The sequence below is a fragment of the Dromiciops gliroides genome, chromosome 4 (genome assembly GCF_019393635.1).
Source record: "Dromiciops gliroides isolate mDroGli1 chromosome 4, mDroGli1.pri, whole genome shotgun sequence".
NCBI lineage: Eukaryota > Metazoa > Chordata > Mammalia > Microbiotheria > Microbiotheriidae > Dromiciops > Dromiciops gliroides.
In genome coordinates, this window is record NC_057864.1 from 193,874,506 (window position 1) to 194,018,684 (window position 144,179).

The window sequence follows — 144,179 nt, forward strand, 5'->3', positions numbered from 1 at the left end:
CATGCAGATCATCAGTGCCAGTGACCCCCAGTATGGTCTTGTGACTGTGCTTTTAGAAATGGGGAAAAATGAGCCCTCTCGATAGGCTTCAAATATGGCCTTCTTTCTGAGGACCACCCCAGATAAGTTTAGACCACTTGTAAGCTGACCATTTGGTGGAATTTTTTAAAGTCCATAGGAACTTATATAACAAGGAAATAGAAAGTGATTTTCAGTCCCGTGTATGCCTTCTTACCTCTGTCTGCAGAGACAGTGGCATAATGTCCAAAGAGAATACAGAGGGTGTTTTATGAACCACATACTATCTGTAAACATCAGAATGCCAACAGTCAAATTAACTGTGAGAGCCTTGCCTGGTGACCAAAAAGTAGAGGTAGGGCTAAAAGAACAGAAACATTTCGACATTGATGAAATCAGAAGAAAGAAGGAAGTACAGCTGAATTAAAACTATGACCGTGCAGCTAAATAGCTTGAAGAGAGAAAGGAAGAAGTTGATAAGAGTTGGTCTTAAACATCCAGAGGTAACAAGAAACATGATTTCATGGAAATGTGGCCATCCCATCTAATAGAACTAAGGATAAGCGTTCAGGATAAGGGAAAGAGAGACACCAAAGATTTGTTGAATAGGAAGAAGCCTCAAGCCTTTATATCACGAACAGCTTCTTCAAGAAAAAATTGTGGGCAGCTGGGTGGTGCAGTGGATAGAGCACCAGCCCTGGATTCAGGAAGACCTGAGTTCAAATCTGGCCTGAGACACTTGACACGAGCTGTGCGACCCTGGGCAATTCACTTAACCCCCATTGCCCCACACACAAAAAAAGAAAAAATTGTTAGGTGCTAGAGTCAGTGAGCACCAAGAAGCATTGGGGGAAAAAGGACAAGAAATAAATTATATCTAAACGGTAGGATGACTTATTATTGATGTAAGAGTTATCACTGGATCAGTTGTGAACAATATGACCACTATCTTTTCCAGAAAAAGATCAGAACATAACAAGAATATGTAAAATAATATAAAAATCAAGGATAAAATAGAAAGAGATATGGCATACAGTTGAAATAATTCAAACTTCATTATTTAAAGAAGTAACTAACAGTGAAAATGGAAAATAGACATCAAAAAGGACACAGATGCCCATTAAAAGGCAGAACTTAAATAAGTTAAATCTTTTGCCACAAAAGGAAAACCAAATGAGCCCAGTAAGCACCTTAAGTCAGTAAAATGTTTGACTTGCATGCCAAGTGGGGAAAAAATGACAACACTAGTTTTAGTTAGTAGTAAACTTGTTTTTAAATTTAATGGAGAATGATGATAGACATTGTTATAAGCAACGGTGTCTCATAAAGCATAAAAAAGCTGTGGAAAGTTAAACCAATTTTTAGAAGACTGTGTAAGGAATCCCACTAAGTATGGTAATCTCCAGTGCATTTAAGGATATAGAACAATAAATAGAAGAAAATGGAAAATATCTCTAATGATTACTGTAACAAACCATAAAGAGCATTAAAAAGAGAACCCTTGTACCCACACATCACAATCCAGGATAAGCTCATAGGAGGGATAGAAATGGGATTAAAGAGAACAAAGAGAAGAGCTGCCTGTTTGGATCAAGTGTATATTGAGTATATATTTGTTCCAAAGGAGACACAATTGTGAGAGTACTGAGGCCATGTAAAGCGCCTGTCTTAAAAGTCTTAGTGCAATTTTCAGCTTGAATGCCTTGAAACTATACTGAGACTTTTAGGATGCCTGTTATATGAAGGTATCTGAAAGAGAGGGAAAATATGGAAAAAAACTTGGACCTTATTAATAAAATTTAATATTAATAAATAAGTGACCAAGAAAACACCAACAGTTACTGACCCACCCTCCCACCAATAAAAAAAAAATCTTTAGATGAGTCATCTGTGCAAAACTCAAGAATATCCTCGATGAAAGTATTAATAAGGAATAAGCAAGTATTTGCAAGAGATATTTGACAATGGACAACATCACCAGCATTCTGTAGTTGACTGAAAGATGTAGAAAATCTAAGATCTCATTTTCTGTCGATTATGAATACATATTTGATACAAAAGAGCAAAAGAACAACTTACAGTCTCATTTCCACCAAGGTTATCTTCTATGCAAGTGTAAAAATCAATTTAGATTCCTTAAAAAGTATAACAACAGAAATAACCCTGTTCACTGAACCACTGCTCACCAACATCATATGAGGCATAAAACAGGGATATATATGGTGACAAATGGTATTCACCAATGTAATGAAGGAGATCCCATGGAGAGTCTAAGGTGCAAAAGGGTGTCTTGGTGGATGGTTCAATATTCCAGATGGTCCTCTTTGGAAGTAACATTTTGCTGGTTGCAACAAGAGTTTTACAAACCACCCACACATGGCAGACAAAGTAGATGAGGAATGTCCATGACATAAATCATGACATGCCTTTTATGTCACAAACTTATAGAGCTTGTCCCTAAGTAGATCTATCTGGGAGGAAGAATAAAGATGGACCAATTCTTCTCAGAGCTGAAGAGGAGAACAGGTTGGGTTGTCTTGGGGGAATGTAAAACTCCATTCATTTCCATAAATTTCCTGTGGAAGCAAAGGTCCATTTTTAATACCAGCATTCTGCTAGTGTTACTTCTAGCAAGACATGGAATACAACACTCTCTAAAGGATTCAAAATGAATTGTCTCACACAGGGTGATAGAGAGGTGCATAGCAGGTGTTACCAAACCACAGCATAGAATCAATGAGAGTCTTTGAAGAAGTTAAATATGGTTATCACAAGGCAAGGGTGAGGGGATGAACTAGTGGATAAACACAGTTCTCTGCTGGTACCCTCACAATGTCAAAAGAGGGCAAAAAAAGCTCCCAGCCATTTGGGTGGAAGCCCTATGGCAAACTTCTGGGAGGAAAGAGATAAAAGTCACCCAAGCTATGCAGGCATGGATGGGTTGTTAATATATTTAGAGCTAGAAGGAATCTTAGAGATCATGAGGTCCAACCTCCTCATTTTATAGGTAATGAAACTGAGTCCCAGAGAGGTTAAGTGATTTGCCTAGGGTCACACAGCTAGTAATCATATGAGACATAATTTAAACTCAAATCTCAGACTCCAAGTTTAGCACTCTTCAATCTGCATCTTTGCAGAGAACTCCCAAACACATCCATTTGAATATGTTTGAGCATCTTACCATGCAGGGAAACCCACTAGAGAAGCTTTTCTATTGAAAAGCAACAAACAGGGCTGTCCTATGATGAGAAATAGATGGCCTGGGGGCAGCTAGGTGACATAGCAGTGGATAGAACACTAGCCCTGGATTCAGGAGGACCAGAGTTCAAATATGGCCTCAGACACTTAACACTTACTAGCTATGTGACCCTGGGCAAGTCACAAAACCCCAATTGCCTCGACATAAAAAAAAGAAAGAAATAGATGGACTTTCCCAATAAGATTGGGGTAGAGCAAAGATATCCATTGTCACCTCTATTGTTTGATGTCATTCCACCCATTATAATAGAAAACACAAATTGAAGAAAGAAGTACAGGGAGAAGGGAAACAAAATTATCAACTTTTACAGATGATATGACAATATGTTTAGAGGATCCTAGAGATTCAACTAAAGATTAATTAAAACAACTTCAGCAAAGTAGAAAAATATAAAATAAAATCACACAAATTTTCAAACTTCCTATATGTTATCAACAAAACAGAGCAGGAAGAGATAGTGGATATTCCATTAAAAATTACTAAAGACATAAAATATGTGGGAGTCCAGCTACCAAAATAGATAATTATAAGCACACAACTATAAAAATACACTTTATAGAAATAAAGATAAGTTTAAATAAATAGCAAGATATCAATTCCTCATATTTGGGCCATGGCAATATAATAAAAAATGACAATTACTAGCTGAATTAATGTACTTATTTAGAAAATTTGCAGAGGCCCTGGGAAGATAGTTATATCAACACAATATAGGTGAAGCTGTGAATTGATCCAACCATTCTGGAAAGCAATTTGGACTATAGTAAAAAAAAAATCAGTAGACTTTTCATACCCTTTTTGTTATAGCAAAAAAAAAAATGGAAACTTATAGGGTATGTATCAACTGGGGAAGATGCTAGGTGGCACAGTGGAGAGTGCCAACTCTGGAGTCAAGAGGACCTCAGTTCAAATCAGACCTCAGACACTTACTAGTTGTGTGATCCTGAGCAAGTCACTTAACACTGTTTGCTTTAGTATCCTCATCTGTAAAATGAACGACAGAAGGAAATATCAAATCACTCCAGTCTCTTTGTCAAGAAAACCCAAAATGGGGTCATGAAGAGTAAGACACAACTAATAGACAAAAACAATTCTGTGGGAAGCTGGTTGTGGGGGGGGGGGGCGGGCAGCTAGGTAGTGCAGTAGATAGAATATCAGGCCAGGATTCAAGAAGATCTGAGTACAAATGCAGCTTTAGACGTTAGCTGTATGACCCTGGGAAAGTCACCTAAGCCTTTTTGCTTCAGTTTCCTCATCTGTAAAATGGGAACACACTGGAGCAGGAAATGGCAAACCACTCCAGTATCTTGGCCAAGAAAACCCAAAATGGGGTCACAGAGTCAGACATTACTGAAACAAATGAACAACAACATCAATTTGGTAACGGCTAAAGTAATCAAAATATATTAATTTAATAGATTATTATACTATAAGAAAAAACAAATGGAAAAGCTTCATAGAAACATGGGAAGCTATTTATGAACTGAAGGTGAGTGAAATGAGCAGAACCAAGAAAAAATTATAAAATGTTTATATCATAAATGAAAGCAACTTTGAAAGACTTAACATGGACAACTCTGACTTCAGAAGATTGGTGATGAATCATAATTCTCATCTCTTATCAGAAGAGTAATAGACTAGAAGCATAGAATGAGACATATATTTTCACACATGACCATTGTGTAGATGTTTGTCATGGTTTTACTTTTGTTTACTATAAACTAGGGTTCTTATTGAGGGTGGAGGCATGGCAGTTATGGGGAGGAGAAAGAATCAGTAAGTGATGCAAAATAAAAAGAAAGAAAAGAGCATCAATGAAAGATGTATAAAATATACAGAAGATAACAGGAGTGCAGAAAAAGTCAAAGAGAAGCACAATGTTGGAATTAATTGGATAAATGTATAATATAATTTGGGGAAGACAGGACAATCAAGGTTAAGTGAATTGCCCAGGGTCACACAGCTAGTATGTGTCAAGTGTCTGAAGCCAGATTTGAACTCAGGTTCTCCTGAATCCAGGGCCAGTGCTTTATCCACTGCACCACCTAGTTACCCCTATAATATGCCTTTTAAAACAAGTTTTATATATAATAGAGATTTACAGTTTCATATGACAAAAAAATGCCTATTTCTAAAACAGTGCTATATACTATTTCCTTTAAAAAGGTACTTGCAAACAAATGTTGAAAACTATCTCTACATGTAACTGGAAAATAATAAAATACTTTTATAATTAAAAAATAAATAAATTTTAAAAATAAAAAGGTACTTTGCATTAAAAATAAATAATAAATTTGAAAAATATATTTAAAAATTAAATTAGGGGCAGCTAGGTGGCACAGTGGATAGAGCACCAGCCCTGGAGTCAGGAAGACCTGAGTTCAAATCCAGCCTCAGACACTTAACACTTACTAGCTGTGTGACCCTGGGCAAGTCATTTAACCCCAATTGCCTCACCAAAAAAAGAAAAGAAAAGAAAAGAAAAAATAAATTAAATTAAAAGAGATTGTGAAATACTACCTGTTAGAAGGAAAGTTTTTTTCTACAATAAATCCTCCACTCACTGTAATGGATTGTGTTACTACAAAGTCAGAAGAATCTATGTTAATGAAAGGGATGGATTCATCCTCTTGAGAGCTTTCTGTTTCTTCACTTCATCATTATTTGGTGAAGCTGTGGTTCTTATTAGAGGAAACTAGATGATGCAATGGGTAGGATTACCAGGCCTGGAGTCAAGAAGACACATCTTCCTTAGTTTAAATCTGATTTCAGACACTGACTAAATGTGTGACCCTGAGCAATTCATTAAAGTCCTTTTGCTTCCATTTCCTAATCTTTAAAATTAAGTGGAGAAGGAAGATACCAGTACCTTTGTCAAGAAAACCCCACAGTGGGTCATGAAGAGTAGGACACAACTAAACAATGACAACAGGGTTTTTATTTGCAGTACATGTTTGGCATTATAGAGAGGAAAAAGAGGTAGTGATAGTGCTGCAAAAAAAGGATAAAAGAATGAAAATGGGGCAGCGAGATGGCGCGGTGGATAGAGCACTGGCCCTGGAGTCAGGAGGACCTGAGTTCAAATCTTACCTCAGACACTTGACACTTACTAGCTGTGTGACCCTGGGCAAGTCACAACCCCAATTGCCTCACAAAAAAAAAAAAAAGAATGAAAAGAACATCAATGAAAGATGTATAAAATACACAAAAGAGAATAGGAGTTCACAAAAAGTCAGAGAGAAGCACAATTTGGGAAATATTTTGTTAAATTTAGCATATACTTTTAAAACAAATTATATATAATAAAAACTCATAGTTTCCATAACAAAAAATAGCCTGTTACCAAATCAATACTGTCTACTATTTCCTTTAAAAAGGTACTGAAGTCAAGAGTTTGTGAAATAATATCTGATCGAAGCAAAGTTTTTCTGTCATAAATCCTCCATTCACTACAATAGATTGTGTTACCACAGAGTCAGAATAATCCGTCATCCCCTTGAGAGCTCTTCTTTCTTCATTCTTATTTGGTGAAACAGGGAAGGAATAGAGAAATCTTTATAGACTGGGTTTGCAAAATGATGAACTTTGTGCTATTATTGTAATTCCCTGTTACTTCCTCTGTGACCTGAATTGTACCTTGTCTTACAGCTAATGGAAAGGTGAATCTGAAAAACTTAATGAATGCCGTGCAGAATCTCAATGGTGAGTGAGAAACTATTTTATTTCTTCCTAATTATAACATGAATTCTCTTATCCTTCCAATTTCCTGATTCAGTGTTTCTGCCTCATGACCTCCAGTTCTTTATGTACAGTCACCCTGGAGAAGGTAATTCACCAGATTATGCCACAGTAGAAAATTTCAAACCCTTTGGCGAAAAGTATGTAGGTTAACTGTCTGCTGTGACAGAATCCTTCAGCGTTGGCCAAGTCATGCCTTAGATCATGCTATGGAGGCTTCTCTTGAAAAGATTGTGAGAGTCTCTTGGACCACAATCTCAAGAACAAATCATCTTTCAAGCTCTCCCAATGACTTTCCATATGTGTCCTTAGAGATCATTACTATCCCTTTCAAAATGAGTTTGGAGAGCATTTGGAAAGTGATAGATGGACAGAGAGATAGGCAGACAGACAGACAGATGATAGATAGCTATTTGTATTACCTCACCCTCAAACTAAGAATGTTGAATACAGTTCTATAATTCCTTGTATATAGTCTTTATACAATTTGTCCATATGACACAATTCAGTATCTTATCTGTCTCCCTCATTAGACTACGGATTTCTTCAGGGCAGGGACAATGCTTTTGATTTTCTCTTTATTCCCAGAACTTAGCACAGTGCCTGGAACATAAGAAGCACTCAGTGCTTGTTGACTCGACTTTTATGCCCAAGATGTAATACAGTGTTTAAGACATACTAAGCACTTAAAAATATTTGCTTGCTTGACTGATTATATTCTACATCTTTCTTCTTTCTTAAGGAGGCAGTGTTGATATTAACAACTTGGATAAGGTTCTGGGAAACCTAGGGATCAAGCTCACAAATAAAGAAATTGAGGAGCTGTTGAGTAACCTGCCAGTTGATGGTGAGCATTTCTTATGCCTCTGAGTGCTTTTAGGGAAGTTTTTCCTTCCTATCTGAGAATTTCTGAAAGGATCCTTATTTAGATTACATAAAAGGATATCAACACCTATATCACAATGTATGATAAAATATTATCTCTTACTGAACCTTCAAGTTAAGGATTTCCTAAACTACAATTAAGTAGAAACCAGGAATGGAAGACTCCTTACTCTTTACTGCAGGACCTAACTGAGCTGCCTAGTGACCTTCTTTAAGGAGAAAAGCCCAATGTGACTGTGATCAGGGAATCCTAAGCAGTCAGATGGAATGTTCTAGTACTGGACTTAGAGTTAAGAAGATCTGAATTCAAATACTGCCTTAAAAACCTACTGGTGTGATCCTGGACAAATCACTTGTACTTGTTTAGGCTCTCTTTTCTCTTCTGCAAAATGGATATTTTAATAGTGTCTACCATATAAGGTTATTGTGAGGATCAAATGAGAAAATATGCATATATACTTAGTTAGACACATCTATATATGCATGAATATTGCATTGTAAACCTGAAAGTACTATGTAAATACTAGTTGTTATTATTACTTCAAAATATCCATGTTTTCATCGGTTTAATTAGCCTGAGCAGACTATGATCCATGAACACCTAAAAATATCCTTTCATCTTTCTTTGGCCAAAGAGAAATCATCATGTACTTATCAGCCTTCTCAAGATGAATCCTTATCTACTTATCCTTATTGGTCTTGTATAGGAGACCAATGATAATTTGCTATCATGCCTTTTAAAATTTACCTCACCATGGTAACGAAAGACATTATGTTCTAAGCTACTTCAAAAATGATGTGCACTTGAAAAAATTAAATGGAACATCTAACTGGGCCTAGATTCATGATCTCAGAAAAAAATGGCGGGGGGCAGCTAAATGGCACAGTGGATAGAGCACCGGCCCTGGATTCAGGAGTACCTGAGTTCAAATCCAGCCTCAGACACTTAACACTTACTAGCTGTGTGACCCTGGGCAAGTCACTTAACCCCAATTGCCCCGCAAAAAAAAAAAAAAAAGGCATCCTCAGCTCTAAGCCCTTCTGGCCAGTTGTCAAGGGATGTGAATCATCAATATTTCAAAAATTCACGACCTGGCCAATGTGAGTACTCCATCTACCAACTTATTTTGCAACCTCTTTTCTCATTTCTTGGGCTGCCATTGAGAATCATTAGTGGCCAAAAACAACAAAAGTGAATACTCTATCTAAATTGAATTAACACCTGGAAATACACAACAAGAGTGTGGGGAGAGAGATGCAAGCAGATAGATTGATTGGATATGAGGAAGAGGAGAAAGGGAAGACTTGAGGATGATACCCCAGGGGGATACATACCCAGTAATGATTCCTGTAGCACTGAACTCCCAGGGTTGTTGTGAAACTTAAGTGAGACTATTTATGGAAAGTAACTTTTACATTTTAAAAGGATGTATAAATGTCATTTATCAGACGTTTGACTTAAATAGAGTAAACTTGTTCTTTAGTTAAATGCTTCAACTTCTGGACATTTAACAAAGTTAGCCTAATAACAGAAAAATTTTTCTCCTAAAGGGGCCATACCTTTTTCTACCTGAATAACTTAAATGCTATTTAAATATAATATTTTATAATAAAAATATGTTTCCTCATAGACAAGATGTCTTACACTTAAGCAATTAGACAAGCAAATCAAATCTGCAAAGGTACATAATGTTAACCACAAATAAGATTATAGTGAGAACATTTGAAAGAAAAAACTAGCTCTTCTTTTCCTTGTGCTATCAAAAAAATTTTAAAATAGGAGTTTCCCAGTACACAGGGTCATATCATATCCATGGTAGGAAGGGACATGGAGATCACCTGGACTAATCTCTTCATTTCACAGAGAAGGAAGTTGAGACCAAGAGATAGGAAAGGGCCAGTTCTTTCTATCTTACTCTTAAAATGTCCTGAATCTCATATGCCAATATATAATTTCTGATTACAACACAGGTTCTCCTAATGCTCAATAGCAAAGAGAAGAGAAGCTCCCTGAATGATTGTGTGAGATAGCTACATGGTACAGTGGATATAGGGCTTGACCCAGAGTCAGGAAAACCTGAATTCAAAGCCTTATACACATACTAGCAGTGTAAGCTAGGCAAGTCATTAAACCTCTCTAAGCTTCAGTTTTCTCATCTGTAAAATCAAGATAATAATAGCACCTGCTTCACAGGGTTCTTGTGAGGAAAAAATGAGTTAATATTTGTAAAACACTTTGCAAACCTTGATAAGCACTATGTAAATGCTAACATTACTATTAATAACTTCAATCTACATCAATTATTATCATACAATTTACAGAGCTTTCTTCATTCTTCAGCTGCCTTTTATAAATTACTCTTTAGAGAAAATAGGATAAAATTCCAAGGGAATTACCTGAATTCAGAAAAGACTGTTAAATTCCTCTGGCATCTGTCATAATTTCAGAATGTACTGAAATATTCTTTTTGTGAGATTCTGCATCTTTGAGTTTCTGTCTAACCTCTGCTTGTCTTACAGATCATGGGAAGGTCGCCCTGAATAAGATCATGGATAATGTGAAATCTATTAAAGGTGAGTAAGAAGTTATGATGAGAAGGCAGATAAAACTGACATCTCCATATTTTTCCCAGAAATCCATGAGACAAAGCATGACATCATGAATAGAGGTATAGCCTTAGAGTCAAGGAGTCCTGGATTCACAACCTGCCTCTGACACTTACTAGCTGTGTGACTGTGGGGCAAGTTACTTGCTCTCAGGCAGTTTTCTAAACAGTATGTATTATAAATAATTTGTTGATCTGCATAGACAGAGATAATCAATTTGCAAGTATTTATTAGGTGCCCGTAAGATCTTTGCTAGATACTGGAAGTACAAAGATAAAAACAATGAAATAGTCCCAGCTCACAAGGGGCTTGCCTTCTCTTGGGAAAGACAATATGTACAATGTAAATATATGCAGAATAAATACAACAAAATTTGGGAGGAAGGGGGAATCGGGAAAGCCTCCTCATAGAAGGTAGAGATTGTGGTTCGCCTTGAAAGAAGAAAGGGATTGCGAGGGGGAAGTAAAGAGAAGATGGGGGACAGCTAGTAAGATAATACAGAGACAGGAAATGGAGGACCATGAGTGAGGAACAGAAAGAAGACTGAGGAAAGTGACATATAATGAGACTAGAAAGATAGGTTGGAGCCAGGTTGTAAAATCCATAGAGACAGGAGTTTGTTTATTTGATCTAAGAGAAATAGGGAACCAGGGGAGTTATTGAGTGACAGGATCAATAGACCTGTGCTTAAAGAGAATCACTTTGGCAGCTGTGTAGAAGATGGATTGGAGGGGGGAAGGGAAGTGAGAGCAATTAAGGAGACATTACAACATCTATTCAAGGTGGAGATGGATGATGACTTGAGCTAAAGATGTGGTTCTGTGAGTAGAGAGAAAAGAGGGTAGATTTGGGAGATTTAGTGGAAGGAGAAATAGCTAGATTCAGGCACTGATTGGATATGGAGAAGGAAGCAGGGAGAAAGTCAGGAGTCCAGGATAGTAACTGTGACACTATCTATTGTGGATTAATGTGTTAAATGATCATCATTCTATTGAAATCCACTTGCAAGTTTGCAAAATTCTCTCCATTACCTTTGTGGCAAGTCATGAAATTCCTGTAATGTAACGTCTATGTTCTTGCTCCACTTTTCCTAAAGTCGAGACAGACAACATTCTAGGTCTCCTAACCAGTGGTGAGGTGTGGGATTGCATTCAGAGAGTCGAAACAATGAGGATAAAAGCAAAGATAACCAAATGCTACTTATTAGCTAGACCTATGTAGCTTAATGCATCCTTGATTTTGCTGCTGTTTATCAAACAGTTGTCTAATGACCATTTCATATTCCTCAGTATAGGCCTCTTAAGTCTAGCATAGTCCCTTAAACCAGAAGGAAATAACTTCTATTTCTGAATTCCAAAAGAACTTTCCATTCATGTGTAGATTCATCTCAAAGGCTAACACTCCTCCTCTTGAATTTGGAGAGAATGGGAGACAGGAATAGGTGGCATCTTTCATCCTCTGGTGTCATTAATATTCTCACGTTCCCAACTTTCACCATTCTCATCTTTTGTAAATAGAAAACATTGATGCTCAAAATCTGGAGAATTTTCTGAAGGACATGGGGATCACACTCACAGAAGATGAACAACAGGAGCTCCTGAAACACCTGCCTATTGATGGTGAGTGTTCCAGATTGTACTGTGGCCACCAGGGAAACTTGGGCTTGCTTGTGTGAAAATGCCTGATACTTTCTAAAGAAAGATGCCTCAGACTAATCCCTAGGCTTGAGTTCTTCAACTTCAGTGCAAGCATTAAGGCTAACCAGTGGAAGATAATAGCATTTTAGCAACTAGAAAACCTAAGGAATAGTAAAGAGAAAGAACAAATGAAAAGATCTGAATAGAAGAATAAAAATAAAGGAAGTAAGGGGCGGCTAGGTGGCGCAGTGGATAAAGCACTGGCCCTGGATTCAGGAGTTCCTGAGTTCAAATCCGGCCTCAGACACTTAACACTTACTAGCTGTGTGACCCTGGGCAAGTCACTTAACCCCATTGCCCCGTAAAAAAAATAAAATAATAAAATAAAATAAAGGAAGTAAGTGAGGGAAGGTAGACAAGCGGAATTAAGGAGTGATAAAAAAGTGACCTCATATTGCCTCAAGTAGAAAGTAATTTTATTTCCACCCAACTCAAGTGGGCTAGCATAGGGGCTGGGGACTCTGGACCAAAAGAAATGGAGGTGTATAACAGGAAACAGACATTGACTAGCTGTGTGATCCTGGGAAAGTCACTTAACCTCTGATAGCCCCAGTTTCTTCATCTGTGAAATGGAAATAATAATAGTACCTGCCTCCCCAGGTCATTTTCAGGATAAAATGAGTTAATATTTGTAAATAACTTTGCAACTAAATGAAAACTATAGTCACACAGTTAAATGGCTTGAAGAGGCACAAAAGAAGAAGCTGATGGAGTTGGTCTTGTTATACAGGCAAAGATATGGCATCCAGTTAAAGCAATTCAATCTTGAATTATTTAAACAAGGAACTAACAATAAAAAAATTGAAAATAGGCATCAAGAAGGACATGGATGGGGGGGCAGTTAGATGGCGCAGTGGTAAAGCACCGGCCCTGGATTCAGGAGTACCTGAGTTCAAATACGGCCTCAGACACTTAACACTTACTAGCTGTGTGACCCTGGGCAAGTCACTTAACCCCAATTGCCTCACTAAAAAAAAAAAAAAAAAGGACATGGATGGCCATTAAAAGGCAGAACTTTAACCATTATAAATCCATAGCAACATGAGGAAAACTAATGAGCCCAACAAGCACCTTAATCAGGAAATGTTTGACTCATATGCCAAGTGAAGAAATATGGCAACATTAGTTTTAGTTAGTAAACTTATTTGTAAAATCTCATAGAAAAGAATGATGGACGTAGTTATAAAACAATATTGTCTCACAAAGCATAGAGAAACTGTGGAAAGTTAAACCAATTTAAAGAAAACTTTGTAAGGAATTCCCTTAAGCACAGTAAATCTCTAGTGCATTTAAGGATAAATATAGAACAATAAATAAAAGAAAATGAAAATATCTCTAATGATTACTATAACTAAGAGCAGTAGAGAGAGAATACTTGCAACCTAACACCACAATCCAGGATAAGATTATAGGAGGGATAGAAAAATGGCATTAAGGAAAAAAAAAGATGAGAAAAGCTGTCTGTTTGGAAAAAGTGTATAATGAAAGTGGTTCTGAAAGGGATACAATTGTGAGAGTAGTGGCTATCCCAAAAGGCTTAGTGCATTTTAGACTTTAATAGCTTTAAATGATACAAAGACTTTTGGAAAACCTAGTATATGGAGGTGCTTGAAAGAGAGGGAAGATATAAAAATGTATTTATTATTAATAAATTTAATTATATTAAAAAACAGGTGACTGAGAAAACATCAACAGTCATTGAACTATGCCTACTCTTCTACCACTACAAAATCGTTATATGAGTCATCTATACACAATTCAAGCATATCTTTGATGAGAGTATTAGTAGAGAACAAGCAGGTGTTTGCAAGAAATATTCAACAACAAACCACATCTTTGTAATTTTGTAACTGACAGAAAGAGGCAGAGAATATAGGATCCCATTTTACTTCCTGTCTGCCAATTATGAAAAAATATTTGATTTGGTAGAGCAAAAGAGTCTCTTTTCCAACAAAGATCTCCTATCCATATGTAAAAAATAAACCTAGCTTCCTTGAAAGGCTTAGCAACAGAAATAACCCTGTTCAGTGAACCTCTGATCATAAACATAAGGAGATTTTTCTTGTCAAGTCATTTCAGTCATGCCCAACTCTCCTTGACCTCATTTAGAGTTTTCTTGGCAAAAATGCTGGACTGGATTGTCATTTCCTTCTCCAGCTCATTTTACAGATAAGAAACTTAGGCACAGAGAGTTAAATGATTTACCCAGTGTCACACAGCTAGTAAATGTCTGAGGCCAAATTTGAACTCAGGTCTTCCTGACTCCAGGACTCATATGCTCTATCTACTTGCACCACCTAGCTAAAACAGGTATGTATGGTAACAAAAGGTATTCACCACTGTGATAAAGGAGCTGCCATTGAGAGACCAGAGTGAAGAAGGTTTCGTAATGGATGGTAAAGTCTTCCCAGATGATCCTCTGTGGGGATGACATTTTGCTGATTGCATCAAAACTGGAATATTGCAGTGCCTCCTGGAAGAGTTCTCTAACCACTTAAGAGTTTGTGCAAACCATCCACACAAGGAGGGCCAAGTAGATGAAGAGTGTACATTGCACCAGTCATGATATGCCTTTATGTCACAAACTTAGATGCTTTTTCCCAATTATGTATATCTGGGAGAAAGAATGAAGAAGGACCAGTTCTTTCCAGAGTTGAAGAGAGTGAGCTATGTTGCTTTTGGGAACTGTAAAATTCCATTAATTATACCAATTTTCCTGTGGAAACAAAGTCACATTTTTTGAATACAACACTCTCCAAAGAGTTAAAAATGATTATCACACACAGGACAATAGAGAGGTGCATGATGGGTGTTACCAAGCTACAGCATATAACCAATGAGAATCTTTGAAGAAGTTAAATATCATTATCGCAAGGCAAGGGTGAAGGTGTTAACAAGTGGATAAACACAGTGCTCCACTGGTACTCTCACAATGTCAAAAGAGAGCAAAAAAAATCACCCAAAAAGTTGGGTGATAGTCCTGAGAGGACACGGACAAGTCACACAAGATACGTAGCATGTATGGGTTATTAATATATTTAGAGCTAAAAGGGACTTTAGAGGTCATCGGGTCTAACTTCCTCATTTTATAGGTAATGAAACTGAATCCCAGAGAGGTTAAATGATTTGCCTAGGGTTACACAGCGAGTAATCACATGAGACATAATTTAAAACCAAATCTCAGACTCCAAGTTTAGCACTCTGCCATCTGCATCTTTGCAGAGAACTCCCAAACACATCCATTTGAATATGTTTGAGCATCTTATCATGCAGAGAAACCCATTAGAGAAGCTTTTCTATTTAAAAGGATGTGTTCTATTTGACAACAAATAAAGCTGACCTAGAATAAGAAATAGATGCCCCAATAAGATTGGGGTAAAGCAAGGATATTCATTGTCACCTCTATCTATTATTTGATGCAGTTCCACATATTGTAATAAATATAAAGAGATTGAAGAACTACAGCAAAAGAGAAATAAAATTATCGATTTTTACAGATGCCATGACAATATATTTAGAGGACCCTAGCCATTCAACTAAAAATTTAAAAACTTCAGCAAAGTATAAAAATATAAAATAAAGCCTCGAAAATTTTCCAACTTTCTATGTTACCAGTAAAATAAAGGAGGAAGAAAAAAAATAGGTATTCCACTAAAAATAACCACAGAAATGTACAATATTTGGAAGTCCATCTAACAAGACAGATAACCTATATGCACATAAATAAAAAACACCCTTAATAAAAAATAAATATATTATCAAATAGGTATTAATTGCTCACATTTCAGCCATATCAATATAACAAAAAGTGGTAATATTAACTAATTTAATGTACTTAGTCAGAAAATTTGGAGAGGACCTGGAAAGAGAAGTATTTTAATGAAGTCTTAGTAAAGCTGAGAATTAATCCATCCATTCTGAAAAGCAGTTAGGGCCTATAGCAAAAAAGTAAGTAGACTTTTCGTACCCTTTGGCCCAGCTATATCATTACTTTGTTTATGTCCTTAAGGAGGTCAAAAAAAGAAAGTATCCATAAATAGAAAAAATTATAACAGCATTTTTTATAGCAAAGAAGTGGGAACTTAGAGGGTGTGGATCAATTGAGGAATGACTAAGGAAATTATCAACAACACAAAGGATAGTTTCAGAGAAAGAGAGGAAGACTTTTATGAGCTGAAGCTGAGTGGAGTGAGCAGAACCAAGAAAAAATTTATAAAATGTTACATCTAAAACAAAAGCAACTTTGAAAGATTTACGATTAATGTGATGAGGTCTGATTTCAGAAGACTGATGAGGAATATCAATTCTCATCTCTTGCTGTAGAAGTTACAGAATAGAGTTGCAAAGACAAAAATTTTCACATGTGGTCAATGTATGGATATATTTTTCTTTGCTATGTTCTTATTTGTTATGAGCTTGGGTTCTTATTAGGGAAAGCTAGATGATGCAATGGGTAGATTAACAGGCCTGGAGTCAAGAAGACACATCTTCCTTAGTTCAAATATGATTTCAGCCACTGACTTAATATGTGAAACTGAGTAATTCACTAAAGCCCTTTTGCCTCCATTTCATGATCTGTAAAATTAATTGGAGAAGGAAATGATACAAGTACTTTTGTCAAGAAAACCCCACATTGGGTCATGCAGAGTAGGATACAACTAAACAATGACAACAGGGTTTTTATTTGCGGTACAGGTTTGGCATTATGGGAAGGAAAAAGAGGTAGTGATGCAAAAAAAAGGATAAAAGAATGAAAAGAGCATCAATGAAAGATGTATAAAACACAGAAGAGAATAGGAGTTCACAAAAAGTCAGAGAGAAGCACAATGTGGGAAATATCTTGTTAAATTTAGCATATACTGGGGGCGGCTAGGTGGCACAGTGGATAAAGCACCAGCCCTGGATTCAGGAGTACCTGAGTTCAAATCCGGCCTCAGACACTTGACACTTACTAGCTGTATGACCCTGGGCAAATCACTTAACCCCCATTACCCCGCAAAAAACAAACAAACAAACAAAAAATTTAGCATATACTTTTTTTTTTAATTTTGTGAGGCAGTTGGGGTTAAGTGACTTGCCTAGGGTCACACAGCCAGTAAATGTTAACTGAGACCGGATTTGAACTCAGGTACTCCTGACTCCAGGGCCGGTGCTCTATCCACTGTGCCATCTAGCTGCCCCAGCATATACTTTTAAAACAAGTTATACATAATAAGGGCTCATAGTTTCACATAACCAAAAAAAAAAAAAAGGCTGTTACTGAATCAGTCCCATCTACTATTTCTTTTTAAAAAGTATGCAAGTAAAAAAAAAAATTTTAAGTATGCAAGTCAAGATCTTGTGAAATAATATCTGTTTGAAGCAAGGTTTTTCTCTGTCATAAACCCTCCATTCACTGCAATGGATTGTGTTACCACAGAGTCAGCATAATCTATGTCAACCCCTTGAGAGCTTTCCTCCTTTTTTCATTCTCATTCAGTTAAATAAGAAATAGGACAATCTTTTATAGGCTGGGTTTACAAAATGATGAACTTTGTGCTATTATTGTAATACTCTGTTACTTCCTCTGTGACCTGAATTGCACCTTCTCATACAGCCAAAGGGAAGGTGAATTTGAGAAACATAATGAATGCTGTGCAGAATCTCAGCGGTGAGTGAGAAACTTTTATTCCTTCTCAGTGATTATAAATGTGAATTCTCTTTTCCTTTCAATTTCCTGATTCAGCATTTCTGCCTCATGACCTCCAGTTCTTTATGTACAGCCACCCTGGAGGAGACAAACCACCAGATTCTGTCACTGTAGAGAACTTCAAACCCCTTGGCCAAAAGTATGTAGATTAGCCCTCTGCTTTGCCAGAATCCATCGGCCTTGAACAATTCCATTTCTTACTGTGTGCTGTGGAGGCTTCCCTTAAAAAGTTTGTCAGGGTCCCTTGGACCAGCATCACAGGACCAGTTCATATTCCAAGCTCTCCCAATGACTCTCCATGTTTGTCCTTCAAAATGTGATTTATATTATCTTACCCTCAAAGTAGGAATGATGAATCCAGTTTTGAACTCATAGCATAATTGTATTTACATATAGGCTTTATACAATCTGTCGCTCTTGGGCATAATTCCATATTTTATTTATTTGTCTCCCCCATTATAATGTGAGCTCCTTGAGAGCAGGGACAGTGTTTCTGATTTCCTTTTTATTTCCAAGACTTAGTGCAGTGCCCGGAACATAGTAAGTACTTAAGAAATGCTTGTTGACTTGACTTGGCTTGACTTGACTTGACTTGACTTGACTTGACTTGAGTCCCTGTGATTAACTACAGTGCCTAACATATAATAAGGACTTAATGAAGGTTTGATTGATTATGTTCTTGCTGCAATTTTCTTCTTTATGAAGGAGGGAATGTTAACATTAACAATCTGGACAAAGTTCTGGGAAACCTGGGAATGAAGCTCACAGATAGAGAAATTGAGGAGCTATTGAGTAACCTTCCAGTTGATGGTAAGTGTTTCTTATGCCCCTGTGTGCTTTGGGGGAAGCTTTTCCTTCCTGTTTGAGAGTTTCTGAAAGGATCCTAATTTAGTTCATATGAAAAGATAGAAATGCCCATAGAGAAAGCCCATCATAATGTATGATGAGATATTATCTGCAACTGAACCTTCATCACAGTCTCCACCTGGGTTGCCTAGTGGCAATGCCAGTGTGACTATGATCAAGGAATCCTAACAAGCCAGATGAAATTTTCTAGCCCTGGAATTGGATTCAAGAAGACCTGAGTTCAAATACTGCTTTAGACACTTATGGTATGATCCTGGGCAGGTTACTTGTCCTCATTTAACCTCTCTTTCCTCATCTGTGGAATGCAATGATACTAATAGTGTCAGCTGCCTACGGTTGTTCTGAGAATCAAATGAGAAAATATATATGTATGTGTCCATATATATGTACGGTATTATAAACCTGAAAGTACTATGTAAATGCCAGCTATTGTTATTATTTCAAAAGATCTATGTTTTCAGTGGGTTGAGTAGACTGAGCAGACTGTAACCCAAGCATATCTAAGTATATCTTTTCATCTTTCTTTGGCCAAAAAACCCCAATAATAGTGTCATCATCTAGTGTACAACCTTCTGAAGATGATCCCTTATTTACTTAGCCTTATTGGTCTTATAAAGAATCTTTAAAAATGTATCTCACCATAGTAATGGAAGGCATGCATGTAATAATGTGCTTAAGAATTGACATGCATCCGGAAAGACTAAAGAGGGTCTCTAACTGGTCCAGAATTCATGATTACAGTAAAAAAAAAAAAAAATGGGGTCCTAAGCCTTTCTGGCCAGTTGTCAAAGGGGCATGAATTTTCAATATCTCAAGAATCCATGACCTCGTCAGTATATCCCCTCCACCAACACATTTTGCAAACCTCTCGTTTCTTAGGCTGCCTTTGAGAATCACTTGTGCCCCCCAAAACAAAAGTGAATAATATATTTAAATTACATTGACGCCTGCAAATGCACAATCTGGGTATGGGTGGAGAGATGCAAGCAGATATATTGTAGAAAGAAAACCAACAAGTCTTGTCAATTGATTGGATGTGAGGAGGAGGGGAAAGGGAAGAGTTGAGGATGACATCATCATTTAAAGCACCTGGTGGCAGCTAGGTAGCACAGTGGATGAAGCACAGGCCCCAAGAGAACCTAAGTTCAAATCTCACTTCAGACACTTACTAGCTGTGTGACCCTAGGCAAGTCACTTAACCATAATTGCCTTAAACATCCAGGGCCATCTCCAGTCATCCTGATCTATATCTTGCCACTGGACCCAGATGGCTCTGGAGGAGAGAGTGAGGTTGGTGACCTTGCACAGCCCTCCCTCACTTAAATCCAATTCAGTGCAAGTCATGACATCACCCCAAAGTCATGGTCCTCTTAAAGAACAAAGGACAGGGGCAGCTAGGTGGTGCAGTGAATAGAACGCCGGCCCTGGAGTCAGGAGTACCTGAGTTCAAATCCCACCTCAAACACTTAACACTTACTAGCTGTGTGACCCTGGGCAAGTCACTTAACCCCAATTGCCACACTAAAAAAAAAAAAAAAAAGAAGAACAAAGGACAAACAACCACACCTGGTAATGATTCCTGTAGCAGAGACCTCACAGGGTTGTTGTGAGGCTTAAGTGGGATAATTTATGTAAAATGTTTTGTACATTTTAAAGGAATGTACAATTATCCTTTATTATACATTTGACTTGAACACATAAACTTCCTCTATAATTAAATGGGATTGTTCTTTTATAGGGACCATATCTGTTTCCAGCTGAATAATTTAAATTCTATACTTTTGTACATAAATTCTAAATTCTTTTATTTTTATAATAAAATTATATATTTGTTTCCTCTTGGATAGCAAGTCTTACACTTAACCAATTAGAAGCAAAGATACATAAAATATTAACCACATATAAAATTGTGGGCAGAACATTGAGAGAAAACACTAGATCCTCTTTTCCTTATTTTATAAAAAAATGGCAGTTTCCTAGTACATGGTCATATACATCATGGCCATGCTGGGAAGGGACATGGAGAGCACCTAGTCTAGTCCCTTTATTTCACAGAGGAGGAAATGGAGGCCAAGAGTTAGGAAGGGGTCAATTCTGTCCATCTTACTCCTGAATCTGATATGCTTAAATATCTGTCTGATTATAATAAAAGTTCTGATGCCCAATAGCAAAGAGAAGGGAGGCTCCCTGAATGATTGTGAGAAGGAAGCTATGTGGTAAAGTAGACATAGGACTGGACCCAGAGTCAGGAAAATCTGAGTTCAAAGCTTCAGACACGTACCAAATGTGTAACCTAGGCAAGTCATTTAGCCTCTCTGAGCCTCAGTTTCCTCTTCTATAAAATGGAGATAACACCTGCCTCATAGGATTCTTGTGAGAAAAAAGAATGAGTTAATATTCATAAAGCACTATGCAAACCTTAAAGCTTTATCTAAATGCTGTTATTATTACTATTATTATTATGAATTATATTCCTCAACTTCCTATTATAAATTAATCTTCAGATAAAAGAGGATAAAATTCCAAGGTAATTACCTGAGCTCAGAGAAAACTGTTAAATTCCTCTGGCTCCTCTCATAATTTCAGAATGTAATGCAATACTCTTTCTGTGAGTCTTTCTATCTAACCTCTGCTTGTCTTACAGCTTATGGGAATGTCGCCCTGAATAAAGTTATAGATAAAGTGAAATCTATTAAAGGTGAGTGAAAAGTTATGATGAGAAGGCAGGTAAAAACTGACATCTCCATATTTTTCAGAAACATCTATGAGAGAAAGCACAGCATAGTGCATAGAGGTATAGCCTTAGAGTTAAGAAGACCTATATTCAAATCCTACCTCTGACACTTAATAGCTGTGTGACTGTGGCCTCACTCAGGCAGCTTTCTAAACAGTATATATTACAAAGAATTTGTTGATGTGCAAAGACAGAGTTAATCAACTTACAAGCATTTATTAGGTGCCCATTAGATCTGTGCTAGGCACTGGAAGTACAATGACAAAAATAGTAAAATAGTCCCAGCTCACAAGGAGATTGGCTACTCTGGGGAAAGACAACATGTATGCATGTAAATATATGCAGAATAAATACAATATAATTTTGGAGGGAGGGTCCTAGCTGTGAGGGAATCAGGAAAGTTCTCATAGAGATTGTGGTTCACCTTGGAAGATGAGAGGGACCCTGAAGGGGAAATAAGGAGAACATGGGGGACAGTTAGCGAGATAATACAGAGACAGGAAATGGAAGGCCATGTGTGAGGAACAGAAAGTGGACAAGGGAAAGTGATGTATAATAAGCCTAGAAAGATGGGTTGGGGCCAGGTTGTGAAGGACTTTTAAAACCATTGATAGTTGTTTATTTATTTGATACCAGAAAAAATGGGGAACCAAGGGAGTTTTTTGAATGGCACGATCCGTAGATTTGTTCTTAAAGAGAATCATTTTGGGGCAGCTAGATGGTGCAGTGGATAGAGCACCGGCCCTGGAGTCAGGAGTACCTGAGTTCAAATCCAGCCTCAGACACTTAATACTTACTAGCTGTGTGACCCTGGGCAAGTCACTTAACCCCAATTGCCTCACTAAAAAGAGAGAGAGAGAGAGAGAGAGAGAGAGAGAGAATCATTTTGACAGCTGTTTGGAAGATGGAATGGAGGGGGAAGAGACAATTGAGACAGATTGATTGGTGACCATTATAATATCTCTCCAAGGGAAAAATGGATGATGACTTGAGCTAAAGATGTGGTTGTGTGAGTGGAAAGGAAAGGGGGTAGATATGAATTCTGTTATAGAAGAGAAATGGCAAGATTTGGCAACTGATTAATTATGGGAGGTTGAAGGTAAGAGTTAGGATTCCAGAATAACAACTCTGATACTATCTATTGTGCATGAATGTATTAAATGATCATCACTCTATTTAAATCCACTTGAAAGTTTCCCAAATTCTCTCCATTACCTTTGTGGCATGACATAAATTTCCTGTAATATAATATGTATGTTCATGCTTTACTTTTCTTAATGTTGAGAAACACAATATTTTAGGTCTCCAAGTCAGTGGTGAAGTGCAGGATTGCCCCTGAATGAGTCAAAACAATTGAGATAAAGGCAAAGATAACCAGATCTTATTTATTAGCTAGACCTATGTAGCTTAAAGCATCATTGATCTTTGCCACTGTTCACCAGATAACCATTTTACATTCCTCAGTGTAGGTCTCTTCAATCTAGCCTAGTCCCCTGAACCAGAAGGAAATAATTTCTATTTCTGAATTCCCAAGTGACTTTCCCTTTGTGTGTAGGTTCATCTCAAAGGCTAATACTCCTCATCTTGTTGAATTTGGTGATGATGAGACAAAGGAATAGGTGACATCTTTTACCCTCTAGTGTCATTAATATTCTCACATTCCCATCATTCACCATTCTCATCTTTTGTAAACAGAAAATGTTGATGCTCAAAACCTGGAAAACTTTCTGAAGGACATGGGGATCACACTCACAGAAGATGAACATCGGGATCTTCTGAAACACCTGCCTATGGATGGTGAGTATTCCACATTACACAGTGACCATTAGGAGAACTTAGGCTTGCTTGTGTGAAAATATCTGATACTTTCTTTTTTAAAAAAATTTTAATGATATTTTATTTTTCCTTAATTACATCTAAAAACAATTGCTAGCCTTCCATGTTTTTTGAATTCCAAATTCTCTCCCTGCTTCCCTTCCCTCCCCTCTCCAAGACAGCAAGTAATCTGATATAGGTTATACATGTGCAGTCATGTAAAACATATTTCCATATTAGTCATTTGGTAGAAGAAGAGAGAGAGATAGATGGGGAGAGATGGGGAAGAAGAGAGGGAGAGGAGGAGAAAAGGAGGGAGAGGGAAGGAGGGGGAGAGAGAGAGAGAGAGAGAGAGAGAGAGAATGAGAATGAGAGATAATATGCTTCAGCCTATATTCAGACTCCATCACTTCTTTCTCTGGAGACAGATAGCATTTTTCATCATGAGTCTTTTAGGATTGTTTTGGATCATTATATTGCTGAAAAGAGCTAAATCATTCACACTTGTTCACTATAAAGTATTGCTGTTTACTGTGTACAGTGTTCTCCTAGTTCTGCTCCCTTCACTCTGAATCAGTTCATTTAAGTATTTCCACAATTTTCTGTAAGCATCCTGCTTGTCATTTCTTATAGCACAGTAGTATTCATTACAATCATATTCCACAACTTGTTCAGCCACTTCATTCTACAACTGATGGGTGTCCTCTCAATTTCCAATTCTTAGCCACCACAAAAAGAGCTGCTATACATATTTTTGTACTTAAAGTTCATTTCCCTTTCTTTATCTCTTTGGGATACAGACCTAGTAATGGTATTGTTGGATCAAAGGGTATGTACAGTTTTATAGCTCTTTGATCATAGATCCAAATTGGTCTCCAGAATGGTTGGATCAATTCACAATTCCATCAACTGTACATCAGTGTCAGTTTTCCCACATCCCTTCCAACATTTAGCATTTTCCTTTTCTGTCATATAGCCAATCTGGTAGGTGTGAGGAGGTACCTAAGAGTTGTTGTAATTTGCATTTTTCTAATCAGTAGTGATTTAGAGCATTTTTTCTCATATGACTATAGATAGCTTTGGTTTCTTCATCTGAAAACTGCTTGTTCATATCCTTTGACCATTAATCAATCAATGGAGGCATGACTTGTATTCTTTTTTGTTATTTTCTCTAGCTCCATAAAATAATTTTTTGATATGTTGATAGGTATGACACTGAATAAGTAGATTAACTTGGGTAGAATTGTCATTTTTATTATATAGGCTCAACCAACCCATAAGTAATTAATACTGTTCCAGTTTTTAGATCTGACTTTGTGTGAAAAGTATTTTGTAAAGGGGCAGCTAGGTTGTGTAGTGAATAAAGCAGCGGCCCTGGATTCAGGAGGACCTGAGTTCAAATCTAGCCTCAGACACTTGACACTTACTAGCTGTGTGACCCTGGGTAAGTCACTTAACCCTCATTGCCCCCCCCACACACAAAAAAAAGTGTTTCGTAATTGTGTTCATATAATTCCTGGGTTTGTACTGGCAGGTAGAGTCCCAAGTATTGTTTATTGTCTACAGTTACTTTAAATAGATTTATCTTTCTATCAATTTAACGAACTTTGTAAAAAATGTGATTATAATATTATTACACCATAAGAAACACCACAGGGGCAGCTAGATGGCGCAGTGGATAGAGCACCGGCCCTGGAGTCAGGAGGACCTGAGTTCAAATCCAGCCTCAGACACTTAACACTTACTAGCTGTGTGACCCTGGGCAAGTCACTTAACCCCAATTGCCTCACTTAAAATAAAAAAAAAAAAAAGAAACACCACATAGGATAGCTTCAGAGAAAAATGGGAAGACTTAGAACTGATGTTGAGTGAAATGAGTAGAATGAGGGAAAAAAAATCTTACAAAATGATTGTATCATAAACAAAATCAACTTTGAAGATTTAAAATTGGAACTCTGGCTTCAGAAGACTGGTAATGAATCATAATTATCATCTCTTGCCAGAAAAATTATAGACTGAAGGTCCAGAAAAGATATATATTTTCACATATGGCCAGTGTGTGGATATGTTTTTCTTGACAATGTTTTTATTTGTTATAAGCTAGGGTTCTTATTAGGGGAGGAGTGATGAAAGGAATAAAAGAATCAAAAGAATAGCAATGAATGATTTCTAAAATAAACAAGAGTTAAGAAAAAATAACAGAGAAGCACAATGCTGGAATTACCTTGTTGGATTTATCCTATGTTTTTAAAACAAGTTATACATACTAGAGAGTCACAGTTTCAGATACCAAAAAGAATCAGGCTTTTTCCAAACCAGTACTGTCTACTACTTCCTTTAAAAAAAGTACTCATGGGCAGCTAGGTGGCACAGTGGGTAGAGCACCAGCCCTGGATTCAGGAGTACCTGAGTTCAAATCCGACCTCAGACACTTAACACTTACTAGCTGTGTGACCCTGGGCAAGTCACTTAACCCCAATTGCCTCACTAAAAAAAAAAAAAAAAGTACTCACATCAAGAGCTTGTGAAATAATATATGTATGTGTGAAAAAAAAGTTTTTCTCTCCAATAAATCCTCCATTAACTATTTTTTTTGTTTTGTTTTTGTTTTTTGTTTTTTTGCGGGGCAATGGGGGTTAAATGACTTGCCCAGGGTCACACAGCTAGTAAGTGTCAAGTGTCTGAGGCCGGATTTGAACTCAGGTACTCCTGAATCCAGGGCCGGTGCTTTATCCACTGCGCCACCTAGCCACCCCTTCATCAACTATTAATGGATTATGTTACCACAAAGTCAGAAAAATCTCTGTTAATGAAAGACATTAATTCATTCCCTTTGAGAGCTCTATTTTTTCACTTCATTCTCATTCAGTGGAGCAGGAAAGGAATAGGACAGTCTTTATAGGCTAAGTTTACAAAATAATGAACTTTATGCTATTCTTTTAATTCTCTGTTACTTCCTCTGGGACCTGAATTGCACCTTCTCTTACAGCCAGAGGGAAGATAAATAAAAAAGCCCTTATGAACACCATGCAGAATCTGACTGGTGAGTGAGAAACTATTTTATTTCTTCTCAATGATTATAATGTGAATTTTCTTACTCTTCCAATTTCCTGATTCAGCATTTCTGCCTCATGACCTTCAGTTCTTTATGTACAGGAAGGCAATCCACCAGATTCTGTCACTATAGAGAACTTCAAACTCCTTGGCCAAAAGTACATAGATTAGCCCTCTACTTTGCCAGAAGCCATCGGCCTTGGTATTTTATGTGTGTGAATTGATATTTGTATTATCTCACCCTGAAATTAGAAACAATGAATCCATGCGGATAAAGCACCGGCCCTGGATTCAGGAGGACCTGAGTTCAAATCTGGCTTCAGACACTTGACGCTCACTAGCTGTGTGACCCTGGGCAAGTCACTTAACCCTCATTGCCCAGCCGAAAAAAAGAAAAGAAAAGAAAGAAAGAAAAAAAGAAAGAATGAATCAGTTAAGAAATTCATAGCATAATTGTATTTACATATAGGCTTTATACAATTTGTCACACTTGGGCTCAATTCCACATTTTTTCTAATTTGTCTTGCCCATTAAACTGTGAGCTCTTGAGGAGGAGCATAAAGTGCTTTGGATTTTCTTTTTATTCCCAGCACTTAGCACAGTGCTTGGCACATAGTAAGCACTTAAGAAATGCTTATTGACTTGACTTGGTTTTGAGTCCCTATGATTTAGTACAGTGCCTAACATATAATAAGGACTTAATGGATGCTTGATTGGTTATGTTCTTCAATTTTCTTCTTTCTGAAGGAGGGAAGTTTGATATTAACAACCTGGACAAGGTTTTGGGAAACCTGGGGATCAAGCTCACAGACAGAGAAATTGAGGAGCTATTGAGGAATCTGCCTGTTAATGGTGAGCATTTCTTATGCCCCTGTGTGCTTTGGGGGAAATGTTTTCCTTCCTGTCTGAGAATTTCTGAAAGGATCCTAATTTAGTTCATATGAAAAGATAGAAATGCCTATAGAGAAAGCCCATCATAATGTATGATGAGATATTATCTGCAACTGAACCTTCAAGAGTTCCCCAAATGCTACTGAATAGAACACAGGAATGGAAGACTCCTTACTCTTTACTACAGGCCCCACCTGAGCCGCTAAGTGGCAGTGGCAGTGGCAGTGTGACTATGATTAGGGAATCCTAACCAGCCAGATGAAATTTTCTCGGACCAGACTCAGACTTAAGATGATCTGAGTTTATGGGGTAGCTAGGTGGCACAAGGGACCCTAGGCAAGTCACTTAACCCTCATTGCCCCGCCAAAAAAAAAAAATTGATTAATTAAAAAGAAAAATTTAAGATGACCTGAGTTTAAATTGTTTTAGATACAGTATGACCCTAGATACGTCACTAGTCCTCATTTAACCTCTTTCTTCATCTGTAAAATAGGGATATTAATAGGTTGTTGTGAGAATCAAATGAAAAAATAAACATATGTATATTTATATACAGTGTTATAAACCTTAAAGTACTATGTAAATTCCATTTTTTCTTATTTTAAAAGATCCATATTTTCATTGGTCTCAGTAGACTGAGCAGATTATATAACTCATACACACCCAAGTATATGCTTTCATCTTTCTTTAGCAAAAAAAAAAAAATGTACACATTATTTAGTGGGCAACCCTCTGAAGATTATCCCCTATCTACTTAGCCTTAATGGACTTATACAGGAAACTGCTGAAGATTTGCTAGCTGACAGTTTAAAAATTTACCACACCATGGGTATACAAGCTATATACATTATACACTGCTGAAAACTAGCCTGCAGCTATAAAGACTAAAGAGGGCCTCTAACTAGGCCAAAATTCATGTTTTCAGTTAAAAAAAAAATTAGAATTTTCAATTCTAAGGCCTCCTGGCCAGTTATCAAGGTGTGTGAATCTTCAATATTTCAAGAATCTATGACCTACTAGACAAAGCAAAGAAAATTTGAAAAGAAAATATTAATATGAACATTTTTAGATATTAACCACAAAAAAGATTGTGTTCAGAACATTAAAAGAAAGAACAAGGTTCTCTTTTCCTTGTGTTATCAATAAACAATGGCAGTTTCCTAGAAAACAGGGTCATATCATGTCCATGCTAGGAAGGGGTATGGTGATTGATCATTTAGGTGAAGGAAATCCTTTCATTTCACAGAAGTGGAAGCCAAGAGAGAGATTTGCATTTTGTAAACCTTAAAGCCTTATGTAAATGCTAATTATTATTATTATTACTATTATTGTCATCAATTCTTAGATTGGGAATTTTCTTCATTGTTTGACTATACATTATAAATTAATTTTAAGGGAAATAGACAAAATTCTTAAGTAATTACCCGAGTTCAGAGAAAACTGTTAAATTCCTCTGGTTTATATCATAATCTCAGAATGTAATGTAATACTTTTTTGTGAGGCTCTGCATGCTCCAGTCTAATCTGTCTTTTCTTATAGATGATGGGATGGTTTCCCTGAATAAATTTATGGATAACGTGAAATCTATTAAAGGTGAGTTAGAAGTAATGATGAAAAAGCAGGTAAATCTCAATATTTTTCCCAGAAATCCGCAAGAGGAAGCACGGCATAGTGGATAGAGGTATAGCCTTAGAGCCAAGGAGTCCAAGCTTCATGACCTCCCTCTGAAACTTACTAACTATATAGACTGTGGGGCAAGTTACTTCCTCTCCCAGGCAGCTTTCTAAACAGTATATATTACAAAGAATTTGTTGATCTGCAAAGAACAGAGTTAATCAACTTGCAAGCATTTATTAGGTGCCCATTAGATCTGTGTTATGCGCTGAAAATACAAAGACAAAGAGAGTGAAATAATCCCAGCTCACAAGGAGCTTGGCTACTCTTGGGAAAAACAACATGTACACATATAAATAAATGCAGAATAAATACCACAAAATTTGGGAGGGAGGTCTTAGCATTGGGGGAATCAGGAAAGCCTCCTCATAAAAGGCAGAAATTGCAGTTCACCTTGAAGGAAGAGAGGGACTCTGAGGGGGAAGTAAGAAGAGGATGGGGCGGGGGGGGGGGGGGGCAACTAGTAAGATAATACAGAGAAAGGAAATGGAAGGTCATGTGTGAGGAATAGAAGGTAGCCAAGGGAATGTGATATATAATGAGACACAGGAATAGGTGGTATCTTTCACCCTCTGGTGTCATTAAATATTCTCACATTCCCATCATTCACCATTCTCATCTCTTATAAACAGAAAATATTGATGCTCAAAACCTAGAAAACTTTCTGAAGGACATGGGAATTACACTCACAGAAGATGAACAACAGGAGCTCCTGAAACGCCTGCCTATTGATGGTGAGTGTTCCAGATTATACATTGTGGCCATCAGGGGAATTTGGGCTTACTTGTGTGAAAATGCCTGATACTTTTTTTTTGGTAGGGCAATGAGGGTTCAGTGACTTTCCCAGAGTCACACAGCTAGTAAGTGTCAAGTGTCTGAGGCTGGATTTGAACTCTGGTCCTCCTGAATCCAGGGCCGGTATCTTATCCACTGTGCCAGCTAGCTGGCCCCCTGCCTGATACTTTCTAAAGAAAGATGCCTCAGACTACTCCCTAACTAGAGTTCTTCAACTCCAATGCAAGCATAAAGTCTAACCAGTGAAAGGTAATACCATTTTAACAACTAGAAAGTCTAAGGAATAATAAAGAGAAAAGGGAACAAATAAAATGAAAAGAAATTAATAGAAAAATAAAAAGAAAGAAAGTAGGTACGGGAATGTAGAAGAGAGTAAAGAAGTGATAGAAAGTAATCCAATATTGCCTCAAATGGAAAGTGAACTTATCTCCACCCAACTCAAGTGGGCTAGCATAGGAGCTAGGGATTCTGGACCAAAAGAGCTGGAGCAGTTTGATTTGTGTCAGGACAGAGGGATATATAGGGGTCTTCACCATGGCATGACACTCCACACTCCTTATAAAAGATTTCTATGGTTCCCATAGAAATATAGGAGACATTTTCTTAATTCTTTATTAGACTCTGGGAAAGCAAGCCTAAACTCTTCTGCTCTGGCCAATCTAGAAATAATCAGTAATTGGTTTCCTTTACATTTGGGGATTCACAATATTTCATAGATTCTCTAAACTTTTCCCTGGATTAGTGTTAAAAGAACACCTCAGATTCCTCCAAAGAGAAAGTGTGGTGTCATGGAAAGGAGGACTAGATCGGGAATCCAGGACTGAAGTTTAAATCTCAGCTTTGTTGTTATTCTTCTTGGGTAAGATCTGAAGAAGAAAGTGTGAGCATTTTTTAAATGGCCATTTGTGAATAAATGAAATGAAAAGCAATAGAGTACTGAAAGCACTTAAAGCAGTTAAGTGGCACAGTAGATAGTTGTGTGTGGAATCAGAAAGACCTGAATTCAAATGTGGCCTCAGACATTTGACTAGCTGTGTGACCCTGGGAAAATGATTTAATCTCTCCAAACCTCAGTTTCTCCATCTGAAAAATGGGAAGAATACTAGCACCTGACTTCCAGGGTTGTTATAAGTATAAAATGAATCAATATTTATAAAGCACTTTGGAATGATATGAAAGCTATAGTCACACAGTTAAATGGTTTGAAGTGGCAAGCAAAAAAGGAACGGTTCAGTTGTTGCAAAGGCAACAAGAAACATGATTTCATTAAAATATTTGGTCAAACCTTATTGTAGAACTGTGGGTAAGTATTCAGCATAAGGGAAAGAGAGATACCAGCCTTTTGTAGATTATATAGAAGTTTTATGCATTTGTAATAGGAACAGCTTCTTCAAGAAAAGAATTGGTAGTTGCTAGGTTTGGTGATCAGCAAAGAGCATTACAAAAAAATGAAATAAATTATATCGAACAGGTAAAAAGAGACTTATTATTTCTGTAAGAGTAATTACTGAATCATCTGTGAAAAATAAGACAACTGCCTTGCCACAAAAAAGATCAGAATATAAAAAGAATACATTATCTTCTTGTTATAATATTCTGGATATGATGCTTGATATGATTTATAAAGAATAAATATTTTTTAAAGAATAAATAAAATAATATAAAAATCAGAAACATAATAGTGAGAAAGAAACGTGGCATGCAGTTGAAAGAATTCAATCTTGAATTATTTAAACAAGAAAATAACAATGAAAATAGAAAATAGGCATCAAAAATGGCAAGGATGGCCCTTAAATGGCAAAACTTTAACGGCCCTACGTCTGTTGCCACAAGAGGAAAACCATATAATCCCAGTAAGCAGCAAATGTTTGATTTATATGCCAAGTGAAGAAACATGGCAACACTATTTTTAATTAGTCAACTTGTTTTTAAAATCTCAGAGAGAAGGATGATGGACATTGTTATAAAGCAATATTGTTTCATACTACATAGAGAAGCTATGGAAAGTTAAACCGGTTTAAAGAAAACTTTGTAAGGAATCCCCCTAAGCATGGTATTTAAGGATAAATATATAACAATAAGTTAAAGAAAATGGAAAAGATCTCTAATAATTACTATAACAAACTATCAAAAGCAATAGAGAGGGGCAGCTAGATGGCGCAGTGGATAGAGCACCGGCCCTGGAGTCAGGAGTACCTGAGTTCAAATCCGGCCTCAGACACTTAACACTTACTAGCTGTGTGACCCTGGGCAAGTCACTTAACCCCAATTGCCTCACTAAAAAAAAACAAAAACAAAAACAAAACAAAAGCAATAGAGAGAGAACACTTGTAACCAAACATCACAATCCAGGATAAGATTATAGGAAGGATAGAAAAAGCATTAAAGAGAAAAAAAAGATGAGAAAATCTGCCCAGTTGGACCATGTGTATATAGAAAGTAGTTCTGAAGGAAATACCATTGTGAGAGCACTGATGGATAAAGAGGCCGTCCCAAAAGTCGTAGTGTAATTTTCAGCCTTAATAGCTATAATCTATACTTGAACTTTTGAGCCACCTTGTATATGAAAGGTTTCTGAAAGAGAGGGACATTATGAAAAAAAACCTGGATCTTATTAATAAATTTAATCATTAATAAATAGATGACTGAGGAAAAATCAACAGTCACTTACCTCTGTGCCTCCTCTTTCACCAATATAAAACCTTTATATGAGTCATTTACACATAATTCAAGAGCATCCTTGATGAGGGTAATAGTAGGGAACAAGCAGGTGTTTGCAAGAGATATTTGACAACAGACCGCATCTCTGTCATTTTGTACCTGAGTGAGAGATGTAGAAAATAGAATATCCTAATTTGCTTACTGTTAACCGGTTATGATTCAGTAAAGCAAAAGGACACCTTAGAGTCTCTTTTCCAACAAGGTATTTCCTGTCCATAAGTAAAAATCAGTCTAGATTCTTTGAAAGATATCAAACCACTAACCTTGTTTAATGTACCTCTAATCACGTACATTAGGTGAGGCATGAGAGCGAGCTATGTATGGTGACAAAGGGTACTTCCCACTGTGCTGGAGGTGCAGTGGGAGAGTCCACCCTGGAGATACTTTTGTGGTGGGTGGTTCAGTCCTCCAGATAGTCAGTTAGACAGTTGGCGATGACATTTTGTTGGATGCAGCAAAGTCTGAAACATTACATAGCCTCTGGGAAGCGCTCTGTAAGCATTCAACAGTTTGAGTAAACCATCCACCCAGGGAAGGCCAAGTAGATGAAGAATGTCCATTACACATATGCCTTTATATTATAATTTATAGAGCTTGTCCCCATGCCTATATCTGAAAGAAGGAATAAAGATGGATCAATTATTCCCAGAGTTTAAGAGGAGAGCAGGCTATATTACCTTTGGGAAATTTAAAGCTCCATTAATTATACCAACTTTCCTGTGGAAACAAAGGCCCATTTTTTAAAACTTTTTTTGGGGGGGGGGGCAGACAGTGCCCAGGGTCACACAGCTAGTAAGTGCCAAATATCTGAGGCAGGACTTGAACTCAGGTCCTCCTGAATCCAGGTCTGGTGCTTTATCCACTTCCCCACCTAAATGCCCCACAAAGGCCCATTTTTAATACCAACATTCTGCCAATGTTATTTCTAGTGTGACAAGGAATAAAACATTCTCTAAAGAATTAAAAATTAATATCACAGGGGCAGCTAGGTGGTGCACTGACCCTGGATTCAGGAGTTCCTGAGTTCAAATGTGGCCTCAGACACATGACACTAGCTGTGTGACCTTGGACAAGTCACTTAACCCTCATTGCCCCACCAAAAAAAAAAAAAAGAATATCATACACAGGACAACAGAGAAGTGCATGATGGGTGTTATCAATGAATAATAAATAACCAGTAAGAAACTTTGAAAAACAAGTCTTAAATAGGGTTATTACAGAACAAGAGTGAGGAGTTAGTAAGTAGATAAATAAAGGGCTCCACTGTTACCCTGGTAATGTCAGCATAGAGAAAAGAAACTTGCACACAGCAAGTTGGGTGGTAGCCCTATGGCAAAATTCTAGGAGGATATGGACAAAAGTCACACAAGACAAGCAGGCATAGATGGTTTGTTTAGAGCTAGAAGGAATCTTAGCGGTTGTCAGGTCCAACTTTCTCATGTTATAGATAATGAAACTGAGACCAAGAGAGGGTAAGTGATTTGCCTAGGATCACACAGCTAGTAATCATAGAAAGCATAATTTAAACCCAAATCTCAGACTCCAAGTTGGCATTCTGTTATCTGCAGCTTTTCAGGAAGCTCCCAAACAAATCCATTTGAATATGTCTGAGTATCTTATCATACAGGGAAACTCACTAGGGAAGCTTTTCTATTTAAATGGGTATGTACTCTATTTGGCAGGGCTGTCCTTGGATGAGAAATGAATGTCCTTTCCCAATAAGATTGGGGTAAGGCAAGGATATCCATTGTCACCGCTATGATTTGATGTATTTCCACCTTTTGCAATAAAAAATATAAATTGAAGAAAGAAGTATAGGCAGAAGGGAAACAAAATTATTAGTTTTTTTACAGATGATATGACTATTTAGAGGACCCTAGAGATTCAACTAAAACGTAATTGAACCGACTTCAGCAAAGTAGAAAAATATAAAATAAAACCACACAAATTTCCAAATTTTCTTTATCTTACTAAGAAAACAAAGCAGGAAGAGATTTAAAAAAAAAAAAAGATATTTCATTAAAAATAAATAGAGAGGGGCAGCTAGGTGGCGCAGTGGTTAAGGCACCGGCCCTGGATTCAGGAGTACCTGAGTTCAAATCCGGCCTCAGACACTTAACACTTACTAGCTGTGTGACCCTGGGCAAGTCACTTAACCCCAATTGCCTCACTAAAAAAAAAAAAATAGAGAGACTCGTCCCGGACTCGGTGGAACGAGCAGCGGCGCGGCCGAAAAGCCCCGACCCCCGGCGCCCTTGGAGGAATAATATAAAATACAGGAAACATGTCTCGAGGACCACTATATTTTCACCGGAAGGTCGCTTGTACCAGGTGGAATATGCTATGGAAGCTATTGGACATGCAGGCACTTGTTTGGGCATTTTAGCAAATGATGGTGTTTTGCTTGCTGCGGAGAGACGAAACATCCACAAGCTTCTGGATGAGGTCTTTTTTTCAGAAAAGATTTACAAGCTCAATGAGGATATGGCTTGCGGTGTGGCAGGCATAACTTCTGATGCTAATGTTTTAACCAATGAACTGAGACTCATTGCTCAAAGGTACCTATTACAGTATCAAGAACCTATTCCTTGTGAGCAGTTGGTTACAGCACTGTGTGATATCAAGCAAGCTTATACACAGTTTGGAGGAAAGCGACTAGAAGTGCAAAACAAGATATATGTGTTCCTTGACTCTATTTGTATTTATTATAAGCTAGGCTTCTTATTGGGGGGAGATGGATGGCAGTAATGGGGAAAAGAAAAAAAAGGAGTGATAATGATGCAAAAAAAAAAAGAATTTTTAAAATCAATGAAAATAAAAAATAAAATAAAACAAAAAATAAGGGGCAGCTGGGTGGCGCAGTGGATAAAGCACCAGCCCTGGATTCAGGAGGACCTGAGTTCAAATGCAGACTCAGACATTTTGACACTTACTAGCTGTGTGACCTTGGGCAAGTCACTTAACCCTCATTGTCCAGCCAAAAAATAAAAAATAAAACAAAAAATCAATGAAAGATGTATGAAATACACAAAAGAGAACAGGAGTATGGAAAAACCATAGAAAAGCACAATGTTGTCAGTATATTATTAAGTTTCTCATATATTTTTAAAACAGCTTATTTTACATAGATGTTCATAGTTTGATATACCAAAAAAAAAAGCCTGTTTTGAAACTTGTACTGTCTATTATTTCCTTTTAGAAGGTATTTGATTCAAGATTTTGTGAAATAATATGTGTTTGAAGTAAAGCTTTTATCTGCAATAAAGCTTCCATTCCCTATAATGGATTGTGTTGCCACAAAGACAGAAGAATCTCTGTTAATGAAAGACATGAATTCATTCCCTAGAGATATCTATTTCTTCACTTCATTCTCATTTGGTGGAGCAGGGAAGAAATAGGAGAGTCTTTATAGACTGAGTTTACATAATGATGACCTTTGTGCTATTCTTTTAATTCTCTGTTACTTCCTCTGTGACCTGAATTGCACTTTCTCTTATAGGCCTAGGGAAGATAAATAAGAAAAACGTAATGAATGCTGTTCAGAATCTGACAGGTGAGTAAGAAACATTTTATTTCTTCTCAGTGATTATAACATCAATTCTCTTACCCTTCCAATTTATTGATTCAGTGTTTCTGCCTCATGACCTCCAGTTCTTTATGCACAGTCACCCTGAAGGAGGCAATTCACCAGAGCCTGTCACTTGACCAAAAGTACATAGATTAGCTGTCTGCTTTGCCAGAATCCATCAGCCTTGACCAATTCATGCCTTAGATTGTGCTATGGAGGCTTCTCTTAAAAAGATTGTCAGGTGGGGCAGCTAGGTGGCGCAGTGGATAAAGCACTGGCTCTGGATTCAGGAGGACCTGAGTTCAAAGCCAGCCTCAGACATTTTGACACTTACTAGCTGTGTGACCCTGGGCAAGTCACTTAACGCCCATTGCCCCACCCCCCAAAAAAAAAAAAAAGATTGTCAGGGTCCCTTGGACCAGGACGAGAGAAGCAGATCTTCCAAGCTCTCCCAATGACTCTCCTTGTGTGTCCTTAGAGAGATCTGTCTTTCAAAATGAGTTTGGAGAGAATTTGGAAAGCATGTTATATATGTGAATTGTTATTTGTATTCTCTCACCCTCAAACTAGGAATGATGAATCCCATTCTGAAATTGACTGAATAATTGTATTTACATGTATTTACAGGCTTTATACAGTTTGTCACTCAAGCACAATTCCATATTTCTCTTATTTGTCTCCCCTTTTAGACTGTGAGCTCCTTGAGGGCAGGGACAGTGCTGTTAATTTTCTTTTTATTCCAAGCACTTAGTACAGTGCCTAGCACATAGAAATAACACTTAAGAAATGTTTGTTGACTTGACTTGGTTTTGAGTCTCTATGATTTAGTGCAGTGCCTAATATATAATAAGGACTTAATGAATGCTTGATTGGTTATGTTCTTCAATTTCCTTCTTTCTGAAGGAGGGAAGTTTGATGTTAACAACCTGGACAAGGTTCTGGGAAACCTGGGGATTGAGCTCACAGATAAAGAAATTGAGGAGCTGTTGAATAACCTTCCAGTTGATGGTGAGCATTTCTTATGCCCCCTATGTGTTTTGTGGAAACTTTGATTTTCTGTCTGAAAATTTCTGAAAAGCATCCTAATTTAGTTCACATCAAATGATACAAATACCTGTAGAAAAAAGCCCATTAGGGGCAGCTAGATGGCGCAGTGGTTAAGGCACCGGCCCTGGATTCAGGAGTACCTGAGTTCAAATCCGGCCTCAGACACTTGACACTTACTAGCTGTGTGACCCTGGGCAAGTCACTTAACCCCCATTGCCTGCAAAAAAAACAAAAACAAAAACAAAAACAAAAACAAAAAAAAGCCCATTAGACTGTATGATGAAATATTATCTCTGACTAAACTTTCAATTCAAGAATCTTCCAAAAGCCTACTAAGTAGAACACAGGAATGGAAGACTCCTTACTTGTTACCATAGTCCCCATCCAAGCTTGTCTAGTGACCTTCTTTAAAGAGAAAAGCCCAATGTGAATCAGGGAATCCTAACCAGCCAAGCGAAATTTTCTAGTATTGGATTTGAACTCGAGAAGACCTGAGTTCAAATCCTAATTTGGACACTTATGGTATGCTCCTGGACAAATCACTTGTCTTCATTTAACCTCTAGTTCTTCATCTGTAAAAGAGGGATAGTATTAGTGTCAGCTACATACGGTTGTGGTGAGAGCCAAATGAAAAAAATAAATAAATAAACATGTGTATGTATATGTGTGTGTGTATATATATATATATATATATATATGTGTGTGTGTGTGTGTGTGTGTGTGTGTGTGTATGTATATGTATGTATATAAAATGTTGCAAACCTTAAAGTACTTTGTAAATACTGGCTATTATTTCAACAGATCTATGTTTTCCTTGGTCTGAGTAGACCGAGCAGACTATAACTAATGCATATCTAAGTAAATCCTTTCAACTTTATGTGGCAAAAAATCAAAATCATCATCTAGTGGGAAACCTCCTGAAGATGATCCCTTATTCACTTAGCCTTCATGGCTAAGTGACCAGTGAAGATTGGCTAAATCTTTTAAAATTTCTTTCACAATGAAAATTGAAGATTTGTATATTATGTAAGCTGTTTAAAAATTGGCATGCATTTGAAAAAATAAACAGGGCTTCTAATTAGCCCAAAATACATGATTTCAGGTTTTGTTTTGGTTTTTTTTTAAAGTCAAGTCCTCTACTCTAAGCCCTTATGGCCAGTTGTTAGGGGGTGTGAATCTTCAATATCTCAAAAATCCATGACCTTGTCAAGGTAAGTATTCCCTCCACCAACACATTTGCAACCCCTCTTAGGTTTCTTCAGTTGCCTTTCTGAGTCACTTGTGCCCAAAAAACCAAAACGCACACTATATCTAATTCTATGCAAATGCCCAATGTGAGTATAGGTGGGGAGGTACAAGCAGATAGACTAAAGCAGAAACAGACCCAGCAAGTCTTGGCAATTGATTAGGTGTGAGGAGCAGGGGAAAGGGAAGGATTGAGGGTGATACTCTGAGGATATACATGTGGCAGTAACTCCTGTATCACAGACTTCGTAGGGTTGTTGCAAGACTTTAGTGAAATCATTTATGTAAAATACTTTGTACATTTTCAAGGGATTCGTGAATGCTATTTATCACACATTTGATTTAAATAGCATAAAGTTCTTTAGTTAAATGCTTCAATTTCTGGACATTTAACTAAGTGAGCCTACTAAATGTGGTTGTTCTCTTAAAGGGGACATACCCTATTTCCACCTGAATAATTTAAATTCTATTTCAACATAATATTTTTCTAATAAGGTTCATATTTGTTTCCTCGTAGACAATGTCTTCCACTTAACCAATTACACAAAGCAAAGCAAATTTGAAAATATACATAAAAGATTAACCACAAACAAGATTGTGGTCAGAATATCGAAAGAAAAAACTAGATCCTCTTTTCCTTATGTTATTAAAAAAAAATAGCAGTTTCCTTGTACACCAGGTCATATCATGGCCATGCTGGGAAGGGACATGGAGATCACTTAGTCTAGTCCCTTCATTTCACAGAGGAGGAAGTGGAGGCCAAGACATAGGAAGGGACGTTTTCTTTCCATCTTACTCTTAAAATGTCCTGAATCTCACATGCCAAAATAAAAATGTCTGATTACAATACAAGTTCTTCTAATATTCAGTAGCAAAAAGAAGGGACATTCCCTGAATGACTGTGTGCGGTCACTATGCAGTACAGTGGATATAGGACTAGACCAGACAGGAGGACCTGTGTACTGCATGTATAACCCCCTTTGCTGCTGTTATACAGTCATTTCAGTCTTGAGATACTCCTTGTGACCCCAAGTAAGGTCTTCTTGGCAGAGATACAGGAGAGCTTTGCCATTTCCTTCTCTGGCTCATTTTAGAGATGAGGAAGCTGAGGCAAAACAGGGTGAAGTGAATTGTCCAGGCTCACATATTTAGTAAGTGTCTGAGGCCAGATTTGAACTCATGAAAATGAGTCTTCGTGTGTCTGGGCCCAGCCTTCTATCCAGTGCACCACTTAGCTGCCTGTGTAAGCCTAGCAAGTCATTTAACCTCTCTCAGCCTCAACTTCCTAATCTCTGAAAGGGAGATGATAATAGCACCAGCCTCTAACAGTTGATTTAAGGATAAAATGTGTTGATATTTGTAAAGTATGTTGCAAACCTTAAAGCCTTATGTAAATGTTATCTATTGTTATCACTATAATTATCATCAATTTATGGATGGAGCACTTTCTTCATTTCTCAGCAGCCCATCATTATAAATTAATCTTTAGAGAAAATAGGATAAAAGTACATCTAATGATGTGAGTTGAGAGAAAACTGTTAAATTCCTCTGCCTTATCTCATAATTTCAGAATGTAATGTAATAGCATTTTTGTGAGGCTCTGCATCCTCAGGTCTCCGGTCTAACCTCTGCCTTGTCTTACAGCTTATGGGAAGGTTGACCTGAAAAAAGTTATGGATCATGTGAAATCTATTAAAGGTGAGTAAGAAGTTATGATGAGAAGGGAAGTAAATCTCAATGTTTTCCATGGAAATCCATGAGAGGAAGTATGACATAGTGGATAGAGGTATAGCCTTAGAGTCAAGAAGCCTTATATTCAAATCCTGCCTCTGATACTTATTAGTTGTGTGACAATGGGGAAAATTACTTCCCTTCTCAGGCAGCTTCCTAAACACAGAAATAAAAATAATTGGGGCGGCTAGGTGGAGCAGTGGATAGAGCACCGGCCCTGGAGTCAGGAGTACCTGAGTTCAAATCCAGCCTTAGACACTTAACACTTACTAGCTGTGTGACCCTGGGCAAGTCACTTAACCCCAATTGCCTCACTAAAAAAAAAAAAAAGAAATAAAAATAATTGATCTACATAGACAGAGATAATCAACTTTCAGGTATTAATTAGGTGCCCATTAGATCTTTGTTAGGCATTGGATGTACAAAGACAAAGGCGATGAAATAGTCCCAGCTCATAAGGGGCTTGCCTTCTTTTGGGAAAGACAACATGTACACATGTAAATATATGCAGAATAAATACAACAAGATTTGCCCCTGTGTGCTTTGGGGGAAGATTTTCCTTCCTGTCTGAGAATTTCTGAAAGGATACTATTTTAGATAACATAAAAGAACATAAGTACCTATAGAGAAAGCCCATCATAATGTATGATGAAATATCTCTGACTGAACTTTCAAGTTAAGAGTCTCCCAGAATGCCACTGAGTAAAACACAGGAACGAGAGACTCCTTACTCTTTACAACAGACATCACCTGGGCTGCCTAATGACCATCTTTGAGGGGAAGGGGGAATCAGGAAAGCCTCCTTATAGAAGGCAGAGATTGTGGTTCACCTTGAAAGAAGAGAAGGACTCTGATGTGGAAGGAAGGAGAGGTTGGGGTACAGCAAGTAAGATAATATTGGGACAGGAAATGGAAGGCCGTGTGTGAGGAACAGAAGGCAGCCAAGGGAATATGATATATAATGAGACTAGAAACATAGGTTGGGGCCAGGTTTTAAAATCCATAGAGATAGGAGCTTATGTATTTGATCCAGGAGAAACAGGGAACCAGGAGGGTTTATTGAATGACATGGTCTGTAAATGTGGGCTTAAGGCGAATCACTTTGGCAGTTATGTGGAAGATGAATTGGAGGCAGAAGGGATTCTTGAAGTAGGGAGCCCAATTAGAGGCCATTATAACAGCTCTTCAATAGAGAGATGAGTGGTTACTTGAGCTAAGGATGTGGTTGTGTGAATGGAGAGAAAAGGGGGTAGATATGAGAGATGTTATGGAGGGAAAAGTGGCAAGATTCAACAAATGATTGGATATGGGGTGGGGAGAAAGAATGAGGAGTAGAGGATAACAACTGTGACACCCCCTATTGTGGATGAATGTATTAAATGATCATTGTTCTATTTAAATCCACTTGCAAACTTGCCAAATGCTTGCTATTCTCTTTATAGCAAATCCTGAATTTTCTATAATGTAAAAGTATGTTCTTGCTTCACATTTCCTAGTGTTGAAAAAGAGAACATTCTAGATCTAGCCAATGGTGAAGAGTGGGACTGTATTTGGATAAGTTGAAACAATTGGGATAAAGGCAAAGATAGCCAAACCCTACTTATGTAGCTTAATGCATCACTGATTTTTGCCACTGTTTAACAGACAGTTGTCTAATGAACATTTCACATTCCCCAGTGTCGGCCTTTTTAGTCAAGCATATTTCCTTGAACCAGAAGGAAATAATTTCTATATCTGAATTCCCAAGTGACTTTCAGTTTATGTTTAGGTTCATCTCAAAGGCTAACTCTCTTCTTATTATTAATTTTGGAGATGATGGGACACAGGAGTAGTTGGCAACTTTCACCCTCTGGTGTCATTAAATATTCTCACATTCCCAACTTTCACCATTCTCATCTTTTGTAAACAGAAAACATTGATTCTCAAAATCTGGAGAACTTTCTGAAGAACATGGGGATCACACTCACAGAAGATGAACAACAGGATCTCCTGAAACGCCTACCTATTGATCGTGAGTGTTTCAGATTGCACTGTGGCCATCTGGGGAATTTGGGCTTACTTGTATGTATGAAAATGCCTGATATTTTCTAAAGAAAGATAGCTTAGACTAATCCCTAGGCTGGAGTTCTTCAACTTCAATGCAAGCATAAAGTCTAATCAGTGGAAGAAAATACCATTTTAGCAACTGGGAAACCTAAGGAATAGTAAGAGCTGTTATGAAGGTAAAAATCAATAGGCCTTGGGGGCAGCTAGGTGGCACAGTGGATAAAGACCAACCCTGGATTCAGGAGGACCTGAGTTCAAATCTGGCCTCAGACACTTTACACTTACTAGCTGTATGACCCTAGGCAAGTCACTTAACCCTCATTGCCCTGCCAAAAAGAAAAAAGAAAGGGGAACAAGTAAAATGAAAATAAATTAATAGAAGAATAAAAATAAAAGAAGTGAGTGAAAGAAGGTAGAAGAGAGTAGAGTTAAGAGGTGGTAGAAAAGTAACCCAATATTGCCTCAAATAGAAAGTGATCTTATCTCCACCCAACTCAAGTGGGCTAGCATAGGGGCTGAAGATTCTGGACTAAAAGAGCTGGATGAATATGACAGGAATTAAGGGGCAAAGTTGCTCAGTTGATTTGTCTCAGGGCAGCAAAATATATGGTTATTTACTATGGGGTGATACTAAATACTCATCAAATTTCAGTGGTCCCACAGAAATGTAGGAAATATTTTCTTGTCCTTCAGTAAACCCTGGGAGGTTGAGGGCGGGGGGCAAGCCTAAACTCTGTTGCTCTGGCCAACCCAGAAATGGTTTCCTTTAGTTCTGGAAATTTCATAGTTTGTCTAAACTTTGCCTGGGCTAGTGTTAAAAGGACACCTCACTCAGATCCCTCCAAGAGGAAAAGTGTTGTCATGGAAAGGACTAGATTGAAAATCAGGAACTGAAGTTTAAATCTCTCTCAGCTTTGTTGTTACTCTCAATAGGTAGGACCCAAAGAATCTTTGTTTCCCTACCCCCTTGCATAGAGTAAGCATTTTTAAAATGGGAATTTCTGAGTGAATGAAATGAAAAGTCATCGAGTACTGAAAAGCACTCAAGGTAGCTAGGTGGTGCTGTCTGCGAAATCAGGACAATATGAGTTTAAATGGGGCCTCAGACATTGACTAGCTATGTGATCCTGGGAAAGTCACTTAACCTCTCCAAAACTGTTTCTTCACCTATGAAATGAAAATAATAATAGTATCTCCCTCCCCAGATTGTTCTAAGGATAAAATTAGTTAATATTTGTAAATCACTTCGCAAATAAATGAAAGCTATAGTCACATAGCTAAATGGCTTAAAGAGGAAAACAAAGAAGATGCTAGTGGAATTGGTCTTATCATACATCCAAGAACAACAAGAAACATGATTTCATGGAATATTTGGTCAGCCCTTATTGTAAAACTAAGGCTAAGTATTCAGGATAAAGGAAAGAGAAATGCCAATGATGTATAGACTATACAGAAGCTTTATGCACATGTATCAGGAACAACTTCAAGAAAAGAAATGGTAGGTACAAGGGTTGGCGAGCATCAAAGAGAATTGCAAAAAAAAAGATTATATCTTAACAAGTAAGAAAAGAGTTATCATTGATATAAAAGTAATCACTGGATCAGCTGTGAACAATAAGACTACTGCCTTGCCATGAAAAAGATATTAATATAAAAAGAATATATTCTTTGTATAATCTAGATATGACTGATATATCAATAATATGTAAAATAATATAAAAACCAAAAACATAAGAGTAAGAAAGAGATATGGAATAAAGTTGAAATAATTCAGTATTGAATTCTTTAAACAAGTAACTAACAATAAAAATGGAAAATAGGCATCAAAAATGACATAGAAGATGATTAAAAAGGAGAAGTTTAACTACTCTAAATCTGTTGCCACAAGAGGAAAACCAAATGAGCCCAGTAAGTACTTTAGTCAAGGTATTTCCTGTCCATATTCAAGATTCCTTAAAAGGTATAACAACTGAAATAGTGTCCTATTCATTAAACCTCTGATGACAAACATCGGGTAAAAAGAGAAATATGTGTGGTGACAGAAAGTATTCACCACCGTGATAAAGGACATCTGGGGTAGAGCCCAAGTTAAAAATGGTTGCTTAGTGAATGGTTAAGTCCTCCACAGATAGTCTTGTTTAGGGATGACATTTTGCTGGTTGCATCAAAACCTGGAATAGTGCAGAACCTCTGGGAAGAACTCTATAAACACTCAAGAATTTGAGTAAACCATCCACACAGAGAAGGCCAGGTAGATGAAGAATGTCCATTAGACAGATCATTAACTTATTTTAAAATAACTTATTTTAAAAGTATATGATGGGGGCAGCTAGATGGCGCAGTGGATAGAGCACTGGCCTTGGAGTCAGGAGTACCTGAGTTCAAATCCGGCCTCAGACACTTAACACTTACTAGCTGTGTGACCCTGGGCAAGTCACTTAACCCCAATTGCCTCACTAAAAAAAAAAAGTATATGATAAGGGTAGCTAGGTGGCGCAGTGGATAGAGCACCGGCCCTGGAGTCAGGAGGACCTGAGTTCAAGTCCTCAGACACTTAACACTTACTAGCTGTGTGACCCTGGGCAAGTCACTTAACCCCAATTACCTCACCAAAAAAAAAAAAAAGTTATACATAATACAGATTCAAAGTTTCATAAAGAAAAAACAAAACAAAACAAAAAAAACCCAGCTTCTTTCCAATCCAGCACCACCTAATATTTCCTTTAAAAAAGTAATCAGTTCAAGAACTTGTGAAATAACACCTGTTTGAAGAAAAACTTTTCTCTACAATAAATCATCTATTCACTATAAGAGATTATTTTTGTCAAAGAGTAAGAAGAATCTAAATTAAAGGGATGGATTCATCCCCTTGAGAGCTCTTCTTTTTTCATTCTCATTTGGTAGAGCAAGAAAGGAACAGGACAGTCTTTGATGGCTAACTTTACCAAATGATGAACTTTGTGCTATTATTGTAATTCTCTGTTACTTACTCTGTGGCCTGAATTATACCTTCTCTTACAGCCAAAGGGAAGATAAAGCTGAAAAATATATTGAATGCTGTGCAGAATTTCAGTGGTAAGTAATTGTTTTGTTTCTTCTTAGTGATTATAATGTGAATTCTCTTATCCTTCCAATTTCCTGATTCAGCATTTCTGCCTCATGACCTCCAGTTCTTTATGTACAGCCTCCCTAGAGAAGGCAATTCACCAGATTCCGACACTGTAGAGAACTTCAAACCCCTTGGCCAAAAGTATGTAGATTAGCCCTCTGCTTTGCCAGAATTCATCAGCCTTGACTAATTCATTCCTTACTGTGTGCTGTGCTATGGAGGTTTCTCTTGAAAAGTTTGTCAGGGTCCCTTGGTCCAGGATGAGAGGAACAACTCTCCCAGTGACTCGGTGTGTGTCCTTGGAAGTTCTCACTGTGTCTTTGAAAATGAGTTTGGAGAGAATTTGGAAAGTACTTTATATATGTGAATTGTTATTGGTATTATCTCGCCCTCAAACTAGGAATGATGAATCCCATTCTGATGAAATTCATTGAATAATTGTATTTACATACAAGCTTTATAGAATCTGTCACTCTTGAGCATAACTCCATATTTTTCTTCTTTGCCTCCCCCATTAGACTGTGAGCTCCTTGAGGACAGGGACAGTGCTTTTGATTTTCTTTTTATTCCCAGCACTTAGCACATTCCCTGGCACATAGTAAGCACTTAATAAATGTTTGTTGACTTGACTTCTCTTTGAATCCCTATGATTTAGTACAGTGCCTCACATATAATAAGGACTTAATGAATGGTTGGTTGATCATGTTCTTTAATTTTCTTCTTTCTGAAGGAGGGAGTGTTGATATTAACAACTTGGACAAAGTTCTGGGAAACCTGGGGATCAAGCTTACAAATGGAGAAATTCAAGAGCTATTGAGTAACCTGCCAATTGATGGTAAGAATTTCTTATGCTCCTGTGTGCTTTGGAGGAAGTTTTTCCTTCCTGTCTGAGAATTTCTGAAAGGATCCAAATTTAGTTCATATGAAAAGTTGGAAATACCTATAGAAAAAGCCCATAATAATGTATGATGAAATATTATCTCCTACTGAACCTTCAAGTCAAGAGCTTCCCATAATGCCACTGAATAGAACATATTTACCACAGGCCCCACCTGAGCTGCCTACTGGCCATCTTTAAGAGGAGAAACCCATTGTGACTGTCATTAGGGAACACTAACCAGCAAGATGAAGTTTTCTTGTACTGGATTTGAATTGAAGAAGACCTGAATTCAAACCCTGTTTTAGACATTTAGGGTTTGATCCTGAACAAGTCACTTGTCCTCATTTAACCTCTCATTCCTCATCTATAAAATGAGAATAGTAATAGTAACTGATACAGAAAGTTGATAAGAGATTAAATAAGACAATATATATAAATATACATATATATGTGCATATATATGTGCGTAGCATTACAAGCTTTAAAGTACCTATAAATACTAGCTATTATTATTTCAAAAGATCCATGTTTTCATTGATGTGAGTATATTAAGCAGACTTTAACCAATGTATACCTAAGTATTTCCTTTCATCTTTCGTTGACCAAAAAAAAGCATCATCTATTGCCCAACCTTCTGAAGATGATCCCTTATCCACTTAGCTTTATTGGTCTTGTAAAATAGACCACTATTGATTTGATAACAGGGTTTTTAAAAATTTACTTGATGATGGTAATTGAAGATATGTGTATTATAAGTTGCTTTAAAAGTGGTTTGCATCAAAACTAGCTATTGCCATATGAAAAAATGCTCTAAATCACTGTTGATTAGAGAGATGCAAATTAAAACAACTCTGAAGTACCACCTCATACCTATCAGATTGGCTAATAAGACAAAAAAGGAAAATAATAAATGTTGGACAAGCTGTGGAAAAATTGGAACATTGATACATTGTTGGTGGAGCTGTGAACTGATCCAACCATTCTGGAGAGCAATTTGGAACTATGCCCAAAGGGCTACAGGACAGTGACCCTTTTGACTTAATAATACCACTATTAGGTTTGTATCCCAAAGAGATCATGGAAAATACAGAGGGACCCAAATGTACAAACATATTTATAGCAGCTCTGTTTGTGCTGGCAAAGAATTGGAAACCAAGGGAATGCCCATCAATTGGGAAATGGCTGAACAAGTATATGAATGTAATGGAGTACTATTATGTTATAAGAAATGATGAGCAGGCAGATTTCAGAAAACCTGGAAAGACTTAAGTGAACTGAAGCTGAGTGAAGTGAGCAGAACCAAGAGAACATTGTACACAATAACAGCAACATTGTGTGATGATCAACTGTGATAGACTTGGCTCTTCTCAGCAGTGCAATGATCCAAGATAATTCCAAAGGACTCATGATGGAAAATGTTCTCCACATCCAGAAAAAAGAACTGTGGATTCTGAATGCAGATTGAACCATACTGTTTCTACTTTTTGGTTGTTTTTTTTAATTTTATTTTTTGAAGTTTTCCCCTTGTGTTCTGATTCTTCTTTCACAACATGACTAATGCTGAAATGTTAAATGTGATTTTGTGTGTGTGTGTGTGTGTGTGTGTGTGTGTATGTATAAAACCTATATCAAATTGCTTTCTCAGGGAGAGGGGAGGGAAGGGAGGGAGGGAGGAAGGAAGAAAAGTTTGGAACTAAAAATCTTATGAAAACAAATGTTGAAAACTATCTTTATATGTAACTGGAAAATAAAAAAATACTTTTATGATTTAAAAAAGTGGCTTGTATTTGAAAAGACTAAACAGGATCTCTAACTGGTCCAAAAGTCATGATTGCATTAAAAAAAAATCATGGTCCTCAGCTCTAAGCCCTTCAGGCCATTTGTCATGAGGTGTGAATCTTCAACATTTCAAGAATTCATGCCCTTGTCAATGTGAGTATTCGCTCCACCAACACATTTTGCAAACCTTGTTTCATTTCTTTGAGAGTCTGAGAGTCACTTATGGCCAAATAGCAAAGGTGAATACTATAAATTAAATTGACACCTGCAAATTCACAATGTGAGTGTGGGTGGAGAAATGCAAGCAGAAAGATTGTAGAAGAAGAATCAACAAGTCTTGACAACTGATTGTATGTGAGGAGGAAAGGAAAGGAAGATTTGAGGATGCCATTCAAATGGTTTATGTTGCTGGTATTCGGTTGTTTTTCAACCATATCTAACTCTTCATGACCCCATTTGGGTTTTTCTTTTTTTTTCTTTTAAAAATTATTTAGTATTTTATTTTTCCCCAATTACATGTAAAAACAATTTTTAACATTAATTTTTAAAACTTTGAGTTCCAAATTCTCTTCCTTCTTCCTTCCCTTCTCCCCCATTGAAAAGGCAAGCAATTTGATATAGGTTATACATGTGTAGTCATGCAAAAAATTTCCATATTAGTCATGTTGTAAAAAAACACAAACTAAGAAAGTTCAAGAAAAATAAAGAAGATTTTAAAACTTATACTTCAATCTGCATTCAGACACCATCACTTCTTTCTTTGGGGATGGATAGCATTTTTCATCATAAGTCCTTTAGAGTTCTCTTGGATCATTATATTGCTGAAAAAATAGCTGTCATTCACAACTGATCATCTTACAATCTTGCTATTACTTTGTACATAATACATTTCACTTTGCATCAGCTCATGTAAGTCTTTCCAGGTTTTTTCAGATAGCTTCCCACTCATCATTTCTTATAGCACAATAGTATTCCATCATAATCACATACTACAATTTGTTCAGCCATCCCCCAATTAATGAGCATCCCTTCAATTTCCAATTCTTTGTCACCAGAAAAGAGCCACTATAAATATTGTTGTACATATAGGTCCTTTTCCCTTTTTTTTTTATCTCTTTTTGGATACAGACCTAATAGTAGTATTCCTAGGTCAGAGAGTATGCATGGTTTGATAGCCTTTGGACATATTTCTTAATTGCTTTATAGAATGGTTGAATCAGTTCACAACTCCATCAACAATACATTAATGTCTCATTTTCCCCAAATCCCCAATATTTGTCATTTTCCTCTTCTGTTCTATTAGCCAATCTAATTGTTATGAAGTAGTACTCCAGAATTGTTTTGATTTGTATCTCTCCAATCAGTAGTGAGATAAAGCATTTCTAAATGTGGCTATAGATAGCTTTGATTACTTCATCTGAAAATTGTTCATATCTTTTGATCATTTATCAATTGGAGAATGACTTGTATTCAGAGAAACTTACTTCAAAAAAATTTTTTCACAGTTATTATTGCTAAAATTTCCCCCATTTATTCTGTTCTCTCCTTTTACCCTATCGCTCCTCAAAAGTGTTTTGCTTATGACTAGCCCCTCCCCCAATCTACACTCCCCTTTATCACCTTATACCTTCTCTTATACCTTTCCTTCAGGGTAAGATGAATTTCTATACCCAATTGAGTGTGTTTGTTATTCCATCTTTGGAAAGACTAAGGTTCATTCACTCCCTCTCACTTCCCCCATCTCCCACTCCCTGTAAAAACTGTCTTGCTATTTTAGATAATTTACATCATTCTAGCTCTCCCTTTCCCTTTCTCCCAGTGTATTCTTCTCTCTCCCCTTAATTTTATTTTTTAAATGTCATCCTTTCATATTCAAATCACACAAATTGCCCTAACAATGAGACAGTTCTTATGAGTTACAAATATCATCCTCCCATATAGGAATATAAACATTTTAACCTTATTAAATCCCTTAGGATTTCCTTTTCCTGTTTACCTTTTTATGCTTCTCTTGAGTCTTATATTTAGAAGTCAAGTTTTCTATTCAGCCCTGGTCTTTTCATCAAGAATGCCTGGAAGTCCTCTCTTTTCTTGAATTCCTATTTTTCCCCTGAAGGATTATACTCAGCTTTGCTGGGTAGGTGATTCTTGGTTGCAATCCCAGTTTCTTTGCCCTCCAGAATATCATATTCCAAGCCCCCCAATCCTTTAATATAGAAGCTGCTAACTCTTTTGTGATTTTGACTGTGGCTCCACAGTCCTTGAATTGTTTCTTTCTGACTGATTGCAATATTTTCTCCTTGACCTGGGAGCCCTGGAATTTGGCTATAATATTCCTGGGAGTTTTTATTTTGAGATCTCTTTCAGGAGGTGATCAGTGGATTCTTTTAGTTTCTATTTTACCCTCTGGTTCTAAAATATCAAGGCAGTTTTCCTTCATAATTTCTTGAAAGATGATGTCTTTCAAGGATCTTTTTTAATCCTGCCTTTCAGGTAATCCAATAATTTTTAAATTATCTCTCCTGGAGCTATTTTCCAGGTAAGTTGTTTTTCCAATGAGATATTTCACATCATCTTCTATTTTTCATTCTTTTGGTTTTGTGTTATTGTTTCTTGATTTCTCATAAAGTCACTAGCTTTCACTTGACCAATTCTAATTTTTTTTGACCAATTCTAATTTTTAAGGAATTATTTTCTTCAGTGAGCTTTTGTACTTTCTTTTCTATTTGACGAATTCTACTTTTTAAAGAGTTTTTTCTTCAGTGATTTTTTTGTCTCCTTCACCAAGCTATTGACTCTTTTTTCATGCTTTTCTTACATAAGTCTCATTCTCTTGCCAATTTTTCCTCTACCTCTCTTATTTGATTTTCCAAATCCTTTTTGAGCTCTTCCATGGCCTGAGACCAATTAATACTTTTCTTGGAAGCTTTGGATATAAGAACTTTGACTTTGTTACCTTCTTATGAGTATGTGTTTTGATCTTTCTTGTCGCCATAGTAACTTTCTATGGTCAGAAGTTTTTTCTGTTGCTTACTCATTTTCCCAGTCTATTTCTTGACTTTTAACTCTTTGTTAAAGTAGAACTCTGGGGGGCAGCTAGGTGGCGAAGTGGATAAAGCATCAGCCCTGGATTCAGGAGGACCTGAGTTCAAATCCAACCTCAGACACTTGACACTTAACTAACTGTGTGACTTTGGGCATGTCACTTAACCCCAATTGCCTCACCAAAAAGTAAAAAATAAAAATAAAATAGAACTCTGTTTCCAGGGTGGAGAGCAAACTGTCCCAAGCTTCAGGGGTTTTGAGCAACTGTTTTCAGATATACTTCTAGGGACCTGTAAGTTTTCAATTCTTCCAAGGTGGTATGATCTAAAGAGAGAGGTGTTTACTAGTCTCCTGGACTATAAGCAACCACAAGCATTCTTTTCTGCCCTGGAACTGTGAGGAGAGTCCCTGCTCCACTGTGGCTATAAGCTCCAGTGTGCTAGTGTTCCTCCTCACCCTAGGACTGTGACTTGGATCATCTGTGGGCTGATAGCTCCAGAAGCAGCCACTGCTGCTGCTGATTCAATGGCTCCCAAGGTCTGCTCTCAGTTTGGGAGCTGGGGCTGTTCTGGTGCAGCCCGTGCTGGATTGCATTCCACTCTCACCCCAGTACAACAGACCTTCCCTGCTAACCTTCCAAGTTGTCCTTGGCCAGAAAATATTTCATCCTGTCCTTTTTTAGGTTCTCCTGTTCCAGGAATTGTCTTATGGCATCACCGAAAGGTATTTGGAGGGGTTTGGGGGAGAGCTCCTGCGAGTCACAGCCTTTCCTCCACCACTACCCCCATTTGGGTTTTTCTAAACAGAGATACTAGAGTGGTTTGACATTTCCTTCTCTAGCTCATTTTACAGATGAGGAAACTGATACAAACAGGGTAAAGTGACTTGGCCAGGGTCACACAGCTATTGAGTGTCTGAGACTAGATTTTAACTCAGACCTTCCTGACTCCAGGCCCAGCACTCTCTCCACTGAGTCACTTAGTTGCCATACACCTGGTAAAGATTCCAGTAGCACTGAACTCACAGGGTTTGTTGTGAGGTTTAAGTGAGATCATTTATGTAATGTATTTTGTACACTTCAAAGAGATGTTTAAATGTCATTTTTACCACATTTAACTTGAATACCATAAACTTCTTCTTTAATTAAATGCTTCAATTTCTAGGCTTTTACCAAAGTAATCCTAATAAATGAGATTGTTCTCCTAAAGAAGCCATACCTGTTTTAACTTGAATAATTTAAATGCCATTTAAACATTATATTTTAAAATAAAGTTAAATATTTCCTCATAGACAAAGTCTTACACTTAAGCAATTAGACAAAGCAAATTTGCAAAGATATATAAAATATTAAACAAATACAATATCATGTTCAGATTATTGAAAGAAAAAAATAGATCCTCTTTTGCTTCTGTTATCAAAACAAACATTTTGAGCTGTTTCCTAGTAAATATGGTTATATCATGTCCATGCTGGGAAGGGGCATGGAGACCACCTAGTAGTCCCTTCATTTCACAGAAGAGGAAGTTAAAGCCAAGAGATAGGAAGAGGCAAATGCTTTCTATCTTATTCTTAAAATTTCCTGAATCTCATATGCCAATATACAATGTCTGATTACAATACAAGTTTTTCTGATGCTCAATAGGAAAGAGGAGGGGAGCTCCCTGAATAATTGTGTGAGGTAGCTACATAGTACAGTGTATATAGGGTTGGACCCAGAGTCAGGAGGACCTGAGTTCAAAGCCTTAGTACAAGCTGTGCCTCAGTTTCCTCATCTGTAAAATGGAGATAATAATAACACCTGCCTCACAGAGTTCTTGTGAGGTGAGGATAAAATAAGTTAATATTTGAAAAGCACTTTGCAAACCTTAAAGCTTTATGTAAATGCTAATGGTTATTATTACTTTTATTATCATCAATATACAGATTGAGAGCTTTCTTCATTCCTCAGCTGCCTATTATAAATTAATCTTTGGAAAATGTAGGATAAAATTTCAAGGTAATTACCTGAGTTCAGAGAAGACTGGCTTCTCTCATAATTTCAGAATGTAATGCAATACTCTTTTTGTGAGATTCTGCATCCTCAGATCTCTGTCTAACCTGTGCATTGTCTTACAGCTATGGGAAGGGTTGCCCTGAATAAACTTTTGGAAACCGTGAAATCTATTAAAGGTGAGTAAGAAGTTATGATGAGAATGCAGGTAAAAACCGACATCTCCATATTTTTCCCAGAAATCCATGAAAGGAAGCACGACATAGTAGATAGAGGTATAGACTTAGTCAAGAAGTTCTGGATTCACAACCTGCCTCTGACACTTACTAGCAATATGGACTGTGGGGCAAGTTACTTCCCCTCTCAGGCTGCTTCCTAATCAGCGTATATTACAAATAATTTCTTTATCTGCATTGACAGAGATAATCAATTTGTAAACATTTAAGTGCCCACAACATCTATGCTAGGCACTGAAGATACAAAGACAAAAAAAATCTAAACAGTCCAGCTCACAAGGAGCTTGCCTTCTCTTGGGAAAGACAACATGTACACATATGAATAAATGCAGAATAAATACAACAAAATTCGGGAGGGAGATTGATCCTAGCAGTAGGGAAATCACTCCTTCTAGAAGGCAGAGATTGAAAGAAAAGGACTCTGAGGTGGAAGTAAGAAGAGGATGGGAGACAGCTAGTAAGATAATACAGAAACAGGAAATAGAAGTCCATGTGTGAGGAACAGAAGGTAGTCAAGGGAATGTGATATATAATGAGACAAGAAATGTAGGTTGGGAGCAGGCTTTTTAATTCATAGAGACGGGAGTTTGTATATTTGATCTGGGAGAAATAGGGAACCAGGAGAGTTTATTGAATGACATAGCCACTAGATCTGGGCTTAAAGAAAATAACTTTGGCAGTTGTGTGGAAGATGGATTGGAGGGGGAAGAGACTCTTGAAGTAGGGAGCCCCATTAGAGGCCTTTATAACAGCTCTTCAAGGGAAAGATGGGTGGTTACTTGAGCTAAGGACGTGGTTGAGTGAGTGGAAATAAAAGGAGGTAGATGTGAGAGATGTTATGCAGGGGAAATGACAAGATTAAGCAATTGATTGGATATGGGGTGGGGAGAAAGAGTCAGGAGTCCAGGATATCAACTCCAACACTCCCTATTATGGATGAGTATGTTAAATGATCATCACTCTATTTAAATCCACTTGCAAACTTGCCAAATTCTCTTCAGTCTCTTTGCAGCTAGTTCTGAACTTCCTGTAACATATGTTATGCTCTTGCTTCAATTTTCCTAATGTTGAAACAGACAATATTCTAGGTCTCCAAGCCAGTAGTGAAGAGTGGGATTGTATTTAGACAAGTTGAAACAACTGGGATAAAGGCAAAGATAACCAAACCCTACTTATTAGCTAGACCCAGGTAGCTTAATGAGTCATTGATTTGTCAGTCTTCACCAGACAGTTGTCTAAAGACCACTTCACATTCTGAAATGTAGGCCTCTTCAATGTAGGATATTTCCCTGAACCAGAAGGAAATAATTTCTATCTCTGAATTCCAAAAGGATTATCTATTTATACATAGGTTCATCTCAAAGGCTAACTCTCTTCTTCTTCTTGAATTTAGAGATCATGGGATGCAGGAATAGGTGGCTTCTTTTACCCTCTGGTATCATGAAATATTCTCACATTGGGGGCAGCTAGATGGCACAGTGGTTAAAGTGCTGGCCCTGGATTCAGGAGGACCTGAGTTCAAATCCGGCCTCAGACACTTAACACTTACTAGCTGTGTGACCCTGGGCAAGTCACTTAACCTCAATTGCCTCACTAAAAAATATATATATATATTCTCACATTCCCATCATTCACCATTCTCATCTTTCATAAACAGAAAACATTGATGTGCAAAACCTGGAGAACTTTCTGAAGGACATGGGGATCACACTCACAGACGATGAATATCTAGATCTCCTAAAACACCTGCCAATTAATGGTGAGTGTCCTACATTGCCCTGTGGCCATCAGGGGAACTTGGGCTTGCTTGTGTGAAAATGTCTGATACCTTCTAAAGAAAGATGCCTCAGACTACTTCCTAGGCTACAGCTCTTCAACTTCAGAGCAAGCATAAAGGCTAACCAGTGGAAGATAATACTATTTTAGCAATTAGGAAGTCTAAGTTATAGTAAAGAGAAAGGGGATCAAGTAAAATGGAAATAAATGAAGAGAAGAATAAAAATAAAGGAAGTAGTGGGTGAAGGAAGGTAGAAGAGAATAGTTAAAAGGGAATAGAAAACTCACCTATCATTGCCTTAAATGAAAATTTATCTTATTTCCGCCAACCCAAGTAGACTAGCATAGGGCCTGGAAATTCTGGACCAAAAGAGCTAGAAGAGAATGACAGGAAGCAGGAGGCAAAGTTGCTCAGTTTATTCGTCTCAGGGCACAGAGTGATACTCCACAAACTTAAAAAGTTTCAATGGTGGCCAGAGAAATGTAGGAAACATTTTTCTTTCCTATATTAGACTCTGCTGCTCTGGCCATTCTAGAAATAATCAGCAAACAGTTTCTTTTAGTTTGGGGAATTCACAGTATTTCAGTTTGTCTAAACTTTGCCTGGACTAGTGTTAAAAGGATTCCTCAGATTCCTCCAAAGTGGGGAAGTGTGGTATCATAGAAAGAAGGTATGGGGCGGCTAGGTGGTGCAGTGGATAGAGCACCAGCCCTGGAGTCAGGAGGACCTGAGTTCAAATCTGGCCTCAGACACCTGACACTAACTAGCTGTGTGACCCTGGGCAAGTCATTTAACCCCAATTTCCTCACCAAAAAGAAGAAGGAGGAGGAGGAGGAGGAGGAGATAGATTGGGAATCAAAGACTGAAGTTTAAATCTTAACTTTGTTGTTACTCTCCATGGGTAGGACCTGGAAAATCTTTTTTTCCCTACCACCTTATTGTGGGGATTAAATTTGTTAAACCTACAATTAAAAATAAGACTCAGGGGGTGGCTAGGTGGCGCAGTGGATAAAGCACTGGCCCTGGAGTCAAGAGTACCTGAGTTCAAATCTGGCCTCAGACACTTGACACTTACTAGCTGTGTGACCCTGGGCAAGTCACTTAACCCCCATTGCCCCACAAAAAAAAAAAAAAGACTCAGGCAAAGCTCTGAGCCAATGGCAGTTTATTAAAGGGTCCATGGTACCCTCTAATGAAGATGCCCCCTTCTTCAAGGGCCTTAAGGTTTGATACCAGATCTATTACCTGGATGTTCTAACATGGCTATACAAAGAACAGAATTCCATTGGTTGACATATAACACATAAGTTAAAATAAGCAAAAATGGCATGTCAGCAAGGTCAAGGGTTGGGCAAAACAGGAAGTATCTCTGCTGACTAGATGGTTATGAGATGGCCTCTTGCTTGTGTTGGATAAGAGAGAGTGGTCCAGAGGTACAAAAATAAGTTGGAGGACTTTCCATGTAGTTGAGTCACCTCCACCACACTGGGTTTGGTCACCATGACAAGGAAAAACAAGGGTGGAGGGCCTCTAGTTAGCTTCTTGTGATTAAGCAAGTGAACTTACAACCTGCAGCTCACAGCTGTGGGACCTAATATACAGAACTTAGAATCACTACCACTATGGAACCATATAAAATTGATCAATACTGATTGGAATAGAGGGGGGGGGAGATCCAAATAAATTATTTCTCACATTACAAAGAGTAAACATTTTTTAAATGGGCATTTGTGAGTGAATGAAATGAAAAGTCATACAGAACTGAAGCCACACAAGGCAACTAGTTGGTGCTGTGTGTGGAATCAGGAAGATCTGAGTTTAAATGTAGCCTCAGACATTTACTAGCTGTGTGACCCTGGGAAAAGTCACTTAACCTTTCTGAACCTCAGTTTCCTCATCTGTAAAATGCATATGATAATAGCACCTCCCTCCCGGGGTTGTTAATAGTATATCTATATCTATATATGTATGTATTTATGTATATAGGTATAAAAATGAGTTGATATTTGTAAAGCGAGAGAAGTTAAAGACTACAGGTGCAGAACAAAACATATAATTTCACCATTTGCCAGTGTATGGATATGTTTTTCTTCACTATACTTATTATTTTTTATAAGCTAGGGTTCATATGGGTGTTAGAGGAATGGCAGTTAGGGGAAGAGAAAGAAATAGTTATAGTGATGCCAAAAAAAAAGAATGAAAAGAGCAAAGATGAAAGATGTATAAAATATGCAGAAGAGAACAGGAGTTTAGAAAAAGTCACAGTGAAGCACAATGTTGGAAATACTTTGATAAATTTATCATATTTTTTAAAACAAGTTATACACACACAGATACCAAAAACAAAAAAACCCAGCCTGTTTCCAAACCAGGACTGTCTACTACTTCCTTTATAAAGATACTTTGAGTCAAAAGTTTGTGAAATAATACCTGATTAAAACAAAACTTTTATCTGTAATAAAAGCTCCATTAATTACAGTGGTGTCAGAAGAATCTATTTTTTAAAAAGGGATAGATTCATCCACTTGAAAGTTGTCTTTATTTTTTTACTTCATTCTTATTTGGTGGAGAAGGGAAAGAATTAGGACAATCTTTATAGGCTAATGGATGAACTTTCTCTTCTTTTTGTAATTCTCTGCGACCTGAATTCTACTTTATCTTACAGCCAGAGGGAAGATAAATAAGAAAGACATAATGGATGCTGTGAAGACTTACCACGGTGAGTGAGAAACTTTTATTTCTTCTCAGTGATTATAATGTGAATTTTCTTATCCTTCCAATTTACTGATTCAGAGCTTCTGCCTCATGACTGCCAATTCTTTATGTACAGCCAGCCACCCTGGAGGAGGATTCTGTCATTGTAGAAAATTTCAAACCCCTTGGCCAAAAGTATGTAGATTAGCCCTCTGCTTTGCCAGAATCCATCAGCCTTAACCAATTCATTCCTTACTGTGTGCTATGGAGGTTTCTCTTGAAAAGTTTGTCATAGTCCCTTGGATCAGGATCACAGGACCATATCATATTCCAGGCTCTCCCAATGACTCTCCATGTTTGTCCTTACAGATTGTCACTGTGCCTTTCAAAACGAGTTTGGAAAGTATTTGGAAAGTATTTTATAAATGTAATTGTTATTTGTATTATCTCACCCTCAAACTGACAATGATGAATCCAGTTTTGAAATTCTTTGTCTCTATACAATTTGTCTTTCTTTGGCATAGTTCCATATTTTTCTTATGTGTCCCCTCCATTAGAATGTGACCTCATTGTGGACAGGGGCAATGCTTTTGGAGGTAGCTAGGTGGTTCAGTGGATAGAGCACTGAGCCTGGAGTCAGGCAGTTGTTCTATCATTTCAGTTGTGTCACTTCATGACCCTTTTGGGGAGTTTTCCTGGCAAAGATACTGGAGTATTTTGCCATTTCCTTCACCAGCTTACTTTACAGATGAGGAAACTAAGGCAAACAAAGTTAAGTGACTAGTCCAGAGTCACACAGCTAGGAAATCTCTGAGGCCACATTTGAACTCAGGTCTTCCTGGCTCTCAGTCAGGCACTATATCCACTGCATCACCTAGCTACCCAGAGTCAAGAAAGACCTGAGTTCAAATCTGGCCTCAGATAACTTACTAGCTCTGTGACCCTGGGCGAGTCATTTAACCTCTATTTGCCTTAATCCATTGGATAAGAAAATGGCAAACCACTCTAGCATTTTTGCCAAGAAAACTCCCTGGACAGTATGGTCCACAGGGTCATGAAGAGTCAGGCACAACTGAACAACAACAATGCTTTTGATTTTATTTCCAGCAGAGAGGCTGGCACATAGTAAGCACTTAATAAATAATTGTTTACTTGACTTGGCTTTGTATTTCCAAGATTTAGTATAGTGCCTAACATACAGTAGGCATTTAATGAATGCTTGATTGATTTGTTGATGATATTCTTCAATTTTCTTCTTTCTGAAGGAGGCAATGTTAGCATTAACAACCTGGACAAGGTTCTGGAAAACTTGGGGATAAAGCTCACAGATAGAGAAATTAAGGAGCTACTGAATAACCTGCCAGTTGATGGTGAGCATTTCTTATGCCCCTGTGTGCTTTGGGGGAAGATTTTCCTTCCTGTCTGAGAATTTCTGAAAGGATACTATTTTAGATAACATAAAAGAACATAAGTACCTATAGAGAAAGCCCATCATAATGTATGATGAAATATTATCTCTGACTGAACTTTCAAGTCAAGAGTCTCCCAGAATGCCACTGAGTAAAACACAGGAACGAGAGACTCCTTACTCTTTACAACAGACATCACCTGGGCTGCCTAATGACCATCTTTGAGGGGGAGAAGCCCAATATGACTGTGATCAGGGAATCCTAACCAGACGGATGAAATTTTCTACCACTGGACTTGGATTCAAAAAGACCTGAGTTCAAATCTTACTTTAGACACTTACTGGTATGATCCCAGAAAAGTCATTTGTTTGTGCTTAACCTTTTTTCCGTCATCTGTAAAATAGAGATAGTGATAGAATCTACTTCATAAGGTTATTCTGAGGATCAAATGAGAAAACATATTTATATACATATATATTGCATTTCAGCCCTTAATATGTTATATAAATGCTAGCTATTTTTATTACTTCAAAAGACCTGGGGCAGCTAGGTGGTGCAGTGGATAAAGTACTGCCTGGATTCAGGAGGACCTGAGTTCAAATCCGACCTCAGACACTTGACACTTACTAGCTGTGTGACCCTGGGCAAGTCACTTAACCCTCATTGCCCTGCAAAAAGAAAAAAAAGAACAAAAAAAGAAAAGAAAAGACCCATGTTTTCATTGGTGTAAGTAGAGTGGATGTCTGCTCACTTATAACCCATGTACACATAAGTAAATCCTTTCATTTTTCTTTGGCCAAAAAAAAAAATGATCTAGTGGCTAACCTTCTGAAAATGATCCATTATCTATTTGCTCTTGTACAGGAGACCAATGATGATTTGCTAGCAGAGTTTTTTTTTTTTAATTTACATCACAATGGTAACAGAAGCCATGTTATGTTCCAAGCTACTTTTAAAATGGTGGATACTTGAAAATATTAAACAGAGCCTCTAACTGGGCCTAGATTCATGATCTCAGAAGAAAAATGGGGTCTTCATCTCTTAAGAACTTCTGGCCAGTTGTCAATGGTTATGAATCTTTAATATTTCAAAAATCCATGACCTGGTCAATGTGAATATTATCTCCACCAACACATTTTGCAACTCCTCTGTGGTTTCTTAGGCTGCCACTGAGTGTCCATTGTGGACAAAAAACAAAAATTAATATATGAATTAAATTGACACCTGCAAATGTACAATGTGAATGTGGGTGGAGAGGTACAAGCAGATAGATTGTAGAAGCAGAATCAACAAGTCTTGGCAATTAATTGGATGTGAGGAGGAGGGGAAAGGGAAGACTTAAGGATGATACCCAGGGGATACATATCCAGTAATGATTCCTGTAGCACTGAACTCACAGTATTGTTTGTGAGGCTTAAGTGAAAATATTTATGGAAAGTAATTTTTATATTTTAAAAGGATACATAAATGTCATTTACCACACGTTTGACTTAAATAGAGTAAGCTTGTTCTTTAGTTAAATGCTTCAACTTCTGGGCATTTAACAAAGTTAGCCTACTAATGGCATTTTTTTCTCCTAAAGGGGCCATATTTTTTTCTACCTGAATAACTTAAATGCTATTTAAATTTACTATTTTGGGGGCAGCTAGGTGGCACAGTGGATAAAGCAGTGGCCCTGGATTCAGGAGGACCTGAGTTCAAATCCAGACTCAGACACTTGACACTTACTAGCTGTGTGACCCTGGGCAAGTCACTCAACCCTCATTACCCCTCCCCCCCAAAAAAAATTTATGTGTGTGTGTGTGTGTGTGTGTGTATATATACGCACATACATATATATATATATATATTTTGTAACAAAATTTTCTTACACAAAACCTATTAGACAAAGCAAATTTGCAAAGATACATAAAATATTAAGCACATATAAGATTTTAATCAGAACATTGAAAGAAAAAACTAGCTCTTTTTTACCTTGTGTTATAAAAAAAAAAAGAGTTTACCAGTATTCAAGGTCTTATCATATTGATATTCCATATTGATCCGCCCAGGCCAGCGCCCTGGAGAGGACACTCCAGCTACTCCTCATGGGGTAGATACAACACAGGATTTGGCAGTTACCAGTTATAAGTCACTCAGGAGGTGCGGCTCCCATATCGGACTGTACAGCCATGCTGTGGCCTGTGGCTCTTCAAGGCGCTGATCCATGGTCGGCCATGACTGGTGGAGGCCTACTATCATGTCCATGCTAGGAAGGGACATGGAGATCACCTAGTCTGGTCTCTTCATTTCAGAGAAGGAAATAGAGTCCAGGAGATAGGAAGGGACCGATTCTTTCCATCTTTCCCTTAAAATGTTCTGAATCTGATATGCCAAAATATAATGTCTGATTTCAATAAAAGTTCTTCTGATACTCAATAACAAAGAGGAGGGAAGCTCCCTAAATGATTGGGTGAGATAGCTATGTGGTACAGTGAATATAGGGCTAGACCCAGAGTCCGGAAGACCTGAGTTCAAAGCCTTAGTACAAGCTGTGTAGCCTCAGCAAGTCATTTAACCTCTCTGAGTCTCAGTTTCCCCATCTGTAAAATGGAGATAATAATAGCACGTGCCTCACAAGGTTCTTGTAAATCACTTTGCAAACCTTAATGCCCTATACAAATGCTATTATTATTATTACTTTTATCATCATCAGTATATACATTGAGAGCTTTCTTCATTCCTCAGCTGCCTATTGTAAATTAATCTTTAGAGAATATAGGATCAAATTCCAAGGGAATTAACTGGGTTCAGAAAAGACTTAAATTCCTCTGGCTTCTCTCATCATTTCAGAATGTACTGTAATACTCTTTTTGTGAGATTCTGCATTCTCAGATCTCTGTCTAATCTCTGCTTGTCTTGTAGCTGATGGGAAGGTCGCCCTGAATAAAATTATGGAGAATGTGAAATCTATTAAAGGTGAGTAAGAAGTTATGAAGAGGGGCGACTAGGTGGTGCAGTGGATAAAGCCCTGGCCCTGGATTCAGGAGGACCTGAGTTCAAATCCGGCCTCAGACACTTGACACTTACTAGCTGTGTGACCCTGGGCAAGTCACTTAACCCCCATTGCCTGGCCAAAAAAAAAAAAAAAGAAGAAGAAGAAGTTATGAAGAGAAGGCAGATAAAAACCAACATCTCCATATTTTGCACAGAAATCCATGAAACAAAACATGACATAATGGATAGAGGTATAGCCTTAGAGTCAAGGAGTCCTGGCTTCACAACCTGCCTCTGACACTTACTAACTGTGTGACTGTGGGGCAAGTTACTTCTTCTCTCAGGCAGCTTTCTAACAGAACATATTATAAATCATTTCTTGATCTGCATAGACAGAGATGATCAATTTGTAAATATTTAAGCACTCATTACATCTCTGCTAGGCACTGGATTTACGAAAAGAAAAAGCCATGAAATAGTCCCAGCTCACAAGGAGCTTGCCTGTACACATGTAAATTTATGCAGAATAAATACAACAAGATTTGGGAGGAAGGGAAATCAGGAAAGCCTCCTCATAGAAAGCAGAGATTGTGGTTCATCTTGAAGGAAGAGAGGGACTCTGAGGGGGAAGTAAGGAGAGCAAAGGGGATAGATCATAAGATAATGCAGAGACAGGAAATGGAAGGCCATGTGTAAGAAACAGAAAGAAGGCAAGGGAAAGTGATGAGAGAGGAATTTACATATTTTATCTAGGAGGAATAGGGAACCAGGGAAATTTATTGGGTGATACGGTCAGTAGATCTGTGCTTAAACAGAATCACTTTGGCAGCTGAGTAGAAGATTAGGTTGGTGGGGGAAGACTGTTGAAGGCAGGAATCAGATTAGGAGCCATTATAACATCTCTTCAAGGGAGAGATGAATGACTTAAGCTACAGATATGGCTGTGTGAATGGAGCGAAAAGGGGGTAGATGTGAGCGATGTTATGGAGGGAGAAGTGACAAGATTTGGCAAATGATTGGCTATGGAGAAGGGAAGACTGTTAGAGTCAGAAGTCCAGATAACAACTGGGACACTCCCTATTGTGGATGAAGGCGTTAAATGATCATAACTCTATTTAAATCTACTTACGAACTTGCCAAATACTCTCCAGTCTCTTTGTAGCAAGAACTGAATTTCCTAAAATGAAGTATGCTCATGCTTCACTTTTGCTACAGTGTCGAGACAGACAAAATCGTAGGTCTCCAAGCCAGCAGTAAAGTGTAGGATTGCAATATGATCAACAGAAATTATTGGGATAAAGGCAAAGAAAACCAAACCCTGCTTATTAGCTAGATCTATGTAGCTTAATGCGGCTTTGACTCGTCAGCCTTCACCAGACAACTGTATAATGATCATTTTACATTCCTCAGTGTCGGCCTCTTTGGTTAGCATAGTCCCCTGAACCAGAAGGAAATAATTTCTTTTTCTGAATTCCCAAGTGACTTTCCCTTTATGTGTAGGTTTATCTCAAAAGCTAGCTCTCCTTGTTAATTTTGATGAGACACCAGAATAGGTGGCATCTTTCACCCTCTGGAGTCATTATATATTCCTCACATTCCCATTATTCACCATTTCCATCTTTTATAAACAGAAAATATTGATGCTCAAAACCTGGAAAACTTTCTGAAAGACATGGGGATCACACTCACAGAAGATGAATATCAGGATTTCCTGAAACGCCTGTCTGTGGATGGTAAGTATTCCACATTACACCATGGCCATAAGGGGAATTCGGGTTTGCTTGTGTGAAAATGCCTGATACTTTCTAAAGAAAGATGCCTCAGACCACTCCCTAGGCTAGAGTTCTTCAACTTCAGTGCAAGCATAAAGTCTAACCAGTAGAAGATAATGGGGGGGCAGCTAGGTGGCGCCCTGGATTCAGGAGGACCTGAGTTCAAATCCGACCTCAGACACTTGACACTTACTAGCTGTGTGACCCTGGGCAACTCACTTAACCCTCATTGCCCTGCAAAAAATTTAAAAATTAAAAATAAAGGAAAGGGTTAGGGGAATGTAAAAGAGAGTAGAGTTGAGGTGGTAGAAAAGTAACCCAATATCATCTCAAATGGAAAGTGATGCTATTTCCATTCAACCCGAGTAGACTAGCAGAGGGGCTGGGGGATTCTGGACAAAAAAAGCTGGAGGAATGTGAGAGGAAACAGGAGGCAATGTTTATTTGTCTCAGGGCACAGGGATATAGGGGTATTTGCCATGGGGTGGCACTTCACACTCCTTATAAAATATTAATGGTAACCACAGAAATGTAGGAGACATTTTCCTGTCCTATATTAGACTCTTGGAAGGCAGGCCTAAATTCTGTTGCTCTGGCCAATCTAGAAATAAAAAGTAAATGGTTTCCTTTAGATTTGGGAATTTACAATATTTCACAGTTTCTCTAAACTTTTGCATGGGTTGGTGAAAGGACACCTCAGATCCCTTCAAAGAGGAAAGCAGGACCACATTGGGAATAAAGGACTGAAGTTTAAATCTCAGCTTTGTTGTTGCTTGTTTTGTTTTTCCCCTTAAAAAGTAAGCATTTTTTAAATGGGCATTTGTGAATAATATGAGAAATAATAGGGTACTAAAGGCATTCGAGGCAGCTAGGTGGTGCAGTAGATAAAGTGCTGTGTGTGGAATCAGGAAGACCCCAGTTCAAATGTGGCCTCAGACACTTCCTAACAGTGTGACCAGCTATGTCTAGGGCCCTCTGTCCTTGGAATCAGAAGACTTGAACTCATTTCCTAATTCTGACATTCACTTAGTTTCCCATCTATAAAATATGAGGTAAATGGTAGCGCCACCTAACTTACAATGTCATTATGAAAAGAGCATGTGGCACAGTGTTATAAAAATATGAGATACTGGTTGTATTACACTAAATTCAATTCAACAAACATTTATTAAGCATGTTCTATATACAAGGCAATGAAGAAGACCCAAGTTGATTTTGTCAGATATATTTCTAGAGCTATTGGATCTACAGCTACCTTCAAAGTAGCAGTATTTATCTGTTTTTCCATTGGTAGGAGACAAAAAAAAAATTTGACTGAGATTTCTCCATCTCCCTAGGTTTCAAATATTAAAATCAAAACCAATACGCAGAAGCACCTTCATTTTCCCTTCTTTCCCCTGTACCACAACATATTTCTTTATCTGTCCCTTTCAAATTCTAACTTTTTCACTTGTGTTTTGACCTTAACCACCTACTACTTTACTTTCTCCAGGACCTTAATAAACTATATGAATTCATCATATTGAAACCATTCTCCTTTCCTTAGTTATAATACTATCTGGAGGGAGAGATTATAAATAATTTTCTAAGGCAACACACTAGTTCCTGTCTCCCATAGAAAAATTGCCGACTTTATACTATTTTTCATCACTGCACTTTTGCTTTGATGCAAAATTTATAGTTTATTGATCACTTGTCTCAATGTCTAAAGACTCTGTGTCTTATTGAATTTTTTAGGCGGTGGAAAGATCGAGAAAAATAAATTGATGAATTGCCTGAAGGATCTTAAAGGTAAGTGAGAATTTATAAGAGGACATTAAAAGCAATTAAGAGTAGTACAATGGGAAAAAATATTGATTGGGTTCGGAGTAACAGGATCTAGATTCCAGTCCTAGCTCTTCCATTTACAACTTGTGGGACCTTAGGCAAATCATTTATTCTCTATAGCCTCAGTTTCCTTATATGTAAAATGAGGGGGGTTTGGATTAGCTGACCTCTGAGGTCTCTACCAGCTCTAAATCTATGAAACTATGAGGTCCTAATACTGTGCATTTACTAGGCTTGGAGTCAAAAGATCTGGCTTCTAGTTCTATCCTGTCACTAATTATCTGTGTACCTTTGGATAAGTCATTTCACCTCTTGACCTCAGCTTTCTCATCTATAGAAGGAGGAGCAATTAATCAATAAGCATTTATTAAGCACCAGCTGCATACCAGGCAGTGGGAATGCAAATACAAAAATGAGAGAATCTCTGACCTTCAGAAGTTTTCATTCTACTAGAACACTGATAATTATAATAACTCTAGCATGTTCCCTTCTTCACACTTTATAAACTACAGAGTATGTCTTTTTCTACCAACTCTTCCCCTTCTTTTCTTTTTCTTCTCTCTTCCTCCTGTGTTCTCTCCAGTTTCTCCTTTCTGTTATCTACATTCTTCTCCTTACCCTTTCTTTGTTCAGTTTTTCTTCCCTTTCCCCCTTTCCACTATTATTTTTGTCAAGCAAGTACCTTTCCAAATTCTATCTTTGACTATTTGTTCTCTTTATCATGAGAATAAATGCTCTATCCTACTTCACCTATCAAAATAAATTAATACCTTCCAAATTTCAAGTATACGATGTGTCAAATGAAGTTGTAAAAAACTCTTGAAAGTATGTTATAAAATAAAAGTTTGGAAATATAGGTTTACATTTTATAATCAACCAAGGAGTTCTCAAGCCTCATTATTTTTAATATAGATCACCAAACCAAGAACTAGTACTTTCCAGCAATATGGAATGAAAACCTTTCAAAATACAGAGACCTTGCAGAAGAAAATAAAAATATATTATAGGAACACAGTAAGGTACACATGACCCCTGTTGTCCTGTATGCTAACAAGGACACTTTCAGTAGACTTACAGAGAATTAAACTAAAACTAACCTCATTTTAAAAGATGGGAGCGGAGGCAGCTAGGTGGTGCAGTAGATAGAGCACCAGCCCGGGATTCAGGAAGACCTGAGTTCATATCTAGCCTCAGACACTTGACACTTACTAGCCGTGTGACCCTGGGCAAGTCACTTAACTCTCATTGCCCAGCCAAAAAAAAAAAATATGGGAGCAATGAGATAATAATAATAACCCCCTCAAAGCCCAGTTCATCATCTATGTTGTGAGGTGGGGGAGGGAAAAAGGAAAGAAATGGCAAAATTAGGGAATACCAGCCAAGGTGATGTATAGCAGGGACTTTGTGTACCTTAAGACTGCTGCTGGCAGCAAAACTCACAGAAGAATGTGCTGAAATCATCTTCTAACCAAGAATGGCTTGGAAGGTCAGAAGGAGGGAGCTGCTGTGATAATACAGGAGTCGGGCCCAACCCCACAGTCACCCTGACACAGATCCAGTCCCAGGAAGGCCTCACCAGAGAAGCAGACCCCCAGAGCTTCTGAATCAGCTGAAGCACCAGTGTCATCTGGAACTAAGTCTGGTGAGCAGGCTGAGCCCTAGGCAAGGGGGAGACCATAGGGGTCTATGCTGGTGCTAAGGCAGAACTTGGATTTTATACCCCTGCTAAGAACCAGGAGGTAGACTCAAGTTGCAGTGGCCCAGGTGGGGGAGGGGCACAGGCTTGTGGGAGCTGACAACCACAACACACAAAGCTGGTTGATTAGCAAGTTGGTCTGGGGTCATCTAAGGACCAGGGAACAGGCCAGGCAAGTGAAGAACCTGATTCTCCTTAAATCATACCACCTGGGACTTCTTAAGCTTGGGATACTGCAGCCTAGAAACAGTGCCCCACTTTAAGGAGCTAAGTCAAGTCAAAGAAAGGCAAGATGAGCCAACAGAGAAAGGTGAAGACCATAGAAAGTTTCTTCAGTAACAAGGAAGACCAAGGGGCACCCTCAGAGGAAGATGTCAACATCAGGGCTCCTATATCTAAAGCTTCCAAGAAAAATACGAATTGGTCTCAGGCCATAGAGGTGCTCAGAAAGGACTTTGAAGATAAAATTAGAGAGGTAGAGGAAAAAATGGAAAGAGAAATGAGGGTGATGAAGGAAAGACATGAGAAAACAGTCAACAGCTTGAAAAGTCAAATTGGCCAAATGGAAAAAGAGGTACAAAAGCTCTCTTATGAAAATAATTGCCTAAGAATTAGGATTGAACAAATGGAAGCCAGTGACTTTATGAGAAACCAAGACACAATAAAGCAAATCCAAATTAGTAAAAAAATAGAGGGCAATGTGAATATCTTCTGGGAAAAACTGCTGACCTGGAAAATAGGTCCAGGACCGATAATTTGAAAATGATTGGTCTACCTGAAAATCATAATCAAGGAAAGAGCTTAGACACCATCTTCCAAGATATTCTCAGGGAAAATTGCCCTGAAATTCTAGAAGAAGAAACTAAAGTAGAAATTGAAAGAATCCACCAATCACCTCCAGAAAGAGATCCCAAAAGGAAAACTCCTAGGAATATTATAGCCAAATTCCAGAACTCTCAGGTCAAGGAGAAAATATTGCAAGCTGCCAAAAAGAAAGAATTCAAGTACTGTGGAGCCCCAGTCAGGATAGCACAAGATCTAGCAGCTTCTACATTAAAGGACTGGAGGGCATGGAATATGATATTCCAGAGGGCAAAGGAAATGGGATTACAACCAAGAATCACCTATCCAGCAAAACTCAGCATTATCTTTCAGCAGAAAAAATAGGACTTTAATGAAAAAGAAGACTTTCAGATATTTGTGATGAAAAGACCTGAACTGAATGGCAAATTTGACTTTCATATACAAGACCCTAGAGAACCATAAAAAATTGGAGCTAGGGGACATACCTGGGATTGTGCAGTGGGCGACTGTCTTGTGTCTGAGGCCGGGTTTTGGCTGGGATCCCCCTGGGTTCAGGGGTGGTGCTTTGTCCACTGTGTCACTTAGCTAGATGATGACATCTTTAGGGTTAAATTGAGGGGTGAAGGGAATTCACTGGGGGAGGGGGAAGAGCAGAGGTGAAATCCTGCATGAAAGAGGCAGGAAAAGGCTTATGGAGTAGGGGAAGAGATAGGAGAGGAGCAGGGCAGTAAATGAATTTTACACTCATCAGAAAAAGGCTCAAAGACCTTAAACTCATCAGAGCTGCCTCAAGGAGGGACTAACAGACACACCCAACTGGGTGGAGTAATCTATTTAATATGGCCAGTAAATGAGTCTAACACTCTTCAGAATTGGCTCAAAGACCTCAATCTCATTAGAATTGGCTCAAGGAGGGAATAATGGACACACTCAATTGGGTGGAGTAATCTCTCTAACCCTGCAGGAAAATAGGAGGGGAAGGGGATAAAGAGAAAGGGGCAAAAGAAGGAAGAGCAGAGTGGGGGAGGGGACAGACAGTAGCAAATTCCTTTTGAAGAGTGATAGGATGAAAGAAGATGGATAATAGAATAAATATCATGGGGAAGGGAATAGGATGAAAGGGAAACAGTTAACAGTAGTAATCATGAAAAAGAGAAAAGGGGGGAAAATTGTGCAAAAAATATTTATAGCAACTCTTGGTGGAGGCTAAGAATTGAGAATCAAGGGAATGTCCATCAATTGAGGAATGAAGGAAGAAGCTGGGCTATATGATTGTGGTGGAATGGTCTCGTGCTACAGGAAATGACAAACAGGATGATCCCAGAAAAACCTGGAAAGACTAATGAACATCGATGTATAGTGAAGTGAGCAGAGCTGGGAGGACATTGTGCATAGTGATAACAGTATTGTTCAATGAGCAATTGTGAATGACTTAACTACTCTCAGCAGTGCAATGATCCAAGACAATCCCAAGGAACTAATGAGGAAGCTTACTATGCACCCCTATAAAAAGAACACTTGTGGATTGTACATGTATAACCTGGTTGCAATCTTGTGGAGGGGGGAGGAAAGGGAGGGAGGGAGGGAGAAAAATTTGGAACTCTAAATCTTATGAAAATGAATGTTGAAAACTACCCTTACATGTAACTGAAAAATAAAATAAATGTTTGTTGCTGAAAAAAAAAAAAAAGACTGCTGCTACAAGAGCTCTGAATGTTTGGCAGGAACCCTGAAATGCTGATAAACTGCACTGTGGCACTACCAACACTTGGCTAAGTATTCCAGCCAATATCATTCATTTGATCCTCTGAATCTAAAAAATGCAGGGGGCAGCATAGCTGACCTTACTTGGAACTATCATGATGATTATTACCTAGACACAAAGGACAGTGGAGTGGTACCATGTTTTCTGGCACCACAAGAAAGACAAGATATGTCAGAACAAGTCAGGAATACCAATACCCTACAATGACCACTGAAACAGGCAAACAACTAGGGTACAAGAAATGGACTAAAAATACGATGGCTTCTCTCTTATGTGCCAGAGCTACATCATAACAAAATTGGTAACAGATCTTACCAGCTACAGGCGGGTAACTGAGGGAAGACAACTTTATTCCAAAACCCAACAAAAATGAATAAAGAGCAGAAACTGAGGTACTACTTAGCTCTTAGAAGAAAAAAAATCTAAAGAAGCAGAAAGCAGTGAAAAAGTCAAAACTTAACACAAACTCTAAAAGTTAGCTTATCCAATAATGAAAAAGATGGAGAAATTAATGCCATTGTCTTCAAATAATTTTGAAAAGAAGAGATGGGCATATTTGGAATTTTGAAAAACTCTTTTTAATTTGATAGTAAATGTCTAAATAGCACACCAACTGGCAAGACTGCAATTCAAATAGGTTGGTATCTGCTATAACCAACATGAATTTACATTCTCCTATAATGTTTATTAGAAAGTATAGGGGTGGGGCAGCTAGGTGCCTCAGTGGATAAAGCACTGGCCTTGGATTCAGAAGGACCTGAGTTCAAATCCAGCCTCAGACACTTGACACTTAACTAGCTGTGTGACCCTGGGCAGGTCACTTAACCCTCATTGCCCTGCAAAAAAAAAAAAAAAAAAAAAGAAAGAAAGTATAGGGGCAGCTAGGTGGTGCAGTGGATAGAGCATTGGCCCTGGAGTCAGGAGTACCTGAGTTCAAGTCCGGCCTCAGACACTTAACACTTACTAGCTGTGTGACTCTGGGCAAGTCACTTAACCCCAATTGCCTCACCAAAAAAAAAAAAAAAAAGAATTGTTGATATAAGATGTGATGTCCTCCAGGGAGACAACTTAAGCCTATTATGGTTTTGCCTACTATTATAGCCATTATTATCACTCCTAAGTAGAACTCCCTCTGTCTTTTGAGCCAAAGACGAAGTCATACCAAAACATCATGTTAATAACTTGATATGTATGGGTGACATCAAGTTATATGGTGCCCTAAAAACCACTGCTTCGTTTCAAAGAAATTTTCTCCAACAATGTCAAAATGTCATTTGGACTCAGTAAGTGTAACATTTTGAAAGTGTGCCAGGGCAGAATACAGACAGAATGCTTTAAGATGGAATCCAGAGGTCAACTTGAACCAGCAAATGAAAGCAATACTTAAAAATTCTATAGTCTCTTCTAGGCAACACCTCAAGATGAAAACTGATCTCCTCAGCTCCCCTGGATTTAACCGTCATCTCTTTGCAGATGATTCTCAGGTCTATTTATCCACCCCTAACCTCTCTGCTAACCTCCAGTCTCACATCTCCAACTTCCTACTGGTCATCTCAAACTGGATGGGCCACAGGCATCTTAAACTCACGATATCCAAAATTGAACTCATCCTTCCTAACTTCCTATTCCTGTCAAGGTCACCACAATCCTCCCAGTCCTCCCACCCAGGCAAGCAAAATAGGTGCTATTCTCAGCTTCTCACTCTCTCTCACCCCACCCCCACATCTCAATTTGTTGCCAAAGCCTGTTGATTCTAGCTTTTGTGTAATTTAAGATTCTAAATGTGGATTCTAATCTGTTCCCCCAGTTTTGGGGGAAACTGACTAAAAATCACTGATAAAACGAGTTTAGGTTTTTAAGGGTTTATTGGAAAATAGAAAGAAAAAGATTGAGAACAGAATTCTAACAGCCTGGCATTCCTATCTTTCCTCAAATTTCCTGTGAAGTCCTCTGCCGCCACCACCATCAAATCAGGAAGCCAAAAAACCCCTGCGCTCTCTGCGCAGGCTCCCTTTTCTCCTTCCTGTCTCCTCCCAGACCATAGGAGGCTCCTCAAGTTGAATGGCTGGTAGCCTTGATAGACAGCACCCATGAGCAAACGTCATTTCCTGATGCCAAGGAAAAGCCACAATGCCTCTGAGGCATTTTCCTCATGGTGGAGCTTTCCCACAGCAAGTCTCCAGTAGGTGGCGTCATTCCAATCATTACACTTTACAGCATCTCATATATGCCCCTTTATCTCCACTAACATTTTCACCACCCTTGTATTGGCCCTTATCACCTTACAACTGAACTAATGCAATAGTCTTCCTGTTGATGTCCCTACCTCAAGTCTCTCCACATCCAGTCCATCCTCCACTCAATTACCAATGTGATCTTTCTAAAGTGCAGTTCTGACCATGTCAAACCCCACTCAATGAACCATATTGTTGTTGTTGTTGTTGTGTTGTTGTTGTTGTTGTTGAGTCATTTCAGTTGTGTTTGATACTTTGTGACCCCATTTGGGATTTTTTTGGCAGAGATACTGGAGTGGTTTGCCATTTCCTTCTCCAGCTCATTTTACAGAGGAGTAAACTGAGGCAAACAGGGTTAAGTGACTTGCCCAGGGTTACACAGCTAAAAAGTGTCTGAGGCTGGATTTGCATTCAGGTCCTCCTGACTCCAGGCCCAGCACTCTATCCGCTGTGCCACACAGCTGCCCCTACATTCAGTGAACAGTAGTAGCTCCCTATTACCTCCAGACCAAATGTAAAATCCTACATTCCTCTTTCAAAGTCTTTCATAACCTAGCCCATACAATCTTCCCCATACTCTGATCCAGTGACACTGACCTCCTTGATGTTCCTCAATCAAGACACTCCATCCCTGAATTCTGAATTTTCACTGGCTGTCCCCCATGTCTAAAAACAGTCTTTCTCCTCATCTCTGCCTCCCGGCTTCCCCGACTTCCTTCAAGTCACAGCTAAAATCCCACCCTTTGCTAGAAGCCTTCTTCTAGTCTTCCCTCTGAGGTTACCTCCAATTTATCCTGCCTTTGTCTTGTTTGTACACAGTTATTTGCATGTTGTCTTTACCATTAGAATGTGAGCCTCTTACAGCACTATTTTTTACCTTTCTTTGTATCTTCAGCATTTAACACAATGTCTGGCACATAATAGGTGTTTAATAAATGCTTGTTGACTATCTATGTTAAGAGACTAATGGGAATCCTAAAGTCAAAGCTTGGATCTAGAGCAATGAATACTTATATGAGTACAGGTATACCAATACCAGTCTTAATGTGTATTATTAACATTGTAAAATAGATGACAATAGATCTGAAGGTAGTCAAACAAAAACCTATGCAATGTATAATGATAAACAGGAAAGTTTATCAAAAAGGGAGGAAAATATTGATCAGTGTCCTCAGAGCAAATACTAAACAGGTTTAAAATCTAAGAAATACTTTTAGAACAAACAGATCTCTTTTCATACGGTAATAGTAAAGGCTGACGATGGGTATATGTCACTTGGATTTGCTGAATGTAATCAAAAGTATTTTGTCTCCAAAACAGCTAAGATCAATGAGTAGAACCAAACGGCCTTCCATGAACTACATCCACACGAACTTGACCAATTTTAAAAGCTTCATGATGCTTTATCTTTTTAGTCAGTTAACATAGGCAAGCATAGAAGGTTTTTCGCTTTTTAACATCATCTGATTTTTTTTCTTATTCCTATCTTTGATCATTTTCATTTTTCCTATAGGAGTAAAGGTTGATGTCCATGAATTGGACAATGTCCTCAGCAACCTGGGGATGGACCTGACGGATCAGCAGCTTCAGGAACTGCTAACAGTTCTGCCACTTGAGTGTGAGTCTATCATATACTGTTGTATACCTCCAGGGAGCTCATCTGGTGGGGCTAAGTGAGGAACCTTGTGAAATTCTTCTGCTTTGATGCCACAGAGATGGTCTGAAATACAGTTTAAAAGACCTACCCTAGAGTCAGAAGAAAACATGACTCTAATCACTTACCTTTATGTTAGAGCAGAAATCTGTAAATTCATAAATGTCACCAGTTAGGGGGCAGCTAGGTGGCGTAGTGAACAAAGCACCGGCCCTGGATTCAGGAGTACCTGAGTTCAAATCCGGCCTCAGACACTTGACACTTACTAGCTGTGTGACCCTGGGCAAGTCACTTAACCCCCATTGCCCCGCAAAAAAACAAAAAAAAATGTCACCAGTCAAGATAATCAGTGCCCAAAAATGATACAGGAACCACTCATGGGTTTAAGACACAGGTAAGGAAGAGAAAGGTAAGAAAGGTATGTGAGGAAGTAGAAAATGGAGTCCAAGAGGAAAAAAGAAAGAGCAAGAAAAGGTACATTTAGAGAAAATTGAACAAGGACACCAATATAAACCATAGGTTGCTTAGTTTTGTTTTGTTTCAATTATCATATATAACACAAAAGTCTATACTGAAGCATCATCATGACATGGAACAAAAAGTGAGCTCCAAATAACGACAAAAAATTGAATTGATTCTATTCCAGCAGGTAGGAAATAACTTGTTAATGATATGCCGTCTGTATTGTCAGACCTAACTTCTCAGTGCCTAGGCTGTAGGAGCACATATTCTGACAAGGTCCCATGCAGGGAGGGATTTGAGTACAGCCTCACTGTACACTGTATCAGCTTTCCAAGGACTAGGTTATCCAGGTACAAAGAGGCTGTACAGAAAGCCCCACCAATAGACTGGCCAACTTGGTGAAGACTGCTGTGGCCATGGCAACTCATGAAACAAAGAAATGTACGAAATAGGTCTCAGTCCCCCTTTGATCACTCATGCTTCTGTGGTGACAGAGGAGAACTGGCAAAGAAAGGGTCAGAAGATGGTAAAAGTCATTATTTTAGGCCATCTATAAATGTCAGCTTAGCTACTGGTACTCTAAATGTAAGATTCTTATCCAGCAACCAACAAGTGAACATTCTGGGGGAGAAAATGAATCCTATTTACTTCCTAGTCCTTGGCCATCTTCTCATTGCCTTTGGGACCTGAGGCCAGGCTCTAGGGATTTTAACCTTTTCATCTCCAGAAATCCCACCCTGGAGCCCTGCTGTCTTGATTGGTATATGTTCTACCTGGTCCACAGCCATGCTTTACTTAACCCTCTAATCCACAACCACCTTCTTATCAGATTCCTTGTCATTCTGTATATAGATCCCCTTACCCCCTGCTTTCCTGTTATGGAACTATGATCAAAGCAATTCTGCCACTATTCTAGGAAGGGCTATGTCATTCTCTTCCTTTATGGTCCCATTCAAAATCCCTGGACCAACTTTTCTAGATTAAAGTACCCCTTCTAAGTCATCATGCCCCTAGGTACACTCCTTGAAGGCAGGGACTATCTTTTCTTTTGTATTTATGTCCCTGGCACATAGCACAGTGCTTAGAATATAGTAAGCACTTAGAATGCTTTTTTCATTTTTCATTCCTTCATGCCAATCTTGACATTTTACCCATAAATAACACCAAAAGACAAAAGGAAGTTGCAGCTAAATAGAAGAATGGCTCACAGGTTCTCTTTGGACAAGCAAATGAATGAGATGACAGAATTGTCATATATAGTATGGCAAAAGACATTCTCGAAAACAAATTGCAGAAATAGATATTGAGAAAAGTCAGACTTGTAGATTACACAGAAGATTCAAGCCTATGTACCAATAACAATATTAATTAGATTAATATGCCAAAATACTGTATTAATTATATTTGAATAGGCAAGAGATGGCTTGTTATTTATATGATAATCATGACTAAATTAACTGTATTTTCATACCATGAGTAAAGATTAAAATTCATACAAAGCTCTAAGAATAAAAATGAGTTTAGGAACAGTATCACTTCATAGAACATAAAAAAAAAGAGTAGAGGGACAAGTTGGTTTAAATGAAGCTTGACAAGAAACCCAAATAAACAAAGTCACCGCAAAAGTATTTAAAGATTAAAGGACAACAAACAAGTAAAAACTAGAGAAGAGCTGCAAAGATATTTTTAACTATTTTCCATCAAGAACAGTGAAGCCACCACATTTGGACTCTTAACATCAGAGTCACAAATATGTTTATATTAGTAAGTAGAATTGGTATTGAAGAGAACAAAGATGGAGAAAGACCAAACTGAGTACAATGGAATGGAAAAGTATGTATTAAGTGTTTACTATGTGTCAAGCAATATTGAGAATATAAATAAAAAACTGAGAGTTCCTGCTCTCTCACATTCTAATTGGAAGAGAAAACACATAAAAGAAGATTCAAATTCACGTTCACTTCATGACAGATAGAAATGCCAAGGAGTGGGGGCAGCGAGGTGGCACAGTGGATAGAGCACCGGCCCTGGAGTCAGGAGGACCTGAGTTTAAATCTGGCCTCAAACACTTAACACTTACTAGCTGTGTGACCCTGGGCAAGTCACTTAACCCCAATTGCCTCACTTAAAAAAAATGCCAAGGAGTGTTGAGATTCTAGGAGAGAAAGTATCAGGGCAGGTGGCAAGGTCCCAAGGACTTTGTAGAAGAATGGCGGGTCAGATAATCCCAGCCAAAATGAGATTTTGCTGGGAAAAATATAGGATTGTTGCTCAAGGTATCTGGAGGAGGGGACTGGGGGCAAAATCTTAGACCTTAATACATTTCAAAATGGATGCCCCTTAGCCATATCAAACTCAATATTTCCAAAACACAAATCAATGTCCTTTTCCCCAAACCCACCACTCATTTGAACTTTCCCATTTTACTAAGGATGCCCCCATCCTCCCAATCATCCAGGTGGTTCACAACCTCAAAGTTATCCTGGACTCTTCATTCTCCCTCACCCCATATATTGATAAATATTGTCATTTCTATTTCCACAGGCAATCAATAAATATTTAGCACTGACACTGTTCTCAATGCTGGATCTCTCATATCTGGCCCTTCTCCTTCACTCAGTCACCTCTCTAATTCAAGCCCTCCTCATCTCTTGCCTAAGCTATTGCAATACACTCATATTTGATCTCTTTCTATTTCTAATCCATCCTCCACACAGCTGCTGATGTTGTTTTCCTAAAGCACACCTCTGACCATGTGATTCACCTACTCAATAAGTTCCAATATATTCCTTAATGCCTCTAGGATCAAATCGAACTCTTTCATTTGGCTTTTAGAGTCATTTGCAAGCTGGTCTTCCCACACTCTATGATCTGGCCAAACTGGCCTTGCTGTTATTGGCACACAATTTTCCATCTTATGCCTCCTTATTTTTGCACTGACTGTACCCCATAACTGGAATGCACTTCCTCCTCATTTCTACCTGTCAGAATTCTGTTTCCTTCAAAACTCAACTCAAGCACCACTTTCTCATGAAGCTTTTACACACACACACACAGAATTACTAGCTCCTTCTTCCCCAAAACTATCTTTTATTGCAGGCCTATCTATTCTTTTTGTTCTAGTCTATCATCTAGTCCTTCCCTTCTCATGCTTCAACTCTCATTGCCCACTTCTCCTGACTGGACATTGACTCCACGCCTATTATCCCCACACCTGCCAGAAGTAGCCCAGAGCCCTGCTCCACTCCAACCAATGCTTAGGTCTACTATATATGCATCAATCTGCATTCAGATTCCATAAGTTCTTTCTCTGGAGGTAGATAGCATTTTTCATCATAAGTCCTTTGGAATTGTCTTGGATCCTCGTATTGCTGAAAATAGATAAGTCATTTACAGTTGATCATCATACAATATTGCTGTTACTATGTATACTGTTCTCCTGTTTCTGTCCATTTCATTTTGCATCAGTTCATGTAAGTCTTCCCAGGTTTTTCTGAAAGCATCCTGCTCATCATTTTTATAGCACTATAGTATTCTATTTATGCAATTTTTTAAATTATCTTACTTATCACTGCTTCTAAATCTTACTTTGTCCCTCCCTTACAGCTGATGGGAAAGTGGATCTCAACAAACTGATAGAATTTGCAAAGGCCATCAAAGGTAAGTAATTAATAAGCAATATGAGAAGATGTTGTAGAACTGAGACTTTGGTACCTCACATTTATTCCTAAAAACCTCATTGCTTTTTCCTATACTTGATTTGTTGGTCCTATTCCCTAAACTATCTATTATAGAAATCATTAAATTCTAATTATTAACAGGTTTTCTCTACATGACTATAAATTTTGGCAAATAAGTTAATATTTTATTCTCTGAGCTTTTTTAAAACAAATTTTTCCCCATGGTAATATACAGACAGCCTAATTTTAAGTCAAATAAGTGAAAAAGTTGGCAGTTATTACTTCAGTCCTTCAATCTTTGGACATCTCAGGTGTCCCTGGATTGCCTCAAGGATATTGGTGTGGCCTGCAAACAATATAAGTTATTAAGTTGTTTTTCCAATCTGTGACACTGTCCCACACCAACAAAATAGCATGGGGCAATTTCACCTAGGTTATTCAGTGAATCTACTGGTTCTTCAGTCTGGCTACTTCCTCCACTGACACAAATCACAATTTCCAAGCATCCTTATCTTGTACAATTCTAATTTCCCCATTCATCCACTATAGGTGATCTATCCAATCCAAAATCTTTCTGCTTTTATTTATTTACATCTTAGTGTCTTAAAAATACCAGGATAGCATTTGGGCTGGCTCATCTGTTGTCTCTCATTTTTTTTTTTTGCAAGGCAATGAGGGTTAAGTGACTTGCCCAGGGTCACACAGCTAGTAAGTTTCAAGTGTCTCAGGTCGGATTTGAACTCAGGTCCTCCTGAATCCAAAGCCAGTGCTTTATCCTCTATAGCACCTAGTTTGCCCCGTCTCTCATTCTTACTACCTCACCAGCCCATGTTTTTTTTTTCCCTTTTTTTCCCCCAATCATACTTATCCTCAGTACTGTTTCTTAGGTCATATCTTACATACAAGTCATTATTATTAACATGCAACATGTTACAATAGCCTATTTATATCCACATTGAGTCTTTACATTGCCCTTTATTTGTTTCTTTTAACTTTAATTTTTCTGAGATTGTGTTCTATGATTTATAAACATATAGTACTCCTTTCCTTCCCCCTCACTCCCTCCTGCCCCTCTTTATTTTTCTTCATTTTAATTCTCCCTTCCTGGACCTTAGAGCTGGCATTGCTATCTATAGTCATTGGTTCACCTTACATTGGCTTGTCTTACTGGTTCGCCAGCTAAAAAGATGGCTAACTCTTGCCATAGAAGAATTTTAATTGAAAAATCAAGCAAATAAGCAAACATTAAGTGCCTTCTATGGACCAGGCATTGTGCTAGGTGTTGGAGATACATATATCCCAAAAAACATCCCTATTCTCAGGGAACTTATATAATGTATTAGGAGAAATACAACATAAATATAAACATATATGTATGTGTGTGTATATATAACACATATATGTCCATACATACATATATATATAATGAATACAAGGCAGTTAGGGAGGAAAGCTTTGCTCTACCAAATAGGAAAATCAGGAGACACTTCATGTAGAAGAAAGTGGTGCTTGAGTTGCATCTTTAAAGGAGAGGGACTCTGTGATTTGAAAGTGAGGAAGAAGTACAGCAAGAGAAAAAGCAAAAGAGAGAAAGAGACAGAGAGGCAGAGACAGAAAGAGAAAGAGGAAGAATAGAGAGAAGGCCAGTTTGTGGCTAGAATGACAGGATGGGACCAGGTTATGAAAGGCTTTACAAACCTGAGTTTATATATTTGATCCTAGAGGCAAGAGCAAGGCACTAGAGTTTATGGAATAGTAAGGGAGAGATGCTGTCAGATCTACTGAGCTCAAGGAAAATCATTTTGAAAGCTGAATATACAAGCCAAATCATATCTCTAAGGCACCATGTTGTGAACATAAAATTGACCACTAGTCACTTCTATTAATTCCTCTCTTTAAGCCCACCTTCCCAAGAAACACTAAATATTTACCAATTTCATAAGGATTTGGTTTGTTTTGATTGTTCTAAACAAAGCCTCTGGAGGTTTCCTGGCTGCAAGCTGGGTCTTTAAATGTGTCCCTCACATGCAGACACTTTTAGAAATAACAGTTTTCCAGTCTCTAATTGTCAGGGATATCAACAGTAACCAGATCCACTTATAACCAGAAGTCACCAACACCTAGAGTTGGTATTCTTTCTTCTACTATTTACTAATAGTCCATCTTCCATTCCTTTTCTTTCCAGCCTTCATGGCTTAATCAATTAATGAAATTTTCCTTCTATACCATTCATCCTGACTTGGAGAGGGATTAGAGTGGTCAGGGATTGGCTAGTTAGGAGCTCCTTTAACTCAAATAATTGTCAATATGCAAATTTGTTTGTGGAAAGTTTAAGAAAAAGTTTTCCCCTTCTCATAGGTCCTGTTCAAAATCTCCGACCATTTCTAAAATTCTAAGGTTTCACAATTCTTCCCTTCCAAAACACACACACACACACACACACACACACACACACACACACACACACACACACACACCACTTCTCTGGGAGTAATCCTTTACTGGACAAGCCACTCTGAAAAGCCTGGAGCTCTGAGATTGTAAAGATCCTCTGCGTCATTCTCTCCATGAGAATGAGCAGTGAGGTCACAGTTGTATGATGGAACAAACCCCTTATTGGGTTCTTGATCATTTGCTGATCAAGGCCCAGAGGTGGTGAGTGGCATAGTTTAAATTTGTTATTTAAACTTCAGAACTCAGTGGGATTCTATGCCAAGATCCCAGTTTTGATTTGCCACCTGTCACTTTTGCACGGGGGTAAAAAAAAAATAGTCAAAACTAATTGAATGATGGGGTAGATTTTATAGTGTCATGGTTTGGGGGCCCCTTTGGGGCTTTCTGTCTAGGTAATAAGTTCCCCACCCATTCAGAAACAAATACTTTCTAGTCTCAGGACTGAGCAACTTCAGGAGAAATCAAATAGAGTTGTGTTTCTGGTTTTTTGTTCTGAGTGCACTATTTAACAATTGATCTTCCGGGGCAGCTAGGTGGCGCAAGTGGATAGAGCACCGGCCCTGGAGTCAGGAGTACCTGGGTTCAAATCCAACCTCAGACACTTAACACTTACTAGCTGTGTGACCCTGGGCAAGTTAACCCCAATTGCCTCACTAAAAAAAAAACAACAAAACAAACCCAAAAAAACCAAAAACAATTGATCTTCCATTCTTCTTCCTCATCAGCAACTCTCCTGGAGGCTTTGTCTGTTCTCTGAAGCTGCCTTCTTTTGGAAGACAACTTAGAACATAAAAATCAAGCATATAAACAAAGGAAAAACCCTACCAATGCAGTACCCGTAAACCCCGCCCCGTCCAAAGTCTGACAATCAGACATTACTCAGAAGAGGAGGGGGGAAATAGAAGGGGGAGGATGGCCTTGGGATATATTCAGGAAGAGTCTGGTGTAACTGGACCATCATTCTACTCCTAGCCACATACTGGGCCACAAAGGACCGAATGGCAGTGATGCCTATAAAAGGTGGCAAAGTAAGGACAGGCCACCCAGGTTGAGAGCACAAGACAGTGAAAACACTGTAGAAAAAACCTACACACAGCAGAGCTTAGGTGCCCCAGGTGTGTTGAGTGACCAGGCATCTGCAAAATGGAAATAAATATTACAAACTCCTCAGTTTGCTTGTGACATTAGACACAATTGCCCTCAATATGGCAATTTTTATTTCTAAGCTACTGACTATCCCTCAAAATCTGCCTGGTTTGACTTCCTGGGGTTATATTGTTGAAAGTGGGAAGAAAGAGTAACAATGGATCCTGCCCCATTCATTAAAGCTCTCTAGGAGTTATGGGAGGTGCTAAGGAGGCTGTGTCTCCTTTACCCACATCAGATTGGGCACAGGTGATGGCCCAACCATTCTCTGAAAACATTTCCTTATTTTTGTTCTTCCTTCTGAGTCCATGTTACAATAATATAGAGGAGGCAGCTAGGTGATATGGTGAATAGAGTGCTGGATTTAGAGTCAGGAAGACCTGAGTTCAAATCCAGACTGATGCACTTAACTAGCTGTGTGACACTGCAAGTCACTTCACTTCTACCTACCTTGGTTTCCTCATCTGTAAAATGGGGACAATGATAGCATCTACTTGGCAGGGTTGTTCTGATTATAAAATGAGATCATATTTATACATTGCTTTACAAACCTTAAAGCATCATATAGAGGCAGCTAGGTGGTGTGGTAGATAAAGGACTGGCCCTGGAGTCAGGAGGACCTGAATTCAAATCTGGTCTCAGACACTTGACACTTACTAGCTGTGTGACCCTGGGCAAGTCATTTAACCCTCATTGCCCCGCCAAAAAAAAAAAGCATCATATAAATGTTAATTGTTGTTATGATTATTATAGTACCTAGAGTTCTTTTACACTCTATAGAAAAACCTTGAGCTGGGTATGGTGCAGAGAAGCACAAAGGAATGAACCTGTGACCTTAGTTCTGTTTTCTGAATTCCAGACGGAGTCACCAGTCAAATGTCGGCATCTTCTGATTCTAAGCTAAAGTATAAGCTGAAACCTCTGACAAAAATTCCATCGACTCACATCAGGTGGGTGATCAAAAGACAAAAAGTAAGATGAAAAGCAATTAGAGTACAAGTTTTTCACCTTTTTTGTGTCCTGGACCCGTTTGGAAGTCTGGTGAAGCAATGTACCCCTTCTCAAAATTAGGTTTTTAAATGCTTGAAATAAAATACATAACATTATGAAGGACACCATTTACATTGAAATTCAGTTATCAAACAAAAATTTTAAGTTCATGGATCCCAAGTTAAGAAAAGACTGTTACCTTTAAGAAATATCACTGGACCTTTCGAACTCTCACATCACATTTGTTCCCACAATGCCAAGTGCCATAGTCCATAAAGTACACATACCCATTTACAACCTCCTCCCTTTTTCTGATGGGGGAAGAATGCTTGTGGATTCAGAAAGAACCCTGAATTTGAATCAGTGGTCTGCCATTTATGGGCTGTATGACCCTGAGCAAGCCATTTTTATTGTCAAGCATTCTATTCCTCTTCTGAAAATAGGAGTGGCACTAGATAACATTCTGTAATTGCAGCAGTAGCCCCAAATAATCTCAGCTGTGCTGGACAGAAAGGAAAAAAAAAATGCAAGTAGGGAAAGGCTTCCCTTTGCACAGTAGCAAAGAGGACAAGGAAATCAGTTGAAAATTACTTTTCCTGCAAGTTTTCCTATGCACGTGATCTGTTTCTCTCTTTGGCCTTAAATCAACAAGCATTTATTAAGCACCTACTATGTATGAGGTATTTTTTTCTTCTGGATAGGGGATACAAATACATTATCACATTCTCCCTTGTATTATGCTTACTGATTACATCATACCCATAGTCAGTTCCTCAAGGGTGGGGACTATATGCTTTTTCATCCTTTCATCCCCAGTGCCACGCATAGAGCCTTGCACACAGTAGGCATTTAATAAGTATTTGTTGAATATATTTGAATTAGTTTAGTATGCAGTACATTCTTCTCTGAACTAATCCAACTCCTCCCATAGCTCCCCTTCCTTACCCCCATCTCTCTCCAGTGCTCCAAGTTACTGGTCCTGTGCAAGTAGCAAATGTAGGACCTGATTGTGGAAAGTTAATTAATTGGAGGTGAAACAAGGATGCAGAAGTAGATTTGACATTCTAAGATTTAGAATTATTCAACATTAGTTTAAGATATGTTCAAGAGTTGGGGGCAGCTAGGTGGTGCAGTGGAAAAAGCGCCAGCCCTGAACTCAGGAGGACCGGAGTTCAAATTTGGCCTCAGATACTTGACACTTACTAGCTCTGTGACCTTGGGTAAGTCACTTAACCCTCATTGCCCCACAAAAAATATATATATATTCAAGAGATTGTAGAGGGGAACCCTGCATTTAGTGGAAGCTGTTAGTGCTCTCTAATTTCCCAAATTCTCTTTTATTTACTTATCTATGTCCATGTTATATCCCATGGTAGAATATAAGTTCCTTGAGGGCAAGAATTGTTTTTTCCTTTTTGTTTTTATGCTCCAAAAGCCTAATACAAAGCCTTGCACAACATAAAGCATTTAGTAATTAACTGAATTGAACTCAGTTAAATTCCACTGAATTAAGATCATACTAGACAACTTGTAAGACCTGTTCCTTCCAATTCTGAGAATCTACAACTCTATTTCAGAAGCCTGGGATTCTGGTAAGCAAGTGCCCTCCTATGACAGGAGGCCTTTGCATCACACACCCTCTTGGCTATTTATGATTCCTCCTATCTTCTATTGCATGGGGAATAAATCAGTATGTTTCAAATTAAGTCACACCAAATCAAGAAATACACTACCACTTAGAAAATATGGGAAGCTTTTCCCAGGCAAAGCTTCAGTCCATGAGATTTGTCAAATTGAAACAAAAAGAAGCTAAGAGGGAGAAAGAGAGGAAGAAAAGGCTGATTTAGAGAGGGCTCCATATGGCAAAAGTAGTCAGTGAGTTTGGAATGGGAGGGGGCAGAAGGCTAGTTAGTTCCAATTTTTTTTTTCTCCACCCTATTTCTGAAAGAGACATTTTGTTCCTGCATAACACTATGGAAGACAAAGTCCAGAAAACATTATAATTTTGTTTTAACTTCCTGATAATAGTTTCTCCTATTAAGTTTTTACCAAGTCATCATACTCTCCTTCATTCCTTCAACTGATCTGTGATCTCACTAGCATAGATATTCCTTGGCATGGATAACTCTTGTCCATATCTTTCTAACAATTATCTATAGAGGATCCACCCCACACACTATTATTGCCGCCCCCTCCTCCTTTTCCAGTCAAACATGTCCTTCATGGCATCTTTGAGAGCCCTTCTCAACCTCAAAGGTCATGTCTTATTATAAATTGTACCTTAAGCTCACCACCATGTCCGTTGCCATTAAGGTTGCTTGCTATTGTGACTCTTCAGACATCATTCCATGTTCCATGGAATTCAAACCATAGAATCCCTGAATTGAAGATAAAGTATCTAGTCCTTGCCTGAGGATCTCAAGTGTTGGAGAACCCACCCTGTTCCAAGGCAGTTCATTTCCACTTTTGGATAGCTCTCATTATTAGGGAATTTTTCTTTTCTTTTTTTTTTTTAAGTTATACATGAGTAGTCATGGAAAACATTACCACATTAGATAGGTTGTGAGAGAAAACAGTTACAAAGCAAAACTTCAGATTCAGGAATTGTCAAAGAAAATAAATTTTTTTTAAATGTGTTTCCATCTATTTTCAGATACCATCAGTTCTTTCTCTGTAGATGGGTTGCAATTTTCCTAAGTCTTTCAGGGTTATATTGCATCATTGCCTTGCTGAAAATATCCACATGATTCCCAGCAGATCATCTTACACTATTGCTATAATTTTGCATACAATACATTTCACTCTGCTTCAGTTCATGTAGGTCTTTCCAGGTTTTTCTGATAGTATCCTGTTCATCATAACCTGTATATAGCATGTTAAACTTGACATAATAGCCCAGCAAAGTAGGTACCATACATTTGCCATTATAATCAATCATCATAACTATTTCCCTCCATAATATTCCCTTCCCATTATATTTACTCTATTTTCTATCTTCTTTTACCCTATTCCTCCTCAAAAGTGTTTTACTTCTGACTGTCCCCTCCCCCATTCTGCACTCCCTTTTTTCACCCTTCCCTCCTCATCCTCTTCCCCTCCTACTTTCCTGTAGGGTTAAATAGATTACTCCTCCCAACTAGGTGTGAATGTTATTCCCTCCTTGAGCCCAGTCTGATGAGATTAATGTCTTTGAGCTAATTCTGTGTTCTAAATTTTTCTTCTTCCCTCCCTCCTCAACCCTCCCTATGAAATCAAGCAATTCAGTATGTCATACTTGTGCAGTTATGCAGAACATCTTCACCTTCCATCAAAAGTGTTTTGCTTTTTACTGCTCTCTCCCCCAATCTGACTTTTCCTCCTTCCCCTCTTCTCCCCCCCCCCAACTTATCTCCCTCCCCTTCCACTTTCCCTCAGGACAAAAATATATTACTATACCCATTTGAGTATGTATGTTATTCCCTCTTTGAGCCAATTCTGATGATATTAAGGTTCACTCACTCCCCCACTCCTTCCCCCTCTTCCCCTCCCCTCCATAAGCTTTTTTCTTGTTTCCTTCATGTGAACTACCTCTCCCCAGTTCACCTATCCCCTTCCCCCTCCCCCAGTCCATTCCTCTTACCCCTCAACCCTAGTTTAAAGATGTCATCCTGGGTTGGCTAGGTGGCACAGTGGACAAAGCACCAGCCCTGGACCCAGGAGGCCCCAAGCCCAAATCCAGCCCCAGACATAAGACACCCCACCCTGTTTGCCCCATAAAGAACAAAACATAAATGCTTTACAGATATCATCCCTTCATATTCAGTTCAGACCTGTGTCTTCTGTGAATTCCTTACTGAGAAAGTTCTTAGGAGTTCAAAGTATTATCTTCCTATGTAGGAATGTAAACAGTTTGATCTTTTAATATCCCTCATGAAGTCTTTTTCCTGTTTACTTTTTATGCTTCTCCAGGGCCTTGTATTTGAAAGTCAAATTTTCTATTCAGTTCAGGTCTTTTCATCATGAATGCCTGACAGTCCTCTTTTTCATTGAAGTCCCATTTTTTCCTCTGAAAGAATACATTCAGTTTTGCTGGGTATGTGATTCTTGGCTGTAGTCCCAGTTCCTTTGCCCTCTGGAATATCATATTTATTTCATTCACTCACCTTGCTGCAATTCTTGGTTTACACTGGCTCTCTCAGCATTTCTTAGGTGATTATAAAGAATTTTTAATGCTTCTAATGTCCGGCTCTGCTATGTTCACTCTCTGACAATCAGTATCTCCATAACATTACTATCAGAGATCAAACAATCACAAATTTTAGGGCTACAAAGTATCTTAGAGGTCACTGAGTTCAACCCCATGATTTTACAAATGAGGAAACTGAGGCATTAAGAGGTTAAGTGACTTGTCCAAGGTCACACAAATTGTAAGAGTCTGAAATTGGATTTGAACTTAGGCCTTCCTGACTCATAGTCCAGCACTCTATCCATTATGCTCTATCAATATTTGACTGCTTACTATAGCTAAATACCTTATTGTATTCAAACTAGAGGAAAAGAGAGATTCAAGGAAGATGTCTTGAAGCTGTTCTCTCTCACCCATTTTACTTTCTTACCAGTGTCTTTTCTTTTCTGCCATCAGCTATCCTGTCCCTTGCTACTCCAAGGCAGTCCAAAAGCATCATGAGACAATGTATCTCAAGCTATTCACCTACAATGTCTTCTGTCCCCAAAGCATCTTAAAAATATGACAGACCAAATCTCTAAAGAGACATTATACATTAAAAAAAAAACTCCTTTAATTGCCTATCCAAAGAGAGTCTGTGAGCCATCCTTCTAATTATTTCTAACTCTGTCACTAACTAAGTAGGTGGTAGTATTTATTATATAGGTTTCTTGAGATAAAAATGCATTGTTTCATATTGAATCCTCTCTTATCTTGTGCCGTGTACATGGCAGTGTTCTCTTTTTTTTCTTCTCTCATTTTGTATTTAAGTTTTAAATGATTTTAGAAATTTACCTGAAAAAAACCAAACAACTGTGTGATCTTGGGCAAATTTCTTCTCCATTTCCCCCATTTCCTCATCTGTAAATGATGATATTTGATCTGATGATATCTAAGTTGCCTTCCAGCTCTAACAAGAGTCTCAGCAGTCATTCCTTTTTATAAAAGAAATATTTTATATTAATTGGGCGACAGGCATTTATTAGGTGCTTAATATGTGCAAGGAACTGTGCTAAGTGCTAGGAACACAAAGGCAAAAACAGTCCCTGACCTCAGGGAGCTTACATTCAAATGGAAACAACATGTAAATAACAAGGTATAACACATATGCAGAAAAGATGTAAGGTGATGGGGGAGGGGGAGAAGAGGAGAGGAAGGAAGACACTAGTGCCCAGGGACGCTAAGAAAGTGAGATTTGAGCAAAGTATTGAAGAAAGTCAGGGAAAGTAGGAGTTAGAGGGGAGGAGGAAGAGCATTCCAGGAATGGGGGCGGCCATTCTCAGAGGAAGACCGCAGTATGCTGAGTAAGTAGCTGAGTCCTCTCTGAAAGTGGGTTGTCATAGAGAGAGAACGAAATTTATGACTTAGGGCGATGACTCTAGAATAATTGATGATTTTTTATGTTTGAGCAACAATCCATTTTAGCTAAATTCCAGACCCCACCTCTACAAGTTTAAATAAAAGAGCACAGGGACTTAAAGGCACAGTTGTAGGCTTAATGCCCTCTGGTGGCCAGAGGAGGCTATTCCACATGTTGCAGGTTTCTGAAGCAAAGCCATTGATTGAAGGTTCTGCATAATTCAGATATTATATTTACTCATTGGATAATTAATGGAATGACCGACTGTAGTCCCCTAGGATTAAGGAAAACAGCACAAATGTGAACTTCTTAAGTTGTGGAGTCACCACTGCAGATGTCACATGTAGAGTACCAAGTGTCATGATTATGTCACCACAAATGCACCAGTAGAAACTTTTATTCATTCTTAAGATAGTATCGGGAAGGGGCTCTGAGATCTGAAGTCAAGAGACCTTGGTTCATATTCTGGCATTGATTAGTTGTATCATTTTGAGCAAGTCACTCTTTGGGTCACTGTTTCCTCATCCATAAAATAAAGGGGGTTGGACTAAATGATGTTTAAGGTCTCTTCCAACTCTAAATCTATATTCCTATGACCTCTGGAAAGTCACTTAAGCTCTCTGAAACTTAATTTCCACATTCTAAAAATAGTCATGTCATTTCTGTCTCACGGGACTATTGTAAGGAAAACATTCTGTAAATTTATGGTTGCTATGTTTTTATTTATGTCTATATCCTTTCTGATAATCGTAATTATATATAGCATTTATATAGGTCTTTAAGGCTTGCAAAGCACTTTATATATATATTAATCTCATTTAATCCCAACAACAACTCTACTAGATGCTCTGGTTTCTCTTCATATCAAATAAATCTTTCACCTTATTAACAACTCTATTAGGTAGGTGATCTCATTATTCCCATTTTACAGAAAAAGAAATGGAGGCCCATAGAGAGAAATGCCCAAGGTCACACAACTAGCAAATTTCTGAAGCAGGGCTCAAATTCAGATCTTACTATTTCCAAGTCCAGTGTTCTATCTTCTATAACACTCAGCTAAATCTAAGTCTAGGTGTCTAATTAGCTAGAAGAGCAGTCTTAAATACAAGTGCCATGATGTATCTGCCACATCAAATCATAGATACTAGGATACAACATCCCCCAGAAATCTTAATGTTAGAAGACCTCTCTGACCCATTTTTTCAGGCTATGCAAATTCTATGGGATCTCAAATTGGCTTGTGACCTGGACGTGAGAAAGACACATAGCCGGAGGAAAAACTGCCTAAAGAATCTAAGCCACCCATAAGTTCTAAATCTATCATGTGATTGTGATGATATTGACAAAAATGATGACAACCCATCAACACCAAAAGTTATGGTTTTTGTAGGGAAATTATGTTTCCATGCCATGCTACATGCAACAAGGCTAAGAGCTGTTTGTTTGAAAGCATTCACTGGAAGCTATATCTGGGGCTTGGAGTTGATTCTGACAGTGAAGACTTGATTATTGGCTGACTAATAAAGGAAATACAACTACATAGTATAATTGACCAAAGATACCTCCAACTTGTCTGAGCAAAATGACTTAGAGGCCTGGGTACAAAATCCATACTAGTTTTTCTAAACTATTCTGGAAGAATAATTCCTGAGTTGCAGCAGGCTCCTTTTTAAACCAGCTCAAAGTGCTCTTTGTCCCATCTCAAACTTCTGCTGCTGTGATTACAGCTGTAAGCCATTTCTTTGGAATATTCACACTTCCAGAAACTCATTAATGACAATGGGTTTGCATTTTGCCTTAGGTCAATTTAATTTGTGGACAGAAATTTACTTGAGCTCTCACCATCTTGCCTTATTAGTCTCAAGCTAAATAAATAATCATACTGAAAGAGATGAAAACTACAAATGATGCCCTAAACTCCTAAGGACTGTCATCGCTTGTCATGTTACTCCACAGTCAACAATAAGAATCTAGCCTAGGGGCAGCTAGGTGGTGCAGTGGATAGAGCACTGGCCCTGGATTCAGGAGGACCTGAGTTCAAATCCAGCCTCAGACACTTGACACTTGCTAGCTGTGTGACCCTGGGCGAGTCACTTAACCCCAATTGCCTCACCAAAAAAAAAAAAAAAGAATATAGCCTGATAAAGTTCTAAAGGGATGATATCTCAAAACTTGCCTCCACTTTCTTCATCTAAGCTTATCAAAAGTCTTATGAGACAAGCAAGAACGTAGTCTATGTAGCTGCACTCACTTTTTCTCTCACCTATATTACTGAGTGTTTTCTAAGATCTATGTAACTGACCCAAAGTCAGTTCCTGCCACCATAATTCATGTGGCCCACTTAGCCACTATAATGGAGTCCATGTGGCTCATCTCACATGAGATCCAGAGAGCAGATATGTTGTGTGGCATCACCATATTGATCAGTTGTAAAGGTAGAGTTCCCAGGGTAACTTTTCTACAATGCAGTAATTAAAAGTTATTCCCCTAGCTAGTGTCATCTGGCAGTCATATTTTAGCTATGCCTACCTCCTAGAGGCTTACTAGAGCCAGAATATCAAAACAACAATTCTTCTCTGGCTACAATCCCTACTAATATAGAGTAACATGAGATTGCTACAACTACTAGTATCACAGCGAATCACATTCACAAGAAGCCAACACTCCTCTCCCTTTCTAGTTAAAATACTATATTAAAACACTACATTTTAGGGGGTCACCTAGGTGGCGCAGTGGATAAAACACCGGCCTTGGATTCAGGAGTACCTGAGTTCAAATCTGGCCTCAGACACTTGACACTTACTAGCTGTGTGACCCTGGGCAAATCATTTGACCCCCATTGCTCCACAAAAACAAAACAAAACAAACAAACAAAAAAAAAACACTACATTTTACAGCTGGGAGGAACCTTAGATACCATTTAGTTCAACTTCTCATTTTAGAGATGAATAACTAAGGCCTAGAGAACAGGTATCAAGTGACAAGAATAAGAATTTGAACTTGCCACTGTACCAAATTGCCCCCTTAAGTGAATGGGGAAGGATGCTATCCATATCTGCCAGTGGCATCCAGTGACATTATTCCCCCTGAATTCCTCAATCTTTTCCCTCTTTCAAAGCTATCATGCAGTCTTGGGAGAGCACAGTGAACAGAGTAGTTTTTATGGCAATAAAGTTCCCCCCTCTATTGAAAGCTTGCTCCCCTTTCCTGTTTCTTTTACTGACACAACATGGATCTCCCTGAAGTTAGAAACATCAACTGGGGGCCATGGTTGAATGCTGCCTGGGTTGAACCTGTGGCCAGGCACCTGTGTGTTCTATCTCTTCCCATCCTGTGTAGGCAATGGGCAAGGGACCTGGATAATCTGACCCCGGAAAAAACTAGTCCTATTTAATGGTTCTTCGCATACCCATGAACTAAATTGGTGCATGCAGCTAACATCCTATAGGTTCTAGTTTGGTTTTAATCTTTCACTATATCTCGACACAGGGGTAAAGATTTCCAAGGCTTTCTTCAGGATCATGTTAAACACAAAGAGCGATTAACTCAAGGACAACTGGAAGGTAATGTTGTAATTAGAGTTTAACCATCCCCCAAAATGAGGTCCTTGAAATACCTGCTACTATTTTTTTCCCAAGAAATATTCTAGGATTTTTAGGGCCCATCTATAATACCATATCATTTGAAATCAAAAAAAGAATATTTTCCTCTTTTTAGAGAAATCAGTAACTTTAAGGGGAGGAGAGTGACATAACAGACCTATTGTTGGGAGACAATAAGTAGTTTAATCAGATTAGATAAGAGAATTGTACAAAGTAAGTGCAAATCAACAATTCTCTCAGTTCACCTCACCCCTACTGGGCTAGGGCTTCACTATTACTTGCCTCCTTCTTCAAGGTTAAAATAAACACAAAGTTCAAATATTTAAACAAACCTGACTCTTGTGAGCCCAGGGAAGGGGGTGGATTTGAGTCATTGACATAGTCCATGTTGGCTGGGGGCTCGATTTCTTGCTTGTTGCTCTTAATTCTGACAGAAATTTGTATGCTACTCCCTGCTGCCTCTCAGAGGTACTGGCTTGACCCAGCGGGTACCCCACTTGCTTTGCTGCTCATGCCTGATGGAGGAAGCCAGAGCATGAAGAGAATGCTTCCCTGTAGTCACATTCTTCCATATTTCTGTGTATGATCTTTACCTTGAAAATCTTATGCCCAGACACCTCTGAAACACTGGGAAAATCTTTAGAATTTATATACTAGATCATGCTAAAGCCTTCTAGTACATAAGGAAAAAAACAAGTCCCTAGTCACAGGTTTATTGTATGAGTGGGGAGGGGGAAAAAAATAGAATATCCCTTTAAGTACTTCAGTATTTCAAAAGGCCTATGGTTTTTTTGGGGGGGTGGGGCAATGAGGGTTAAGTGACTTAGCCAGGGTCATACAACTAGAACGTGTCAAGTATCTGAGGCCAGATTTGAACTCAGGTCCTTCTGAATCCAGGGCCAGTGCTTTATCCACTGTGCCACCTAGCTGCCCGGGCCTATGATTTTACCCTGTAAATATTCCCTCCATTGGTATAGACTGAATTCATCTATGCTTTAATAAATGGTTTTCAAGAATTATTGTAGCAAAAAAAAATGTCATCACCTAATGACCAGCTGTCCACTAGTCTACAAGTGATAGACTAGTCTTGTACTCAAGGCCTTTGCAATTCAGTATGCACTATGACTGGCAGTTAAGTGGTTCAGTGGATAGAGCTCAGGGCCCAGAGTCAGGAAGACTCATCTTGCTTAGTTCAAATCTGGCCTCAGACTCTTAGTATCTGTGTGACCCTGGGCAAGTCACTTAACCCTGTTTGCTTTGGTTTCCTCATCTGTAAAGTGATCTAAAGAACGAAATGGCAAAACACTCCAGTATCTTTGCCAAGAAAACCCCAAATAGAGTCATGAAGAGTCAGACATGACTGAACAACAAAACAAAAGGCCCTGCCACAGTTTGCATTCCTTGGCCTAGCCTTCAGGGACCCAGAATTACCTTCATTCCATGATAAGAAATCATAAGAGTACTAGCATACTCTGTGTGTGTGTGTGTGTGTGTCTCTGTGTGTGTGTGTGTGTGTGTCTCTGTTTCTCTCTAATTTCTAAAAGAAAAGCAGATGTTTGGGGCAATTGCTAGCTAATGAAATCAAGTGGGATGATGTGTGTGTGAAGTCCTAGGTTCTCTCATAGAAAAGAAACTAACTGTACCAGACTGGTAGTAGTGTTTCCAAGAGGAATATGGTACATTATTTAAATGCAAAGTCATCATTATCTTTAATAATGATCTTTAAATAAAGGTTGAACTTAAATAAAGTACCTGTTTCCAGGAAAGTTTAGAGAATATGATCATCTACTACTGTTCCCATTCTACAATTTGAGAAAACATATAGGGTTGGTTTTAGTTTGAACCAGTTAGCTGGGTACTTCTTTTGGTGGTGGGTGGGATTTGGAAGTGGAATGGGTCTTTGGTTCCCTTTACTTTAAAAAAAAAAAAAGACAACCTTTGTGTTTGGTTTGATTTTCAGCCAGGAATTGCAGCTCATTCCAATTTTTGGTTCATGATTCAGTTCAAATCTCTGGGAAGGACATTTTGTCCTCATCCTACTAATGCGTTTTCCTCAACACTTCAGAACATAATTTCCAACCAGCTGTGGTTATATTGTCTAGCTTAATTACATTAGCATCAGCTGGGACCCTTGGCTTTAAAAAGCACATAATGTCCTTTCAGCTTGACTAGTTGCCCAACCCAACTAATTGTTGGATTGATTCCATGTCTGTAGCATTCCTGGATGCCTTTGAGTGCTTTGAGAAGGATGAAACTGGCTGCATTGATTCACATGGATTACAGTCCTCTGCTGGTAAATTGGGGATTGAGCTAACGAACCAAGAAATCCAGGATGAACTTGAGTTTGCTGATATTGACAGTAAGTACTTAAACTTTTAATTTTATTTCCTTGATAAAACCTTCTAATGTGCTTCTTTTGCTTCTCTGAGTGCCTAAATTGAGGGGGAGGTGGAAAACCCTGTTACAATAATGAGTTTATTTCAAGCCTAGGGACAGTCAAATATAGCAAATGAAAATCAGGAGTACAATCACATTTCTTTTGAGCCAACAATGAGAAAAATTCCAAATATTTAAGCAGAAGTTTGACTCTGTGTGTATTTGTATGTGTATGTACATTATAAATATGCTATAAGGCATTACATACTAATATTATATATTATAAATATACTACATATATTTATATACTTTATATGTGTATACACACACACACACACACACACACACACACACACACTCACACACACTTCATCCTTGGCTTCTTTGTGAATGAGGCAAAATTCAGGTTGCCAGAAATAAATTTTAGGTAAAAAAGAAGCAACATAGTATATTGTTATGTCTTTTATAAGCAGTCGGAGGGGATGTTGGGGAAAGGACACTTCCTTGAGGAAGTGGCTCCAAATGGTGTTTTCCCAATTAGATTGTGAGCTTCTTGATGGCAAGGATTGCCTTTTGTCTCCTTTTTATCCATAGCACTGCCTAGTACATAGTAGATGCTTAATAAATTCTCACTGACCCACTGAGTGGTGGCATCCACCCTCATCTTCTGCTCTGAGATGCCTATAGGGCTGATGACCTCTTTGATAATCTCTCTTGTCTGCCATTGCTTAGTCCTGTTTCTCTTCTGCCACTGGTTGCCCCTGGGCTGCCACTTCTTTCCTACTTGGCTCTGAATGTCTCCACTACCAGACTCTCAAAATCTCTCCTCCACCAGATGAGCTGAGTTCTGTCCAACTAACACTCCAGTTCATTCAAAGACTTTTCAAACAATGTCTTTTGACTGAGGTTTGTTCTCACCTGATAGATGTATCAAGTCATGGCATTTTGTTATTTATTTCAGGTGGGAGTAGGGCAATCAATGCACCCCCCAATCCTTACAGTAGTAAGAATAATGTATGGGTGTTCAGGGAGGACTAGCACCTCTGTTGTGAGGGCTTACTAAGCCCTTTGATGATGAGGGCTGCTCATCCATCTTTGGTGTCCACCTTCATCCAACTCTCAGCTGTGGCTCTAAGAAGCTGTAGCCACATCCCAGTAAACCCTGTTAGCAGGCTAAACCAGATTGTGGGTAACCCACATGCCTCAAACCTGTCAGTAAGTTAAGAGAATGTCTAGCCCAAGCATATGAAGACTTCCCCCAGCAGAATGGGCAGATGAGAACAGTTTGTTCCAACAAACATAAAGGTGACTGAAGCAGGGATTGTGGAGTCCTTAGAGCTTGGTCAGATATCAAAGATGCCAAGTTCATCCACTGTATCCTGGGCCATTGCCAATTGTCTTGGCTTTTGTCCTGCCACTGGACTTTGATGACTTAGGAAGAGAGGGTGAGGCTGATGACTTTTAGAAACTCTGCCTTACTTAAATTCTATTCATATGCAAGTCAAGACATCACTCCTGTAATATCATTGGTCCTCTTTGGAAATGAAGGACAAGGGGCAGCTAGGTGGTGCAGTGGATAAAGCACTGGCCCTGGATTCAGGAGGGCCTGAGTTCAAATTCAGCCTCAGACACTTGACACTTACTAGCTGTGTGACCCTCGGCAAGTCACTTAACCCTCATTGTCCCAAAAAAAAAAAACCAAAAACAAAAATGAAGGACAAACAAGAAAAGAATAATTATAGTGATTAACTCACAGTAATGTAGTACTTTATGGAATTAATTTGGTGACTAGAGAGAGAGATTATAACAATTATAACAAGGATATATAGATAGATTTGGAATGCCCCAGCCTATATCATGCGAAGTTTGGAATTCTAGCTTAGTGAGAAGTAGGAAGACGGCTGTGGACAAGTGGTCATTCCTTCACTCTCAAAAAGATTACTGAGCCTTGAATTGTATCCATCTGTTAAACATCAGATATTTGAATTCTAGGGCTATGATTCTTTTTTGAAGTTCAGGATAAAAGCTACTTTGCCTGATTATTCCTACAGGAAAGAACTTCTAACCCAGACCTAAAGGGTAACAGTTAATTTTGACTGGCTTATTTCATTCCTACCATACCCTTATTACATAAAATTCAATCATGAATAGCAAACAAACAGATTTATCAAAGCAAGTAAATAAAACAGTAAGTGGGGAAGCCATTTAGATTAATTTAGATAATAGAATTCTCAAGAGTTTAGAGAGCTCTGTGACCCAGGAGTGAGTGAACAGAAACTGGGGAGAGAACTGTCTCACCCAATGAGGCTACTCTTAGTAGTCTTGAGGGGTACAGGTGTTTAGGAATAAAAAGTACATGTTGAGGTGCTGGCTTTCCCCCCACAAGCCTGCAGCTTCTGAGGGTCTCTTTTTTGTCATTCAAGATCCATACCTTACTTCTTTGCTCATCTCCCTCTCTTTCTTATTCTTTTCTTTCAGCCAAGCAGAAAGCACATTTTCCTGTATATACACAGGGATGTCTTTCAAAGGACTACCAAACCCATGCTGGGGTGGAGTACATTCCCTTCTGATAGGCCAAAACCTGCCTTTCTGTAATTTCTATTCCTTGTTCCTGGTCCTACCCTCTGGGAACAAGGCAAGTCTAATCTTCTGTGACAATATTTCAGATATGTAAAGATTGCTATCATATCCTTCCTAAGTCATCTCTTTTCTTTTTTCTTTTTTTTTTCGGGTCAATGGGGGTTAAGTGACTTGCCCAGGGTCACACAGCTAGTAAGTATCAAGTGTCTGAGGCCAGATTTGAACTCAGGTACTCCTGAATCCAGGGCCGGTGCTTTATCCACTGTGCCACCTAGCTGCCCAAATCATCTCTTTTCTAGGCTGAAAACATTCCCATTCTCTTCACTTTATCTTATTTGAGATGGCTTCTATTCTCTTTGCTATCTTGGTGATCCTCCTCTGAGTAGAATCCAAGCCAATGTTCCTTCTAAAATGTGACTGATAACAATGATGATGGTGATGACAATGATGATAGCATTTATATAGCACCGACTATGTACCAGGTATTTTAAAAATATCTCATTTGATCCTCATTTTATACCCTTGGAGGTAGGTGCTATTATTATCCCCATTTTACACTTTAGGGAACTGAAGGTTAAGTGGCTTCCGCAAGATCAAACACCTAGTAAGTATCTGAGATTTAATTTGAACTCAAGTCTTCAGGACTCCAAGCCTAGCACTCTATCCACTGTATCACCTAATAGCCTAGAACTGGACATATTTCTGTAGGTGTAACTAAGAAGGAGTACAGCGTATCACCTCCCTTTCTCTAGATAGTTCTGTGGAAGTTGTTAAATAGCACAGTGGACAGAGTATTGAACTTGGAAATGGAGAAGCCCTAAATTCAAATCCTACCTCAGTCACATTAGCACATTATAATCCTGGGTAAGTGACATCCTCCATTAGCTTCATTTTCCTCATCTATAAAATGAGAATAATAACAATAATACCTCCCTCACAGGGTATTATGAGGCTCAAATGAGATAATGGAGATAATATATGTAAATTGCTTTGTAAACCTTAAATCTTATATAAATGTGAGTTATTATAGTCCCCATTAATGCTGCATGAAACCACACTGCCTTTTTTTTCAGTTCGACAAACATTTCACAAGCACTTGCCCCCATGCTAATTGGTGTGCCAGATGCTTCCTAGTCACAGTGTTGACTCATATTTGACTTTTCAGTTTACTAGTCCCCTAAGAAATTTTGTCCAGCTATGCCTCCCCCAACCCTGTCCCTGTACATTTTAAAAGATAAATATAGGAATTCATCTCTATTAAATTTTATAAAGGAGAAACTGAGACTCACAAGGATTAAGGAACTTATCCAAGATCATGAGGAAGGGAGGGAGGAAATGTTCATTTATTAAGCACCTGCTGTGTGCTAAGTGCTTTATAATTATTATTTCATTTCATCCTCCCAAGAATCCTGGGAGTCTAAGCGCTATTGTTATTCTCTTTTTAGAATTGAGGAAACCAAGGCAGACGGGTTAGGATTTGCCCAAGATCACAAAGCTAGAAAGTGCCTGAGGCCATATTTGAACTCTGGTCCTCCAGACTCTGGGCCCAGTGTACTATGGCTCCACTTAGCTGCTACCTCTACTGCATAAAGCACATGATGAGAGTTGAGACCAGAAAGCTCAAGTTATGTTTGGTTCAAGTCTAGTACTCCAAATAGCTTATCGTTGAACTGTTGAGTTTAAAATTCTTTGTATGCTTTTGCTAATCCCCAGATTTCTATTGCAGGAGATGGCAAGCTGAATTTTTCAGACTTTCTCACTGTTCTAACAGATGATGATCGCTTTATACAGGCTGTTGGTGAGTGAAAGTGTTACTAAACCAATGGGAAGACAGCTGACGATAGCCACTGAAATTGTACTGAGACTCATTTAGAATGCCCAGTCTGGGCTGTGATACTTTTGACCATTGCAATAGTATGCTCAAAACAATTTGCTAAGCAAATCTCATAGGAATTAGTGTTGGAGAAGTGTGAGTCTACAACCCCAAACCCTATTACCTAAATTAGGCAACTGTCCCTTCATGTTATTTGACCTGGAGAGGTGTCTTCTCTTACACTGATGTCAACAACAACAACAAAAAAGCAGAGCTTTCTCTTTTGCAAATATAGAGGTATTGAAATTACCCACTTCCCAAACTGATACAACAGCAGCTGCTAAGACTGATCCTTCTCCACCCCATTCCAACATGTTCTCAGAGCAATGAAATTTTTCACAGTTGAAAGAAGGTTTCGTTTAAATGGTGTTTAAGTGTAGTTGAAATAGTTCTCTTGGTATTACAGATACCTTTTAAGTCAAATAGGTGTTTAGGGGATGATGACCTGGGAACCTAAATATAAGTTTGAGGATGTTTCTAAGATAATGAGTGTCCCTGTTCCAAATTGGTAACCTACAAATGAACTCATCTGAAAATGAAAGGATCTTGTAACCTAAATGGTTTAGAAAATGGGGTCTTCCTGCATTATAAATAGGAAACATGTCAAGTACAATTTTAACAGCATCATTTACATTCACACAATGGACATGTGGACACATTAATCACAAATGATTCTTCATTTTGTTGAAGCAATATCACATTCCTTGAGATATGTAGTTTAGTGTCTATCTTTTCTGTCCTTCTCAGCATCAGTATTTACCTGGGAATTGGAGACAGTGATAGAATTGAATTTCATTTTTTTAAAAAATGTTACAGATGCCTTTCCATGGGTTTTTTTTCTATATATAACAACCACTTCCCTTTTACCCATCAACTGTCTCTTGTAACAAAGTATAATAGTCAAGCAAACCCAATCAATAAGAACTTGTCCTCCTATGTCACATTCAGCACTTGTGGTCAGTCATATGGCCTCTGGATTCATCAATGGTCATTGCACTTATTCTGAGTTTAATTACCTTTTTATGTGGTTTTTATTTACATTTTAAGACTTTGTGTATATCTTTCTCCTAGTTCTCCCTCATTCTGCATTGATAACTACATTACTTTGTTAATGTGTTAATTTTAGGCTGTTTTTTTTCTTTTTTGAGGTTTTTCCCTTTTGCTCTGATTCTTCTTTCACAATATGACTAATCCAGAAATATGTTTAATGTGATTGTACATATATAACCTATATCAGATTGCTTTCTGTCTTGGGGAAGGGGAGGTCTGAAGGGAGAGAGGGAGAAAAATTTTGAACTAAAAATATTATGAAAACAAATGTTGAAAAGTATCTTTACATGTAACTGGAAAATGATAAAATGCTTTTATGATCTAAAAAGAAGTGTTAGAACTCAAGAGTTTTCACTTGGTCAAGTAAAATTCTCCAGTTAGAGAAAATGCTCAATGTGATCCTTTTTAATTGCTTCCTTTAATATCAATGAATCAATCACTTGGTTGCAGTTGCAGATAGAACCACAGAATCACAAAACATCAGAGTGGTCTCATGAGGATCTCAGAAATCACCTAGTCCAACCATTTCATTTCACATAGGAGGAATATGGAACTCAGAGATGAGAAGCAATTTAACCAAGATCACATGGGCAATAAGTAAGATACATCCAGGGCTCTTTCTGTTAAACTTCATTGCCTCCTATGTTTACTACATATAATTTCTTTCTTAAATGAAACTGCTGGAATTATTCAAGGTAAATGGTAAAGGTATTATTCAAGGTAAATGTAAAGAATACACTTTGAAGTCTCTCTTTTCTCCTCAGTCCCAGAAACTGATCCCAACTCAGATCTTGTTGATTCTACGGGGATCCTGCTGTTTGAAATGCTGTCGAAGCTGGTGGAAACTTCAGCACTTCCCAGGAAGTCGATGATAGACATAGTATGGTAAGTGCCCAAAAGGAACACAATTCCCTTCTTGAAAAAACTCTGGAAGTAACACAGGGGCAAGACTACCACTTCTATTAAACACAGGGCCCAGTAGAAAGTGACATCAAATATGGAGGAAAAGGCACCTGGAAAATGCACAAATGCCTGTTACCTAAATTTCTCCATCCATCCCTGCAAATCAAGCCAGGCCAATCTGGGTATAACCCAACTCTAGGGCTAAGAATACAAGGGATTAAAGGTGGGAATACTCTGATCCTTTGGGGCTAGAAAGAGTCCCCCTAACTACCCCCCAAGCTAAAGGAACACAGAAAGCCAAGCCATTTCTAAAAGACAGGTTACTGATTTTTCATCTGTTTTGGGTTGGGCATGGAAGCCTAATTTGGACTAGAAAATATTCACCTCCCCCAGGTGCTCATCTAACCAAGAAATAATGCAAAATACATTTGAGACCCCTCCAAGGACACACGGGGGTTAGAGCAGAGTCAAACAAGGACTAACCTTTGGGGATAGAAGATGAAAGAAACATAGTTAGAATTTCTACCCTCCCCTATAGTTTCCTCCAAGTTGGATTTCTTATTTCACAGTGGGCACCTGATAACAAATATCACTGAAATCAGATCTCTCCAAGAAACCAAAATATATCTATTTCCATCCAAATAGGAAGAATGGAATAAAGCATTTATTAAGTGCCTACTATGTACCAGGCACTTTTCTGGATTAGGAGATAGCACCTATATCAAATTGCTTGCTGTCCTTGGAAGGAGGGGAGGAAGGGAAGGAGGGGAGAAAAATCAGAAACTCAAAAAAATATCTTTACATGTAATTGGAAAAATAATTAAAATTTTAAAAATTATTTTATAAAAAGGAGTTAGCATTTCAGACACAGGAAAGAGAACATAAGCAAAATCATGGAGATGGGAAAATATGGTATTCTCAAAGAATGATCCATAGACCAATTTGGCCAGAGCCAGAAGACAGTAGAAGGAAATAAGGTTGGAGAAGTAGGCAGGGGATTAGATTGTTGAGGGTCTTGAATGTCAGGCTAAGAAGTTTAAACTTTATCCTACAGGCAAGAAGTCACTGACATGGAGAGGGGTGGGGATGAGTGTAGGGAGGTTGGAGGGTAAATATTTTAGGAAGATGAATCTGGTAGTTAAAGGAAGAGTCAGCATAGTATACTGTATAGAGACCCAACTCTCTTGGAGTTGGGAAGACCTGAGTTCAAATCCCTCCTCTAACAAATACTAACTGTGAACCTGAAAAAATCAATTAACCTCTAAATGCCTCCAGGAAACTCTCTAAAGTTCTCTAAATCAGTACTGACAGAGGGAAATGTCTTAGCAGAATGCCAATGGGATAATAGATCCAATCAAATATCTGGTTAACAATGTATAAGCTACTAACAGAAACTAGAGACATACAGACTAATTAGGTGCTGTTGGAGCTAAGCCCTTAAGAGCACCTAGAGGGGCAGCTAGGTGGCTCAGTGGATAGAGCACTGGCCCTATATTCAGGAGTACCTGAGTTCAAATCCGGCCTCAGACACTTGACAACTTACTAGCTGTGTGACCCTGGGCAAGTCACTTAACCCCAACTGCCTCACCAAAAAAAAAAAAAAAAAAAGCACCTAGAAAGTCTTTGAATAGGAGGTGAGGAAAAAGAGTCTTCCAAGTGTTGGGGATAGTCTGCACATAGTTATGGAGGTAAGAAATGGAATGTTATGTACACAGGATAGCAAGAAAAGCTAGTTTGGCTAAATCATAGAGTACAGAAAAAAAGTATTGTGAAATCTGGAAGAGAATTGGGAGCTAAAACATGAAGGACTTTAAACAAACACCACAAAAGAAGAGTTTGTATTTTATGCTATAGCCAATAAGGACCTACTGAAGTTTCTTGAGGAAAGGAGTAATGTAATCAGAACTGTGCTATAGTAAAATGTCGAAGGATAGATTCAAGAGGGGAGAGACTTCAAGCCAATTAGGTGTCTATTGCAGTAATCTAAGTGAGAAGTGATAAGGATAGGGGGCAGCTAGGTGGTGCAGTGGATAAAGCACTGGCCCTGGATTCAGGAGGACCTACGTTCAAATTCAGCCTCAGACACTTGACACTTACTAGCTGTGTGACCCTGGGCAAGTCACTTAGCCCTCATTTGCCCAGCAAAAAAGAAAGAAAAAAGGGGCAGCTAGGTGGCGCAGTGGATAGAGCACGGGCCCTGGAGTCAGGAGTACCTGAGTTCAAATCCAGCCTCAGACACTTAATACTTACTAGCTGTGTGACCCTGGGCAAGTCACTTAACCCCAATTGCCTCATTGAAAAGAAAAAAAAAAAGAAAGAAAAAGAAAAGAAAAGAGAAGTGATAAGGGCCTGGATTAATGTGTCATTTGAATGGATGGAAAGAGGGAAATGCAAGAGACTTTAGGGAGATAAAAAGGATGAGATTTGGCATCTGATTAGATTTGTCATTACAAAGATAATAAACCTAGGTAACCAGAAGAATGGTGGGGTGCCCAAGCAGAACTAGCAGAATTAGGAAGGAGCGGGGGGAGGGATTTGGGGAAAAGATAGTGAGTTCTATTTTAGACACGTTTAGTTTGAGATGCCTTTGGAACATTCAGGTGAAGACATGCAGCAGGTAATCGGTGACTTCCTCCAGGACTGTTCAGCTGCAGATAAGGTTGATAACTGCAGTAATCCAGATTGGGGTTTTAAAAAGGATAAGACATAAAGGGAAGAGAATCAAGGGCAGAAAAAAACATCATAAAGTTCAACTGGCTCACTATAGAACCAAGATTTCAAAGAGAGGAAAGTGAGTAAAGCAAGATAGGTATTAAGGTGGAAAGAGCATTCATTGGCTTTCAAACCACAGGGTATGTATTCAAAACTGCCTGTGATACTTTCTACCCATGTGATATTGGCAGTTAACCTTCCTTTACCTCATCTGTAAATTAAAGGGGGTTGAAGCAGATGGCCCCTGAGGTCCCTTCCTGCTCTAAATCTATAACTCTCTGAATGTACTTTTCTTTCATTAGCATAAGTACCTAAGCATCCAGGACAATACCATGTACCCCATTGATTGGTTTGTTGATGATAAGGATGCTCTGTTATACTCAGTGAACCAACGTGGAAACAAAGAGAACCCAAACAATAATTTTCAACATGACCAAGATGGTGTTGCAAGGGATGGGAGAAGCTAAGAAGTATGGGCAAGGGCTAAGGACTTTGGAGGCAAGAGAATAAGACCAGATGAGGTTTTGTGATTATTCCATGTAAATTGTGAAGTGAATTCAGTTCATCTCTGTTCAACAAATATTAAGTACCAAATAAATTACAACTTGGCACCTAATATTCTTAAATCAACAGTTCAGCTATTTTTACAGCTAAACTACAGCCCCTCTTTTTAGAACCCTTCCTGAATTATCTTCTGTGTTTCAGTTATTACCGGAAAAAATACCATGAGGCTGCCGGCAGGCCACTGTGGAGGCGGTATGATGCCGGTGGAAAAAAGAGGCGCAAGTCCAGGAGGGAATCGATTGCCCAACAGGGGACCAGCACAGCTGCCTTTGCTGATGCTTCCCGCATTGCAATAATGAGCGAGAAGGATTTGTTGAAGTTCCTGGAAGAGCTCAAGAGTAAGATGGGTCACCTGTTCTTAACCAGGGGTTAAGGAAAGAATTTGTTCTAAAGGTCAGATTAATACAGAATAGGCCCCTAGCCAAATCCCAATGTCAAGTCTCTTCCATTCAGAGAGTCTTCTGACATCACACATCTTGCAATAACATGACCTTAATTTGCAATCTTAATATTCCTAGAAGGAGACGTAGATTCTAGGATACCAGAAGATTGTAGTAGACAGTCTTCCTGCCATATTGGGGGAATTGGGGGAGTGGTACCTATAAACTCTGCTTAATGTGGTTATTTCTCACCTTCAGTGACTCATACCAATCTCCTTCTTATATTTGTTAGGATGCAGTCCCCCTTCTGACAGCCCATATGCTAAAATACCCATCTTCCCACTGTTTCCAAATATGGATGGGACAGTTATGGGAAAGCCATTCCGAGATTTACAAAGGTTGGAGGTGCTGAGGAAAAGGGAGCCTTTACATTTCTTTGAAGATTATTTTTTCCATAAAAGAAACTGGAAGGCACAGGTAAGAGAAAGGTTTTATCACATTAATTAAGTTATAAGGGCCATAGAATTGAGGACTGATGTTAGATATTATGACTCCCCATGTTTGGACCAGACTGGGACATGTCTAAATGTTGGCTTGGGCAGAAATACTCTGGTTATCAGTAGACAGTGTAGACCATTATTTTGTTACTAACCCTATTTACCTCTGTCTGTGGTTGTTCCCCTCTGCCAATGCCAGTCTGCACCTGCTTTGCAATTTACAACCTGGAAAAGCTGCTTGGTGCTTGGACAAGTGAATTGGTTTACCTGGGCTACTTAGCCAGTATGTGTTAAAAGCAAGACTTGAATCCAGGTCCTCCTCTTTCCAAGGCTGGTTCTCTTTCTACTTTCACACCATAAAAATATAATAATAGTAATAGCGTTTATATATCCCCATATAATTTATTGAATTCTTGCTTTCATACCCACTATTTCATTTTACCATCACAACAACTCTGGAAGGCAGTTAAGACTGAATATAGTTCAAAACCCTAAAAAACAGTTACTTTGAAAAAGAAACATTTATACAGGCATAATCTGGAAAAGAATTACACAGGAATTACTGACTTGTTCATGGACAGCTGAGTGATGCAGTGGATAGAGTGCTGGACCTGAAGTCAGGAAGACTCACTTAACAAATATTATCTTATTTAATCCTCACAACAACCCTGGAAGATAGGTACTATTATTATCCTGCCCATTTTACAGATGAGGAAACTAAAGCAGAGAGTGCTTGTGACTTGCCCAGGGTCGATACAGGCTATCATCTGTCTGTCTGTCTATCTATCTATCTATCCATCTACGCATGTGTATATATATTTTTATATATATGTATATGTGTGTATATATGTGTATGTAGCTGTATGTGTATATACACATGTATTTGTGTAAACATGTGCATGTGTATACACATGTGTGTGTCTTATATATATACATGTATATATACATATATATGATGACTAATGGTGGAATGCATGTGGATCTGAAAGTTTTATATATTCTTAAATTTTTTACATGTATCTGCATATGTCATTCTTCGTAATTATTGAAAAAGATTTAGAAGAAGTATGTCATAGTGAATTAGCGTACTGAACCTAGAATCAGGAAACCTGGGCTCAAATCCTGCCTCAGACAGCTATGAACTGTGTGACCCTTAACAAATCAAGTAACCTCTCCATGTCTCAGTTTCCTCATGTATAAAATGAGAGGGTTGGACTCTTAAGATACCTCCAGCTCTACCTCTATGATCCTATGATTTATTAAGAACATATCAGTACACAGCATTCCACAGGGCACTGATAAGTAATTGGCTTTCATGTGCTTGGCAATAGCATGAGGTCTTTAAGGGGAAAAAACGAGGGAAAGATCTCTTTTCCTTTTATTGTAGCACCAGACGGTAATTTTGCTTACTAATTTACGTACTCTGCTTATTTGTTTGTTTTTAAATAAAGGCAACATCCATTAAACCTTTAGAAAATTCAAGCTGGCCAGAAGAGATTATCAATATTGATCACATGATCAAGAAAAAGCGGCAATGGACTGTAGCTGAAGCAGCCTGTCTACGGCAACAGGTGAGGAAAGCTATCTTACTTCCATATGAGCAAGCACTGCAAAATTTCCTTACCATTAAATACTGCCCCTGAAGCCCTCAGGATTGTTTCTGATTCACACCAGTGGAAAAGAGAAGACTAGGTCTTCTTTCAGTTTAGTCCCTTATTATGAGTAGATGTATGCAAATGATTCTTGTTATAGGAAAAAAAGAGCTATAGACTATTATTATTGTAGAGGCAGCTAGGTAGTACAGTGGGTAGAGTGCTGAGGCCTGGAGTCAGGAAGATGCTGACCTTGGACACTTACTAGCTGTGTGACCTTGACTTAGCCCCGTTTGCCTCACATTCCTCATCTGTAAAATAAGCTGAAGAAGGAGATGGCAAACTATTCTTTACCAAGAAAACCCCAAATGGTGTCACAAAGAGTTGGACAGCTGTGTGACCCTGGGCAAGTCACTTAACCCTCATTGCCCTGCAAAAAACAAAAAAACAAAAACAAAAAAAAAACCAAAACAAAGAGTTGGACAGGACTGAAACAACTGAACAACAGCACAAACTATTATTGTAGGGCTTCTTCACTTGACAATTACTAGTATAACCAATATGATAATGATTGAAAGCTAGGACTGCCTGAGGACTAACTGCTCCTGGTTTGAAACAAGTTACCCATCTAATAAATTAGTACTTTTCTTTTAAAAAAAAAAAAGTCAAACATTATTGATGCCTTATGTTTTAACACTATGTTTATTTATTTTTAACACTCTATTTATTTTTAGATCTATCCCATCCCTTCCCTTATCTAGGGACCATTTCTTGTAACAAAAGATTTTAAAAGGAAGAAAACAAAGTTCTTCAGCAAAACCAGTCAACATATTAGCTATTTCTGATAACGTATGTGATATTCCACCTGCATAATGCCTATCTCTGCAATGGAGAGAGAGAGACATTTTCTCAACTTTTTTCTAGAACCAATCTTGTTTATTATAATTATTCAGATGTGCTTATATTCTCACATTCTTAGGAAATCTGGTACCCTATGCCCAAGCTGCTGCAGAAATATCTATCCTTTAAGAGGTTTCTGCATCTCAGAAACAAATGGAATGAGGATAGGGCACTCACTGCTCTCTTCTGAAGGTTTTCTATGCATTCTCTGTGTGTGTGTGTGTGTGTGTGTGTGTGTGTGTGCGCACGCGCGCGTGCGCTTGCCCTGGAAAAAACAAACAACAGCAATGCTCTCCAATCCTACCTTCTAGACTTGGACTAAAATATTTTCAGCCTGTGGTGAGATTTGCTCTCTTCTATTACTTAGCCAAATATTACTGAGCATCTGCTATACCATCTAAGGGCTATGGATGGGAGATACAAAATGGAAAGGAAACAAGCATTTAATAAGTGCCTACTCTGTTCCAGGCCCTCTACTGAGAGTTTTACAAACATTCTCATTTGATCCTCACAACAACCCTAGAAGAGAGGTGATATTATGATCCCCATTTTACAACTGTGGACACTGAGGGAAACCGATATTAAGTGACTTACCCAGGGTCACACAGCTAGTGAATATCTGAGGCCATATTTGAACTCGGGATTTCCTGACTCCAGGCCCAGCACTCTATTGACTGTGCCAGCTAGCAGAGACTAGACATAGTCCCTGCTTCTATAGATCTCTAATTGAAAACATAATGTATAAAAAAATTTTTTAAAAAAGAAAACATAATGTGTAAATTTTGCTAACCATGGAAGACAGTCTGTGATCAGTGCCATGTGAATGGTGCAGACAATTGATCCTATTTATAGGAGTTCAGAGGAGCCTGAGGCTGGAGTGGTCATGGAAGGCTTCACTGAGAAAATGGAATTGGATCCATCTTAAAGAATAGATGTTATTCAATGAAAGATTATGTTCTAAAAACACAACAAATAGACTTTTGGATCATAGCTCTATCACCAATCTTCAGAAGAGACACTGACTAAATGAATAAACTCAAGAAGGAAGCACAGACCAGCAGAATAGTTTTGAAAGTAACATGTAGAATTTCTGATATATGCTTTTTTCAAAGAGCAAAAGTAGGAAATGAAGATTCACCTATAGAAGTTTCATATAGAATACTTTCATACAGGATGTATGAATTTTATATAGAAACCTTTTTGTGTGTTCTACTGGGTGAATAGAAATGCCCCTTTTGATGTTAAGGATAAATTAAAATAAAAGTTAAAAGTTAAAAATAAAATTTAAAGGATAAACTCATTGGCACTAGCCAATAGGCCTCCCTTGAAAACATGATCTCAAAAGGTAGTGGGGAGAATTGAAAAGGAGCTTAAAATATAGTTTATACAGGGGGCAGCTAGGTAGCACAGTGGATAGAGCACCGGCCCTGGATTCAGGAGAACCTGAGTTCAAATCCAGCCTCAGACACTTGACACTTAACTAGCTGTGTGACCCTAGGCAAGTCACTTAACCCCCAATTGCCTCACTAAAAAATATATATATATATATATATATATATATATATATATAGTTTATATATTGATTTAAGCCCTGGCTCTTCCATTAACCTACCATGTGACCTTAGACAATTTTCTCAGGGCCTCAGTCTCATCTGTAAAATGGGAGGGTTACTCTTTAAAGTCACTTCTATCTCTAATAGTCTGGGAGTCTACAAATTTCATTTACTGATATGTTTGCACATTACAATTGGTATTTCAAAGTACTGAATGCTGTCCCTATCCCTATTTCTCTTTCAAAGTATTCATTTCCAATGTCTGACCTCTCTCCTTTCACAGGTAAAGAAAGCTACTGATGCATACCACCTGGGAGTTGCCGTTGGGCACCGGAAAGACATGCTCAACTTCTGGCGCAAAATTCGAGGTGATCTGATTGGGCTAGAAACTGGAAATGAGTCCTTTTATGATACCTTCTCTACTTACACATGGTCCTGGAATGTTTGCCAAGAGTTACTTTCAACTAAAGATTTAAAGTTATATGATGCCCGAACGAATAGATATTCCCATACAAGAGCCCTCTTCTCTTCCTTCCCATACATCACAGAATCCGACATAGAATTAGGAAGGAAAAGGAAACGGAAGAGAAGTCTAAGAGGACAAACACAGTGAGGCTGCTACGTTTTCTAAAAACAACACACTACTGTAGGCTACTTTTTTCATAGTTTTCAATATTATGGTTTTGTCTAATACATTCTTATCAGCTGGAAATGATGACATCTTTTGAATTCTGCCCAATAAAAAAAAATAAGTATAAACAGAAAAATGTCTTTCCTTTTTCTGATAGAATTACTGTGAAGTAATGAGATGAGCATTTCTAGAACTCTGTTTAGGCTATGGAAGCATCATCTAGAGTGCTCCCATAAGTAAGATCCTCATCCCCTCTAATTTCATCAATACACACCACAGATGACCCATTGGAACTGCGCTCGCTCTCACTTTCTCACTCTCTCTCTCTCATCCTTTTTGACTTCCATTTGTCTTTCATTCACAATAAGACTTAATTCAAGACTGCTAGCATCAGCAACTGAGAGCATCAAAGAGAGAAATCACTTGGAAACAGACTTGAGACCAAAAGGGGAAAAAAAAAAAGATCCAAGACAAATAAATTTTTCTCTATTGAGGTGGGGGAAAAAATCACTGTTTAATGAAAGCAGGGCCCTTTTATTCTATCTGTGAGTTGAAATGGCACAAATTATGACTGATGAGCAAAACAGTATTGCCAGTGCTGGATCTATGACAAGGAAAATGAAGCCATCATGAGTTGTGAAAATAAGGGTATGCTAGAATCAGATCATTGGGGCTCAAGAGAGCTGATTAACTTTTCAGTGTGAGCATTTATACCTTAGAAATAAGCAAAAGCTACAAATCAAGGCTTGACTTAATGTTTTGTTGACTGACCACACTGAAGAAAGTGATGGATAAAATGTTAAACTTTTTAAAAAATTAAACTATAAATACTAGGGGGGGACAGTGGGGAGTTGAGAAGGGGAAGTACTAGTAGTTAAACATTTACCATCACACCTTTGTCTAAAAACCTCTGAAAGTGACCAGAAGACCCTTTTGGAATCTCTATTGATGTGTCCATCTCCTGCTATCCTGTTCTTTGCCTCACTTTTGTTTTTCACCACAATACTTAAGCTCGTATAAATGAATGAATATGATGCTAGTAACCCCGTTCAATTCAACCCACATTACTAAATGCCTCTTACATTCTACTAGGTGCTGGGAGAGAAATGAAGGTTGAGTCAGTCAACTGACATATGTTTGTTAAGTGCCTTCTCTGAGCCAGGAGAACATTAGCCATAGGGAAGATTAGGAAAGATTTTACATAGATGGTGGTTCTTGAGCTTTTATAGAGGCAGAGGTGAGAAGGAAATGTATTCCAGACATGGAGGGCAGCCAGTGCAAAGGTGCAGAGATGGAAGCTGGAGGACCACATGTGAGGACCAGAGAGAAGGCCAGTTTGGGGAGTGCAGAAAGGGGAGGAGTAATGCATAATGAGGCAGGAAAGAGTCAAACAGAAGAGTTTAAGCATTTTTTTATCCTTCTTGTTATTTGTTCTTCATTCTTGAAGAGGACCATGACATGGGGTGATACCATGACTTGCAATGAATTAGATTTAAGTGAGAGGGCTGTGCAAAGTCACCAGCCTCATTCCTCCAGAGCCATCTGGGTCCAATGGTGAGATTATTATATAGAGCAGGATGATTAGAGATGGCCCTGGATGTTTAAGGCAATTGGGACTAAATGACTTGCCCACAGTCACACAACAACTAGTAAGTATCTGAGGTGAAATTTGAACTCGAGTCCTTCCAACTTCAAGGCCAGTGCTCTATCCACTGTGCCACCTAGCTGGTTCACATTTTATCCTTGAAGCAAAGGGAGCTACTGAAGTTTATTGTGTAGGAGAGTAACATTGTTAGCACTTTGCTTAAGGGAAATCTCTTTGTCAGCTGTAGGGAAGATGAATTCAACCAGGGAGAGACTAATTAGGAGGCAATTGCAATAGTCCATAGAGAGGTGATAAAAGACCTGAACTAAGGTGGTCACTGTCTGAATAAAGAGAAAAGGGGAAAAGATACAAAAGGTATTGTGGATAAAAGATTTGGCAGCTGGGAAGCTAGGTAGCACAGTGGATAAAGCACCAGCCCTGGATTCAGGAGGACCTGAGTTCAAATCTGGATTCAGACACTTGACGCTAGCTGTGTGACCCTGGGCAAGTCACTTAACCCTCTTTGCCTCGCAAAAAAAAAAAAAAAAGATTTGGCAACTGTTTATCTATGTGGAGTGAAGAGTTGAAGGAGAGGGAAGAGTTGAGGATAACAATGAGGTCACAAATCTGGGAGACCAGAAAACTCATTGATACAGCAGATAGATCATGGGACCAGGAAAACCTGAGTTCAGATTCTGCTTCCAGCACTTAATAGCTGTGTGACCCTATGCAAATCACTTAACCTCTCTGTCTCAGTTCCCCTGTAAAATAATAATAGAGAATAATAATAATCATAGCACCTACCTCCCAGGTAAGATCAAATGAGACAACCAGTATAAAGCATTTTATAAACCTTAAAGAACTATATGGTGTCCTTAACAGAAAGAGTCAGGTTCAGTAAGGGAGTGGGTTTGGAAGGAAAAGACAATGAGATGAATAAGACACTGTCACTCTTCTCAAGCAGTTCACAAAATACATATATAAATAACTATAACAAGAAAAAGAAAATGAGAGCTAGGAAAGGTACAAAGTGCTATGAAAGAGCCATAGAGGTAGAAATTACTTTCAGCTGGAGGAATCAGAATGTTTTAGAACAATGGTAACATTTGAGCTAAGTCTTAGATTAGCACTGGGTTTAGGTGATGTATCCAAATTATAAAGAGGCAATGAGGTATAATGAATAGAGAGCCACCTTCAGGGCTAAAAAGACCTGCTTCCAAGTCCAGCATCTGACACATACTGGCTATGTGATCCTGGACAATTCACTAACTTCACTAACTTCTCAGTATTCCTGTATAGTACCTTTTGTATGTATACAAATATAAAGATACTTATTTACTTTTATTGAATATATATTGTTTAGATAATAGATTTAAAGCTCAAAAGAGACCTTAGTGGTCATGTGGTACATCTCCTTCATTTTACAGATCAGGAAATAGGAGAGTCCAGTGACTTTCCCAAGATCCCAGGTAACAAGTGGGAGAATTGTGATTTGAACCTGAGTCCTCTAACTCCATATTCAGGGATTTTTCTGGTATATTCTGCTGCCTCCCTTATTGGTGTACATGTTGTGAGGCAGCAGAATATACCAGAAAAAGCCCTGTATTTGGAGCTTTTGTATCCCTAGTGCCTAGTACAGTACAGATTGTTCCAACTACCACCATCCCTCTTATCTTCATTATTTTTCTATTAGCCCCCTTCCTTCTGTCTAGAAAAACATCCCCATGTCTCTTCTATCTTTAAAAAAACAACAATAGGCGGCAGCTAGGTGGCACAGTGGATAAAGCACTGGCCCTGGATTCAGGGGGACCTGAGTTCAAACCTGGCCTCAGACACTTGACACTAGCTGTGTGACCCTGGGCAAGTCACTTAACCCTCATTGCCCTGAAGAAGGAAGGAAGGAAGGAAGGAAGGAAGGAAGGAAGGAAGGAAGGAAGGAAGGAAGGAAGGAAGGAAGGAAGGAAGGAAGGAAGGAAGGAAGGAAGGAAGGAAGGAAGGAAGGAAGGAAGGAAGGAAGGAGAAGAAAGAAAGAAAGAAAGAAAGAAAGAAAGAAAGAAAGAAAGAAAGAAAGAAAGAAAGAAAGAAAGGAAGGAAGGAAGGAAGGAAGGAAGGAAGGAAGGAAGGAAGGAAGGAAGGAAGGAAGGAAGGAAGGAAGGAAGGAAGGAAGGAAGGAAGAGAAAGAAAGAAAGGAAGAAAGGAAGAAAGGAAGGAAGGAAGAAAAAATAACAATAACCTTCTCTCATCCCTGTTTCCCTGTTAGCTTTTGCCTTAAATCTCTTCCATTCCTTGATTAAACTTAATGCAAAAGCCATCTACATTAGCTCCCTCCATGTCCTCTCCTTATTCTCTAGGAAGAGTTGTAGGAATGGGTGCACAGGGAAATAAGAAGAGAACAATATACATAATAACTAAAACTAAAACAATGTAAATTAAAAGTCTCATGGTAGGGGCAGCTAGGTGGCGCAGTGGATAGAGCACCGGCCCTGGAGTCAGGAGTACCTGAGTTCAAATCCGGCCTCAGACACTTAACACTTACTAGCTGTGTGACCCTGGGCAAGTCACTTAACCCCAATTGCCTCACTTGAAAAAAAAAAAAGAAGAAAAGAAAAGAAAAAAAAAGTCTCATGGTTATGGAACTTTCAATGTATAAACAGATGGGTATGTGCCCACTATCCATGGGACCTAGCCATGAGTCAGACTACACAGAACCCAGTGTTAAACTGTGAGCATAGAGAATAACTAAAAGAAACTAAAGGAAATTGAACTCTGAGTTAATGGACAAATCATGATTGTTCTAGAGAAAATATAATGAAGGAAACATCCCCCCCCCATCATGATAAAGAAGTGGGGGCCTAAAAGTGAGATGTACTGTATACAAAGTAACAAATATTGTAAGATGATCAGCTGTGAATGACTTGGCTATTCTCAGCAATGCAATGATCCAAGACAACTCTGACGGACTTATAAAAAATGCGATCCATCTCCAGAGAAAAAACTGATGGTGTCTAAATACAGATTGAAGCACATTTTTTAGTTTCTTTTTCTTGTTTATTTTTGTCTGTATTCTTTCACAACCTAACTAATGTGGAAATGTTTTACATGACCACACATGTATAAATTATATTGAATTGCTTGTGTTCTTAAGGGGAGGTGTGAGAAGGGAGGGAGGAAGAGAATTTGGAACACAAAATTTTTTAAATGGATGTTAAAATTGTTTTTACATGTAATTGTGTGGGGCAATTCTAAATAACTGGGGGAAAAAAGAAGCAGGGGCCTATTATGACAGAATATTATATAAATTGTCAGATACTATCTCAGTATCAGATGTTTTTACTTATTTGTTTTTCTTTGTCACAAAGGAGAGTTCATTCTGGAGGGGAGGGATAACGTGACTATGAAAGTACCAGAGACCAGAAAATAAAATAAACCCTCTCCTTAAAGGCAGAAAACTATGGAATTTAAGGACATAATATTATATGCATTTCCAGATATTGTCCCTATGCTGAATATTGGGGGGGGGGGTGGACAATGAGGGTTAAGTGACTTGCTCAGGGTCACACAGCTAGTAAGTGTCAAGTGTCTGAGGTCACATTTGAACTCAGGTCCTCCTGAATCCTGGGCCCGTGCTTCATGCATTGTGCCACCTAGCTGCCCCCCTGTGCTGAACATTTTTGCTTAATTGTTTTTCTTTGTCACATTAGTTTCAATTGTGGTGGAAGTAGAGTTAAATGACTATGATATAAAGACAAAAGGAATCAATAAAATGGATTTTTGAAGCATGTGTGAGCCTTTCTGGTACTTTCTTTTTTTAATAATATTTTATTTTCCCCCAATTACATGTTAAAATAATTTTAAACATTTGTCCTTTACTGTACCTTCAAGAAAGATGTGCTTGATTCATGTGTAAATTATTCCCATAAAGATTTTGTAGTAATGGGAAGAAAGACATTTGGATTGTTAATTATTGATGCTTTCTCAGTCATATATTTTTTTGCTAAGGACTTATAATAGGTCCATGATTTTTCCCCCAAGCACCTGATAATCCCTCCTCTTACAGATTTCTTGAAAACACATACCTTATTACTGAAAATTTACACCTCCAGCATAGACCCCCCCCCCTATTATATTGTCTATACTAGCAAAGCTTTTTCCCCGTTTGTCTTCCTCACTGGAGACTATAGTGCTGAGTTCAGATGCAGTGACTTTGTCATTGATGGGGAAAAAAATCTGTGATTTAACACAACTTTTATGGATCTTTTTTCCATTTTTCTTGTTACCTTCTTTCCAGTTGCATCTTTAAATGACCTAGGCTTTCTCTAAACTTGTTTTTCCTTCCACTGATTCTTGCTGTTTTATGAAGTGATGCTGCTCATAATCTTCTATCACTATTCTCTGTAAAATTATACAAATGAGTTTAAATATTCTAAACTACATTGACAGATTTCATTGCTTGGTAAGAAGATCAGGGCATGTGCTTGATATCCTCATTGGATTGACTTATTTACATCAAAACTTTCCTAAGAAAGAATATTCTTGAGGTACCACCTGACACCTATCAGATTGGCTAATATGACCAAAAAAAGGAAAATAATAAATGTTGGAGAAGCTGTGAAAAAACTGGAACACTAATGCATTGTCGGTGGAGCTGTGAACTGATCCAACCATTCTGGAGAGCAGTTTGGAACTATGCCCAAAGGGCTATAAAGCTGTGCATACACTTTGACCCAGCAATACCACTATTAGGTCTTTTTCCCAAAGAGATCATAAAAAAGTGAAAAGGACCCACATGTACAAAAATATTTCTAGCTGCTCCTTTTGTAGTGGCAAGAAATTGGAAATTGAGGGGCTGCCCATCAATTGGGGAATGGCTAAACAAGTTGTGGTATATGAATGTAATGGAATACTATTGTGCTGTAAGAAACGATGAGCATGCATATTTCAGAGATACCTGGAAGGGCTTACATGAACTGATGCTGAGTGAGATGAGCAGAATCAGGAGAACATTGTACACAGTATCAACAACATTGGGTGTTGATCAACTGTGATAGACTTGACTCTTCTCAGCAATACAATGGTCCAAGATGGTTCCAAAGGACTCATGATGGAAAACGCTCTCCAAATCCAGAAAAAAAAAAAAGAACTATGGAATCTAGATGTAGATTGAACCACACTATTTCTATTTTTTTGTTTTTCTTTTTTGAGGTTTTTCCTTTTTGCTCTGATTCTTCTTTCACAGTATGACTAATGCAGAAATATGTTTAATGTGATTATACATATATAACCTATATCAGATTGCTTGCTGTCTTGGGGAGGGGGAGGGAGGGAGAAAAATTTGAAACTAGAAATCTTACAAAAACAAATGTTGAAAACTATCTCTACATGTAACTGGAAAATAATAAAATACTTTTTGTGGAAAAAATGTTTAATTTAAAAAATTAAAAAGAAAGAATATTCTTTTATCCATTTCATATTTTTCATCATAGCTTGTTTAAATAGGTCAAATTGGAGTTGCCTCAAATGCATGTCCAATCTTCTTTGTTTCTTCTATATTGGTATTGATTTTGATCTTTGTTCTAACAATTCAGTGCTTCAACTACACACAGACAGCTAATTAACTCACATCAATACCCAGTCATCTCTCATCTGTAAAAATAAAATCAATTTCATTTTGTTGTGTGCTGCTATTTGATACCATTTCCACTGTCTCTCCTGAAGAAAATATCCATCACATTATGGGTGTGAAGTTTCTATTTAGTCTGCCCCTCTCCTTTCTAACTCCTGGACCATGTTTTCAAACACATTTATTGCAGTCCTCTACTATGCTCACATTTTAATTGAAGATACTGAATATTAAGTTTTATTGAATCAACTCTGAAAGCATTTTTCATTTCTCATTGAATTTCTCTACCTTTTCGTCCTCTGAAACCGATATTAGCTACAATCATCATTTTGACAGCCTTACTGCACATTTTCATTATAGAGCTCCACACAGTCTGGCATAAGGACCCCCACTTCTCACCAAAGTGGCCCAGCTCTGGACTGAAGAAGAGCAGGTTCATGTCCTGAGTGAGTCTGACCACAAAATAAGAGTTCAGGCTTTTTCCTGAACTAACTACTGGCTCATTATATCCCTACCTGAGAAGAAAACTCTGGGGAAAAGTTCCTAAATATGTCTAGGATCTCCCCAAAAGAGATTAACAATGTCCCTCCCAGAAAGGTACTCAGTGTATGAAATAAATCAGATCAGGACAGATATTTATTTCCTCCACCACAACAAATGTAGTAACCTGTTACAAAGGACTCATAGGAGCCCAAAAACTGGTACAGAAATACATGTTAATCATCACCTCTCTTTTACTCTCCTGAGATCAAGACTGCTAGGACCCTTGTAGGACTACCTATCAGTTCCCCTGGGTTTAATTATCATTTCTATGTTGATGACTGATCTATATGTAACCCCTAGTTTCTCCTGAGCTCTAGTTCCATGTCACCAAATGGTTATTGGAAATATTGTACTGGATGGTCTGTAGGCATCTCAAACTAAAAATATTCAAGACAAAACTCATCTTTCTCTCAAAACTTCTCTTCTGAACTTCCCAGTTTCTACTGAAGGCACCACTGTCTTTCCAGTCACCTAAATTTGCAACCTTGAAGTCATCCTTGCCCCATGTAGCCAATCAGTTGAGAAATCTTATTTATTCAGTCTTCACAATATCTCACGTCTATCCCTTTCTCTGTACTCAATATAGCCATCACCCTAGCTCAGGTCCTGATGGCCTCTTGCTTGATCTATTGCAGTAGCCAACTAATTGGTTCCTCTGCCTTAAATCCCTCCCCTTTCCAATCCATTTTCTACCCAGCTACCAAACTGATATTCCTAAAGCTGAGGCCTAACCATGTTAAGATCAAATAAAAACTCCTCTGTTTAGCATTCAAAGCTCTTCAGAACCTGACTTCAGAACCTTTCTATCATTCTACTCTTGTTATACATTCTTTTTATGCTTCTCATTCCTTTCCATTCAATCGATCATCGGGGCCAGATTAGCCTATTTGCAGCTCTTCACAAGCAACACTCCATCTCCTATCCCAATTCCTTTGTATTAGCTTTCCACCATTACTGGAATGCTTTCCTTCCTAGACTCCACCTCTTAGAATTTCTGGTTTCCTTCAAGATTCAGCTCAAATGCCACTTTTTTAAAACTCTCTCAGGGTCCTAGAGGTAGACCTATTTGGTAAGGCAATCACTATGATGCTAACTCCTGAACGCCTACTGATGTGTTTCCTATTGATACAAAATCAGTCACGACTGATACATAAAAGCATGTACTTAACCATCAAGATATAAAATTTATTTAACCAAAGATATAGTAAAAGCAGAAGTATAAACATCCCTCCCAAACTGGATGAATGTCTTCCCTTCTACTACCTCAGTCCCTAGAGTCAGTAACTTAAAGAAGGCAAAATAATCATATCATAGTTAATCAATATAAGGTAAATGCAGTAATGATAAATACATGATAATCCACACCTAAGATCCTAGCACACTCTCCCACCAATATATTGAGTGTCTGTGAGAGAGAACAGGCACATACTTGAAAAACCTAGCAGGGAGATGAATGAGTGAGGTAAACCCCTATGGTCAGGACAATTCACAAATCTGAACTGCAGGCTTTGGTATCCTTTATTCCTTTCAAGAACAATCTATACCATAAAAATCTGCTTTTTTGCTAGCTCTTCTCTTTGTCCTCGCTGATTTCCTTCTGGTCTGGGTAAACCCACTCCTCTGGAACTGATGAAGTGAAGATAAGCTCTTTTAATTCACAACCAACCTTAAAGGAGTGCTGAAAAAAATGTTATGCTATGATAGTGATAAGTTGTTGTTGTTGTTTGTCCTTTATTCTTGAAGAGGATCATGACACTGGGGTGATGTCATGACTTGCAGTGAATTGGATGTAGGTGAGGGAAGGCTGTTCAAGGTCACCAGTCTCACTCTCCTCCAGAGCCATCTAGGTCCAGTGGCAAGATATGTATCTTCATTGTTATGCAGATAGCCCCACATGTTTTAACTGGGGTTAAGTGACTTGCCCAGGGTCACACAGCTTGTCGGTGTCTGAGGTGAAATTTGAACTCAGGTCCTTCTAATTTCAGGGCTAGTGTTCAATCCACTGTGCCTCTAAGGCAGCAAACTGGTGCAGGGGATAGAATGCTGGGCCTAGAGTCTGGAAGACCTGAGTTCAGATCCAGCCTCAGAGGTTTGTTTGGTTTTTTTAGTGGCAAGTAGAGAAATTCAAAGAGAACTCCCTTAAACTAGAGAACTTCAAAGCTCTTCTGTTTGCCTCTGTGGTAAATGCAGATAAGCACAACCAGCTCTCAACCAAACAGGATTCTGGATCATCCATTCAGCTCTCTACATCTTGTTATAGCAAAACATGGTTCACAGAAAAACTCCGGTTGACAATTTGGGCAATGCAAATAATACTGCTATCTCTTCCCTCATCAGGATTCTGCTTTGTCCAGTCAGCTCCAAATCTATGCTTATAACAAAGCAGCTACAAAGTATCTTTCCTACCTTATTATACACTACTCCCTATGATAGGAATGCAGTTTCCTTCTTTCCTACCCTACACACACACACACACACACACACACACAAATAGGAATTCATTTTCCCTAAAGGCAACACAGCTTCCTAGTCACCTAAGGGGAAGGGAAGGGGAAAAGCATTTATATAGCATCTACTATGTGCCAGGTACTGTGCTAAGCACTTTTTACAAATATTATCTCATTTTATCCTAGCAACAACCCTGCAAGGCAGGTGCTGTTATTAATCGAATTTCACAGTTGAGGAAAATGAAACAGAGGTTAAGTGATTTGCCCAGGGTCACACTGCTAGTAAATGTCTGAGGTAGAATTTGAACTCAGGTTTTCCTGATTTCAGGCTGAGTGCTGTATCTACTGCACCACTTCTGCTCAGGGTTCTGGGGGTATCCTTTCAAATACCATCTGCTTGATTTCCCATTCTGTTGTGTTCTCCTCAATATTAATTACATATTAACATTTCCTTGGTATCATGGATTAAATGATTAATAACCCATTATCAATTTAACCATTTGAGATCTCCTCCATATCATCAATTAGCAATTAGCATCATTTATTTTTTACATTGGGATATTTACTGAAAGGATATAGTGAAAACAGAAGTATAAATATCCCTCTCAAATTGGATGCACATCTTCCCCTCTACCACCTCAGTCCCTAAGGTAAGTAACAAAAGAATTTGCTTCAAAGCACCCGTCCCACCAAGTCCACTTCTAAATGCAGGCCCCACCAATAGTTTCACTTTGTTACTTTCTCTGCTGCTAGGTTGATTCACTAGATTGGCTCCCAAAGGTCACTCTTCGGAGTTGTGCTGATACTTTTCCTAGCTTGGCTAAGGTCTCTGTCATGAACTTCAATCGCTGAAAATCTGGTGGTTCCTTCAACCTTTCAAATCTCACAAGGCCATTCTGTCTCCAACACCTTCCCCAAAAGGCAAGAAAAAATAAACACAGTAGATAAGGTACCATGTGTCTTTAATTTCTGGTAGAGGAGGGGTACCCCCACCAACAGGCTTACAAATTTCTTCCTTTTCATTTGAACTACCAAGGCAAAAGTAAGGTGATTTGGCACATTAGTGTCTTTTGTATGCACACTCCTCTATGACTCAAAAGCAAACTACTTTTTTTTTTCATTACTATAACCAGTCCCTTAGAGAGAGATGTCGTGTATACACTGTTCCCCTATGATTCCTGTTACAAAAAGAGGCTGTAAAAAATAGGCCTAGCAACTCTCATTACTTTGTCAAACTAATAGCCAGTAGGCCTAGTATTTCTGGGAAGTATAATTCATCTACAAGATCTTATGATCTCCCAAGAAAGAACAGAACCTAACCTAAGATCTATATTTTCCTATTTGTATAACATATTTTTGCTTTGTAAATTTTTGGTGTTTTCCTTGCAATATTTCTTATAAAATTGATGCCTACATTAAAGCAATATTACTTTCTATTATTTCATTCCTTCTGATTAATTACAAAGAATCAGCATAGACTTTTCATTGCCAATGCCATGTTCCAGGTATATGGGGATCTCTTCAGCCTCCTCATTCTCCCTGTTTCTCAGTTTCCCTTCTGGGAGAACTTACTGGGGCTCAAGAAAGAACATATGAACACTTACTAGCTGTGTGACCCTGGGCAAGTCACTTAACCCCAATTGCCTCACTTTAAAAAAAAAAAAAGAAAAATCTAATGGGGGGGCAGCTAGGTGGCGCAGTGGATAGAGCACAGGCCCTGGAGTCAGGAGTACCTGAGTTCAAATTCGGCCTCAGACACTTGACACTTACTAGCTGTGTGACCCTGGGCAAGTCACTTAACTAACCCTCATTGCCCCACAAAAAAAAAAAAAAAGAACACATGAGAAACTTAACAAAATAACTAATAAAAAAGGAAGTGAGAGGTATGATACATGACCTCTAGACCCTTTCACAAAAACGGTGTTGCCCCTTTGGCTACACATATGTGAATCCATAAGAACAGTTATATTGTCGATATCTGGGTTTTGTGCATAATTCAGCAGGGAAGGTCCCATAAATATTACTATGGCAAGTCTGGACAGGTCTATGTTACTCAGCATGCTGTAGACATTGTGGTAAACAAACAGGTTAAGGGCAAGATTCTACCCAAGAGAATTAATTTGCATATTAAGTTTTCCAAGAGCAGAGATAGCTTCGTGGAGCATGTGAAGGAAAATGAAGGAAGGTGGGAGGAAGACAAAGAAAAAAGCAACTTCAGCTGAAGTATCATCTTACTCCATCCAGAAGACACTGTAAAAACCAATGGTAAGGAGCCTCACCTATTGAAACCAATAACCTATGAATTCATGACATAAATAGCTGTAAAATAATTAGGATTTGGGGATTATGGGGGTGGAGGAAAAGAATCAGTATAAAAAGTTGGACTAGGCTGCTGACATGAGAAAATGAGTGTACTAATGAAAATGGTTGTACTTAGAAAGGCTGACCCCTTTCTCTTAGATTAAAATCAACAATACTTTTTTTTAAATCATAAAAGAATTTTGATACTTTCTAGTTACATGTAAAGATAGTTTTCAACATTTATTTTATAAGATTTTTAGTTCCAAACTTTTCTCCCTCCCTCCCTTTCCTCCCCCCTCCCCAAGACAGCAAGAAATCTGATATAGATTTTATATGTACAATCACATTAAACATATTTCTGCATTAGTCATTGAAAGAATCAAATGTGCTCTCCTCATGGTTCAAGCCCCAGGGGCTTCTCCCCCTCCCCACCATTCCCTTCCTTTTCCTTCTGAGCTAGCAGCTATAATTGAGAGGAACCAGTGGAATATGTTCCTCTCAGATAGAACAAACTACATTGTTCAATGTACAATCACATTAAACATATTTCTGCATTAGTCACTGAGAGAATCAGATGTGCTCTCCTTATGGTTCAAGCCCCAGGGGCTTCTCCCCTTCCCCAAAATTCTCTTCCTTTTCCTGCTGAGCTAGCAGTTAGTTATCTAAAGTTAGATAAAGGAGAACTGTGAAATCCCTATCGCTGAGAAGTTGTCCCACAGGTTAGGGGTGGGGAGTACATGTTTAGGAGTGTTGTGAAGAATGTGTATCTGGAGTAGCCAGATAAATGGCAAAATGGGGGAGGGAATCTTTGTATTAGGGACCTATATAAGGCTCACTGTGATGAGCATGCTTTGCACAACTTCTTTGAGGTGTGTGCCCTTTCTTGCAAAATCGTAATAAAGGCCTTCCTGTTTTGTAGCAGACCAGGGGTCCTGACTCAGTTTACCTGTTTCTTACAGTCATGTTATGAAGGAAGAATCAGAGCACAAGGGAAAATCCTCAAGAAAGAACAAAAAAAACCCAAAAAAGTAGAAACAGTATGGTTCAATCTGCATTCAGATTCCACAGTTCTTTTTTCAGATGTGGAGAGCATTTTCCATCATGAGTCCTTTGGAATTGTCTTGGATCATTGTATTGCTGACAGGAGCTAAGTCTATCACAGTTGATCATCACACAGTGTTGCTGTTACTGTGTACAATGTTCTCCTGGTTCTACTCATTTCACTCAGCATCAGTTCATGTAAGTCCTTCCAGGTTTCTCTGAAATCCTCCTGCACATTGTTTCTTACAGCACAATAGTATTCCATTACATTCATATACCACAACTTGTTTAGCCATTCCCCAATTGATGGGAATTCCCTCAATTTCCAATTCCTTGCTACCACAAAGAGAGCTGCTATAAATATTTCTGTACATGTGGGTCCTTTTCCCTCTTCTATGATCTCTTTGGGATACAAACCTAGTAGTGGTATTACTGGGTCAAAGGGTATACACAGTCTCATAGCCCTTTGGGCAAAGTTCCAAATTGCTCTCCAGAATGGTTGGATCAGTTCACAGCTCCACCAACAATGCATTAGTGTTCCAATTTTTCCACAGCTTCTCCAACATTTATTATTTTCCTTTTTTGGCATAATAGCCAATCTGATAGGTATGAGGTGGTACCTCAGAGTTGTTTTAATTTGCTTTTCTCCTAAATATTATGAAAATGAATGTTGAAAACTACCTTTATATGTAACTGGAAAAATAAAATAACTGTTTATTATTTTTTTAATTGCATTTCTCTAATTAATAGTGATTTAGAGCATTTTTTCATATGAAAACTGCCTGTTCATATCCTTTGACCATTTCTCAATTGGGGAATGTCAACAATACATTTCTCTCTGATGACTTTTCCTAATCATTCCATTCAGGACCACACAACATGGACTTTTCACAGATCAGAAATGAATGAGGAGGACTTCCGGGGCAGAGCCAAGGGCAGTGAGCTCCCGAACTCATGACACGATCACTCCAAAAAACATCCAAATAACGCCATAGGAAAATGCCCAGAGCAGCAAAACTCACAGAAGAAAGCACTGAAATCATCTTCTAACCAAGAACGGCTTGGAAGGTCAGAAGGAGGGAGTTGCTATGCTGATACAGGAGTCAGGCCCAACCCCACAGTCACCCTGACACAGACCCAGTCCCAGGAAGGCCTCACCAGAGAAGCAGACCCCCAGAGCCTCTGAATCAGCTGAAGCACCAGTGTCATCTGGAACTAAGCTCACAGTCTGGTGAATGGGCTGAGCCCTGGGCAGGGGAGAGATTACAGGGGTCTATGGAACAAATGGAAGCCAGTGACTTTATGAGAAACCAAGACACAATAAAGCAAATCTAAATGAGTAAAAAAAATAGAGGGCAATGTAAAATATCTTCTGGGAAAAACTGCTGACCTGGAAAATAGGTCCAGGACCGATAATTTGAAAATGATTCGTCTATCTGAAAACCATGATCAACGAAAGAGCTCAGACACCATCTTCCAAGATATTCTCAGGGAAAATTGCCCTGAAATTCTAGAAGAAGAAGCTAAAGTAGAAATTGAAAGAATCCACCAATCACCTCCAGAAAGAGATCCCAAAAAGAAAACTCCTAGGAATATTATAGCCAAATTCCAGAGCTCTCAGGTCAAGGAGAAAATATTGCAAGCTGCCAAAAAGGAAGAATTCAAGGCTCAAGGAGGAAATAATGGACACACTCAATTGGGTGGAGTAATCTCTCTAACCCTGCAGGAGGGGAAGGGGATAAAGAGAAAGGGGCAAAAGAAGGAAGGGCAGAATGGGGGAGGGGACAAACAGAAGCAAATCCCTTTTGAAAAGTGATAGGATGAAAGAAGATGGATAATAGAATAAATATCATGGGGAAGGGAATAGGATGGAAGGGAAACAGTTAACAATAGTAATCATGAAAAAGAGAAAAGGGGGGAAAATTGTACAAAAAATATTTATAGCAACTCTTGGTGGAGGCTAAGAATTGAGAATCAAGGGAATGTCCATCAATTGAGGAATGATGGAAAAAGTTGTGTTATATGACTGTAGTGGAATGGACTTGTGCTACAGGAGATGACAAACAGAATGATTCCGGAAAAACCTTGAAAGACTAATGAACATCGATGTATAGTGAAGTGAGCAGAGCTGAGAGGACATTGTGTGTAGTGACAGCAGTATAATTCAATGAGCAATTGTGAATGACTAAACTACTCTCAGCAGTGCAATGATCCAAGACAATCCCAAGGAACTAATGAGGAAGCTTACTATGTACCCCTATAGAAAGAACTGATAAAAAGAACACTTGTGGATTGTACATATATAACCTGATTGCGATCTTGTGGAGGGGGGAGGAAAGGGAAGGAGGGAGGGAGAACAATTTGGAATTCTAAATCTTATGAAAATGAATGTTGAAAACTACCCTTACATGTAAATGGAAAATAAAATGTTTGTTGCAAAAAAAAATAAAGAAGAAATGAATGAGATAGCTTGAAACAATTAGCCAGTACTGTTACTAGCTAACCAACCATTGGCAGCAGTAGGGGAGCAATTGAGCTCTTAACCCTCTGATTACTTGACCGGAGGCTACACCCAGTGAGCCAAACAGAAAAAAGAATTCCCATCGTTCCTCCAGCAGAGGGATCACTACTCATCTGAAATACATTTCTCTTCAAAGTACACTACTATAATTGTACATTGTATACTCACACAGTCCAAATTTCCTCTCAATTATTCCCTCAGGAAAAGGAGATAATCCTTAAAGAAAAGGAGTCTTTAAAAAAAAAAAAGGAAAAATCAATGTATAAAATAAAAAAGAGAGATATTATGTGTAGTGGATAGAATACTGGGCTTAAAGTCAGGAAGGCATGAATTCAAAACCAGTCTCTAACACCATCAGCTATATGACCCTATACAAGTCACTTACTCTCTCGGAGCCTCAGTTTCCTTATCTGTAAAATGAGGGACTTGCACTAAATGGCTTCTAAAATCTCTTCCAGTTCTAAATCTATAATTCTACGATTTATTCCTTCTCTACACAGAAAGGGGAGAAAAATTTTTCTTTCTAAATCTGAAAGAGGAGGAATTCCAAAAGGCATGAATTTAAGAAAGATCCAAGGGTCTTTTTCCCAAGGAGATAATAGAAAAGGGAAAAGGACCCACATGTTCAAAAATATTTATAGCTGCTCTTTTTGTGGTGGCAAGGAATTGGAAATTGAGGGGTTGCCCATCAGTTGGGGAATGGCTGAACAAGTTGTGGTATATGAATGTAATGGAATTCTATTGTGCTGTAAGAAACAATGTGCAGGAGGATTTCAGAGAAGCCTGGAAGGACTTGCATGAACTGATGATGAGTGAGATGAGCAGAATCAGAAGAACATTATACACAGTATCATCAACATTATGTGTTGATCAACTGTGATAGACTGGATTCTTCTCACCAATACAATGGTACAAGAAAGTTCCAGGGGACTCATGATGGAAAAGGCTCTCCAAATCCAGAAAAAAAAAAGAATTATGGAATATGGATGCTGATTGAACCATACTATTTCTTTTTTTTTTTTTTTTTGGTACTGTTGTTTTTCTATTTTGAGGTTTTTCCTTATTGCTCTGATTCTTCTCTTATAGCATGACTGATGCAGAAATATGTTTAATGTTGTTATGTATATGTATATGTTAAGGGTTAAAATTCTAGCTAAACTGTCTAAAATATCTAATGAGTGGTCGCCAATAAATTATAAGCTTTAGCAAGAGTTAGACTTTTAAGCATTTATTAAGGAGAATAAGAATTTGGTAAAGAGAGAGAAAGGCCTAGATTCCTATCTATTAAAGGGAGAGAGCATTTCTAGCTCCACTCTCCACCAGCGTCCTCAGGAAAGAGCCCCAGAGTCAGCGCCAGTCTCTTCCTTCCTCCTCCCACTAGCCCGCGTCACTTCCTCCCGCCAAAGAAAAGACTCCTGGTCTTGCCCTCAAAGACCTTCGCTTCATGGGCAGAACTCTTCTACAGTAAGTATCCAGCAGGTGGCGTCATTCCAATCGTTACATATATGTGATGAAATAATGGGATTTAGCAGATACTCAAAGACCCACCTGGAGATTAATCTATACTGATTGAATTAAGTGAGAGTGATTGACTGCTAATTAAGCCTACTTCAAGTTAATTGGATTGTAATCACACCTGGCTAGCCCTTAAGAAGGTATTGTTCTCAGAAACTAGACTGTGAACTCAACTTGAGAACACCTTCAAAGACAATGGATTTGGATGACGCCAACCAATCACCTTGAAGCAGTGTGTAAGGACTGCCTCTGTTCCAGATGTATAAAAAAGCTTCCACAAACAGCTTGCGAAGGGGTTCCTGATTAAAGCAGGCTCATGGAGGAGGACTTCAGGAAGAACCCAACCAGTCTGGAACTCTAGGCTAGACTGGAGCTCTAGGCTAGACTGGAGCTGAAGCTTCTGATTTAAGGCGACCACAATTTAGATTTTAAACATCACATATATGTGTATGTACATATGTGTGTGTGTGTGTGTGTGTGTGTATATGTATATAAAACCTATATCAGATTGCCTGCTGTCTGGGGGAGGGAGGAGAGGGAGGGAGAAAAATTTGAAATTGGAAATCTTATGTAAACAAATGCTGAAAGCTATCTCTACATGTAACTGGAAAATAATAAAATACTTTTATTTTAAAAAAAAAGACCCAAGAGGGTGTATGTGATGGGGGATCAAACTGCTGTACAAATAAGTTTATCAGCAAGAAATTATAAGGGCTATAGACTGAAAAGAAAGGAGTTCATCATTACTTGTTAGATGTTAAAGATAGAAACTTTTATTACACTTAGGAAGAATTGTCTATTAGCTGAAATAAAGATCAAAGAATAACAGTTATGTTGCTAACTTTTGGCCTAGAGAAAATAATGGAAAAATCTCATATTTGATAGGAGTTTAAGCCATATGATGCTTCAAAGACACTGCGCTTCAAATAAACTCTAAATATCTATTTTATCTCCTTGGTTCACTAATTTTGCCTGGGGGGGGAGGTTCTTATCTTATGAAATAAAGACAGTCTAGAAATTGTTCCCATCCTGATACCTATCCACCAAAATATAACTAAAGCCAATCTCTCTGTTCACTCCCCCAGAAGCCACTGGAATTAATTAACAAGTACTCTCTTTACTAGAGTTGTTGAGTGACACAGTGGATAGAGTGACAGGCCTGGAGTCAGGAAGACTCATCTTCCTGAGTTCATATCTGGCCATAGACACTTACTATATGTGTGACCTTGGGCAAGTCACTCACCCCTGTATGCATTGTTCCCTCATCTGTAAAATGAGCTGGAAAAGGAAATGGCAAACCATTCTAGTATCTCTGCCAAGAAAACCCCAAATGAGGTCACAAAGAGTCAGACAAGATTAAAACAACTGAAGAACAACTGTTAGGTACTGGGGATATGGATAGAAAGATTTATTGATAAAATGAATTTGGAGACTCAGTGCCATACAAATCAAACCACCAAACCATCAAATGTTTACTTTGCTTAGCTAGAAAAATAATAATAAAATTTATCTGAAGAAACAAAAGATCAAGGATCTTAAGGAAAATAATGAAAAAAGTGAAAAATACAAGTGGCCTAACAATACCATGTCTCAAACTATCCTACAAAGCAATGTTCATCAACCCTGGGCAAGTCACTTAATTCTGTTTACCTCAGTTTCCTCATCTGTAAAACAGCTGGAGAAAGAAATGTCAAAGTACTCCAGAATCTTTGGCAAGAAAACCCCAAATGGGGTCACAAAGAGTCAGATACGACTGAAACAACTGAACAACAACAACTACAAATGTTTAGTTGATTAGTGAAAGAGACTATACACAACACAAATGGAAATGAACAGTGTTGGATAAACCCTCAAATCTCAGCTATTGAGGTAAGGACTCACTTATTTGAGAAAAACTGCTAGAAAAATTGGAAAACAGTCTGGGAGAAATAAGGGTTAATTAGAGCAACATTTCACACCACATACCACAATAAGTGCCAAATAGGATGCATGACCTACATATAAAAGGTCTCATCATAAACAAATTTGAGGAGCAGGGAAGGAGATCCTTTTGCAACTACGGATAGGGGAAAAACTCTTGACCAAACAAGAGATAGAAGAGATAACAGGATATAAAATGGTCAATTTGATTACATAAAAGTGAAAAGCTTTTGCATGTACAAAATCAATATAGCTAAAATTTAAAGGGAAGCACTTAAGTGGGAAAATAATCTTTTCAGCAAACTTCTTTATTAGATACATGGTCAGGGAATATGGACAGACAGTAGTTAGTTCTCAAAGAAACACAGGGTATTGACAACCAAATAAAAATGCTACAGATCCATAATAAAATAAAGTCAAATTTAAACAACTCTGAGTGTCTCCCTGATATCCATCAGATTAGCAAAGATTGAGGGATGGGGGCAGGAAATAGCAATTATTAGAGGAGCTTTGGAAGGACAATAACACTAAAAAACTGGTGATGTATCTATGAATATGTCCAGTCATTCTATAAAGAAAATTAGACCTCTACACAAACTACTAGTTTGGCAAAACAGATAGAGTGTTGGTCCTGGGTTTAAATCCTGCCTCTGACACCTAATAAGTAACCTATAGTAAGCCACTTAACCTCAGCTTCAATTATCTTATTTGTAAAATAGGGATAATGATAGAACCTACCTATTAGGGTTGTTGTGAGGATAAAATAAGCTAATATGTGAAAAGCCTTTTTAAAACCTTAAAACATATATGAATGCTAGCTATTACTACCAGAATTATACCTTAAAGAGATCAAAGAAAGAGGGAAATAACCTATATTGCAATAATAGTTAAAGCAGCACTTTTTATTCTAGCAAAGAACTGGAAACAAAGTGAGTAGCCATGAATTGGGGAATGACAGAAAAATCATGCCATACAAATATAATGTAATATTAATTTTCAGTAAGAAATGAGGAAGGGTCCCATAGCCCTTTGGGCATAGTTCCAAATTGCTCTCAGGAATGGTTGGATCAGTTCACTGCTCCACCAACAATGCATTAGTGTTCCAATTTTTCCACAGCTTCTCCAACATTTATTATTTTCCTTTTTGTCATATTAGTCAATCTGATAGGTATGAGATGGTACCTCAGAATTGTTTTAATTTGCATTTCTCTAATCAATAGTGATTTAGAACATTTTTTCATATGGCAATACCTTTGATTTCTTCATCTGAAAACTGCCTGTTTATATCCTTTGACCCAGTAATACCACTTCTAGGTCTGTATCCCAAAGAGATCATAGAAGAGGGAAAAGGATCCACCTGTACAAAAATATTTATAACAGCTCTCTTCGTGGTGGCAAAGAATTGGAAATCGGGGAAATACCCATCAATTGGGGAATGGCTAAACAAGTTGTTTTATTTGAATGTAAAGGAATACTATTGTGCTGTAAGAAATGATGAGCAGGAGGATTTCAGAGAAACCTGGAAGGATTTACATGAACTGATACTGAATGAGAGGAGCAGAACCAGGAGAACTTTGTACACAGTTAACAGCAACATTGTGTGATGATCAATTGTGATAGACTTGGCTCTTCTCAGCAGTGCAATGATCCAAAACAAATTCAGAAAACTCATGATAGAAAATGTTCTCCACATCCAGAAAAAAGAACTGTGAATTCTGGTTGCAGATTGAACCATACTGTTCCTGCTTTAGGGCTGGGTTTTTTCCTTCTTTTTTGAGGTTTTTCCCTTATGCTCTGATTCTTCTTTCACAATATGACTAATGCAGAAATATGTTTAATGTGATTGTACATATATAACGTTTATCAGATTGCTTGCCATCTTGGGAAGGGGGCAGTGAAGGGAGGGTGGGAGAAAAATTTGGAACTAAAAATACTATGAAAACAAATGTTATAAACTATCCTTACATGTAACTGGAAAATAAGAAAATACTTAAAAAAGAAAAAGAAAAGAGGAAGAGGATAAAGTCAGAGTAACTTAGGAAGACCTGTATGAAGTAATATAGAGCAAAGTGAACAGAAGAACAATTTATAGAGCTATATTGTTTAAAATAAAAACAACTGTGAAAGACAATTCTGCTCAATGTAATAATCAAACACTACACCAGAGGACAGATGTAGAAGCCCTCACCTCTTGGCAGAATTGATGGACTAGAGGTGCAGAATGAAGCATATTTTTGGACATTACCAATTTTATTTGCTACAAGGATCCTTTTTTTAATGAGGAAGGTTTAAAAGGGTGAGTATATGAGTAGTGACAGTGATAAAAAAGAATGAAAATAATATAAATTAATCATTTTTAAAATACACAGAAAAGAACAGAAGGAAGTGAAGAAGAGGTAGAGGCAAGAAGGGAAGTATTAAAACTGTAATGTTTAATTCAAAGTATACTTTTTTTTAAGTTGCATATAGCAGGGATTCATGGATTCTTATGCAATCCTCTTTCTATTTGTTGATGTTTGTCAAGGTCATATTGATGTCAAGATCATTATTGATGCTTGTCAATAATAAAAAGGAAATTTTTATTTTAAATAGCATTGTGGGGGCAGCTAGGTGGCACAGTGGATAGAGCACTGGCCCTGGATTCAGGAGGACCTGAGTTCAAATCTGACATCAGACACTTGACACTTACTAGCTGTGTGACCCTGGGCAAGTCACTTAATCCCAATAGCCTCACCAAAAAAAAAAAAAAATAGCATTGTGGAGGAGATGGGAGTTGTATGGTCTCCAAGCACGAAGGAACAGGCTGTGCAAAGGCATAGAGATGAGAGATAAGAGGTCCTGTGAGGAACATTAAAAAAAAAACCAAACACCTGTTTTGAAGAGTATATGTGTAATATCTTGTCTGTAGTGTAAGGATGGGTTTCTGTCACTCACACATGAAAGGGAATAAAGTACAAAAAGAATGGAAAGATGGGTAAGAATCAAATTTTGAAGGGCTTTAAATGACAACCAAAGGGTTTGTATTAGAGCTTTATCTACAGAGGAGTGACAGTCAGATTTGTGCTTTAAGAATACCACTTTGGGGGGCAGCTAGGTGGCACAGTGGATGGAGCACCAGTCCTGGATTCAGGAGGACCTGAGTTCAAATCCGGCCTCAGACCCTTGACATTTACTAGCTGTGTGACCCTGGGTAAGTCACTTAACTCCAATTGCCTCACTAAAAAAAAAAAAAAAAAAGAATACCATTTTGATTAAAAAAAAAATACCACTTTGGCTATTGTGTAAAGGATAGGTGGGAGAAGGAAGGGGTTTCAGGGAAGTAAAGCAATTAGAAAGGTATTAAAATAGTCCAGGTGAAAAATTATAAGGGCACAAACTAGGGTGGTGGCAATATGAGCAAAGTCAGTGAGTCAGTCCATAAGCATTAAATAAGCACCTACTATGTGACAGGCACTGTGTAGTGAACAAATACAAAAATAAATAAATAAATAATAAGTAGTCCCTGCTCTCAAAGAGTTAAAAATCTAATGGGGGAAGACAACACGCACCAAAAGAACACTGAAAAGGGGTGGAGAGGCAGGGGAGAAGGGAGAAGGACATGCCACTCACCTCCTAATAGAGATTTAAATTCAGAAAAAGTATGGATATAACCAATGGGGGAATTTGTTTTACTAGATTATGTAGCTATGTATTGAATGCTTTATTTTTTGGTTTTGTTTTTTAAATTTGATCATTGTAAAAAATTTTTTTTAAATAAATACATTTGATTATTGTGAGAGCAGGGAAGAGGTAATGGGAGGTACAAATTTTTTAAAAGAAAAAGCAACAGGATATTTATGCTATGGTATCTCACATTCATTTCAACATAATGCACTGATGTGCAATAGCATTGCTCTGAATTAAAACTCAGGGGCTCAAGAACCATACCGTCAAAAAAGAATACCGAAAATAGTATTATTAAATATTATTAATTTTAAATTGTTATATTAAATACTAATGTATGGTTAATAAATGTTATTAACTACTATTAGATTGATGTTCAATTTTAATTTATTATTGTCAAAACACTATCATTTTCCTACCAGAAAAAGTATTTCAATCCATTGCCTTAATAGATTAAGCCTGCTATTAATATTAATTATTGAGAACAAATTTAAAGTATTAATTGAAAAAACTAAAGCAGACACCATTTGTATTTTTAAAAATCATTGTATTGCTAAGACACATGTGGTGCATGATAAAATAAAACATTTTTAAAATAAAAAAATATTTTTAAAAATATAAAAAATAAATGCTCATTGTCTATGGAAGCTCAAAATTCAAAATTCCCCATGCTCGTTCCAGTTCAGACATACTATGATATACGTCTTCAGTTCTGGAACACTCTACGCTGCCAAGTCCCATGAATTTCTTCTAGTCTTCAGAACCCCCTTCAGAAACTTTTCATCTTGCGAGAAAACTAGCCCTGGAATTAGACCAGGATTGATAGCCTGTGGGTCTTACTCAAAACCGCTAGGTGGCACACTGTACAGAGTGTAGGGTCTGGGGCACGGGAAGTAGTCGGGCAAGTCACTTAACCTCAGGTTTTCACCTCCGTAAAATGGGAATGCTAATAGCACTTTCTTCTTAGGGTTGTTTTGAGGACCGACAGAACGAGATGCTTGTAAACTGCTTCGCAAACCTGGTTTTATATAAATGCTATCTATTATTACTATTATTATTACCTGTGTGATCCTAAGCAAGTCACAACCTCCCTAAATCTGTTTCTTCATTTGTAAAACGAGAAGGGTGCACTTAGATGGCCTCTGAGGTTCGCCCTCTAGAATGGGCCTAGATCCGGATTCGATTTCTGATTTTGTTTGTTTGTGTTTTTTTGATTTAGCGGCCACTCCTACGCCACGTCAAACTTCCCCAAGGAGGAGTCTGACTCCACCCAGGGCTTTCCCCGATAGGCGGGGCTCAAGCAAACCGGAAGGCAAGCCAAGAAAAGGATGGAGTCAGCCCCGCCCTATTTCCACTAAGGGTACCCGTACTTCCTCTTATTGCTCCAATCAGGCCCTAGACTCTTCGTCTTCCTTTTCCCGCCCAGTCACCTTGCTTCTGCGCCTGCGCTCGGCCCTCCAGCTATCTGGCTCGCCCAGGATGGCTTTTAGTGGCCTTCACTCCAGGGAAGTGGAAGGATTTCCGCTTCCTGCATCATGGCTGACTGTTGTCCAGGAGATGTTTCCGCTGCTACCGGCGGGAAGAGAGTACAGTTTGGCAATCGGTTCTTGAACGATCCGGCCCGTGTTTTTCACCATAATGCCTGGTAACAGCCTTCCTCACATCCAGCCCACCCCCTTTCCTTCTCCTCCCCTTCCCCAACCTCTGCCCTCTCCCAGCATCTCCATGGAGACCGTCCTAGCGGCTGCCCGAGCCTCCGGCTGGTCCCTCTGGCCAGCAGTCACGTGCAGTTGACCCGGGAATCCCTCTTTCCCAGGGGGTCCTGCAGCGCAGTCAGATGGAGCGGGGAGGGTTGGCCCCGTGGATCCCTGAAACCATCCGTTTGCTTTTCTCCTTTAGGGACAACGTGGAGTGGTCCGAAGAGCAGGAGGCGGCGGCTGAGAGGAGAGTCCGGGAGAACAGCACCCAGCGGGTGCCTCCTGAAAAGCAAGGTGCTGGCCGGCCCCCAATGGCCTTGAGCTCGGACTCCCGAGGGTCGTGTAACTTAAAAGGGTGGGGCATGGGCCGGCAAGTAGCATGTCACTTACATATACACACACAGTACCTCACTCCCTCATTCTCTCTTCCCCTTAGCCAGTTAAAATCCAGCGTACTCTTCAGGGTTTAATTGTGCAGCGTCCCTGAATCCAGCCTTCCTTGAACTAGTTTTCCTTCTACTTCCTTCAGTTTTTGAATTTTCAAAATTCTGTTCCTATTATACATTCTTCTTTGGTCTTTATTTACATCGTTTTATCCCACCCCCATCCCCTTTAAATTGTAAGTACTTCAAGGTTAGGTATTGTGTCTTTACGGTTTTTTTAAATTTATTTGGGGGGGGGCAGGGCAGTGAGGGTTAAGTGACATGCCCAGGGTCACACAGGTAGTAGGTGTCAAGTGTCTGAGCCTGGATTTGAACTCAGGTCCTCCTGAATCCAAGTCCAGTGCTTTATCCACTGCACCACCTAGCTGCCCCTGTCTTTATTTATTTTTATAGAATCCTAGATTTAGACTGAAAGGGGGCTCTAGAGGACCTTGAATCTCACACACACGCGCACACACGCACGCACTTTTTTTTTTTTTACAGATAAGGAAACTTAAGTATTGAGAGATTAAATGATTTACCCAGGGTCACACTGCCAATAAATATCTGAGACTTTGAGCCCAAACCCGGTGCCCTGTCTCCTAAGTCAGTAGTGTTAAACTCATAGGAAGGAGAGCAAGGTGCATGTTGACTTAGAAACCACATATTAACATTATGTTTTATTGTATTTTTATTTGTTTTATTAAGTATTTCCCAATTACATTTTAATCTGGTTTGGGAGCACTTCGAAGTGTTACATTCAGAGTTTGATACTTTTACACTAATCATGCTCACTCTTATGATAGTTTTCTAGTGTAGTCAAATCATTTGCTATAGAATAGGAAATTCTGTCCAATTGTTATACATACTAGTTTTTTGTGTTTGTATTAAAGAGAAAAAAAAAGTCTTGGTGTCGGCAGGATCACATCTTTAGCTTTTATCCGAATTGAGTTTGAGTTACCTTCATCAACAAGTATATATTAAGCACTGTGCTGAACCCTAGGAATACAAAGAAAGTTGCCTTCTCCTGGGCTCTCCTTAGCTTTGTTTGTAGATGCAAATTAATGTTATTTGACCTACTTAGTCACTTGAACAATCTACTTTGAAAATTTGTTTTCTCTATGTGCCAGCCTGGATTAAAAAGTGGAAGATTACTTCATAAGTATTTTATTTATTAAGCCTTCAGGTCCCAGCCAATTGAGGGGAACAGGTAAACTTTATATTTTTCCTTAATACCAGTCAGAAGAAATAGCAGTGTTAAAGTATGAAATATCCTTAGAAAATAGGATTAAGAACATTTATTTTCTCTCCTTCCTCCGTTGAACTTACAATAAGGGCTGGGAAACCCTCATAGCATATGCATAATCAAATGGCCCTGTCCAAAAATAATTACCCCATTCTGTACTTTAAGATCATGACCTCAGGGGCAGCTAGATGGCACAGTGGATAGAACACCAGCCCTGGATTCAGGAGGACCTGAGTTCAAATCTGGCCTCAGACACTTAACACTTACTAGCTGTGTGACCCTGGGCAAGTCACTTAACCCCCAATTGCCTCACTTTAAAAAAAAAAAAGATCATGACCTCTTTGGTAGGAGGTAGGTAGTATGCTTAATTTTCAGTCATGTTTGTCAGTGCATTGATCAGAGTTCTAAAATCTTTCAAAGTTCTTGGAAAATAGAATGTTGTATTAGAGCTGGCATTTACCATCAAACCCTGGAAGAAAGTTGGGTCTAAGAGCTTAAAAGCTTAAAACCTAGAAAAGTTCTGCCAGGTAGGTAAAAAGAATCCCAGTTTTAACAGGGAGATAAAACTAAGTAAAGGAAGGGAGAGTAGAGTCTGATAAAGTAAAAACAGGGTGTTCGTGCTTTGGGTAATAGGGTAAAAAATCAATCCCCAGGACTCTTTTAAAGAAAAGGCACCTTTTCTGCAACCTGTGCTGTTTTTATTTTCTTACATTCTTTGATTTGGTAACTTTTTATTTCTCACAAGGGCATTTTCCCCTTTAGCCAAAGTTTCACTGTCTCTGTTTACTTTTTTTTTAATCTGAAGTAATTTGAGGGCCTGTTAATTTTTAACAGTATTGGGGGAGGCCTTTTGTGTCCATAAGTAAATTAATTCAATTAGATATCAAATATTTGTAAGATGGATTTTTATGACAGCTTTGTTTTGAGAAAAACGCTTTGTAAATCTTAAAGCACCGTATACAAATGAGTTATAATTGTCTTTTTCTCTTTCCAGTTGAGTATGAAGTCAATGCACATGAATACTGGAATAACTTCTACAAAATCCATGAAAATGGGTTTTTCAAAGATAGACACTGGCTTTTTACTGAATTTCCTGAATTGACCCCTCACCAGAACCAAAGTAACATGAAGAACCATGAAATAACTGAACACAGAGGTTGTGGAGATGGACTTGGAGAAATAGGATCTAATACTCAAGAGAAGCACAAGGCCTCTTCACACAGCCTGGATCAGAAGGATCAGAAGCACCCCACAGAGGAGGCAACTCAAAAACTCTGTCATCTGGATATAAATACTGACAGCTTTCCAGGTGCCTCTGCCACCTACCGAATACTAGAGGTAACTCATGCATCAAACTTAGTTTTAAATAATGAAACTTTTATGATAACACTACACATAATGGTAGACTGAATACCGCTGCTATTTGATGATGGCAGTGACAAAAATTAGCGAGGCTTAAGCCCCTGGGTTGATACTCATAGCAGTCTTGTATATTTGAAATCTTTTCTTTTTTCTTTTTTTTTAAATTTTATTTAGTATTTTATTTCCTCCCAATTACATGTAAAAAAAACCAACAACAACAATTTTTGACATTCATCTTAAAAACTTTGGGATCTTTTAAAATGAAAGTGACCCACCCCACCCCCCAAAAAAAAATAATAATAAAATGAAATGAAATGAAAATGAGCCAGACATGACCTGACTAAAATTTTAGAGGTAATTCTATTCTGGAGCGGACTGCCTTCAAATATAGAGGGTTTCCCAGAAGTCTTAGTGCAGTTTTAAGCTATTAAAACTTTAATAGCAGGGGCAGCTAGGTGGCACAGTGGATAAAGCACCAGCCCTGGATTCAGGAGTTCCTGAGTTCAAATCCAGCCTCAGACACTTGACACTTACTAGCTGTGTGACCCTGGGCAAGTCACTTAACCCCCCATTGCCCTGCAAAAAAAAAAAAAACTTTAATAGCGTAAGTTTAAAAACTATTCAAACGGCAATAAGACTTTTGGGATACCCTATAACCAGCCCCAAAATTTTAGAGCTAAACTAAATTCAAACAAGCATCAGAGAACATTTTTTGCTCCAAAAAGTCCATTTGCTTTTATAAATTCTGTTGATACTGTGTCCTATCCATCACCCACCTGCATCTCCCCCTTAAAGTTATTTATAAAGTCAAGTTTCTCTTCTGCCTACTGAAACTTTATGGTCAAAACCATCAAATGCCATTAACTAAAGTGGTACTACAACAAGATTGTATGTTGTGTTATCTCAGTCGTGTAACTAGTCCCAAGTCAGTGCTGTCCAGAAATGTGAAGTCCTAAGGAGGGTTTGCAAGCCTTGGAAGTAATTTCTGCCCTGTACCATGTATAGTTCTAAGACCTTAAAAGATACTATTAGGGTTTCCCAGGCATAGGTAACATTTCTTCCATCTAAAATTGGATTGTAAGTGAAGGAAGATCCTGAAATCGTGAAAGTATCTGGGTAGTAAAATAATTCCCAGTACCTGATACTTTGTAGAGCTGGCCAGAAATACTTGCCCAAAAATTTCAGTCCAGTTTATTAGGGATTTTTCTGTGAGGCTGTATTTCTGAATATATAATGAAAGTTATTAGAAAAATGAGATTTGTTTTAGAGCCAATTTTGTAGAATGCTTATCTGTTCCTTAAAGTGAAAGATAACTTCACTCTGTTCTGTACCAACTCTTTTTGCCTAGAGTGTCCACTGTTGTCCTTTAGGCCTACGTCTTCTCAATGCCCAAGATCAAATTGTGGTTTAGTAATCAACTTTCAGAAATGCTGATTACATCTGCCACAAGTCAGTGTCAGGAGAAGGGTGGTGAGAAAAGTAGAAAAAAGAAAGACTACTTGTGAAAGTACCTTATAATTGTAGTGGGTAAATCAGTAGAATAATTTGAAACTTTCATGAATTCATGAACAATTCTTCCCTCTGTAGGTTGGCTGTGGTGTGGGAAACACAGTCTTTCCAATTTTACATACTAACAAGTAAGTGTTGTAAAGTTTGAATATGATAGCAAAGATAGAAAATGAGTTTCTTTTCAGTGCCCTAATGTCGTTTTACCAAGTCCAGAAATTAATGTATTGTTTTTCCAGATTGGGGGGGGGGGCATGGAGGCAATGAGGGTTAAGTGACTTGCCCAGGGTCACACAGCTAGTGAGTGTCAAGTGTCTGAGGTCAGATTCGAACTCAGGTCCTCCTGAATTCAGGGCCAGTGCTCTATCTACTGTGCCACCTAGCTGCCCCTTTTAAAAGATTTTTTACCCTAGACAGCTAGCCTAAGGATCCTGTACCTTAAGTGGAGGTGGTAAAGACTCTTCCCTAATTTGCTCCTTCCCTGTTTGCCACAAAAAGTGAGGAATCACCCTCCTTTCCCCAAGTCTTTTGTTCTCCGTCGATTTCAGGTCTCGTATACCGCCTGTGCCCCTAGAAGTAATTCTCTCTTCCCTATAATACCAGACTTGCTCAAAACATATTCTACTAGCTGGATCATCCTGATGTTTTTTGTTTAGTTGGTTATTTTTTAGTCACATTCGCTATATGCTTAATAAAGGGGGACTCGCTGAACAAAGAAAATCATAGTCACTGCCCTCCAAGACATTAGGTCAGCATCAGATTGATAAACTGAGTTATTGTCACATTGCTAGGATAGAAGTTGTGCGTCACACTCATTGAAGTCTGTGCATGAAAAAAAGATCTAGGCATGAGTGAGGAAGACAACGCTGCATTTTCGATATACTAGGCAGTGACCAATTATAAGAAAGCAAGGAATCATATTGTAGTTATGATTTGTAATGTTTAAATACATATGATCTTAGAACATTTAATTTGCTGTGTCTTTTGAGCATGTGGAGTAAATTGCCTTTAGCTTGAATGGTTAGTGTTTTATAAATTGGAGTAAAATGGATTTTAGTTATTGTTAATTTCATCTGCAACTGTTGTGAAGTGATAAAAAGGTAACTCAGGTTTGAGAATGACCAGTAAGTTATAGATGTGTAATACAGCAAACACCCTAAAGAGAATCGCTCTGATTGTATGTAACTTGTAGGTAACTTGGCCCTACAAGACACAAGACTTCAGAGATTATAAACAAGAATTTTAATCAGAATAGAACTTAATGGCCATGACAGTAACTAGTTTGTATCTGCTGCCATCACATGTATCAGTTCTTTTTTTTTTTTTAATTTAAATTAATTTATTTATTTGGGGTGGGACAATGAGGGTTAAGTGACATGCCCAGGATCACACAGCTAGTAAGTGTCAAGTGTCTGAGGTCATATTTGAACTCAGGTCTTCCTGAATCCAGGGCCGGTGCTTTATCTACTGTGCCACCTAGCTGCCCCCACATGTATCAGTTTTTAGAACCCAAGAAAGGGGAAAAGTAAGTGGAAATTTTGGCCAGTTTATCTACTTTTATGTCACCTGCTTTGTCTAATTAGTAATTGTGTATTAGATAGAAATATATCTAGCATCCTAGCAACTGATGGCCAAAAAATCCCAAACAAACATGTCATTTCTATTTCTTTTGCTTATTTTAGTGACCCAGGACTCTTTGTATATTGTTGTGACTTTTCTACCACAGCTGTAGATCTTGTCCAGGTAAGTGGAATGTTACATATCAGCAGCTTTTGCCTGTTTTGAAGGAAGAGATAAATCTATTAAATATTAAGGTACTTTACAATGTTCTCTTTATAGTAGGGCTTAAAAATAGAAAAGGTATCTGCTTAACTCTTTGCATGGTAGATTAAGACCCCCATTTGCTACAAACCAGAATGGTGTGTTGCCATAAAAAGAACATGAAACTATCTCTGCTGTTAGCTCACTGTGTAGCTTTGATCAGTCAATCAAGAAACATTTATTAAGCACCTACTTTGTGCCAACCTCTCTGGGCCTCAGTTTCCTTCTCAAAAAGGAGGGATTAGGCCAAATACTCTCTACATAGTCATCTCTGAAATTTTGTGATTAAAATGTTATTTAGCTTAATAAAATTTCATTAAGGGTGCCTATTATGTTCACAATTCTTGAGAGAGAGAGAAAAATGAATAAAATATGGTCCTGTATTCGAGAGTTTACAATTGAGTAATACAATATAGTAGCAAAAGGTGTCTTAGCTTCTTTGATAAGTAAATCATTGTATATATATTATACAGAAGTTGACAAAAGGTGTCCTCTTTAATAACTAAATGTATATTTACCACATAGAAGTTGATTTTCTTAGCAAATGTTATGGTTTTCTGTAATATTTTGCAGGTAGAAATACTTAAAAGACTAAGGACAGTCAAATCTTTTTTAGCTTTGAACATTTTCATGTGTATTCATGAAAAAAAGCAGATGTCCTTCTTTTACTGAACTGTCATTGTTTTTCCAGATCTCACCTCCTGTTGCATCAAATTCAACATTGGGTTAGATGAGCAGATTAGGGAGCTAAAGGAGTTTAGTTTGGGAATTACCAATGCCCTCTTAATCTAAAGTGTTTTCCTTTACCCTCTTACTAGCCCATACCCCCGACTAAGTTCCCTAAGTTACTTCTTATAAGCATTACAGAGAGGCAACATGGCACAGTAGAGAGCCAGCCTTGAAACTAAGAAGATCTGTATTCAAGTCCTGCCTCCCACGTGTATCTGCTTTTTAACCCTGGGCAAGTCACTTCTCAGTGTTCCAGGCAACTCTTTTATACTGTATTTTGCAGAGAAAATGCTGACTTGCTTTAGTAGATGGAGTCTCCTCACCAAGGAGTTGCCTTTACCAATGAAATCACAGGTCTGCTCCCTCTTGGTGTAAGCATTAGAGCATCCGTTCAACAGGGAGTCACTGAATTTCCGGCAAGGCATGTTTCTCAAGGTTACTGTTAACATTTCCATCCTTTTTGTCCCCCATTGAAAATGTTGCTACAGACAAATTCAGACTATGATCCTTCTCGATGTTTTGCCTTCGTTCATGATCTGTGTGATGAGGATAAGAGTTACCCGATGCCCAGAGAGAGTCTTGATATCATTATTCTCATCTTTGTCCTTTCATCAATTGTCCCAGACAAGTAAGTCTTGGATCTTTCTGAAGTAGGGAGCTCTTTCATGGGTCACAAAGACAAAACTCTGCTTGTTGATCATGTCATCTCTATAAAACTTAGTATATTTGGGGACTCTCGATTGAAAATAAATCAAATATTATCTCTAGAGGCAATGAGTCTTAGCCATTGTCATTTCCCCCTTCTAGCTGCCCCTGGAACTGTGGAGGAAACAACAGAACCCTTAAGTGTGTCTTCTTTACAAGTCCATCATTAAAACCTTGCAAATAAGTGAAGGGATTTATAAACTATCAAGTGCTATGTAAAGAGCATCTGTTATTGTCATATCTTGAGAGACAGTGTGGCATAGGGAACAGAAAGCCAGTCTTGGAGTCGGGAAGATCTGGCTTTGAGTCCTTCCCTCCTGATTTATGTTAGCTGTGTGATACTCAGACTTGGAAAGAAGAAGGTGGACCAGGAGTTGGGAGCTTGAGAAGAAATGGTTTCAAACAACTTTTTTGGGTATCCTTGTATGCGTCCTTTAAGATAAATGCTATGTCATTGACCCTTGCCATACAATATTAAGCATTCTAAAATCTCAGTCCCATTTTGTAAAGATGGTGGAGTTAATCCCTCTGACAACTGATCAGATATGAAGGTTGAGGAAGAAAGAAGAAATGAGGATAACTCCAGGTTTGCAGATTTTAGAAGACTGGGAATTGCTAGTGCCCTCAACAGAAACCGGAAATTTTAGAGAAGGAACAAGTTTAGAAAAAAGTTAATGAATTCCATTTTAGACATAATGAGTGGGATATTGGCAGAACATCCAGCTAGAGGTAGATAAATACATTTGAGAGTCACCTGTTAGATGTTGTCATTGAACCCATGGGACAAATTAAGGGAGAAAAACCGTAATCAACTTTTTTTTTTGGTTGTTTGTTTTTGTTTTTGCAGGGCAATGAGGGTTAAGTGACTTGCCCAGGGTCATACAGCTAGTTAAATGTCAAGTGTCTGAGGCTGGGTTTGAACTCAGGGAGTCCTGAATCCAGGGCCGCTGCTTTATCCACTGCGCCACCTAGCTGCCCCAGTCAACTTTTTTATAGTAGAAAGCAAGTCCATTTTTTGCGTGCCTTTTTTTTTTTTCCCCCTCTCAAGGCCTTGTGGCTCCCTCCTTACCTTGTGGCTTTTACTCAGTGACATTTGAGTATTTGGCTTTTCAGGTTCCTTAATTTGTGGAGTAGCCTACTATATTCTGTAGGCTAGATAATAGTCATATGGCACTTTGGGTTAATGGCAATTATGAATTTGGAAAAGTTGACCAAAGTTTTTCAAATATAAATTAGAAATTGGGGTAGGGTGAGGTACTCAAAGGGCCATAAATAAAATATCCACTTCTGGAGTTTTGCTCTCTGCTTAGGGTATCTGCTCAAATCAGACCTAAAGTAAAACTAATACAAAATTCTCCTCTTCCAACTATCTATCCTTAAGCACAATATTTTGTTGGACATATGGATAAAAAATTTCTTAGTTTTTAGTCTAGACCTGTGATTTTATCAGTGTCAGGAACCCCTGGTGAGTGTGGAAACCACCAGTGCAGTTTAGCAACTTGTCTGTACCTTAAGGTTTTTTAATGTTACCCTACCTAGGGTGGTAACTTGCCTATGGTTAGTATGTTTCAGAGGAGGGCTTGAACAACTCTTTTCCTCCTAAAGTCTCCTGTCTTCCTAACATTCCCATTTTCATTGGATATGCCCCTAGTCACCCAGATTCAAAATTATGAGGTCATCTTTATCTCTCCAGTCTGCCCCATCTCTCGTATCCAATCAGTTGTCAAATCTTGTTGATTCTATTTCTTCAGTATCTCATTTCTTTTCCCTCCTATCTACACACTTGTCCAGCAACGTCACTTTTCACCTAATTACTAAAATAGTTGGCAAATGTTTCAGTGCCTACTTTGTGGCAGGCACTGTACCAAAGGCTTAACCTTCGAGTCAGTCTCTGTGCATCTAGTATGTCATCCACATATCCTAAAGCACTGGCTTGACCATGTCATTCCCCTGCTTATTTGTGTGCTCATGGTTTACATTGAGGTCAAGGACTGTTTTGACTTCTGTCTTTGAATACCCAGGACCCACCATAGGACCTGGTGCATACACTTGTATAACATATTACAGGTACTTAACAATAGGTTATTGAATTGAATTTTCTTCCCAAGGTCAGTTACTAATTATGTTATGCTTCCTCTCTACCTTAATATGCTTTAAAATATTACAAAGATCATGGGGGCAGTTAGGTGGGGCAATGGATAAAGTACCAGCCCTGGATTCAGGAGGACCTGAGTTCAAATCCAGCCTCAGACACTTACATTTACTAGCCGTGTGACCCTGGGCAAATCACTTAACCCT

The 144,179-nt window shown here is 38.4% G+C and overlaps 3 protein-coding genes across 3 annotated transcripts in view; all 3 read left to right on the forward strand.

The window, feature by feature from the left end:
* Positions 1–29,545: 29,545 nt before the first annotated feature.
* On the forward strand, positions 29,546–79,973 carry EFCAB13 (EF-hand calcium binding domain 13). Its single transcript, XM_044003284.1, has 17 exons — positions 29,546–29,662; positions 35,944–35,997; positions 36,916–37,020; positions 39,949–40,002; positions 41,945–42,046; positions 45,103–45,156; positions 45,921–46,025; positions 53,010–53,063; positions 54,778–54,879; positions 57,563–57,616; positions 58,857–58,961; positions 61,905–61,958; positions 63,608–63,709; positions 65,486–65,539; positions 73,588–73,692; positions 77,797–77,850; positions 79,846–79,973. Exons 1-17 carry the CDS (start codon positions 29,602–29,604, stop codon positions 79,971–79,973), a joined length of 1,347 nt encoding a protein of 448 aa, XP_043859219.1. The 5' UTR covers positions 29,546–29,601.
* On the forward strand, positions 73,652–109,306 carry EFCAB3 (EF-hand calcium binding domain 3). Its single transcript, XM_043962868.1, has 11 exons — positions 73,652–73,692; positions 77,797–77,850; positions 82,330–82,420; positions 91,514–91,587; positions 93,842–93,985; positions 98,309–98,380; positions 100,270–100,390; positions 103,826–104,022; positions 104,357–104,541; positions 106,013–106,132; positions 108,890–109,306. The coding sequence occupies exons 3-11, from the start codon at positions 82,347–82,349 to the stop codon at positions 109,217–109,219; spliced, it is 1,317 nt and encodes a 438-aa protein (XP_043818803.1). The 5' UTR covers positions 73,652–73,692; positions 77,797–77,850; positions 82,330–82,346; the 3' UTR covers positions 109,220–109,306.
* A 24,536-nt stretch (positions 109,307–133,842) lies between these two features.
* Positions 133,843–144,179, forward strand: part of METTL2A (methyltransferase 2A, methylcytidine) — a 17,563-nt gene continuing 7,226 nt past the window's right edge. Inside the window, exons 1-6 of the mRNA XM_044004418.1 lie at positions 133,843–134,038; positions 134,293–134,384; positions 136,753–137,096; positions 138,708–138,757; positions 140,309–140,369; positions 141,665–141,804. Coding sequence (XP_043860353.1) covers positions 133,929–134,038; positions 134,293–134,384; positions 136,753–137,096; positions 138,708–138,757; positions 140,309–140,369; positions 141,665–141,804 — 797 coding nt within the window. The 5' untranslated portion in view covers positions 133,843–133,928. The remainder of the gene's footprint in view (positions 134,039–134,292; positions 134,385–136,752; positions 137,097–138,707; positions 138,758–140,308; positions 140,370–141,664; positions 141,805–144,179) is intronic.

Excerpts from the sequence above, each read along its gene's own strand:
- EFCAB13 (XM_044003284.1), top strand. The coding sequence starts at position 29,602 with ATGGGAATTACACTCACAGAAGATGAACAACAGGAGCTCCTGAAACGC. Across the intron at positions 63,710-65,485 it reads GAAACGCCTGTCTGTGGATG|GCGGTGGAAAGATCGAGAAA; the intron begins GTAAGTATTCCA and ends TGAATTTTTTAG. Across the intron at positions 65,540-73,587 it reads TTGCCTGAAGGATCTTAAAG|GAGTAAAGGTTGATGTCCAT; the intron begins GTAAGTGAGAAT and ends TTTTTCCTATAG.
- EFCAB3 (XM_043962868.1), top strand. The coding sequence starts at position 82,347 with ATGTCGGCATCTTCTGATTCTAAGCTAAAGTATAAGCTGAAACCTCTG. Across the intron at positions 91,588-93,841 it reads AACTCAAGGACAACTGGAAG|CATTCCTGGATGCCTTTGAG; the intron begins GTAATGTTGTAA and ends CCATGTCTGTAG. Across the intron at positions 100,391-103,825 it reads TCGATGATAGACATAGTATG|TTATTACCGGAAAAAATACC; the intron begins GTAAGTGCCCAA and ends TCTGTGTTTCAG.